General features: G+C 38.6%; 1 protein-coding gene across 1 annotated transcript; it reads right to left on the bottom strand.

Annotated features, from left to right (window-relative positions):
• Window positions 1-22,599: 22,599 nt before the first annotated feature.
• On the bottom strand, window positions 22,600-105,939 carry ntrk2a (neurotrophic tyrosine kinase, receptor, type 2a). The gene is made up of 21 exons (XM_072386860.1): window positions 105,126-105,939; window positions 102,547-102,621; window positions 101,068-101,139; window positions 100,508-100,576; window positions 99,132-99,277; window positions 92,864-92,997; window positions 91,875-92,007; window positions 91,554-91,625; window positions 91,147-91,374; window positions 90,403-90,429; window positions 90,214-90,275; window positions 89,932-90,007; window positions 87,978-88,015; window positions 87,583-87,682; window positions 50,950-51,138; window positions 42,575-42,705; window positions 38,254-38,426; window positions 37,977-38,132; window positions 37,484-37,568; window positions 30,262-30,420; window positions 22,600-27,560 (listed from the first exon to the last, which is right to left on the bottom strand). Exons 1-21 carry the CDS (start codon window positions 105,368-105,370, stop codon window positions 27,375-27,377), a joined length of 2,556 nt encoding a protein of 851 aa, XP_072242961.1. The 5' UTR covers window positions 105,371-105,939; the 3' UTR covers window positions 22,600-27,374.
• Between the last annotated feature and the right edge of the window lie 776 nt (window positions 105,940-106,715).

Raw genomic sequence — 106,715 nt, 5'->3', positions numbered from 1 at the left:
ACAACTTTGGAAGATTTTCATTCAAGCTCAAAATATAAGCAGCTGAAATTTAGAATGCATTTTTGTCCTCAGTGACTTGTAGTGAAATCACTTCATATAGGGATTTATTCATGGCTGGCATGTAGAGGAGCAACAAAGATGGTAACCAGTAGTTCAATCAGCGTGTGACTGGTATTGCAGGCGTTACTTTGAAAGAATGTCAACCTATAGTTTAATCTCACTCAAGTCTTTGTTTCCCTTCACATGTCTCGGGAGACGTCACATCTCCGTTATGAATAAAACATCTGCAAATTTGATCATTACTGATTGGATACCAGCAACTTGTCTCTTCTTAAAGCATCGGGCACATTTGAAGACGTATACACTGCTTCGATTTGAATAATGATTAATATGTAGCTGTTCAATACTTCAAGACTGTTGAATTGGCTGAGTCGGAATTTACAAATGACACGTGGGCCTCTCCCACCAAGTCCTTTCATTACAAGAATCATAAAGACGAAACATGCATTTTTCCTCAGGAGAGAAAATAAAACAAAAAAGAATTGCTACTATTCAAACTAATGTCTTTTTTCTTAGGTGATGAAGAAATATTCAGCTGCTCCATTTCTCCGGGAGGTGGTTTGAAAAGTCTCTCGTCAGTGATAATAAAACTACAATTAACCTATGACACGTGTAGCATCGCAGGTATCAGCGCCAATATCTGGTCACGTCTACGAAGCACTTGGTTTGAGGGGATTCATTTCTAAGCTAATAGAGCATCCGTAGACACTCGATCATTTCACGTTGGTGGCACAGTTGTATAAGCATTTGTTCTGCAATGGTTGAGTGTCTGAGTAACTTAATCTTTTTTGCTTCTCAGGATGTGAAATGGATGAGAAGGGGAGGGGTGACAAAAAGTCAGTGAAAATGTCCTGGAAATGGGTGCTGAAAGATGCTCTGTGTAAATGGATCTAAGTGGACAAGAAGATCCAGAGAAGAGAAAGTCACAGCAGAGAGATGAGAGAGTGTGAAAGCAGAGAGGAGGATGAGGGGAATTTGGAGAGATGGAGAAGAATGTTAATCTGAGGAGGGCAGCCTAGAGAAAAGCTCTTTTCCTCTCTAAGCCTCACGCCCTCACTTCCTGTCCCTGTTGTCAATCAGAGCAGCTGAAGTGCACCACACAAAAGGCCACCCTATTCCCTCCAGTCATCGTCACAAACACCCACACCGTCCAACCAATTAAGTGCACCGGTCAAAGGGTATATATATTGTGTGTGTGTGTGAGTGAGTGCGCATATGCACAAGTCTCGCAGGATTGATGAGGATATAGTATTTCTATAGGTTTCTCATGTTCATCAGCGACCCCTAATTAGAAGTCTCTCTCCCTCTGCCTCCCTCCGTCTCATGCATTCACGCAGGCACCGTGCCCAATATCCATCCTCACACTGATGAGCTCATTTCTGTAGTCAAAGTGTGGCTCTGTGGGCGTCTAATAGTGTAGCCAATTAGTGCCAGAGTCTGACTTGGCAGCTTCTGTACCTCACTGGTGGTCCCACAGAGGGACAGAATGGCTCCCTGAAAAGGTACAAGTCCACAAAGAACGGCCCTACAAAGCCGTGTGTGTACAGGCTGCATGTCACAACAGCACACATGGTCAGGATAACTGTGTGAGTGTATGTGCTTGATCTCATTGTAATTCAGCACCACAAATCCTCAAAGAGCATAAGCAGTTACAGATGATCGGGAAAAGCGGTTAAAAATGGTGCCGCTCAGCAGTGAACAGTCTCACACCTATTTCAGCCTGACACCAGCTACATGCATTTTTTTTCTCACGTTATCCATTATGTTTTTTTCCTTAAATTGATTAAAAATATTAATTACTTGACTGTTTTTCAAACCAATACGGGAGATCAGACATAAATAATTGAGGCTTCTGTTTCTTCCATTTTTTTCCCCTTTTAAAAACGAGAGAAAAAAGCCAGATCTGCTTTGATTGGTCAGCTCCAGCTCAGCCTGCTCACACACCAACCACCATTCTGCATAAGTTCTGTTGAAATACATGAAATTCAGGAGTTGAATAGAATATTTCATTAGATACAAAGTTGATATATACCCCTGAGTGCAGAGTGAGGCATTATTTTCCAGGATGGTACAAACTCTTAAACAGAGACTGTCCTTCTCCCCAAAACACGCGCGAGTCGTATGTTCATGCAGGAGAATACGAATGACAATTCCTGTTCATTTAAACATGTTCAAGTGGTCTGAGAGCCACTGCATGGGACTTGTAAAAACCGCATCCATGAGAGTGATGATTGCAAAAGGAATGTATTTTTGCCCAAACCATTATTGTTTTCTAACATTAAGTAGGGATATGTAAACCCAACTAGGAAGTGACAGGTATTTTGGTCAAGTGGTATCATGTTACTGACAGAGCCTAACTTCAAAATGAAAAACAGTCGTTCCTCTCGATCTCCCTCACTTGAAGGTGTGATTCAAAGCGGCGCGCATAGCTTGGCCTTCCACCTGATGAGGACTTTGAGGCTATTTAACCAAAAGATTTGAGCCTGACATCTGATCTGATAATGGAATGCTCACGTGAGCTGTATTTGCTTCCTGGTGCCTGTAAGGTTCACACCTCACTGAGCATCTTCAAGGCTAGAGCTTTTTTCCCTAATGATCCTCATTTTGATGTGTACTGCAGGCGATGTATGATTTACAAAACAGATCACACTTAAACATGTAGATATATTACAAGGAGGCTAAATGGTAAATGGACTGTCCTTGTGTAGCGCTTTTCTAGTCTAGCTGGCCTTAAAGTGTTTTGAACACTGCATGCCACATTCACTCATACAGCACTTACTACGTGCTTCCTACTCCATTCACACACATTCATACACCGATGGATGCATTGGTAGGCAACATGGGGCTCAGAGTCTTGCCCAAGGACGCTTCGACGAGTGACCCGGGAGTCGAAGCCAGAGCCGAACCACCAACCTTCCGATTGGTGGGCGAGCTATATAAATGTCCCACCCTGACAGCCATATAGTGAACAAACAGTTGTACCAACAGCAATTGTACACCCATCATCCAGCTAAGAAGCACAACCATAATCAATTGTAATGCAAATGCATCAAGTAAGGGATCTTTGTTCAGATCCCACAAGATCAATGGGAATTTGTCGTAAATAATCAGCCTGATTGTTTCAAGAGGATGTGACGCGACAAGTAATGTCGACGAGCATTCGGTGTTTGAGGGCAGTCAATTTTGTGAGAGCTGCACTGAAAACTGTTACGCAACTTTACATGAAACACTTTTCCATTTCCAGCAGTGATGATAATTACATTTAATTTTCATCTCTGTAACTCATCTGTAGCACTTTGCATGTCTCCAAATTTTCAAGTGAGACTTCCTTTTAAAGTTTAGAACGGATTGTGTGTAAGAGGTCAAACTGGGACTCAAATCTATATGTGTTCTGGATGAAAAAATCCCATCTTTGATTTTCTGAACATAGGATTTTTAAAAGGTCAAGGAAAAAAAAAACAAGTTCATTGTCAAATATGCTGAAATATCTATATGTTGGTCCTGTGGTAGTTTCTTAATAAATGGAGATGTTTCGTAAATGATATCCCCCACCAGGTACCTACTTGTGATTACCTTAGCTCTCAATCCAGCTTACTGTGCACAGTCAATGAACACAACAGCACAAAGATGATGGGATCTGTTTGCTTGTTTGTGCAATCAGACAACAGAAAAGGCGGCTGGGAACAGACCGACAGGACGCAGCTTGTCACAGATAACAGATGCAAACACATCATGTTAAAATCAAACGCTACACAAACATTCTTACAGACGCTCACTTTGAATTGCTTCCTCTTTAGCATTTCATTAGTCCTCGATAGTAGATACACACATGCACACACACATACACATAATTGGTTACATCGGGAGCAGAGCCAACTTGCACCTCTCGTTGCCGTGGTAACCGGAGAGACTGATTTTTCTGGAAGCACTTACTCACATCACGTCTGTTATTCACTTGTTTGTTCATTCATTCCTCCCTTTATGAAACACTCTCTTCCTCCCTCTCTGTGTGCTTTTCAACCCATTTCCATTCCCACCTCTCCTCCAATAAGATGCCCTCGAGGGATGCATATGCAAATGAGGCGGACTTGACACCAATTAAAAAGAAGTGAATAACAAACAGCGCTGTGTCCTCAGCAGCTGGACACATGAGAAGCACCGATCCGCTGACACAACATCTACCGTCTGTATGATTTACTGTGTCCAGGGGTGCAAAGGATCTGACCATCACAATGTCTTTCTTTTCTCAGGGTGGAGATATAATCTGAGAGAGCTTGCTTTATTTTCTTGTTTTAGCAGCAATGAACAAGTTTGATGTCATAATTTCATTATTGGTTTAACTCAGCACTTTAAGCTCAAACAGTTCCCAACCACTGATATCTTTGCTTCTGTCATTTCTCCCCCTTTCGGTGGCCCACAGCTCCCTCCAGGGTGTATCAGGTTAGCATTGGCCGACAAAACAGGAAACAGGAAGTATAAGTTTATACTGCTGCGTTGACAGAACTCTGGAGATGCTAGATGGACAAAAACACACACAAACACATGCACACACATTTACAATAAATTACCTTGTTGTTATACTGCACACAAGTCTCTAGTAGAGTGCAAATCAAATTACTTCATTTTGGAGTATTTAAAGGTGGTTAAAAAAATGCAAAAAAACACGATTTGCATCTTGGAAATTTTAGAAATAAACATTTAAGATTAGCTTTTAAACTTCTTTCAATTTCAATTTAGACAACTAGAGTAGAAACAAAGTGAATATTAATCAACAGCGTAATGCACCATAGACTGGTCCTGTTTCCTCAGGGTACTTTATATGTCAAGTCACATATGCAGGAGTTTGGGGAAGACTTGTTCCAGATCCTTTTACTTTAAAAGTTCAAGCAGCTGACTTATTACTAATTCACTCACAAGGCAAAACATGTTGTGAGTGTTAAATGTTATAAACAGAATACAGGACAACGATATAATGAAAGTATTTTTTATATATGAGTTATATAAATAAGGATAAATGGTGTAAAGAAAGAGCCTGAGCTAAAGACACAGGACTTTCATATCATCTTTCTGCCAGTTCAAGACTGGATGAAAAGAAACCAAAGAGACAGCAAGCTCTGATAGTCCTGAGTCAGCGTCCAGCCAGACACCAGACCAACGCGACTTTAAGACGTCAATGGATGGACGCCAACAAGGTCAGCAAGTCTTAACCTTCTGCTTAAGGGGAGTACACACTATGCATACGACTGCATAAAACATGGGAACACAAAGTGTGTTAAGTTCATGGGACACCAGGATAGAGACAGCACAGTGCACGGGCTTGTAAATGTTAAACAGAGTGAGTGGCTATGATAGATCCAGAGAGAGAAACACACAGACAGACTGGCACAGCGTCTCAGGAGTATGATTAATATGCAACCTGAAGTACGTCTGTTATATGAATGTAGCAGTGTCTGTATACAGCTCCACTACTTAGACATCTTTTTTTCCCTACAGGGGGACCTACAAGGCAAGTGTACTGCAACTAAATAAAATAATGCAACTGGACATTATCACATGCACTGCACAATGTGTGTCAGATATGTACTCATTACTGGAAATAACCAGCAATGGCACCTGGGTAGAGTGAACAACAAAAACAATGAAAAGAAAACTATATTGTTAAAACTGCAGCGGCTGGGGTGAATGATTTCTACAAAATAATGACATTTTCAGACAATCCCCCCAAAAAAACTAAAAAATCAACAAAAAGAGTGTAACATATTCAAAATATCAACAAATAAGCAGAAAGCAGTAGGCAAGGAGAAAATGGGGCAGCTACCCTGTTCAGAGTTAACAACGAACTCTGGACACTGATTCTGTCTACATGAACACATCAGGGGCTCAATCAGACATTTATTGAATTTGTAAAGTCGGTTCACTGTTCTCACAAGATTCTTGAGATTATAACCAGAAAAGGATCCATTCTGCAAGGTGCCAAGCTGCTCGTTTATGGCCAAAACGAGCAGCTTGGCACTTCCACGGATAGGTGGCAATCTGAGGCTCCTCTTCAATTTTTCAACTCTACTTCGTAGAGCTAATTGAGCAGTCATCAACACAGGCCCAGAGGGGCTTAACAAAGAAAGGCCTCTGTAGATGACCTTAGAAAGTCACAACACAACACATAAGCCACAACGGAAATGAGCAGCGTTTGGGACCTAACGGACGGACAGAGGAAGAGCAGGAGAGGTGTCCAAAAGGCTTGAGAAGTTAGTGAAACACTAATGCAAGACAATGTTTATTAATGTTGGTTTGCTCTGTTATAAATGAGCAATGTTGTTCACTGTGTTGTGTTTATATCAGGGATAATGGAGGGTTAGGACTCTTCTAACTTCTCACTTCTGTTGTAGCATAACTGCCTTTGTGGCTTTTGTGTTCATGTTGTGTTGACCCTTCTAGGCCACAGTTGTCATCTGTAAAGCATGTTATCTTAAAGTGCCCTCCCTGTTTTCAGATGGTTGTGTGTAACAAACTTCTGTTCCATCAGGTTAGAAAATTGTATGAATATCCATTTCCGATTCATGGTATCAACATAGGGAGCCAAACTTCCAGCCCACCCTGTCTCCATGAGGATCCCCTGCTGTTCTCAGGCCAGCAGGGAAATAAAATATCTCTAGTGAGTCCTGGATTGATCCAAATACATCCACCAACTAGCCATGCCAGGTAGACTTCAAACAGGAGGTGCTCAAAAGGCATTTCTGTGAGGCACTTGCAACACCTCCACTGTAGTTGCTCTAAGTGGACAAGGAGAACTTCTACTCTTATCTGTTGTAAATTTATTTAAGTCTTCCAGACTTCTCATTTTGGGCATCAAACCAAGGCCCTTAAATGGTAAGGATGGAAACCAATCGCTACATCAAGACCTCTGCCATATCACCATCCTCCTAATCACCTCTAAGGTACAGGGTATTGAACTTAAACTATTTAGTTCTCACTGTTCTAGGTTACTCACAGCCCTCCTAAGATACACAAAGTCCTCCACTTAGAATGAAAATAGAAATGAGACCATCTAATATTGTGCCAGACACCACCTCAACTACACATTGCACTCTCATCCATGAAATTCACAAACAGAGCAGGAAACAAAATGCAGCCTAAGCACAGTCCAGTGCCCACTCGGACTCAGCCTGACTTGAAGCTGAGGATGCAGATACAAATTTAACTCAAAGTGTACATTCAAACATTCATGCACCTTGCATTCTTACAATATTTGCATACTTTTTGCCAGATCTACTGAGCCGTGTGTATTTTTACTCCCACTTTTAGCCACGAATGGGTGCAGACACTCCCTGTTTTGGTTATTTGCATATAAAAATACTGTCTGCACCACAGGTAAATGGGCATGATAATGAAAGCAACAGTAAAGAAAAAGCATGGTTGAGATGACAAAAAAAAGACGACAAAGCCTTAAGTTAAAGTAGCTGCTAAACGTGAAAAAAGACGAGTGTTTACTATCAAAATGTGGAGGTGAGACATGGTGGACTCAAAGAAAGAGGACCTACATTCTCTATAAATATATGGATCAGTCTAATGTAACAAAATCAATTATTTTTACATAACTTTATTCTCATGAAGTATGAATAATGTGAATATATTCATGATTATTACAAATAAGTTTTCACCAACAGACCCCAATAAATATTACATACTGGCTTTTTTGAGTAATAGTAAAGTGAATTCAGATATTTGTGTGGAAACATGTTAGATGTGTTAGACATAATTGCATAAAATTTGTTAAAGTCCAAAAAATGTGTCTTATTTAATTGTGGAGTCAGGCCGTTCTATGTCTTTTTTTTTTTTACAGATTTTCTGCTCAGGAGTTTTAGGGCCAGTTATGTTTCTAAGATGAGCAAACACAGAACCTATCCCCAACACTGGACCTTTTACACACACCTACTAAGACATTTGCCTTGGTCTAACAACTAGCTAGAACTGAAATTTCAGGAGTAACTAACGTCCTTGGACACTTTTTTATTATTTTAACTGAATTTTATTTTATTATTTTATTATTATCATAATTTTTTTTCAGACCCATGATGGTAGAGATCTCAGGGTCACTAAACCCCTACCTCAAAAGTGACCTCCTACTTTTACAGACTTTCACCAGAGATAGCTGGGGTTAATGGATACACAGATACAGACTGAGTTTCATTCCCCTCGCTGGGGCTCACTCTGCACCAATATATGTCTACTGCATCCTTGGCAGCTAGGATATATCTGCCATAAGAATGTAGTTAAGTTGCACAATTTATCACTGTTGGTAACTGTGTGCACAGCTGGAAGGTGACTGAAATGTTTTATATATTCAGCGTGCGTTCATGACTCCACATCTATGCAGTTTACTGTAAATATGAACCTGCTCTATTTGCCCTGTGGTGATGTTCACTTGAACTGAGCTCAATGGTTATTGTTCCAATGATCTCGAGAGCTAATTCTCATTTGACTTGATGATTATCTTAATCATTCAGGTTTGGCTGGATGGTTAGCAACACATTTGCCTAGAAAGACTGTCGATTTATATCTGTGAAACCCAGACATAAAAGATTTAATATTAGTTTGTGCAGCACATTTATATTTTTTGTTGTATTGTCTGCTTTAATTTATTTTATTTTCATCATATGAAATGTGTTATCAACTTGGGGACAACGTTTTCTTCATTTGTTTTTATTTACAAGTTATTTTTACACATACACATTAGTTATATTCGCAATGCAAAACAGTTATCTGAGAAAATGTATTTTACTGTATGACTGCATCTAAATTGCTGAACAGCAAACAGAATGTATTTTAGTATACTGTACGTTTCTTTATCTTTAAGTGCTTGTTCCTTGTTTTTTAGCTGAAAAGTATGCGAATAAGAAGCAATAGATGATGACCCAATGTTAAGCAGACGATGTCTCAGCACATGGGAATTTAGTGTGACAGGTGATGGACAGGCTTGTTTAGGACCTGAGCATCCCTGACCTGACCTATCAATCAAAGTAAAAACACTCCCCCTCCTTCTTTTTTATAGTCAACATGACAGTTGTCGGGGAGGTGCATTCTGGTTCGCTCCGGTATGTTCCTGAAAACACTGCAGCTACACCAGTTCTGCCAACCCTTTGCTCCTTTCCCATGCTGCCAATCAAAACATCTCTAAAAGGCTAAATCTGACCTCCTGCATGACCCCAGAGATTCCGAGTGGCTGTTAAGTCTCGTGTTAAGGTAAAAGGAAGCTTCCAATCCCATCAGCGAAGACGTTGTGTGACACTTCTTTGAGATTTACAGGGTAATTTAAGGATTGAGAAAGACTACTGAGCTTGACAGAAGAGCTTTTATTGATGGAAAAGGCATAGATGAGTTGAGTGAATTCTTGACTGAAAGAATTTCTTGGAATGTTAAAAGCAAAGTTTCAGTGGAGCCAAAAACATCACTAAACATGAAATACGTTTACCTCACAAAAGGATATTCAGAGCTGGATCGTAGTTTAGGCGTGAGTCCATGTAAGTCATCTCATGAAAGCCTCCCAGTTCACATAATGTATTTCCTTTAAAAGAATAGTGTGAAAGCTTACATTTTGTTCTTATTAAGTCCTTAATCTAAATGGTTCACAATACAGCAATAGTGAAGATAAATGTGTTTGTGTTCGTAGTTCCACTTCTCTTTAGCATTGCAGTCCATTATGAATTATCACTGACCTTGAGAATGTGGAGGTATATATTTTTTCTTTACATCGTAGACGTTTAAATGTCAGAGGCATTGGTGAACTGTATTCACTGTAGCTCATAGATAGATAGATAACTAGATAGATAGATATACTTCATTGATCCCAAGCTGGGAAATTACAGTTCACATGCTTTCCAGAAGCACACAAGTAAATAACAAGGCCACAACATGATAAGCTCACATCTTCAAAATCATTTTGAAATTGAAACATTCAACTTTTTCATAAATTAGAAAGCCTCCACCCCTCATGTTTAAGAGTCTGGAAAGTCATGGCTCTACTGAGTTTATGTTATCCACAAATACAGGTTAAATTAGGACAATCTTGCCTTCTGTAGGGAGAGGAAGAAACATGGTTATGTGGAAATGCAGAGGGAAAGAACTTGGTGTTTTGCTCTAATGCTGCATTTGTGTAATTAAAAGTTAATGATTTCAATGTATCATCCCGTTTCAGTGTTAAAATCTTTTTTTTTGAAGTCTTGAACACAGCATGCAAAGTGTTTACTTTGCACCTATGCCTCAGTTATTCTAATTACATCTATTTACAGCTCTCTTTTCCTGCTTCTCTAGAAACAAGCGCTTTTTTTTAGTTTTGATTAGTCCTCAATGACCCTCATCAGAGCCAGTCCACCTTAATAATGCTCGCTTCAATCAAAGGGAACAATAACCATATCCAAGTGTACACAGATGCAAAAACATTAACCGCCTCCAAAGGACGGCACAAATGTGCATTCACACCGACTCACACACACACACACACACTCTTTCACACACACACACTCACAAACTCATTGGGGACATAGGTCCCCTCAGGATTAGTCAATTATTAAGTGGTCTATCCCTCCAAGACACAGTGTTATTGATTGATTATCACTATAGGTTTAATAATTCAGTTGTTTTAATAGCAGAGATATGGAACAGACGAGAAAATGAAGATGTCATGTAGAAGCAAAAGAAGATATACAACAGTGAAAAGATGAGAAGTGGGAAAGAAGAGCCAGATGACAATGAATCTGTGGATACTGCAAGATTTTCTTTCACCATGGCTAGTAATGATGAAAATTAACTACCTTTTCTTCATAATCTTCCCTCACTAAGTAAAGGCTAAGTAAAAAATGAATAAATAAAACTTCATAATTCAAAACAATATACATTATTCGCTCTAATTCCTTGCATCATTCATATGCTTCCACATTGACTCTGATTCTGCTAAAGCACAAAGCTGTAAGCAGCACAACAGAAAAAGAGAGATTTTGCTGCGAATAAAATACAAATTCTGAAATATGGAACGAAATTTCATTAAACAAAATGGGAAATGAGAATTATTCTACCACTGTTTCAGAGGCACGGTAAGAAAAATGACCCAAAAAGCATGTCTGAAGAACATTATAATTCAGTTATGATATTCACCTCTGACTCCTAGGATATAAGATGTCATCATTTCATCCTGTAAAATTTTAACTTAATAAGCTTAAAAGGGTTTTCTTTTGTGCCATCACATTGACCTCTGATTACCACATTCTAATGAGTTCACCCATGAGTGCAGTTGGACATTTATGCCAAATGGATACGAATTCCCTGCAGGTATTCCCAAAAAGTCACAATTAAAGGAGAGATCATGAGTTGGCAAAGATGTGAACTATTTACCGCCAAAATCAAACCAGATCCTTAAATTTAGTATCAAGTCAGATTTAAAGCATTTAAAGCAACTCAAAGCATTCCTGAGTTGAAGACATAGATGTAAACATGGACGGGCAGACAACCTGAAGACATAATAATGTCCTTTATGGTTGTCAAGTGGACCTAAAGCCATCCCAGAAAATGGTCTCAATAACTAAAAGCTTATAAGTAAGTGCATCCATTGTTAGAAATAGTCCGAGTTGACCTCAAGTAAAAAAATAAAAATGCCCTCAAAACTTTTAATCAGATAATGATGGAGATTTTGCTTCAACTAAAACTCACTGGTAACTTACACCATCACTCGTATCAGCTACAGTGAAATGAATGTCAAAGCTAAACCCCAAATATGGAAGTTCATGGAAATCATTACAGAGACAGGCTGTTCTCGTATAATTTCACCAAACCAATACCCTGTGTTAGTTTTCTGAAATTGCTATTTTGCTGCTTATCTATTGTGTGTGTTTCTTCTGAATAGACATTGTTTTTGTGCATGTGTACTGTATTCTCCCTCTCTCTGTTTTGCCCTCCATGCTTATCTTGTGGACCACCAATTCAGTTTTTTGATGATTTGCAGGCTCTCGTGTCAGACAATGAAAACTGTTGTGTGAATTGTGAAAATAAGAAGACACCAGGTCAGTTACTCTTTTACCTGCGCTTTCAGTTCATGACATTTTGTCCAGTGTGTTTCTACTTGTTAAAAATGCATGAGCAGGCTGTGCAGCAGAGGCTCTTCAGTCTGGAGGAGCATTGCTTATCTGAAAAATTGAAGGGATTTCTGCCTCACTGGTTTGTTGAACCTGGGGCGAAATGGCAGATTGTCGTCCTGGTGTTGTCAAGCAGTGGATTCTGACACTGTTAGAGCTGAAGGAAAACATGTTGGCTCTTGTGCAAACCTCTGCTTATTCACCCTGTTGCTCTAATATCATCTCATTGTGTTGTGATCGTTTGTCTGAGAGAGGAAGTACAAACTCTAAATCTAGCTCAGAATTTATTAAATGATTCAAGATTCAAATTACACAGCGCTGTGGACCTCTCTCTGCCAGGAAAAAGGGTACCTTTTTTGCAAAATAAACTTTTATATTGCCATACAAATATGATGTAAATATTTTTGGTCCAAAAGATGGGGGGAAGCCGTGGTTTAGACTTTTCCTGATTGGTCCTTGGTCCGATATCAGCCCCATCTCTGCTCAGATGTCTTCTCTCTGTGTGGGAAAACTCCTTCCTATCTCCCTGTGTCCGGTACTTTTCCACTATAGGCTTCATCCCACCTGTTTTGACTCCCCCTGTAAAGATGTAGCAGTTTCTCTCAGCACTCAACTCAGTCTCTTTCCTGTTTTAACCCTTCACACCGTGGGGTCACTGCTTGTTCCCTTCAAAAAAGAGCATATCAACTCTGCATAAGTACAAGACATAAATATATATAGTAAAAGCTAATATTAAACCTGTTAGCACGAAGAACGGTAGTTACGTAAAAGCTCTGTCATAACTTAGTGTATTCATCGTGCGATTTGGCAATCTGGACACATGATAGCCCCGTTCACGGTCAGAAACTAATCATGGTTTGGATGAGGGTGAGTACAGCTGTGCAACTTCTGATCCTTTTCATGTTGCTTTGATCTGAGTGCAGCAGACCGTGCTGATGGTACTGGATTGCTCTTCACAGCAGAGTGAAAACAATCAGGAGTTTTGAATCTCAGAAACAGATAATCATGTGCACGCTTTCATCCTGAGCATGGGATGTTTCTGACGGTGAATGTGGATTTCACGTGTCTCGATTCAGTCGTTCTCACCCAGGGTTTGTACACTGGTTTGGGAAATGTATAGTATCTTTGTCTAGCAGGTGTGCATATTGGGGAGCCACTCGAGATTCCAAATGAGGCTGTTTTTGTTCCTTAACCTGAATTTCTTTCAATTCTATGGCATTGTAGTGTTCAGTATTTGTCACAGGCCCTGCAACAGAATGGAAACCATCCAATAACCAGCCCCATTTGTCGGAGAAGCTGAGCAAAATCTGCCAGTTTTTCAGACCAGACTTCCAGTTCATGGCGAAAGTTCAAGACAGGAGCCAGGAAAGAGGACAATGTAAGCAGACGTCTCTGCAACACTACATATTTGTCTTTAACATTATGTTAATTTATTTATTTATTTTTTTGCTAATTTATTAAGAAATCTCACAAAATTCACCATTGCTTTCAAAACTACTAAAGTAGCTGGGGAGGGATTTAGAAGTGAAGGGTACAGTTATACTCAAGTGTGGAACCTTTTCAGAAGTTATTGACTAATACTACAGTATTAAATTACAAACAACACCTGTTGGACATGAAAAATGAAAAATGTTGTCAATTACACACAAAACAAAAAGCTCAACATTGTTGTGTTAGGTTTACTTTAGGGAAAGTAGTGAAAGTAAGCTGTAAATAGAACAATTCAAAACATCTTCAACCTTTATCAATCATCGCTTGTCACTAAAAAGAAGACTTTGACATAATGTTTTATTTGGCGCCAGTTTCGCTGAGAATACAGCAATACAATTCAAGACGAATGAGTTAAGGGTTAATCTCACAGTTAAACAAATGATGCTGCTGTCACACAGTCGGATCCACAATGTCGGCATTCTCTGTGAACACACACTGATGCAGCACTGATCCACCTAAGTTTAGTATGTATGAATTAACAAGGGGCAATAGCAGCTTAACAGGAATGTCTTTTTTCATCAATAAGGTGCAACCACTGTGCAAAAAGGGCTTGTATCTCTAGCTAATATTCCACTCCTTACAGCTCAGTTTTAAGATTCTGGGGTTGATAAATGCTCCAGCATGTTTTCCAACTAGTTCCTACTGTGATCTTGTTCCCTTTAGACTTTCTTGCAGCAATATTATTTTGTTCCCAGATATCTTTGGTGAGTTCAGTGTTGTTATAACCAATAGAGAAGATGGCCGAGCATAAAAGATTATGCAATATCCAGACACAAGGGGCTTCTAATGAATGGAGCTATTATGGATATCTTATATCCTGTGTCAGTAAGACCTGTTTTAATGTCATGGTGGTTTAGCCTCGGAGCTGTGAACCAAGTCAACTAACTGTCCCACTGAGGCCGCAGAGGTTCAAACCCCAAATACACCACCGCTGTGCTTTTCTCTCATTCCCTGACCACAGGTCCCAGCTACTCCAAACCTACTCAAACAAATGGGATTCATCCACAAGTCCCACAATTCATGAAGCAGGTACCATTTGGCCCTTAACACTCACCACACTCACACACGTCTAGCTACATACATACAAACAAACACACACCAGCGCTTCCCTCCTCCCTTGGCAGTAAAAGAGTTGCTTGTGTGATTACATTATTGATTGCCCTGGATATGTTTTTTTTTTTCCTTTCCTTCTTAAAAGCATTTAGCAATCTGGCAATTAGTTAGAGCTTAATGTAGGCTGTCAAAACAGTACTATTGATCCAATGGAGCAAGGAGGAGAGATTGATCAGTCAACTCATTACGTTGCTGGCGCTGCCTCGTCATAAACACTCCAGATGAGACTCCATCAAAAGCCCATCCCTCGTTCACTGGCTCTCTCCTGCTGCTTGCTCGATTGCTCTGTGGCTCCCTAGTGTTTTCTGTTGTTGGCTCCTGATGCTTTATTGCACTGTCTGCACCTGGTTTGCCTTTTATTGTTTTGCTTGTTCTCTCTCTTATTTGTTATCATTTGATTTTTTTTGTGTGTTTAGATATTTTCTCTACCCCACTCCGTCCTCCTTTCTCTGTCAGTTTATTTACATCTCTTCGTGCAGTTTTTCACTCTTATTCTCCAATGTTTTATAGCATATTTATTTGTAGTGCTCACGCGACGCTTATAAAATCCAGTCTCAATGCAAAACCTGAAATAAACAAGCATCTATCCATAAAATCTCAGAGAAAGCAAATGAGCCCTAGTTCACTGCATCGGTTAAATCAGTTGTTTAGGCAGTCATATAAAAATCTGGCAGTTGCAGTCACACTGGATTCAATTTGCAGAAACACACGGCTCAGCAGTCATTTTATAAAGTGTTGTTCTGTTCAATGGACAGAAGCTAAGGCTCATTAAGTTTGCACAGGCTGCAGAATAATAAGGGCTGACATTTAATGCAGCACTTCACAGGTTGAATTTTGATTTAATTCGGGAGATCTCAGAAGAAGATTTAGATTAGAAATTAAGGCTAAAATGAGGAGACTGGGTGAGAACTTTCTCTAACAAAAAGGTAGATAACAAACTAAACCGTGAACTCACCGTAATATGGAAATTAGCACATCCTCTTTCACATTTATGTTGCAGTGACATGTAATATATTTTATTACTATTATCATTTAAAATCTTGCTTTTTTTAAATTTTGTGCTCATGGACAAGCAAAACTTAGAATATTCTGTAGGAATATGGTCTCATGGCATCCATCCAACAACGTACTTTCTATATATCGTAGTTTGAAACTTTACTTTTTTTTGCTTTCAACTAAGTGGAATTATGTTAGACATTAAAATAACTGTTAGGTTTTGACAGAAAAACTATGTGACAAAGAAAAAAAAAATCATGGTTTGCCTTAAAACAGACTGCAGTGCCTACAAATCTCCAGCTACAGAGTCACTTGCATGACCAGTCCTGTCCTGTCCTCTTGGGAAAACAAGCAAGAAAAAAAGAATTCCACGAACTTGATTACTAATCATGCTAGGTGTAAAAAAAACAAAACAGTTTCAGCTCATCAGCATGAATAAAATGAATACATTTTGTAACAATGTAACAATTTCCCATTTTGCTGGAAGACGGACATTTTTTCTTGGTTCCCCAGTGATGGTCAAAGCCTATGTAAATCTCTTTGTGAAGTGTCAACTTATAAAATCAAAAACCTGTTTTAATGTAAAGTAATGCTGTTCTGATATGTTGATATAGGCTGTTACAGTATATGCTTTTACTCATGAAGAAATGGACCTCATGATACTAACTTTTCTTCAAAAAGGAGCAAAAAGGAAAAGGTATAGAATGTTTTAAATGACTTTGAGAGTTTTTATGTCAAGAACATTCACATGTATTTAAAATTCACAATTAGGTTTTGTGGGGCATGAAACTGCATTGTCACTGGTCGTGTGGTGGCAGGGCCTCAGAGGGAAAATGCTACTACTGGTAACAGAAAATTGATTTAATCAGCCTGTTTAACAGGTGTAAACATAGCATTTTCTATCTAAAAATGTATTAGAAAATAAAACTGTAGTATCATAAAATTCAGGACTGAAGTTGAGTTTTTGGATCAAGTCTTGACATCTTACCAGAGTCCTCCAGTTTGTGTTTATGTTTCTGTCTTCATCTGTTGTTTTTCCTCTCTCTCTGTATTTACTTTCTCCTTTTTCTTTGTCTTTCTCTTCAGCCAGCACCATCTTTCTCTCCGTGCACCCGCTTCCTCTATTCCCATCTGCCCTTGTGCCCCAACAAGTGTCTTATATTTCCAATGATGATTTAGCTCATAAATCTTGATAAAGCCACTGGCTGTTCCGTTTCGGTGGAACAGGAAACCCTAACAGGAGAAGGAGGAGACTGAAGATGAGGGATGGCTCTTGTTCATACATTTGTCCTGTTTTTCGATGTCATACATTGTGTTCTCTGGGAGAGACCATTCTTGCATATTAGTATTAGTAATATCTGTATTTAGGCTGAAACCTTAATATTTGTATCTGTATCTAATCCATTATGATTTTGTTACATTAGTTTACTTCTATAGCTGTTTTCCAGAAACCAGATGTGTTGCAACTGAACTATTCAACAAGAAATGAAATAAAGTGAAATAAAAAAGGTGAGTACACAAATCCCGTCCGTCTCTTCAAAATCATCCGTAGACACTGATGTGCTTTCCAGAAAGTTTTTCTTTTATGCTCAGTTGCTGCAACTTTCCCTTTACCATATTTCTTCACTGGTATTCAAGGTTTAGGGACACTAGAGACCTATGTTTCCCTCTTAGCTCTGTACCTGGTTAGGTGATTGTTAGTCCTAAATTTCAATCTCAATAAAGTTTTGCTGACATGTAATTGTTGGTTCTTGCAGTAGTACTGGAAGAATTGTGTGCCTTTTTTAAAGAACCTGCTTAAATTGATATGACTAACGTGGCTAATCTTAGCTGGTGAGCTAACAGTTCACTTGCTGGCTAGTTTAACTAGCATCTGCATGTAACAATGAAGATTGTCCATCTGAAGATTGTCTGTACTTTCTCTTGAATTTTCTGTTTAATTACACTATTTCCCTTATTAAAAAAATGTGCACCATTTTTCTTATAATTTGATGAGTCAGTGCCTTCAATTTTACAACAGGAACATATGTGCAACAGCAACTGATGTCAGCACAGAGATGGTGTTGGCAACTAACGACCTGCTCCCAACATAACAAAGATTCTCCACCTTTTTTTTTGTTTGTTTGTTTTTAGCAAGGGGCCGGGAGCCTATCCCAACTGCCATCAGGCAGGAGGTGGGGGGCATCCTGAGCAGGTCACTAATCTATAGTAGAAAAATACAGAGGCAAACAACTATGCACGCTCACACTCGCTACGATCAGTGTAGAATCCCCAATTGGCCTAACAGGTATTTTTTGGACAGTGGGAAGAGGCCAGAGTACCCATAGAAAATTTTTTTTTGCATGGGGAGAACATGCAAAGATCACACCGGGACCCCAGGTGAGATTTGTTTTTGTGGCCTCTTCGACATGACAAAAGGTTTGTGTGTATAGTTGTACATGTGCAGGACTCACACAGATCTGTTTGTATGGTAGTGGTGTTGCATCCTCCAGCTGTAGGGAGAGCCAAAGAGGAAAGAAATTGCCAAATTCTGTAGTGTTACTCCAAGCGTGTTTTGAAAACTGCTCTGAAGGAAAATTGTTTCTGATATAAATTTTTAATTACACTCTCTTTTTCACTTTGACCTTCTGTGCCTTTTGTATTGTTGGTGTTCTATTATAACATTTGAACAACAGCTCTTGTGTCTCAGTTGAATCTTCCTTACAAAATAAAGAGCATATCATCCTTTCAATCTAGCCAATATCCTTAGTAGATATGAATTATGTTTTGTTCCATCTTTGCTATAAATGTGTACCAGTGGAAATATAGAATATTATTGGGTTCTAGCTCAAATTCTTTCCACGTAAGTCACTTCTTGTCTTGAGTTGAGTGGAGGATGAAGGAGCCAAGCCAAGCAGGCATCAGAACCAGATGATATATTCAAGCTAAACCGAAAGCCCTTTGGAAGCAGGGAACCCAAAGGCTGAGTATTACACTTTACATTATTAATACTAAAGTTTGAATAAAAAATATTAAAGGGAGACTGACAAGAATGCCATGACCAGGATGATGATGGTGTCAATGAGGGTCTGGCTCTGAACAAAGGAAACCACAGATAAAAAATGACTAACAAAAAGTAGGTATTTCAAAAATAGCTGTGTTTGTGTGTGTGTGTGTGTGTGTGTGTGGCAAAACAGAAAATTGTAAACATGAGCTTGACAAAGCTTAACACAGAGATGATGGAAATCAGATCAGTGTGGAAACACTAAAGCAGAACCAAAAACATAACAAAAACCCACGGACATGACACTTCAAATGAATCAAATCTATTGGAGCTTGTCCGGCTGATGAATTGCTTTCGGTTCTCAATTTAACATTTAACATGAGCTACCTCATCTGTCAACATGTCTCATATACCATTTTTATTGTTTTGGCTGACTCCCAGCGTGCTCGAATGAGTCTAAAGAGAGTGAACACATGCACAAATAACACAGTAAGTGGGTGACTGCAGTTACAACAGCCATCTTTGTCATTCATAACAAGCGTTATCTCTAAGTTGCACTTGGAATCTTTAAGTGAAGAAGTGATGATACCTGTTGGTGTCAGATGATATAAAATAAAGTATATCAATAATTGCCCCCAGGTTTTCTGTTAGCTAACGAAACCATTTAATACCCTTTATTAGCCACAAAAAAAACAACCTTATTTTTTTATATATATTTGATATTTTCTATCTTTAATTTTCCATACATTGCAGAAAACCTGGTACTGAGGAAAGAAAAATACTATTTAGTGTTGCTCTAAACTAAATCAGTGCCTCATCTTCTTAAATACAAACTACAATGATATAAATTCTTAGCTTATTTCGTTTGTTTAGCACAAAATATGAGTTATTTTAGGTTGGATAAAAAAAAAACAAAACATTAATATTCAGAAGGAGCAATGTTTCATTAAAAAAATTTTTTTTAAAGTTGCTTGTATGAACAGAGAAGAAGTATAAATCACCCAGACGGATCAACAGACGGATCATTTGTGGGGTAATACATCCAAATGAATCTTCTTCCCTCTGGTTGAGATGATGTCACCATGCAGGTGCAACAGTGAGGGAATAACCGCTAATGACTACTTGTCAGTGCCCTAAACATCTCTAATTGCTCCATGTTGTTATAAAATCAGCTCCGGCATGCCTCTTCTGTGCCCCCACTGAACCATTGCTCTGACATGTGCCTGTGTTTCTGTAATCAAGACAGATTTCTTCCCCACTGCTTTTCTATCTTCTGGAACAACACTAATACTAGTATTAAAGCTCATTTAGGTCACAGTGACAGCATCACTGAGGCTATCACTTTGATGTGCAGCATGCCTTATGATCTCCAAGCCTTGGTTTGACAAACATTTCCTTGGCTGGAAAATGTTGCAAGGTGCTGAGATGTCTTTGCGTGATTCCAGTGTTTCGAATCAGGTGAAGAATTCTCCTTTTTAGACGGTGACACATCTAGAAGGAGGCAGCTTTGTCAGAGTCTTTCAGTGTTTTTTTTTTTTTTCTAGATCATGAAAAGCCTTTTTTCTGCATCCAGTTAAAATCACTTCTTAACATAAATTGTGGTCAATATATAGATAGACTGAATTAAGACTATCAAATTTTACATCAGATTATATCAGAGCTGCCGTTACTGTCATAATCTCTTGATTGAAAATGATATTTGTCTCCGATGACATGCAACTTAACACTGCCATTGTATAGGTGCTCAATTTAATTATCAATATTAGTTTTTTGCTTCCGTGCTATAAGAATCCATGGCAGTGTGGAAGATGGGACCCCTGCCAGTGCCATCCTTGGCAAGGTCTCTTTTCTATAATGAAGTTTGATGGGGGTGTATGAGCTTTTGTCATAAGATGGGCTTGTCATCGAAATTTAAATTTACATTGCTGTGCAGCCCTATGATACTGAAATGATTAAGCGCTTTATACAAATAACTTTTACTACACACAAGTAAAGCCCACTCCAGTGTAAAATATGTCTCGGTCAGTGCTGCTTGGATTTTTGACCTTCAGTCTCCAGAATGATGTTCAGAGGTGGATACTGGAGGATAGATCCCCTTCTCAAGGTGGGAGTGGACTGTGATGCCACAAGAACTGTAGAAGAAAACGAGCAAACTTTTGCCATTTCCATGGACTTTTAATGTGATGAAAAAGAGTTGGGTGTGAACTGAAGTTTTATTTACATTTAAAAAAAAAAAAAAAAACTCATAATCATGGAGTTTTCCACAGCCAGAGTATTCTGGCCACACAAAACATTCTGGCTTGTTATGTATTTCTTTAAACAATTAATCAAAACTATCTTTGGTAGCACCAAACCCATGGTGCAGATTTGGTGCCCCTGCAATATGTTGGAGAGGAACTAGTTTTAGTAAAACTGTTGGGTAAACACATAAAAATGCCCCTGTTAGACAGGAAATGCTGTAAACAAATTATGAGTAGATCTTTACGATCGTTCACAAGGAACATGGCATGCCATCAAAACCTGCCATTTAATAGAATTTCCCTTTGGGATTGAGAAAGTATTTTTTCATTTAATTTATTGTGAATTGTTGTTTTCTTTAGTGAAGATGTTTGAAGTGGTGTTCAGTAAAAAGCTATCAGCAGGCTCATACCAACAGTTAACTATCGGTAAACTACCGTATATGAGGCACATTTTTAATTTAGATGAAACATTTTGTAAGTTTGAAAGCAAGTATGCAGGAGCTGTATTAACATCAAGCTTATGGTCGCTGAAGCTAAGACTTGACCCTTAACTGACTGCTGAAACAAGCCAACAAAAATCAGGTTATTATTGCATATATAAACACATAAGTAAATCACTTTTAATTAGCTGATTTTCTACAGGAAGCACTCTTATAGAGTCATCTATTCCACCAGAAGAATAGTGTAAACCACAATTACGGAGGTTAAGTAAGTACTAATTGAGATCAAAGGTGTAAAAGTACAGCCTCGAGGCAGAAACAGGCGAGGTGCTGGGACAGAGACTGACCAAAACAGCCTACAGATTTACAAGAGGGACGTCACTTCCTCTGTTTGTTGATGTGTCTTTGCAGCCATTCTTCAACATGGTGTAAGCGTGTTCCCGTTGATTAAAGGTTTTATTTATTTTGAAGTGCCAAGTGCAGGAGTTCTCAACCATTCACCAATGAGAGCACCCACTACAACGTTCTTTTTTTGCACTCACAGGTACTTTATTCCCTTCCTCTACATCCTCCCTTAAAAAAAACCCACAAATCCTGACTGTGGAGGGAATTTTGTGCCGCCTTGTGCATTTCTCATTTCCTATCCAATGCTGTTTTTATTAGGAGATAAATTGTAGACAGAGCTTTATGTGGAAAGAACATATTAATTCATCCGTTGCTTAATTGCTTCTGGGATTTAGGTGAACCTTCCTGTCCAATTTGCTAGTACAATTCCCTCGAAAAGCCCTTGGTCTGCTTGTAATCTACAAAACAGGCACATATTCCTTTTCGCCCTAAAAGACAGTGGATTTATGTCGGGATTAATAGAATGGGAGAGATGTAGTATCAATCAAACTGGCTCCATAACAAAATTCACTTTTGTAAATCTACCTGTTTCTCTGAAACGCTCTAAACTTCTTTGAGGTCTTCAGCTGTTTCTCACAAAGCCACTTAAATGCCATTTTTTAATTCTCCTTCCTGTTAGCATTAGATGTGTTCCTCTGTCACAAATGCAAGCTTAAACAGATACTCTAACCTTCACCGCACGCACACACACACACACACACACACTTTTCAGTATATTCACATGCAGGAACTTTGATGTGACATAACACTTTTTATTAATTACATTGTATCACGACAGACTGGTCCACCTTCAGAGTAAAGTCACATGATCATCATTATCATTACCATCATGAGTCACTATGTCTATTTCCACCACGCAACCTCATGACAGTACAAGTTCTTTCGGTATGTGTTTGTATGTGCATGTATGTGTGTGTGTGTGTGTGTGTGTGTGTGTGTGTGTGTGCTAACACGAGCACAGCACAGATGGGTGACATTAAAACTTTTGCTCTCCTGTATCAAACAACCTGCTTGCAAAGACAAACATTATCTGCATTGGTTAAAATATTTCAACTTTTAATTGCCTTGTGTGCTTTGCAATACAGATGCTTCTTGAGTTTTCATGAGCATTATTAGGCATAGAAATAACATTTTAACACCTTTCATACAGAAACCCAATGTGGTGTTTTGTCCTGTGCCTCATAAAACCAAATATCTACAAAATATCCAGAATCCTCCTTTTGTTCTGCCACTGTGGGAGCAGCGAAACCTTTTAAATCCAACAGACAAACACCACAGGGAAAATAATAAATGAATAAAAAAAAACAAAAAAACAAACAGACACTGTATATAGCAAATCACAGTTTCATTTGTCCCTTTCTTTGCAGAAAAGCATTTTTCAAGGTACTACATTCTTCAAGGCGTTGGGGCTTCAGAGGCATCCAAGCACAAAGGTAATCTCAGAGATGACCTTTTCAATATTTCAGCTCTATTAACTAAAACTCTGACTTTCCGGTTGTGAGAGAGGGGGGATTAAATGTGATATGGATCATAACACACAAGTTGTAATGTGTTTCTATTGTACTTTTTAGCTAGGTCATACGGTTTAGCCCAAACTACATAAAAGCAAGGCAACTGGAGAATATCTGTTAATATTGCTGAAATATACCTGTGTTGAATTCAAGCCATAATAGGTTGTACGGAGAAGGCTGATTTTGGAGTTATAAATAAAGCAGTTGATTGATTCCATAAATCTTAGCTGCCATAAAACCAACCACAGTACTACACGGCTGGGTAAATTCATTTATCATGTTTTGGTGAACAGCAACAAAAAAATCAATTGCTGAATCCAGAGTTGAATCTTGTTGCCTTTGAGCTTGGATTTGGTTAAAGTCTGAACACAGCCTACAGATCCCCCTGACTCAGTCTGGCATCAATCAGCCTTTTTCACACACTCACACACAAAAACAGCCCCGACAGAGTGAGCAAACATTGCTCAGCATCCCAGCGGCTGGTCTATGTCATTTTGTGTATTCACCGAGTCCCACACAGCCTCCCATCTCCATGCCCTCCACTTCTAAGACAAAAGAAGAGAATAGTACAGTCTAGATACTGACACAGTCTTGGACACAGCAGTTACCAATGCTTATTTTCTTCCAGCAGCTTATTCACATTTTTACATGTATTTTTGTTCATTCCTCTTGCTGTTATAAAAGAAGGAAAAAGTAGCGCTTTCTAAAGACCAGAGTTTAAGACTATCACATACAGTACAGGCAGCATAGAAGAGGAAAGTTGGTTGAATAGTCTATAATACAATAGGTCACTTGATTAAGAGAGAGAAAGAGAGAAGTCTGTGATTGTCAGTCCCTCCTTGTCTGAGGTGTCATTCACACAACAGATGTTGTTTTTCCTTTTTTCTTTCTTCCTTTTTATGACCGGCATCTTTGATCAGAGGCACTGAAGCGAAGACAGCCGATCTGTGCTGACCAATCTTCATAACGAACATCCCTCTCTCGGCTTCTCCCCACAACTGTCAAAGCATCACCACTGTCCAACTTGACACAGTTCATCAGATAGAAAAAAGGAACACACAGCAGGAACATACACAAACAGTGCCGCCAGCTGGGAAGCTGCTTCGACGTAGGCTACTCTTTTGACATCAGAGGTGTTCGCACGCACTGCGCATGTTTCTCACAGTTTTTTCCAGCCCACACACAGGCCCTCACACACCCTGCCCTCTGTTATTGTGTGGCAAGTTTTGTGAAACATGTTTGAGTGTGCTCACTCAGTGCGAGCTCTACTTAACTGTACAGCAGGGATGGATTTTGACTTGTTAGAATGTACAGTCAATGCTGCTGCCTCATAAATATGCTCTGACAATTTTGCAATATGTCAGACTGAATCTAAAGTCGTGACAGACTGGTGAGATATCCATCCTAGCTGTAGGGCACACTGTGCATGAGGACAGGCTTGGTAGCTGTTAAGAGGGAGCATGACATTAAAAACACATGTACACTCGAGATTATCTTACATGTTTGCAAAAAACGTAACCAACAAAACCAGTGTTCAATTTCACTCAGGTTGTTGTTGCAAAAGGCAACCTTAAATATAGAAAGAAATGTACAAAATGCTTCTAGAGTTATAAATAATAACATAGTAAATAAATAAAAATCAACATTTTCAAATTCACAAACATCAATACCATCAAGTGCTGTTGTTATATGCCAATAATTCCAGAATTGAGTTTTACATCGAATTAAAACGGCCGTTAGCGAAACCCAAGTGATCGTGACTTTTAGATAATTCTGTAATTAGTAAAATATGCACCAGTAAAACGCAAAAACAAACTCTTAACTGTGTTTTCTTGCATGCATGTGATCTGTAGGTATATACAGTATGTCTGTAAGCAGGAGCTGTGCTGTAAGTGAGTGAAGTGGTTCTCAATAATGGGGATGTGTGGTACATTATTGAGTTTATTTTCAGTGTGAGTTGTTGCTGGGCTGCCAGTAAAATGTATGTTGTGTGTGTGTGTGTGAATGTGGTTGAGGGCAGCTGAAGGAATGTGATGGGAACATGAAGTTGAAGTTGTGGCTTCCAAAACATCTGCTGGCCACAGTAATGGTGTATGCTTACTTTGTCCCACAGGACATTCACACCTCACTTCTTCCCTCATTCCGCTATCGTCTCCATCATCTTTCTCCTCATTACCTATTCGTACCTTTGCGCTCTCTTCCTTCCTACCTCAGTGCTTCCATTGGGAACTCTTCCTCCCTATTTCTTCTTAATATGCATTATTACTTCTGCTCATATTCCTCCTCATCACCACTACTCACTATGTTTTCTTCTCCTTCACCTCTCCTATCTATCCCTCCATCCTTCCTTCTAAGCCATAAAACAATAAGTCTTGAATGTCTGTGAGGAGACTGTGCTAATGGAGCCCATTAGGCTGTAATGAAATATACATTACACCATTACAGAGGACGGGCCCTGGCTAAAGCACTGCACCGCTCAAATAATAAAACATGTACAATTCAATTTCCTTCTCGGCCCGTTTTGAGTGTCTTTCAGTGAGTGCGTGTGTGTGCGTGTGTGTGTATGTGGAGATGGAAATGGACTGGATAAGGTATAAAGTGTGTGCCTGTGTGTTTTCTTGTGCGCAACCCCTCTAGCGCAGATGTGGTTTTCAAGGATGCCTGAGTGCTGAGAGCCTTGATGATTTAATATGGGTTGACCAAATGAACCACACCTTCTACAGCACCGATACCCACACATCTGACCATGATCTGACCGCTCAAAACCCACCCTCCCTTAGCAACGTTTACACCTCTCCCCAAAACCCTACCTCTCCCCCACACACATACACGCACACCACAATCTTAGGGTTGTTGGACAGCTGTGTACAAATGAATCAATTGACCTCCTACACGAGCACTTGACATCAGAAGTGAAGCATCTGTCGCTTTAGGGGGTATGAGTCATTATATTACCCTGTGCTGTATGACAGTGCGGTTTAGGCCTGTGTAAAGTAATAAGCAACAGAAAAGAGTGGTGAAATGCAGACATGGGCGCACACATCCACAAGTTCACGTAGTAGATTAGTGTACTTTGCTGAATTATTTTGTCACCATGACATTTGAGCGTCAGTTGGTGCTGTATTGTCACTGATTATTTTTCGCATCAGCAAAATTGTCCAACAATAAAAGATCTTTGCATCACAGCTCCTAATTTTGTCTAACAGGCAGGGAAGCAGGTTGTGTTCGGTTCTGCTGCCTTTTCTGGCCATTATTGTTTCACTCGATTTATCACATGTGTTAGTGTCTTAATCATCATCCGTGTTGTCTTGCTGTACGAATGCTGACAGGAAAATTCATGTTGTTTTCTGCGAGACAGACGGAAAGACGGACAGCCAAACAGGGTGAGAAGGGAAACACAGTGTCTTCATGGCTCGACGTCTCACAGAGCCATTTCCTCAGAAACACCCCACCAGTCTCATATTTACACACAAAGATCAGAGCTTCTGGACATCTAGCCTGCACCTCTTTAAGCTCTGCAGATGTTCAGGTGAGTCCTGTAGTCCAAAGGGGAAGTTACTTAATTCAAATTCCTGTTAATCAGGTTTTTATCAATTTAGCTCCAAGGAGTTTAAAGCATTTGAAAAGAAGTAAGAAGCTTTTTTTTTTTCCACTCCAAAATTTAATCACTCTTCATAAATGTCTCTTCGGTAAGGAAAACGGGAGGGAGTTGGAGCTCACAAAGGAGAGGAAATTGGCTGAGAGGAAAGAGATGATTGGAGATGAGTTGAAGAATTTTTTGATTGCCTTGAAGAGAGTTTCGCATCCTGTAGAGCAGCACCTTCAAGCACATACACCTGCATGAGCATCCCACACTTCGATCAGAGGTGTCAAAATACCCAGCTTAGTTTACGCACACATGCATGCAATTTTAAATGCACATTCACACTTAGATATATTCCCACCTTAATGCACATACACATCAAACACTCACACACACACATCCAAAACTCTTCTTCGTCCTACTCCTGTGTTCAGCCCAGTATATCTAGGTATACAGGCGAGGCTTTGGCCAGATTCAGGAGCAGACCGTGGATTTCTTTAATGTTGAGTCTCATATGCGGCTCTCTCTGCCAGCATCCCAGCATCAGGTCATACACTTCTTTAGGGCAGGTCCTAGGGCGCTGCAGCACTCTCCCTTGAGTTATACACTCTATGACCTACAGGAAAGGAAACAGAGAGTAGGAAATATAGACATCACCTTCAATATCAGTACTCTTTTGCCTCAGAGGCTGAAATTCACTACTTTTCATGTGTGCCAAGTTCAGTGAAGATGATGGAGCATCTGCTCTGTAAAGCCGCGACACCTTGCTGCAGTGACAAAGAGTGAAAATGTCACGATGAATAAATTATTTACTAAACTCCTGAAGTAAAACAGAGTCGTGCTCATCCATACCAATCTGATCCAATTGCGCTGTGGCAGTGTAAGAGTGTACACCATACATTTACCAGCATAGTGTGTGCAGTTAATTCATTGTTTCAGCACGCATAAAGTATATAATTTGTAAGATAAAGTTTTGAGTATTTAAGTGTATGGTAGGAACGAGTGCATAAAACCAAAGCTCTCCTCAGTGCAGCGAGAGAATATCATTCTCTTGCAATAGGATGAATACCAATTATAATGTATTTTATTAAACTTCCAGAGCCAGCTGTGTCTTACAAATTGCTAAATATCAAGGATCAAGTTAAAGAGATCTCATTTTGGCAAACAATCAGCCACCTACTCTTCCTCATTCCCTGATTGCTATCAGTTTGCGTAAGTAGATAAGTATTAGATATCTAATGTAGGAATAGACCTCTTTGCCCTGTGTAAGAGATATCTGAGCATCAGATTTAGGTCGGGAGGTGAGTGACCTGTGAAGCAGCAGATAACTGATAAATGGTCACAGGAATATAAGACTGTGGTTGGGACTAAAGGTTATTTCTTGGATGTAATTAGAGTTGAGGACATCACGAGGTTCAAGTTGGCGAGGTTAGGGTTTAGGTTAAAGGTTGAAGGGCAGTGGCACACAATGGTTTTCAAGAAAACAGGTCCAGATTGTTGTGCTTTCTGTTTACTTTCTTGATGCGGAAAAGTTTCTGATTATTTAATAGTCACACAAACAGTACATCAAACTGAGGTTAAGTTGGCATCTTGTATATGTCAGTAATTGGAGCTGATTGTTAAGTCGATTGTTGCTTTTTACTGTATCAGATATTCTGTTTTCTCTTTTGCCATGTTTCAGCTCACCACTGAATCAATAGAGAAAATCTTCAGAAACAAGAATCTATGGTTATTGCTTCTGCGCAGATTGAATATATTATTTATCTATTGTACATCTTTGACACCATTCATCATAATCTTTAGAATTTCCTGCAACATTCCAGGCAACTTTATAAGATTTATAAGGTAGTCTGTGTGTTTAAAACTACTGTGTCGCTGCTTTGCATCAGTCTGTATCAACTAGTTGAGCTAAAGGAAACTGTTACAACTTTCTCTTCACATTTGACAAACAAAACAATTGAAAAAAATTTTGAAAAAAAGCAATCTTAATGGAAATAAATGAGGTATATGGCGATTGGTTGTAGCTCTAGTAATGCATATTTATTCTAATATTCGTAATTTTTTTTTACCTCTATCACCATAACGAAGCAAAAAGATAAAACACTTAAAAACTGTTAAAAAACTGAATTTTCTTTTTCATCAGTACCACTGGGTCAGTGATCAGTCTGATCTATGACACCAACACTGAGCAATGTGGTATGTCTGCTTAAAAAACACAGCTTGACACCAACTCTGAGAAATGTGGTATGTCTGCTTAAAAAACACAGCTTCACATTCCTTGTAAAAAAAATAAGACAAATCTGACCCCTGCATCAACTCTACACTAATCTCTGATACCAGCACCTTACACTATGCTATATGAATGCTTAGTGGAGTAGGACCAGCAAAACACAATACATTTCGTGCGGTTGTCCTCTTCTCCCAGGTGTCACGTGAATGACTTACTCCTCAGGACTGTGTCTCATAGACACTGATTTTATGAACAGCTTGCAGAGATTCTAAGTGAGTGGATTTGGTTTTATATACGCTAAGGAGAAGACACAGGCTCATAGATTCACTGGTTGCATACCTATGAGAAACTTGCACTCAAAACTGATTAAATATTTAGATTTACTTCTACTGAGGGGTTGTTTTCTAATATCTTGTGGCTGCGACATCTTGTTTGCCATTACTTATTAAGCTGAAGGTGCCTCCAAGGTAGCATTTGCATATCTGTTGCTTTGTTCTTTATATATTTTTTTACAATTATACTAATATCAGGTACCCTCACGTCTGTGATGCTTGGAGATTTAATGGCGTATCTAATGCAACGCATTTTCTCAGCAGAATGTTTAATAGTTGTGATGATTAACATTGTAAAACACAGCATTTCCATGATAAAGGTTAATGAAATAGTAAAATTACTACAAATTCAAGACATCAAATTGATCACATGCCAAAGTTTTTCTTTGCAAATTGTGATGTACATAACTTGAAATTGTAAAAACTGATCTTGTACAACTATGTGTTCAAAAATGGTAGGAGGAAGAGGATGTTATGCTGTGGACTGTAACACCAGAGAACTGAGTTCAAGCCTCATCCAACTCAGTACAGTATAAAAAACCCATTTGGCTTAAATGCTAACACATATGTGGTTACAGGTTGGCATCATGTCAAGTAGACACTGCCCTCTATAAAACAATCAGGCAAAGTTAAAACATTATCATCTCAGAATTCCACTTTTGTTGTGAAACTACTGTAAAATGACAATGAGCTGGTCTCATGGTGTTTAGATGTTGAGGAAAAATAGTTACATTTATAAGAAGTGACTTATGTACCTCATTATTGGAGAGCTGGTACCAAGGCTGTTTTCCATAGGTGAAGATCTCCCAGAGCACAACTCCTAGACTCCAGACATCACTTTCTGTTGTGAACTTCCTGTACATGATGCTTTCAGGTGGCATCCAGCGGATGGGCAACATGGTGTGACCGCCGACCTTTGAAAGCACACACAGATACACACATAGAAAGTTATTATAGCGTACTTAGAATTAAATTAATTGATGATTTATCTGTTTGGAAGGCATTGTTTATTCTTTCAGTTCCACAATATCATGCATTTCATTTGTTCTGCTGAGCAGCTTTTCACACTTCTCCCTCTCTGCGGAATTTTAATACATTTCAAAGCAGTGCTGCAAACATTTTGCTCTTCCAAAAACTGCTGCCTGAGGCCTGAATGAGGTTTGATGGTTTGGTGCTGCAACTTGCATCATCTCTGTGGGTATAACAGACCTCACCCTGATAATGCTGTGTAGCTGAAGGGTATACCGTTAAGAAAGCGAAGCTTTACAGAAAACTTACTCAAATAAAGGGCATTCATGCCGTACTGAGGTCACACGAAATGCACAAACCAGCTGTTTCAGTATGGGTTGTGCACACAGTTTACGTCTCATGTAAGTAAATTTGAATTAATCATGTAAATATACCATTTGACATTAAGTCCCAGTGAGCATAAATTATGAGCTGATCCCACACAGGAACCCACAGGCACTCTGAATGACAGCTGGTCATTTCATTAAACTCTAATCGGAACTCAGCAAGTGGAGCCTATACAATGTTCTTTTCATTTGTTGTTTTTATTGTTCATGAACACTGACTGTTCATTTCACTTGAGACTGTCACAGACGATCTTGAATCACTAAGGCTTGAATCAGTTTAATATAACAACAGCGTGACCTTTTAATGCTCAGCCAAAGATAAAGGGTATGTGAACACCTTCGTCATGTGGAGCACACCAGCATGATTGAATTTATCAGCTTCCCTCTGCCACAAATAGAGCAAACAGCTCCTCTGTTAAAGTTCCCAGCTTTGAGGTTGGAACATAGTCTTGTTAAAATTTTACAGATAATATAACACATCCACACCACATCTTTCTATCCAATCATAAAACCTTTTTGGATTCCAGGACTAGATACAGATCTCTCATGTAAATCAGCATCAAGCACAAACAAGTAGCAAAAAACATTCAACCAAAAGATTAACATGTAAAATGGGGGAGACCTTAACCAAAACATTGTTTTTTTTAAGTTAGCTGATTAGATAAAAGTGCACCAATGTGACACATAATGCTTCTTGACTTTGAATTTTTTATTTTTTCAAAAAAATTAAGATAATCAACTGGCCAAAGTGTTATTTTTATGACAGTTAACATTATGTGACTACAAGAAAGGCCATTGAATCATGAAAACTCGGCAGTCAAATGGTCCAAAAGAAACTAAGTTTTTCACTACAGTGGCTATTTGTAAATCCATCACTATCTTTGTTTTATGTATGTATAAAAATATATAAGGCCTTAACTACAGTGTAAATTGGTCATTAAATAATATGCGTGGAAGAATTCTATCAGATGGATAGTTTTTGGTGTAAGCAAGTGAATTAAAGTGAATTCTAGTATCTTTTTAAAGATTATAAAGATCAATCAGCTGAACGGTTAATGAGCATCAATGTGCATATCCCTGTAAAGTTTAGGCTGGTGTTGCCCGTCACGTATGCGTCACTCATGACATTACGGTACTCGTTTTCACTCGTTTGCTACAGACTCACCCCATCTTACCCGTAAATTGTTTGGATCCGGCTGTAAAGGCTAATCTAAATAAACATATTAAGAATAGAAAAAAACTAAACAAAAAACCTTGAAACCCCCACTCCCTAACCCAGACTCTTTATTCCACTAATGCTGAGTGTGTTGATGTTTTCCACCACATTGCGTCTCCCCTCTCCTCTTACTCCTCCTAAAATGAATCTACCAACTGATCTGCACTCCATTGGACTGCACAGATAGCACAATCCATGTTCTGAAGTATATGCTTGTTATTAATGGCCTGGCACTCACACTTTGCCTGTTTCGATGTTAGTCTGTTGGTTATTTAAAGGCGTCATAAAATGTGCATGGCCACATAGATAGCCATCAGGTTCACTTTTACTCCCGTGGAAACATATCTGCCTCCATCTCTGCAGCTTTTACTTAACATAACCATGTCCTCACTTTTCTGCCATGTCTCCCACTTTGCTTGTCTGTTTCATCTAAATGTACATCACTATCTCAGATTCAGCACAGTAGTGATGGCAACAGAGAATAGAGTAACAAAAACAACAACAATAAATGCTTGGGATTGTTTTTAGCTCTTAAACATTACTTTGTGGGTAAATTTGACAACATACTATGCAAATGTTAAGACCTTCCAATAAGGCCTGGTAGCAAACTGTACAAAGTTGCAAAGCTTGCTAATAGTGTGCCTTGTGTAATCTGTAAAGTACTGTAACTAAACAGGTGAAGATGGTGTGTTATCTCAGCCGAGACAGATTTAAACTGAGAGAATTTTAAATAACATTTTCAGACAGAATAAAAATGCCTCAGACTGACCCACCAAATTGAGACCACAATCGTAGCTTTGTCACTCAGAAAACGTTAACATGAACACTAGTGACTATGAAGCACAGATTTCTTTTATTCATTATATTGCTTGTTTTGTTTCGTATAATATTCTATTCTGCTATATTGATAGATTTTTAACAGTTCACAGATGCATCTGAAGTTGCTTATGTCCATTAGTCTTTTTGTTTTATTCATCATGGCTGATCTCTTCCCCGTGGTCTGAAATATTAATATTGGGTCCTTGAATTGCTGAGCTCCATCTTTTTGTGAGTGTGCTTTTGTGTGGTTTAGTGCAGTCGTTGCACAGACAATGAGAATGGAAGTGAGGGCAAGGATTTTAACGAGGCCGAATCAAAGACAAAATAAAGGAATGAAAAAACCCCAAAAGAGCATGTAAGTGAAACTTCAGATTAAATGTTTTGGTCATTCGGGAGGAATTTAGATAGACATTAGAAGAGTTGTATTTACAACGAAGTAGTCTCAGAACCAAAAGCTTGCATTGATACCTGTTCTGGACAACCATCGCTATCTGTCATCAGTTCATTCTCTGTTTTCTCTTTGCTGTCAGTAGCTTTGTTGTTGATCTTTGCCTCTTTTGCTGCTCCCTTATCTCTTTTTCTCACTTGTTCTTGCCTTTCTTTAGTGGTTCTCAGCCTGCCTGTCAGTCCTTCTACCTCACTTTCTCATAAATACGCATTATTTCGGGTAGACCACTGTGTAGTGTTCCAAGAAAGCCACAAAAAAAGGGGAGGGGGGTAAAAAAGGAGTAAAGATGTGAGCTCTTTGACCTTCTGGAGGCTATAGTATCCATGGCAACTGCACTGGTTAGAGCACTATGGGATGTAATGTAGGAGGGTCTTATGAGACTGACCCCACCTTCTCTTTGTTACATCGAAAACTGTACCTTAATAGACCTCTGTGTTGCTATGGAAACAAATGAAACTATTACCAAGATGACTGGCATCTGCAGTGTTGATGGAAAGATTCCAGACGAAATGAGGAAATGCCTTAAAGTTCAATAACGTATGTGCTTCACAAAGCTGGCTTAAAAATGGATCAGTTTTTCTTGATAAATTATCAATAAAGTCAATGAATTTTCCCCACAAATCATTTAAGTGTGATTAGATAGAATTACTCCCTCTCATCAGTGTGGGGATGGTCCTCCTGTAAATAATTTCACAACTTTGTATATATATATATATATATATATATATAGATCTTTATATTCCCTTTTTAAATAAAAAAAAAGGTCTGGTGTGTTGTAATAGCATAGTTCTTTTGGTTGGGAAGCTTCTAAATAAGATTTTCATTACCCAATGAAAACCACTGTGTCTGTTATTGTGTATATGACAAATAAACATCTTGAATCTAAAAATGTCTTTCACCCAACATGGGGCTTAAAATCACTTAAGGGAGAAAAGTTATGAAAGTATTGTAGTGTATTGAGTGCGTCTGTTGACCCTTCACGACTCCACCCACACACACTAAAACAGCTGCATGGGAAGGCTCAAAGTTTGATTCAAGTCATCCTGTCTGTCCTCTGAAATGCATGTCAGGTTAATTGTGTAACAGGGGATTCAATGACGTCATTGCAGCCCCTTCAGTCCATCGCCTCTGCCTCTATTTCCATAAGAACACATACAAACACACATACGCACTGAGAGGTGGGGGGTGAGCTCCAATTCCTCTATGACTCATCTTTGCTCCCGTCTGACGCAAAAGCGTGACTGGGTCCCCACACTCTACACCTTCCCACGCACACACACACACACCTCTGTCTCTCCTGGATGCTGAAACATGTCCACCATCCCTTATACAGCTCCTTTTTGGTGTGCTGTTTTTCTCCTGTCGAATTCTGTGTATTTATTTTATCACATCTAGCTGTTTCTGTCTATCTCTGATATCCTGTGCTGTGGTTGTGTAAACCTGCATCTCCTGTACTCTTTCTTTCTTCCTGTAGGATGTCTTCTCCACAGGCTGCCATGCCTTCACGTTTTTCCTCTCCCTCCTAAGCATTATGTTCTTTTATTGCTCTATTACTGCCTTTTCTCATCTATGGTATATTTATTTGTGTTTTCTTTTCTCCCTGCCTGGCATTCCACTTCTTTTGCTCCTCTTTTCTCTTCTCCTGCTGCTCCCCCATCTCTTTCTACCTTTCATCTTTTTACCACCATCCTGCCTCCATCTCTTCCTTTCTCCCTCTCTCTTTCTCTTCTACCGCCTCAGCATACTAAACAGAAGTTGTCTGATTACTTTTCTTCCTGAGAAACGTTGGATTCAACTCCAAGGCTCACCACCACTGCCTTCACTCGTTGCTATGGCTACAGCCTCAGCACTTAGCTTTATTGAGGAGGGGTGAAAGGAAGGAGGAGGACGAGCGGGGAGGTTGTTGTGTCGTCATACAGAAACAGTACAGAAAAAAGCCACTGAGGGGGCACATTTATCTATTTTCTACAATTGCAAAATACAACCAGTTACTCCAAATTTAATCTCAAAAGTGTGGTTATGTGATTATCTGATTTTGTCTTCTTAAATACGACAGCTTTACTCTGGGCCTATAAAGCATCTACTGCTGGTAAACTAAGCATAATGATATTTACACTAAAATAGTAGCAAAACATGTTAACTACAAGAAAAATATATGTGGAGTCTTCTTATGTGTCAATCCACATGCACTCAGGTAGTAATAGCTGCTGAAACACATAGGTTGTTACAGTTTGTTCATGTAGTGAAAAATCTAATCTGATTACAAGTATCTGAGTACAACTGTTATCAAGAAAACTACCTTTCCTTACAGGCTAAGAATAGCTTTTGATATAACTACACTGAGCATATCTTTCCTAATGACTGCATTCAGCGTGAGACCTGCTTTTACATCGTCGTAAAACTCATCAGTCAGTGTCATTACCAAATAATACATCCATCAAATGTCCTATAGATTATTATCTTTCTGAGTGTCCTTGTTAAAGTCATTATTTATGCCAAATAGAGTTTTTTCTTGTCACTGAAAGACAGCTTTTCGTTCTTTCCCTCCCCCTCCCGCCTCTTCTGAGTTATTTGTCACTGTCAGTCATGTCAGTGTGTCACAGTGGATGGGAGAGAGGGCTTGAAAAATGGACAGTCACTATCGATCAGTCAAATACAATTTATTAGGATTTTGCTGTTTGGTCTATTTTAGAAAGCTGGCAGATTACTGTACAGTAGTAAAAGATAAACAAATACAAATAAAAACCTCATAGACTCCCCTGAGATAAATTGACACATTTTTCAGTACAGTAAAGTCGCTGAATGTCCCTACAATTCAACACAAATGTCCCCTTATTTGACTTGTTTTGCATGAATGCAGCCACACTCAATCCCTCTTTCATGCAAATATGCAAAATGGGTACTGTTGTTCTGTTCTGTCTGTGTTGCATTCAAAGCAAATATGGTTGCAGTGTAAAAAAAAGTACCTTTTTTTGATTTTCTGGTAGATTCAATTGCTATTTAATTCATATAGCGTCAAATTTCAACAAATGTCATCTCAAGGTACTTCAAGGATACACCAAAACTTCTCTTCGATCCAATCTCACATCCTGAAAGTGCATGAGGCTACTGTGGATGTTTACAATTTAGAGTTGATCACCACTATTACTTTTGACCGTTTAGTAAATTTAGTTCTCATAGTGATTCCAGAACTGTCACCATCAAATAAAGCACATTTTTCTTTCTCCTCGTCTCGCGCTGAATAAGCGTTGCTCTTTGGCAAATGGTATTTTATGTGCAAATGATTGACTGAGAGCATTCATTTGTGGCTAAAGATGGAAGTGAGATACTGCACATACTTGCAGGAGACTTTCATAATGTCTGAGATATAGAAATTATATGTAATCGCGCCTTTACCAAAATGAACTAAAAGAATGCAAATTCCTTCCTTTGCATGCATCCCCAGTATTAGTTGCATACGTTTATGCATCTGAGTCCCATTGTATGCAGTATTGTATACTTCAAATGTTTGCTGTAACCCTGTAGTAGATATACTACAGACATAGTATATAGAGACTAAAAATGCAGAAAAACAATTTTTTTTTCTTTGTAAATCACTGAATTAAATAGATTTTTCAGGGAAAAAAATCTACATGTGAGCCGTTTCTTTGTTGATGAGAGTTCAGCAACTTAAGAATTCTCTGACAAGATCTTAAAAGTGGGCCTTTTTATTGCTTGCTGTGTTATTGTTAATATATTGTTCAAAATTAATCTGATTGAACAATAGTTCTATGATGTAAACATAATGATTTTTTTCTAATATTGTCGTTTTTGTTTAGGTTGACTATCCAAATTATGAAAGCAGCTTTTTGAGGAGAATTTTCCTTTTTATTTGCGTCTATAACAATAAGTACAGTAATCTAGCTGTTGTCATACAGTTGTTTTCGTTCGCAAATGTTTAGTGAATAAATAACAAATAATTACACTGTGCTGTACTCTGATTAGTGAACCTACCACAGTGATTGTCTTACTGTTGATGGACTCCGTCAGTCATGCCCATGCAGGGAGGGTAGCAGAGGGATCCATGCAGCAGGGAGTAGGGGGGGGGGGGACTATAAGCTAGAAATAGGGTGAGAAAAGATATCGACACATACACCTACCCTGTAGTAGTCAGTGCTGTAGACATCTCTGGACATGCCAAAGTCTCCAATCTTTACCAGCAGGTTCTCGCCCACCAGGCAGTTCCTTTTTGACAAAAAACAAAACCGAAGTCAAAGTCAGTGCAGAACGATAGCAGCAGGGTGTTGCAAGATTAGACAAAAACATTTCCCATAATTTGGATGGCACAGCCAGGCGCTGTACTCCAACCTTGTGTTTTTGGTATTCTTTCAATCATTCACTATTGTTGGACTGTATGAGCCAATCAGTAACAAATCATGTGGGAGATATCTGCTCTGTTACACATTATTGATTCCTCTAATGGCTACAGACTTTTTTTGCCCCAGGAAAAGACAAAAAAAAAATCATATACAGATATCTACATTTTGTTTAATTATTTAATTCAGATTTATTTATCTATCATCAGAGTGGTTATACTAAATTCCCAAACACAATACGACTTGTTGCAGGTTGTGGATGGAGCGAGTAACATACCGGGTGGCCAAGTCACGATGCACAAAGTGCTGTGATGCAAGGTAGACCATGCCAGACGCTATCTGCTGGGCAATGTGCAGCATCTGAGACTGGGTCAGCTCCACAGGTCTAGTGGTTTGGCCTTCAGCCATCAGAACTGCATCAGGACCGTGAGCCCTGCAAGGGAACAGGTGGAAAGTTTTCATATTCTGTCTTTGGTTTTTAGCTTTGTATCAGCAACATCTGCTTTGATTGGATCATAATGTTTTTATGATGTCATGACAAAGGAGAGACATGCCTGAGGAACTTGTTCAGGTCTCCGTGTTTCATGTACTCAAACACCATGATGAGAGGGTTGCTCTCCACACAGACTCCATAGAAAGTGACAATGTGTTCATGCTGTAGGTTGGTCAGCAGCTCAGCTTCACGGTGGAAATCCTTCCTGGCATTTTCGCTGGCCTCTTTGAGTGTCTGCAAATCCACACACACAACATTTTGATAAAGTGACGAATGAAAAACTCCCACATTACGCTTCGTACACTGTAGCCAATTAGCCATTTTCAAAGTGGATCCAGTCACATCCAATTTATTTGGTTGATGTAAACTGGAAAGAAATGTCTTGCCTTGTAAAAGTGAGTTACAGCAATACAGCTGTCACACACAGTGTGACATTACTGGCACAGAGGAAAGATCGATTCAATGGCAGAGCAGACCAAAGATGGGGGCATCTTAAATTAATATGAGCCGTTACAAAGCACAGCACTGTTTACATTACTTATATTCCCTGACTTCCTTCTAAAGTAATCTTTGTCTCCATTCCATTAATCAGGAAATCTGTCAGGGAGGTTGCGTAACACCAACATTAGTGACAGAGAAGGAAAAAATAGTGTGTGTGAAAGAAAGATAGAGAGTTGCAGGAAATGAAAGTGATATGTGCTCAGTATTAATATCACATCTGAAGATTAAAAATATAGAACATTTCTTTAGTCCTGCATGAATAATTGATTGTCTTCCTACAGCATATGACATGGAGATACGTGGGCTTTCCACCTTATGTGTGTTTGTGTGTGAGTGTTTGTCTGCCTGTCTGTGTACCGACATACCAGATACAGGCTTGTATTACAAATGCAGGTCTTCAGGACAAGGAGAAGTCCCAAAGAACACTCGGGAAGAGGTAAGCGACCTGTGACCTTTAATTCGCTGAGATGCCAGAAAATGAGACTGAATGCAACTCCATCCACCCATATTCATCCAATCATGTCTCAGGAAACAGAGACTCGATCATTTACATTATAGACTGCAATATGATACTGCATGAAGAAGATAAAGAGGACCGTAGCAGTACAGATATAGTATGAAAGCCTTTACTCCAACTTCGGTTTGAAATGTGATATCGAACATATATGGGAACTGAGTTTTCTGACTGAATGAAGAGTTGTTTCATTCTGGGATTGAATGTGTCTGTGAAATACTTTTTTGGGTTCAGGTCATGAAGTTAGAGTGATTGCATTTATGGCATTATGAATGCTCACAAATTATCAATAATGCAGCACAGTTCAGTTAAAGACATTAAAACACTTGAATATATAATATATAATGACAAGTTTTTTACTCTAAGAAGCCAGCAAGAGGTTATCAATGATGAAAAATGGGACGCTGGATGAGGTTAAGAACCAGGTACGAGCTGGTGAAACAAACTTTTTCACAATGGTGTAACTGTATCTGAAGGGCATTAGTAATTGATTAATAAACTATTAGAGAGGCATCTATGATGTTTAAATCTTTACAAATGAAGACTTTTCAAAAGCTGGACTAAAATGCCACTACATAGAGCATGACTATTGTTTATTGCTACCCTTACTTGATTGAGGGTCTACTGGAGATTGCAATGAGGGTTACACTGTGCGCCCCTGCTGGAATACAAAATTGTGCTTTAAAAAAATCTCTCTCCATTTTTTTTCTCTGGGCTCAGTCAACAAATTACAGGAGGGAGGCATATTCATTCTGAATCCAAGACTGTTACACCAGAGACTTCTCTGTGAGCTAGAAACATTTTCAAGACAACTCCAGGCTCTGACCTCTCAGGAACGCTGCATTAATTCCCAGATCAAAAAGCCACAATATTACATTGTTACTCATCCAGTCTGAGTGCATTTAGGTCCTTGGACAAATAAAAAGCAATCAACAGCCTCCAGCTCATGAAAGTTGTGACTCATTTTACATGGATAAAGGCTGCAATCTTGAAAGTTCTTGGTGTTGATGATTAAGGGGTTGCAGGAGTGTGAATGTGCTGTGTTGATGTGGATATGCATCTTTTTCCTGGATGTGTACATGTTACAGTGTGCTTTGATCGATGGCACTTCAGAGCTTAATATACAGTAACAGCGCATGTGTAATGGATGACTGGATGATTGATAGCTGACTCTCAAACCAAGATCATTAAGCCTTCTTATTGAGTGCAGGTTATTGTAATATGGTCTACAATCAAGAACATGTTCCTATAATGTAGTATACATGACAGATGTCGATGTAAATACAGCGTAATATATCAGAATAGGGTCACTGTAGCTCAGGCTGTAGAGCAGGTTGTCTGCTAATAAACTGGCATTTTTTGTGACTGCTGTGCTGAGGTTGGTAGCTTATTGTATGAAATTGTGAATGAGAAACACTGCACAGTGCTTTGCACAACTGCCAAGGTAAAATAGATGCTATTTGAGTGTAGACCATTTAGCATTCATATTAGAAATATATACCTGGACATATGAATCCCATGTTCTCTCAAACTGTAATGTCTTTTCATGTTAAACAATGGAGATACAGGATTAATCTCAAAGTTTTTTTCCTCTGTTCCATCAAGTGCAAAATACATATGACAAAGGTGAGAAGAACGAAAATCTTTATATTAACTTTCTTTTCACTGTAGACAGTATAAACCCATTTATTTTTTTATCTCATTCCCATTTTCTTTTATTTCAGGACTGCAACACATTCCAACAAGAGTTTGGACAATAAACCCACTTCAAAATACCACTTTATAATCTTGCCAAGATATTCTGGCACTGGAGACCAAGTGGTGAAGTGTTTCTAATGTTATTTTGTCCAATTCTTCCTGCAAAAAAACTCTTAATGTGTTGCAGCAGTACGGGGTCGTCATTGTTGCATTTTTCTTTTGAAAATTCTCCACATTTTCTCTGTTGGGGATAGAACTGCTGGCCAGAACATGTACCCCCTTCTTTCTCAGCCATGCCTTTGTAATGTATGCAGAGTTTGTGTTTATGTGTTGTCTTGTTGGAAAAGCGGCATAATAAAACCGCATATGTTGCTGTCAAATCTGCATTAATGCTGCAGTCATCAAAGAGGTTTGCCAACTTTGCCAGGAGCACTGATATAATCCCATACCATCACATAGTGTGGTTTTTGGAATTGTTTTTGGACAGAATGGAGCTGAGGGAACAAAACATGAAATAGCTTGGGTTTAAAAAATGTAGTTTTAAATGAACATTTTTCATATCATCCCAATTTTTTCGGAGCCCATACTGTATCAGCAGGAGGTTTAGAGCTAAACTAGAAGGAAACAGGAAGTCCAAGAACAGATAAGAGGATGGGGGATTAGAGAGGAGGAACAGAGCCAGAAAGATGAGTCAGAGGAAAGAGAAAAAGTACTGCAGGTGGGAACCGGAGGTGTGGAGGACAGAGGAAGTGGGGGGGGCAAAGGAGTACGGTGGAAGAGAGGGGGTTTGTCACGGGTCATCAATTGTTAATGAAGAGTGCTTAACCATTCAGATCCTGTTTCACTGCAGCCTAGAGGAGGGAGAGCAGTCTTGATAAGCAGATAGATGTGACAGGAGGATGTTCCCTGGGAAGCCTTTCAATTTGATCCCGGATGTCAGCAGTTTTTGAATGAAATCCCACCTTTCCTCTTACAGAGAAACCCTATGATTAGCAATTACTTTCCAACCATAAGGTTAGAAATGACTTTCTAATCATAGCAGAGAAAATGGAGGCAAATATAGATTGCTAATACTGTACTGACACCATGTGAATTATTATATTCCAAATGCCAAGTTTTATCCATTTCAGCAACATAAGATTTTCTGCTGTAAACTGTTAAATATTTTTAATATACTGCAGGTATCAGATTTAAATGTTGTGGAAAAGGCAATAGTTTCACCTCCACTAACATCAATAAAGGCTTTATTATAAAGCCATTAATATAATTCTCAAGGATCAAGGGTTTTAAAAATAAATCATCTTTCATACTAAACTAACCCTCTTACTGATTTGGCACAAATGTATTTCTATGACAACACAATGTATTCATAATGATGATCCATCCCTCTAAGTCTAGTCTTTGGTTTTAAAAGCTTCAAAAACAAAAGTGTGTATGTTGTTGTGCTGTCCATTTTGCCGTCCTTACAGTCCCTGCAATCAAGCACACAGTAATTGTCCATTTCAAGACAATGAGGGAGCAGAAAAGAAAGACTTAATTACAAAAACAACCCAATGTCTGTCTAATTTTTTCAGTCTTTTTGTTATAATTTCCCCAAAATTAGCAGAGATTTGATGATTTCTCTGCCTCTAACATGTGTTCATTGGAAACTTTTAGACTTCCGAAATACCTTGACAGCCACCAGTATCTTCTCCTGGTCAGGCGAGAGGTTGTAACACTCAGCCAGGAAGACTTTTCCAAAGGCTCCTTCTCCCAGCTCTCGCTTCAGCACAATGTTGTGTCTCTTAATATGCTGGACGACTGAACAAGAGAGACAGAGGAAAGCATTTTCATTTTAGCCATTTTGGTTTAGAAAACTGCAGATTACAAGAGGTTACAAACATGAATATGAAAACTCAATGTTGAACATGGAGAATATAATAAACCCTGATGTTGTGACATTATATCCAGCAGTATTTAGTAATTAAACTTCACATATCTTTTCATAAACTCCCTTCATGTGGTTTGTGCAGTTCAACAGATTATTTATGTCAAATCATGAAAACTGATTGTAGAAAAACATATCACCCTTCTACCAAGACAACAGAATAAGTTTTTTGGAAATTAATCCAAAAACACCATGTTTTAGCCTTTGCAAATATGAAGTTTTACAAAGCTGTGATGCCCATATTGACAGGCATTAAGAAGGTATCAAACCCAATGATATAATTCAGGAGACGAGATTTTGTGTTATTTGTGTTGTTCAACAATTCATTCATTGTTCATTCACTCTTGGTTGAAAGCCTCATGATGTCACATTTGAACATAGTAGGTAAATCCTAAGTGACATTTTACACACAGGGTATTGAGCCATATACATAGTACATCTTCCGTTGTGGGGAATTTTAGTGAGAAAAAGGAGAAAAAGTCAGGAATTCTAACCTGGAGACCTTAGTTTGAGACCTGATCTTAGGTAAACTGTCTTGTAAATTTCTTTTGTTAACATCTCTAATTTTTGGTAACTGTTTGACCCCAACACTACTTAATAAGGTTTAGAAAACATCACTAATTTGGTAAAATAGCTAGTTGGCCTACAGTTGGCCTACCTGGCCATTTATTTGGACTGCTGTCCTTGTGCCAATATGGATACACATGAAAATAATCGAGTTATTGACCAAAGTATGTCTGAAGCAGCAACCCTGTGGACTGTGTGAGAAAATAAAATCCAACACTCTGTTGCTTCTAACTTTCTCATCATGGTACATGTAAGTATAGCCAAATTAACTGTACAGACGTTGTCTTGAAATGACTGAAACAGTCTTTTTATCTGATGAAACTGCTGTTATGAAATCAAGATTTTGTTACAACAGAGTGACAGTTTGAAAATGCTTTATGTTACAGCAAGTTGACATGTAAGTAACAAGTAGATTTTAAATCACAATTTATGTTTGGCTGTCTGACGAAATAAATAGAAATATAGATGAATTCGATAAGTTTTATTCGAAATCTACTTGTGCTTTAAGAGTTAAATAACAAAGCCTTTAGACCCATTTGATTCTAGTTGATGTGAGAGTTTGTCAACCCCCAACTATATTATCTAGGTGTGCATTTTATAAGTTTGGTTTTGGTCTGACTAAAACAATAATTATGAATTAGATATTTTCAAGTGTCATGTAAATATGCTGATTATTTAGGTTAATTTTACCCCAAACAATGGCAGTGACCTCACCTGAAAAGAACATTAAAATCTTATTGTGTCTAAGTCAGATGTTGAGAGACTTGAGGTCACTCAGACTAACCTGCATTTGATATCAACCTTGAAATGTCTGCTGTGAATTGAAACAGGTTGTTTTGTGTCTTAATTTGTTGCTGTAGATTTAGTTTTATGCACCAAACTCTCTTGAAGACTCCTTTAATTTCTCTCAAAAACAGTGCCTCTGCTAAAAGCTTGAACGTTCTTACATGTTAAACACACACTTAGTTTTGCTCTTCTATGTCTATTCCTCTGTCATTTGAATAGATTTAGTATTCTGCCAGTGTTTCTGATTGTGCTGAAGCTTGAATGCTATTCTTGATTTGTAAGTAGCTTGGATAAAAGCATCTCCTAAATGATTAAATGTAAATGCACTTCAGAAGAGTTAAGAGTTTGGGTTAAAATAGATATTTTCCGAGGTAAAAAAAAAAATTTAAACTCATCCAATCTGCTACAAGTTTTTCCTACTACAAGCTTTTCTGGGCTACACAACTGCACGATATGATGTGTTATAGCCTTTCCTTCTCTACTCGAGAAATGTGCATTCGTTTTCGGTTCTGGGCAGTGTAGTGGTTGCTGCTGTGCAGGGCATGAATGTAACCCCATTTATCTCCTTGTCCTTCTTCCATATCACACCAGAAGATCATGATCATAAATCCCTGCAGTGTGGTTGTAATTAACCTTGCTTCTTTTATTTTGGATTTTCTCCATGCATTACACAATCACGATAAGGTAAAAGGGCTGTTATAATAAAATGTGACTATTCTATAATCCCACAGCAAGGACAAGTTTGGTAAAACCTCATATTCAAAACATTAGTGTTGTTGGCCAGCTCTGTAAACCATTTGTATCCAAAAATACTTCATTTAGATTATTTTTTTATCAACTCTTCAATATCATGTAGCTACTCCCTTGTGTCCTTTTCCATAGTTTTTTTTTTTTTGTTGAAAAAAATGAATGTTGAATGTTGGCTGTTTCGCTGACAATGTTTTTCCTTTTCCTGCAGATGGTTGCATTGTCTGCTAACTGTGGGAACAACTGCATCTTTAAAGTGTGGTTTTTGTCAAAATCCATAAAGAAAATTCATATGCAGACCCACTCTCTGGGATACTTTCCTTTCTTAGCCAGTTTTGCTTTGAAGCAAAAATGGTTTCATTGAAGATCTTTATTCACTATTGTATGCCTGTGGTTATAGACTGCAAGGTCCAAAAACATCCCCTCCTGGATTTAACTAAGCATAGAGCTAGGAGTCTCACATTATAAAAGTGCCGCAGTAAATAATATGTATCAGCTCTTTAACCCTATCTGATGAGGTCAGTAGCTTCTCAGTCCTTCAACAACCATGTTGGAGGACATAGCTTGTGGTTGTGAACACTATGTTTCAGAAAGGTCAAATTATTGGTCTACTTCAAGTAAACAAAGCATCAAAGAAAATTGCTGAAACTACTAAAACTAGGTTAAGAACTGAACCCTGAACTTACAAATTACTAAAATCTGAAGGGATAGTGGTGAACCATCCTCTTTTAGGAAAAAAAAATGTGTTTGGAAGAAAAAAAAAAACCTCAGTTTGCTCAAGAACATATGAAATCATTTTCACACATGGATTGGCCCCCACAGAGTCCTGACCTTTGGGTTGTGCTTTAGAAGATATAACAAAGCAGTCCGACTGTCCCGTCCCCAGCACAAGATTTTAGCAAAAAAAAAATATTGCAGGCGGAGTATCTTTCTGTATGTTGTTTGGACGTAAATTCAAGAAATGTGTCTCTGCTTGTTTCATGCACATAATCTCCTCCTGGTGTCTGCTCACCCACAGTGGGATCAGAGTTGATAACCCTGCTTACTGTTGCTAAGTAACTCGTGACTCCATGCCAGCAGCTTTCAGGAAAATTTGGCATCTCACCATGTTTATGACACAAGGTTTAATTCACCAGAATGATTAACACTTTAACACCCTTACATTAACCAAGTTAAGCCCTGGCTTTTGACTATGAGCCAGATGTCCAAATGTCTTTGTATGAGGAAATACTACGTGATATATGCGCTTATGTCTTAAATATATCTTAAAACACACACACACACACACACACACACACAAAGAGGACACCAAGAGCTGAGATTTATGTGTGATGTGATTAAGAGGGGCATTTGAAGAAAAGCTGTCCACTCAGAATATCACATTAAACCCAGCTAGACTCTCAGAAGTAACTGCATTGATCTACACTGTAAGCTGCTGAGGTCCAACATAACCCAATATTGCAGTGGCAGAGACAGAGAGAGAGAATTTGAGATAAACACAGCTGGTCTACATCAGATATTCAACTGCATCTAATACTGGCTTCAGACAAAACAATATTTCTGTCTGATGAGATGTTTACTGTCAGATTAGGCGATTAAAGAGTCATGAGTTCTTGCTGCGACTTGGCCAAGTCACACAATAGACCAAATGTTGTCATCAACCTATGTAATGTCAGGAGAAGGGAGGTACCGGGGATAGGCAGCCAGTAACAAGCATGGTGTGAAAGTTTACATATCTTATATTCACAAAAGCCTCACGTTTTTTGGTTATTGTTGTTTCATGATCTGATTAAAAGATTTTTGCAAAGAGCCTCGAGTGAATTCAACCTTATTTGTATATTCAGTTCAGTAAACTGTGTAACTGCTGCTGTTTAAAGCCTCAAAGCTTACCAGCCATTCTATTTCACCACTTTGTTCATTGAGATGGAGGTTGAAAATGATCTAATTTTGAGTTCTGACTTTGAGTTCTGACACAGTGTAAGGAGAAGACCTCTGCCATGTATCATGTTGTGTACCTGTTTGAATATCAACTATGTTCTAAACTAATCATTCATTTTGTAATGTTTTGCTTGAATACAATAGATTTATTGTGTGGTTTAAAACAAACCAAAAATAAAGGGACTTACATGAGTTAACTTTAGATCACATGAATCAATAAAGTATAAGGCCTAAATTACAGGAGATTTTTGATTAAAAGATAATTGAGCTCATTATGTTTATTTTTGCTGTTGGTGACCACTAGCATGTCAACGCAATGTCTAAAGAGACAAGTAGGATGAGGAATGTTATGGTATCAGAGTGGCTAAAGTGTGTATTGAACACTTTTTTGTTATTCCAGCATTCAGTCATCATCTCAAAAACAGCAGGAGCAAGTCACAAATCACCCACAATTCTCCAGGCAACAGCAGCACACAATAAACCCGCAGCCCCAAAAGACAGCTACCCGCCATTTAACCAGCTAATTACCTCACCGCACATTTCCTACTGTGGTTGTATAATAAGCATTCATCTGTGAAAGCGCCTCGCACCACTTCTCCTTAATTAACACCCTCAAATAGCAAATAAATTGATGTGTGCAGACCAGTGCTTCCCCCATTGCTTTCCCCCCCTTTGGCAAGAAGAGTTATTGTTTCTCAAAGCATTTCCTGCTATTTCTTTTTTTCTCTTTTTTTGTTGGATGTATAGTGTCATTGCAACTATTTTGCTTTTTTTTAAAAGTCAGAATACAGAATTAATCATAATTGTTGTGCGTGACAATCTAGCTTTCGAAAGCTAATTATTTTGCTTCAGTGTATTATGTAGGCTTGCCTTCATTATGAAGATGCATCTCTACATGCGGTGCTACACATCATCTTACCTCCTCAGTCAGTATCCTTAATTAAGATTTTCCATTTAGCAAATTTCACACATTTATTCTCTGATGATTTTCCTAATTAATACTTGTTTTTCCCATTTTTCAGCATCCCTCCATCCATTCTCATTACTTTACTCCCATGTTTCTTATTTATCTCTGCTCCATTACTTATTTATCCAATCTGTCACCCCCTCAGCTGATAAACCGATCAGCTTTTAATCAGCATCCCCAAATGCAGGTTCTTCTCCCATTCTGGCGTGCCATTATTTATTTTGCCAACATTTGTTTATGACACACTGACAACAACACAAAAGATATTTTCCATCAACCACCTCATCCTATATCTTTTACCGTCCTTTTTCCTTCAGATCTCTCTACATTTCCCAGTGGAGCGACCCCTCTGCACACCTAGAGTACCACTCCTAATCAGCATCTCATAAACAAGCAAAGAAATGCATGTCTGGGGACATAATTGTTGCCCGTTTGCCATCTGCCTCTTCTTCTGGCCCTCCCTCTTTCATCTGACTAAAATCTTTCCATTACCCTGTGCGCAGACATAAAGCAGCTTGAGCAGCTTGGAAATGTTGCGTTTACATAATGGAAACCAAGCCAGTAGGTCAAAGACACAATCATGTTTGACAGATATTTTGAGACGAGGACAACCAGAAACAACAGACTTCTCATGACTCTGATTTTCTCTTTTGTTTTCCACTAAAGAGCCACCACTGCCACACGTGCCCTCATGTCATATGGTGTGACTAATTGTGACCTAAATTTCTACAAGTGTCCAAACGTGCGCGTGTTTGTCTAAATGGGTATTTTTTGAACACTGCATAAACGTGTTGATTTATGAAGAATATTTTCCAGAACAATGTTAATCCCCATTCCCTGGTTACAACAAAATAAAACAAAACCCGGGAGATCTGATTGGACACAGGTGGTGAAAGAATGGAGTGACACTGTATTACACACAAAGCAGAGAGGAAAGTCTACCATAACAAAGTTGGTAAAAGAGTTAACATTTTTAGTCTATAGTCTATATTTAAAACTATAAACACAGCATAGCTTAGCACAAAGACTGGAAACAACTACCTTCGTGAAAGTTTTAATGGAAGGCCAAGAAAAACACTTGAGTCTTGTTGAATCTGGAGCATATATATATATATCACACTTTAATATTACAGTGTATGACTTAGTTTATGATAGGCAGTTTGTGTAGTCTGGACTGAATGCTTTATCCTCCAGTTTCCTGTCTTTATGCTGATGGAGTTTGCAGATTTGTATTTACCATCAGTCTTGTCCTCAAAAGGAATAATACTCTTAACATTTTGTAGGTCAACAGTAGCAGCCTAAATTCTACATTTAGATTGTTATGATGGTAAAAGTAGTGCATGTTTATATGGTTTAGAATGGGAGGGTAAATGATTAATCATTGATTTTATCTAAATTACAGGGTTCATTTTCTGGTTTACCGTCAAATGGAAGCACTTTCTATTGGATGGGATTCATTCTGCCTTCAAATGGAACTTGTAAGCATGTTATAAAGACATTGGAGGCTGTGTTAAAAACTCATGACAGGTTTCAGAGATAACGCAAAAAATTGTAAACAATTGGTTTTCGATTATTAACTTAGACAACTACGGGCTAAAGAAATTGTTGAAATTTCTAGAATTTTCAGATAATTTATTGTGACATCTCCTTTTATACGATTTATATTATAACAAAGGAGAATAGATACAACGCTCTGATTGAACCGAGTTTACTGTGAGATATATTTTAGATTTCCCACTTCCACAGAAGAATTGCTTCATTCAAATTGAATTTAATTGGCTTGTGCTGGAGAACAAAAAAAAATCAAAATAATTACAAACATATTAAGGAGTCTTTTGTTTCATGGACAGTTTTGGTGAAATACATAACCTGAATTCACTAACACATTGAGTGCTTGCACTTGAGGAGATGGGGAATCACAAACACAATAGTTACGACCTCTGCAAATATTTTACTATATCTGTTCAATAATGCATAGACCATGTTCTCTATCAACCTACCTCTTCTGATGTTATTACTGTTAATGAGGTGTTTACTTCAGAGGAAAGTTGCACAACTGAATCTGTGCAACAGACCTAACATTTCCCGTGATTACACGTGGATCCATCATCTCTGCATAGTAATTGCTGCTGCCAGGAAGAGAGCTTTGCAATCATTTAAGTAGCTGCATATACCCACTACTGAAGAAACAAACCGGTTAAAGCCATGATTTAATAGAGCAACCAAGTGCCACTTTGCTCAACTGTCTCTATCAAAAAGGCTATTGTGCTGGTCTGAAAAGGCAAGATTGTAAAATAATTGGTCAGATACCTATTTATGTCGCTTGTCTGTGACTCAAAGATTCACGTCAAGTAATCATTGCAGTGACTGTAATATTTGAAAAAATACACATGAATGCAAATGCACATAAACAGCAGTATGTTATTGACTTTCATTGATCCTTGGCGCTTTCATCCTTGTCTTTGGGCCGTAAATCCTGATCAGTCTTTCAGTTATATTGAAGGACTTAGGAGGTCAACCTCCAGTACCCCATTAGTATACCTCCTAAACCTAGCGATCAACTAAGAAAGACACACACACACACACACGCGCACACACAAACACACACACATGTGGTTCCATAATTTACTGCTACACAAGGCCAAATCCTGGAGAGGCTTTTATTACTTGCCAATAATCATAATGTCATGTTGATGGAGCGGGTCAATATCCTCGTGTGTTCTCTGTCTGTTTGTCTGTCTATCTCCTGCTGTTCTCCTTGTTTCTTTTTTCTTTATACGTTTTGTGAGGTTACTTAGATTCAACCTGCAGGTGCTTCATGAAGCCTTGTATGCTTTGTCTCAGTGATTATGTTCGTATCTCTATTGATCTTATGTAGAAATCTTGAACACGTGAGCGTCAACTTGCACATAAAATGGCTTTCTTTTACCCATTTTTACTTCAGAAATGACAGCTTATCATTTGAAGTGCCAAGGTCAATGACATTACAGCAACGAAGGATGCCACGCATATAATTTAGTATGCTTAATCAAGACTAGGGACTTCCAAATTTTATATTTCATGTAAGTTTTCATGTACGTTCATGTTAAAGATAACTGAGTCTTGTACTTACATGTGTCAGTCTTGAGCAGGCTGTTGGTGCTCCTGAAATACTGAGGGTTTTCTATCACTGGGATTTTGGTCATGCCAATGATGACTGCATCAGGGCCCATCTCTGAGGAGGAGGGAGTGTTGCTGCCATTGGAGACGTGGTGAAGAGGAGACGCTGAGTCATCATCGTTGCTGATCACTGAAGATGGTCCTGAGTGAGAGGAAAGATTGGAATGAGCACTGTGGGATAGAAAAACGTTTTTTGACGTCAACCAAAGACTTGTTGCTGGTGTTGAAGGGATGAGACACTTTTATAATGTCACTATTGGGTGGAGTTAGGTGTCCAACAGAGATCAACAATCCAGCTTTCATATCCAATTCACAAAGGAACTGCACAGAAGCATTTAGGTAAGAAAGCAACCAGGACTTCAACTTTTCTTTCAAGATCTTTTGCTTTTTTTAATGCAAAAACTCACTTCCATAATGCACAGACATACCAAAAGTGGGCCTTCAATAGATTTCCATTTCATCAGGTGTTACCTTTCTGCTGCCTTGAAAACATCAGATGTGAGTGGATTTTTTTTTTTTTAGTTCTTCGAGCTAACTTTAGCATAAACTGACAATCAACTCTATACTCCAGTAAAATCCTGATGACTGCACCTGCCACCATGATGCAGACACAACCATGTCATAGTAGCATTGTTCTGCTATACTAAACTAACCTCACTGGTTGGTAGGAGGTGGGGGGAGGTGCATCTCTTACTGTAATTTGTTAAAAGATGACTACGATCATCTGATATGACTTGATAATGTTATTGTGATAAATATAAATAAGGACCAACTGGAAATAACTTGGGTCATGTTGCAAATTTCTCGGTGTGGAAAATACTACTACTGTAGGTTCCTCATAAGCACTGGTTGCTTTCATGTTTGAATGCTGTTCTTTACACTCAGCAGCATTTAATGATGAACCCAAGAAATAACAGTAATAAATGTTTTTCTTTTCTAAGCCGAGGAGATTAATGTCTTTATTCGAAAAGACAAATACAACTTATCGGTTGGGGAAAAAGAACTACGAGGAAGGAAATCTGGATTTAGAATTGAATGGAATTCATATTCGTTTTGAAGGCAAAGATGCAGCACCAGCAGCAACATGAAGTCACTGAGGACAGAAGAGAGGAATGAAGGTATGAGTCAGACATAGAGCCCAACCCTGTTATAGAAAAATGGTTTGTTTGGCAACAGAATGGAGGTGTGATTAGCCTCTAATTACAACAATGAAAATAGTGCACAAAGTTAGTCATCAACAGTAAATCTTCATGATATTACTGCTAATTCACTGCATATATAAACTGCGAACAAAAACAAATACTAGCAACCAGACTGTATCACTGATTAACAGTCCCATTTGCACGTGCCTGCAGACACACACTAATGCTCAGTCTAAAGGTTTGTCATCTTAAATCATCCCTGTCATCCCTCACCTCCCCCTGATCCATACTTACATCCTAAAAGAAATGTCTCCTGTCTTTTTTTTAGTTGGTTGTAGTACCAGGACTGTCATAATAATGTATTTACAGTGAAGCAGCACATCGTATTGTTCCTCGAACTTGGTTATTCTAACACAAAATGAGTGGGACTGTGGGAACAAGGAACCAATACTTAGTCATTATCCAATAATCCATCAGGTTGAAGCCATGCAGGATTATCAAGATGTTCCCAAGTCAAACTACCTCAACTGTCTCATTCAGTTGCAGAGGAGAAGCAACTCTGCTAACACCCACCAGGTGCAGGGGTACAACAGGGAAACCCTCACACTGTAAGAGCTGAAGCTGATCTGTACAAGGTTACAAAGTTTACCAAAGTGGTGAAATTTTCTCTCCTACTGGTCCACACTTCATGGTGAGTTACAACTCACCATGAAGTTTTCAGTTTTCTTAAGCATCTACATAGAGATCTGTCTTCACTCTTTGCTGGTGAAGAAACAATGCGTTTGAAACTCCAGCGGTAACAAAAAGTCCTAATGAAAAGCAGAAATGTGTGTAAATTATCTTAATCACTCAGGTAAATAGAGGTTAGCAAATTACAGCCTTTCAATGACTGTCGCTCAAGGACAGCAATAAAAGCTGGTGAGTGATTGTCTACTTCAGGCTTTTAACTCTATGAGGTCATCTTATTTATGCCTTTTCTCTGAATTAGGGGTGTGAGCAATAAGATGTGTGTTTCCATATGCTCTTAGGGAGCTTAATTGGAGGTTGCCATCCAGTCTTGGTCTTTCATCTGCACTTCAGCCTTGTGTCAGCTGAAGAAAAATAACACCGGAGACAAGTAATAGACAGAGAGAGACTGTTCACACAAAGCCCACACACATATATATGGAAAAAGAACACAATGCAGTAGACTCCCTCAAGATGTGAGCACAGGCCCAAAAATGCTGTACTATGAGCTATGAAACACAGTCGATGTTTTCCCTCTCATGTGATAGACTCTGCTTCATTATAATGCTGGTGGACATTGTTTCCAGTGTCTCTGGCCTCATATAAAGCTTTAGTGCTGCTGACAGTGTTGGACTGAGAGGGAGAACTGAGAGAACTGGTGTGTGTGTGTGTGTGTCGGTGAACCGTGTGAGGAGAGAAAAAGCCTTGAGAGGGAAAAAGAATGAGAGCAAGAACATAAGAGTGTGTTTGTGTGTATGGAGACTTGCATGTCTATGTGTGCTGTGAGTGTGTGTGTTGGCTGTGATGTCTGGCACCATCTCTTTGTGTCCACAACGAGACTGTATGAAAATGTGTCATTAAATGGACCCTGAAGAATTATGTGAGGCGAGTGAAAAGTGGATGCTGTTCATGCTTTGGGTGAATTTAAAAGTATTATTGAAGTTAATGGCTTAGGATTCAAATGCTTTTTGCAGCTTTCTGACATAAATACACATCAGACAACGAAGCTGCAGTGAAAGCCATCTGAAACGTTCTCCATTACTGTTATCTTTGCAACACTTCTAACAAAGTATTTTATATTTGTAGCATTTTTTTGTAGCAGGTTTTTTAAAATCTTTTGTTCAGGTTTTCAAAAAACATGTATATCACGAAAGGCAGAAATAATCATTTTTGCCCAAATGTAAAAAAAAAACTAGAAAAAGACAGGGCAACAGAATCTTTCTATTTTTTATTTTTCTTCGTAGTGAGTATCGGGTCAAATAAACAGAGCAAAACTGTCCCTCAAAACATACAATGGCTCTGAAGTAGCTTTGAAAAAGTTGAATGAGATAAAAGAACTTGACTTAAATGGTCATGGTGAAGATGAGTAGATTTTTGTCCTTGGTTTCATTCAAAACTCCAAGGATACAGCAGAAAATCAAAATGTTTCATTTCCAGCTGAGTCTCAAGGGCAATGGTTGTGGACTAAAATATGTTTCAATTCTTTCTTGAGTGAAGGCAAGTAGCTCTTTTTGGTATATTCCCCTTAAAATGTACCAGATTTATGAAATGTGAAGCAAACATTTTGTCTAAAGCGACTGGTTGATCAGTCATGAGGCTGTTTCCGATATTCTTTTCTTCTAGAGAAACTGCATTCAGTCAAAAAAAAAAGAAGCTGTTTAAACCTGCCTACATTTCCAATTATCCTCAGCGTTAGCGCCACATGAATCTCAACAAAACAAAGAGAAAAACAACACGATGCGCACAAAAGCGCAGGTAATTGTCTGTCAGCATCTGTGTGGGTGTGTGTGTTTGAGTTGGGAGGGGCAGCAGATCATTAACAGAGAGGTCCCAGGGTCAGATCGTTATAAATACCGTTAAGCTGAGAGCCGACAGGAGCCTGTATGCGTTTGTGTGTGGACACAGAGGTGACCGAGCCTCCGCTGGGAATGACTGCGTAAAAGGGGGATGAAAAGATGTGGAGAGGAGAGGTGGAGGGAGGCATAAAGAGATGGACAGCAGAGGTGAAGGTATAAGTGGGGTCAGGTCAAGACCCAGCAGCGTTAATAGACATGGAACTGGTGTTTAAACTGGTGTAGAGTGGTACGCCTCACAACTGTCAATAAATTATGGTGTCTAGCTTTCAAAACGCGGGTCATGAGTGAGAGGTGGGTGGTATGGATATGAGCACTAAACCTGCCGGTAACTATATGCATTGTTTTCAAGCCTATAATCTTATGTCGTAACAACAGATACAGTAAAATCTCTGTTGTGGGAAATAAATGTGGTGGATTCAAAGGGAAGCGTGAGAGAACGTGGTCCTTCTACTTAAATTGTCAGATACAACCCATATAAATGTTTCTGAAGCAACATTTATGAGCTTTATGAGCTTTTTTACTTTTACAAAGAGCCACAAAGGCCTAATAAGGAGCTTGATGGGCAGTGGACAGAGCAGACTCTGGGAGAAGGAGAGGAGTCCACAGAGTTGTAACTTTATGTGGGTGTGAACTGAAGCTGTTGAAATCTTTCAGAACCACACGAGTAGTCAAAACAAAATGTTGCCAGTGAGATATCGAGTCTGGTTGGGATGGTGAAAATGGCTGCCCCCCCCCCCCCCCCCCCCCCCCACCTCCTCCCTCTTTTCATCGACCTCAAATGCAGTTACAACTTCACTGTGTAACAAAACAACATAATCATTTTGATATTCTGTTCTTATGGTGTTGATTATTTTGAACCTGTTGAAGAAATGAGGTCCTCATGCATTTGTTAATTCATGCTTTTCATTTTTCATACAGATTTTCATAAATCTGGATCAAGATAAGATGTGTGTTGGCAAAAAGCCCCCAGGACATTTTAATGGGAGATGTTGTACACAGCAATATGAAATTAGAAGTCACCCTTGATGTTGTAGTTCAGTATTACTTAATCTCAGTTTTTCCTTTAATATGATTATTTCTATAGTTTCTTTCATAATAACTCATTTGTTTAACAGCTTAACCTGTTCAGTCACAGCTGGGCAATCGTTAAATCCCAGAACTAATTATCACTTAAGTCATAAGGTTATGGTTATTGATTACATTTATATGCAAATGGTGAGAAGGTAGAAATTTAAGTTGGACACACCTTAATGTCTTGTGGAATGCAGATTTCTCTTAAGCTGAAACAGGAAACCTGGTTTTCAACCTTCTGTTTATTTTCACCATTGTTTGTTGTTTGGTTCAGTTAAGGGAAAAGATCTAACTTGCCTGCCCTTCCTTTAGGAGGCTGCTTTATGTCACTTATTTTTGAAAAGCAGCGATAGCTTTTTTCAGCCCCTGTGGACAGAGATTCATGTCAAATTGTTACAGGGAAATTGAATTTGTGTGTGTTTCCATGGGCGTCAAATTACTTTCATTAAAGTATGAATGGATATTCAGTGTTGCTGAAATCATTAACCTAATCAGCACCAGTCTAAACCAGTCATTCGTGTTAGATGGTTGGGTCACATACTAACAGTCCTGGATCTGGTTGAACAGATGTTTCTAGCAAGAGAAGACAGGCAGTGCTGTCATCCAGTCAGAGTAGACCTCATGAATAATGACACTGTTGAATTTAAGACATAGAGTGCAGACAGCCTCATTTGTGCTTTAGATCAGATGCTTGTTGAAACTGAGCAGCTGTAATCCATCAACGCAAACTAGTTGTACTTGTCACGGATGTAGAAAAAAACAGATACTTAATAAAAACCTAAGTGCTGCTTCGCGTAAAAATCTGGCACTGAAATTATTGGACTCACATCTTCTTACATACGTTTTATAACATATGGAGGATAATGCTCATTTTTCCATCCTTGTAGGCAGGACATAGCGTGGCAGGAAAAGGGTGCTGGAAATTGAATCAACTTTTCAGCCAGAAAGCAACCCCGAAGGACTCAGCAGAAATTCAGAGTTATTGCAGCCGCTGCCTGGGCAATGGTGATGACAGAGCAGCAGGAACTACTACACACAGTTGCTGTGAGTTGGACATAATTTTACGCTGTTCCGACTATGTCCAGGTGGACTGTCCTTTCTTCAGCTCTTAGCAGCACATAACTGGTGTGACACAGTCTTCTTGAGGGAGCCCGGGGGTTTGGGATCTTGAGTGGAGCAGGAGTTTTATGGCAGGAGATCACACTGGAGTTGAGATAAAAACGATGACGGTGACTGACTGTATTGATCTCTCTTCAGCTCGTTGAGAACACCTCAGACAAACTGAAGCCATTTACTGCTGCGTGTTGCCCTGGGCGATAGATGTAGGGAGGCTATTACAAGATTTAAGGACATCAGGGCCTGTCAGTCAGTCTGTTAAAACAACTTGGTTGTTGTATGCCCGGAGAGGAAAAACTGTTAGCAGATAATAGTGGATTTCATGATTTGACATTACTGATGACAGTTGGCAGTTTGAGATTGCAGAAATATGGGAGTCAGGTGTTTTTAAGAGGTGATGATGTACAAACTAGATATCAGGTAACAGCTGTTTAAGGAGAACAAAATAAACAGGAGAGTGTTCAGCTTTTGTTAGGTCTCTGTATTGAAGCCATTTGCTCTAGTCAATCTAGTCTCTATGACATCTGACATCATCTGCTAGCAGCTCAGTTTCTGTAATGTTCTTGACAGATTCAGAGCCACAAATGCTTGGTTTCTCCATGATACATTGTCCTTTGATCAAAATAAGTAATAACACATTTAAAGGTCATCAGAATCTCTTCATGTCAATCCTTTGTTTTTGTCTTTAATGGTTGTTCTATCCAAGCAGGATGCAGTCAGTGCAGCTGTCACTCAGGCTCAGGGGAAAAGACAGGCCTGCCGACACTGTTGACCCAAAAGGCCTCTGTGACCCCCTTAAGTCCTTCACGATTCCAGAAAACTCACCAACACACACTCGCACATGACTAGTAACATGAACCCCATGGACTCTAAACTATGGTGTCACCCTGCTGAACACAGGAAGTAATCCATCGATCGTGAAGGAAGAGGAATGGAGAGATGCAGCGGAGAGATAGACAGAAGAGGATGGAAGGAAGTTTAATGCATGAGGAAAGAGGAGCTGCAGATTTACTGAAGAATCTCTAGTTATAATGAAAAATAATGCACAGGAGTAAACACATTGCTTTATAATTTGTTGTCTCTGAGAAATTAGGTTGTACATTATCTGTTATCTAATTTGGAGATTTCTCTTTTTATAGTATTGGCTCAATTCTCACAGGTTTGAGTTCAGGCAGGAAGACGTCAACTCAAAGGAGTGATATAGATTATTTTATTTATTTTTTTTAGCAAATGCAAAGGCCTATCCAACAACATTCATCCATCGATTTTCTATACCTGCTTATTTGTGGTCGCTGGGGAACAGAAGCATAATCCAGCTGCCACTGGTTGAGAGGTGGAGTACATCCTGCACAGACTGCCAGTCCATCACAGGGCCAACACAGAGACATGCACACTCACACTCAAACCCTAATTTAGGATCACAAACTAACCTAACATATCTTTGGTCTGTGAGAGGAAGACGGAATACCCGTACCTGGAGTGAGCCCATGCACGCGTGGCAAGAAGATCCAACTCCACACAAACCGAGAAAATTCTTGCTGAGAGCATCAGTGCTAACCTCCACATCAGCTTACAGCCAACAGTTCTCGCATTTAATGTTAATTATTAGATCCAGGAATAAAAAAAAAAGTGAAAATCTTTAAGTTTTCAGATATATAAAGCAAATACAAATGTAAGTATTCGGCGATGTACAATAATGTAGAAGCTAGTGATGCAGTGAATAGAAGAAAACAATTAGTAAAATGTGAGAAAATGTCTCAGTTAAATGATGGGTGTTGTTGACCTGCCAGAGAGAATAGTCATATAACCACCTGGTGAAACTTAAATTAAAGTGTGTGGAGAAAAGGTTCCCCAGTGTTTACTTTGCATTCACATAAATTAAGGATTTTATCTGTTGTGTCCCCAGTGGTTCCTACAGCTATATGACCACCATTTGCTTGTTACGTATGGAGAAGAGCAGGCAAGGTGCATCACCTCATGTTAAACACAGCAGCATCGTGGGGAGGGGATATTTCCCTGCGACAGGCACTTGTGGACAAAACATGAATGCAGAAATATGATTTGACTAAAAACCTTTTCCTGGTGCTCAGGATCTCGGGCCGAGGCTGAGGTTTACATTTCAGCATAACAACTACCCAAAGCATTCTGCCAGGAAAACACAGAAGCGGAAAAAGTCCTGGAGCAATCCAGACAGAATCTGGACCTGAACCCAGAAGAGCATCTCTGGAGAGATGATGTTGTCCGGCTCCACTTTCACTCTGGATGAGTTTGAATGATTCTGCCAAGCTTGTAGAATTATACCCAAAAAGGCTAGATGCCCAGTGCTGATTGGAGGGCCTGGACCCTTGTGAATATGGGATATTTCAGCCAGTATATTTATATACACATAAACACTACAGAGAAATTATTTAGATTTGTAAATGTGTAGAATTGTGTAAAGACTAATGATAAAAAAAAAGAATCACTGAATCCAATTTGCTTTTGAAACACTTAGAAATGTTCACAACTTGAAATGGTGCTGTACATAATGAACTACAGTACTTGGACAGCAGTGGGCAGAGAAAGAATGGTTGACAAAGTAAGGAGACATAGTGAGACGGATCCTGCCGATGGGTAAAATTTCATCTACTCTGCAGTTAGATAGATGTCCATATGAATCAGCCTGAACAAGCCAAATTCCTCCTCCTCCTCTTGTCTAATGCAGGGGCCTATCACATTCTCCTTTTCTCTCCTCCAACAACTGGTAAAAATAGACATTTCCTCTCTCTCACTTTGTGTATCCCCTTTCTCATCTCCATTATGCATCTACCACCTCAATGCCTTCGTCATCCGCTTCTTTGCTTCCCACATCCTCCTCTCTTTCTCTCTAGTTTCTTGGTTCTTGCCTCCATAGTCTGATCCTTTCCATTTATAATATTCAACCCACATTCACCTTCTCATAGGACACGCTGGAAGACTGGTCTCGCTTGCTCAAAGCACTTAGTGGTGGTCAGAAATGTAAAAACGGATGAAAGAGGGTGGTGGCAACGAAAGAAATTACAGTTAGAGGACAGGTTGTTTATAACACTTTTGGTTTGTTAAAATAATCAGAACTGGAAACCAAGATTCGAGTAAATACTGAAAAAGCAATCAAGAGTGTTGATGAATAAACCTCATCTCAGCCCTAATCTCTCTCCATTTTCTTTTGGCCTACACAGTTGATCATTTTGAAGTGAAAGATAACTCTTTGGTTTTAGTATGATTTATCAATCTAGTTCACATGTTGGATGTGTGGAGTACAACTGCATATTTCCATCATTTTGTACTGACACCAACAAAAATGATGAAGAACTTATGAACTGTGACATTTTGTAACTATCTTACTGTACTCAAACCTCTAAAATTTACTACATAATGAAAAATATTGCAATTAAATGCTGGTTACATATTAATCTATCACACCAAAAGGGGACATTTTGGAAAAATACACTTTTCTTGTGTGCTTTTGAGTACGTATTTGGCTGTCTGAACCCAGTGCTAACTCAAAAACTCAATAAAAAACCACAACTTTTAAAATGATCTCACTCATTTAGTTCAGATGTTCATTGTAAACATACATCACTCCTCTTGTTCCCTCCACCATCTCTGGTAAGCCTCGACCTTTGAGCCCCGTCCATTGGCATCCAACTTACTAGACCGATGAAGCCAGATTTGTTTGGAAATGTATAGTTTCTCAGCTGTACAGCTCTCAGCTCTACCACCAGCCTCAGAGGACCGTAAGAGCCCAGTGGATATACTATATAGTTGAGGGTTACAGCCGTAGTTAGCTAAAGACTGTGTGTGCAGAAACCACTTTTGATCGTACTGTTTTACCTACTTTGTCGAGCTCAACGCTGAACCAAAGAAAATGAGCCACAAAGAGGGATCAGTTCCAACTCTCGGTGCCTGAACTTCAGATGAGGGACGTGTAAGTATTTCAGAAATAATTTGTCAGGGTTTATTTATTCATTCTTTTAACAATAAGGAGGGTAAACCAACAGATGTTTTGGCTAAAGCCTGTCTCTTGCATTTCAGTAAGACCACAGGAAATTGTGCCAAGAAAGTCCTGTAAAGCAAAGCATTCAACGCAAAAGTAGAAGAAAGGTGCCAAACTTTAACTTTAAAGGAAACAAAGTGACCCACTGTGACCATTAAATAGTGAAAGTGTTTATATTGGTATGTAAGCATAAATTTACTTGTGAATCTGGACAGTGTGGAGCTAGTTATACAAAGAGGCCACCTATGTGATTGTAAGATCTGGCTGCAAGCAAACAGGGAAATGTCAATAATCTTCAATTCCTCCAATTAAATCTGGCAGCAACTGGCTCCAAAAAAACATCCATTCTGCATAGACCTTGTGTCAACATGCCCCACTTTACAGCAGATATAAGCAGGTCACTTCAGGCTCCAACCACCCAAGATGGTGATGTCCAGCTGACAGATTCTAGGCTTAAGAATAACTGTCCATAAACCAGTAGTTGATGTAAAGTTGGCAATATCCATGTTGTATACACAGCCTTTGGTTTTAACTGTTTCATATACTGTAAGGTTGTTTACAGAAGTGGTTCCTCAATAGGAAGTCTATAAGACAGCATGATGTGGTGGTAAAGAGTAAAATTATGTTATTGTGGATGCTTTTAAAAATTCTTTATAAATGTAGTAACTTTGAAAGTTTTCCAATGTTTGTCAACTTTTTCATTTAGAAATAGATACATTAGAAGTATAGAAGAAAAATACTGTATCAGTATGATGAATTAATTCATGGAGATCTTAAATGGAATAACACTACCTTTCTATGACGTGCCAACCAGCCAGGTGAATTGTGGACCACAGGTTTTGATTTTAAATGTAATACAAAGCAAAAACAACTAATAACCATAAGTTAACCTAAATATGTAGTGTAGTCTACAGAGCAGCTGTAGTTAAAAGCATAATTTATAAAAGTCCAACAACTGAACTGTGCAGTAATTGGGTAAATATACTTCTTTACTGTAAATATACCTCACTTTTTTGTTTAAATGGTTTTTTTACTTGCTCAATTCTTTTCTGAAATGTGTTCTGCTTAAAGTTTTTTTCTATTTTCTACACCTTGATATTTCTACTTTTACTTGACTAATGGATCAAAATAATTTCGCGAACATCTAACAAAGCTGACATCATTATATTAATACTCCAAACCTTAGTGAGTGCAAGACAAAGAAAAAGGTTTGCACTGCACACAGAGCCAGGGGAAGCTCGTCATCAAGAGACTCTCTTGAAGCCATCATGACTTGAAACATTATTGCTGCCAACATTTAAGAGACGAGTCAAAGAGGCAAGTGAGGAAAAGGTGACTCTCCAAAAAGAGGATGAACAAAAAAATAAGTTGTTTTTGGGCCGGCGTTGATTTAAAAGGTAAAATGGCAAGAGATATACCGTATATATATATATATATATATATATATATATATACATTTTAATCATGTTTGACTGAGCCGTTTGTAATGATAAAACTCAGTTCTGAATATTTACTGACACACAAACCAACACCTGAAAGCACCGTCGCTTTCAGATGAAAAATACACATTTAGACAAGAGGGACACCGATAAATTATTTATTTTATTGAAAAACAGTAACTCAGACTATCTTCTCATGAAGGAAATGTGATTTTCAAACGAGTCTTATAGCAATAACTTACACTAGCTTCTTAAAGGCTGCTTTGATGCCGCCATACAAGATTTATGATCCTTGAGACTCTACAGTCTAGCATTTTCCTAGTTTAGGTTTGTCCTTAATCTAAATATCTAAGAAAAATAGAAACATTAATCTATGTCCTGATGGTTGAGAGGTACAGGTCTTCATTGTTAAAGTCCTTAAATGTACTACGCCTATCAATTGAGGGTTTAACAATGAGGGAAAATACCATTGCTGAAACAAACACACGAAAGTGAGGTCTGATGATATTTGTCTTAAACACAAGAAGGTACAACAAGCTCTTGGTAACAACTCGCTTACAGCATTGTGTCTCACAGAAAGTACAAAGGAAAATAAAAGGCCAAATGAAATGATAACAAAATTAATTAAAGGTTAAAGTAAGGTAACATTTATTTCCAGTTGTAAGCTTATTTTGCTGTAAATTCTCTATTACCCAGTGTTATTTTGATTTTATGGTTTCAAATTTATGTTCAAAGAACTCTCCAAGAAAATCTGAAATAAACAATGTACAATGGTACAAAAAGACAAAACAGAACAGAAAAGCAAGTCTAATTCTAAAATGATAGTCATGATAGTAAAAAATAATAACACATAGGTGCTTGAATGCTTTGTGCTGTATTCTGTTTAATCAATAAGATGAAACCCCAAGAATTTAATTTACCCAGAATATTCAGTATTAATTATATTGTTGAAATATACAAAATTACACTCCTAAATTTGCTCTTGAAACATGAGTAACTAGCTTAGGATTACTGACTGACCCTTTACAACGTCCACCTACAAGCGCCTTTAGAGCTCCTTAAGAAACCCAATTTAGAAAAAGAAAAGTTGAAACAATTTGTAAAATATCAATAAAAACAAAAGACAACGATTTGCAAGTCTCATAAGCCAATATTTTATTCTCAAAACAAAACAGAAAAGATATCAAATGTTGAAAGTATGACATTTCCCTATTTCATGAGACGTATTAGCTCATCTTGAATGTGACAGCAGCATGTCTCAAAGATGTTGGAACTGGGAAATATAAGCCTGGACAGGTAAGTGGTACTTAAAAGAATAACTCACCATGAACATGTTGCAACTACATTGGAGTAATTGACAATAGGTCAGTAACATAATTGGGAATAAAAAGAGCACCTTTGAGCGGCAGAGTCTCTCGGAAGTAAAGATGAGCAGAGGTTCAGCAATTTGCAGATTACTGCAACTATTATTTTATTACTTCAATCACAGTACAAAATAATACAAGATTTCAAGAATCTGGAAACATCTCAGCGAACAAGGGACATCGCCGAAAATCAATATTGAATGACCACGATCGTCAGGTCCTCAGGCGGTACTGCGTTTAAAAATAGGCATAAGTGCACCGCATGGGGTCAGGAATACTTCCAGAAATGATTGTCTAGGAACAAAGTTCGCCATGCCATCCACAAATGCAGTTTAAAGCTCAAAGCGAACATTATCTCGAATTGCTGCCATCTTCTGTGGAACAAAGGTCGTTTATGGACTGAGGTCAATTGGAAACTGTTTTGTGCTCAGACGAATGAAATTCTTTAGATCAGGGATGTCAAACTCCGGTCCTCGAGTGCCGCTGTCCTGCAGGTTTTAGACGCTTTCCTGCTTCAACACACCTGATTCAGATTACATGGATCTCTTTGAAAGATTGTTAAATTCTGCACAAACCAGCAAATGAGGCATGAAGGACTGGAGTTTGACATCCTTGCTTTAGATCATTTCTGAAAATTATAAACATAGCATCCTCTAGACTGAAGAAGGGCGAGACCATCCAGCGTCTTTTTTTAAAATCAGCTCTCAGTTTAAAAGCCTGCATCTTTGGGGCGGTGTAGGGGTGCATTAATGCATTTGGAACTGGCCACACGTCTGGAAAGGCCCTATCAGTCCTTAGAGGTATATACAGATTTTAGAGTCATATTTTAACATCCAGACAATATATCATTCAGGAAAGGTCTTGAATATTTCAGCAGGATAATAAGATAATAATACACAATAGTAAAGGTCCAGCAGTTGGTCTCCTCAGTTCCCAGTTGTTCACAGACTTTTGTTAAAAGAAGAGACGTGTTGCTGCCATTAAATTCAAGAAGAGCTGATATTTTTCATGAAATAGAGGAATGTCGCACTTTCAGCATTGTTCAGCATAGTTTAATCAGGTTTTCTATGTTTCATTGTGAATTAAATATCGCTTGATATTTGCAAATTTTTTTTCCACGTTTAATTGGCATTTTACGGTGTCCCAATTTTTTAGAATTGAGGTTAGAGAAACGTTTATATGATATGTAAATAACTAAAAGTAAAAATGTCCCCTTTTTTAAAGACTTGATATAAATACACACCTTAAATTAAAACTTGACAATGTAAATAATCAGGTTGGAATATATATTTTTACTTAAGAAACAGCTTGAGTTAAACTGCAAGTTTTCACATTTTTTATGTTAGAATTTACATTCACGCTGTAGATGAACCTGCATTATTTCAGATAAATGTGACTGATTCAAGCTCTCTTTCTTTCTTTCTTTTTTTCTCTCCTATAAACACACGTACTTTCCAGTTATCCCCTTGATTTGCTTTAATTTTCATCGTTACCGGTAAATGCCTCAGGGGTGTTTCGAATAATTGCGTTCACATTTTTGTTACACATTATTTTGATTTCTAAAGTCTTTGCACAGATACTTTTTTTGTAATTTCACTTTGTGTCTCACAACTAATTAGAACTTTGACAATTTGATCATTTTTCTCTCTGTTTAAGCCCCAAGGGGAGTGTAATGGTTTTTCTTCTAATTATTTCATCTAGTAATTAATTGTTTTTGTGTAAATACAGAAAACCTAAAAAAGAAAAAGGTTATTTTGCTGACTGCTCCCAAATCCTCATATTTAATTCAATCAATCTCACACTGTGAGAGCTTCAGGCAGCTTTGGGAGTATACCTAATAATAGTTTATGATTTCTCTTTTTAAAAACACCCCCAAATAGAGTAATGGAAGTTGTTTTTACTTTCAAAATCAAAATCACACGAATGAGTCCTTAAGGAAAAGCATGAGTGACGAATAAACATTATGTATTACATTATGCAGTATTGAAGCTGGCAATAATATGTTCATTCACCACCACTTGAACTGTGTATTTTTGTCCATCAGGGAGCAACCATCCTTTTTCCACATAATGGCTGCAGTAGCTACTCAAGTGCACACTCTTCAAATAATTTGATTTAAAACCATCAGCCATCTGAAAATACCAGATGGAGTTTATTTCATTTATTTGTTTATTTATCTTGCCCCCCCCCCCAGATTGAATTTGTTGACCAGTTTAGTTGTCTGGGATTTGGGATAAACAAGGTTTTACTCTATTAAATAGCGATTCACTTTAGAAATCTTCTCCGCATCAGCAGAAGTGTCTGTGTTTCAACCCTGTAGCCCTCTTAATCCAATATCCCCATAACACCTGCCCTGACCTCTATCTCAGCCAGTATTTCCTCTGACTTCCTGTGTGTTCATGTGTGTTTGTGAGAGTTATCCACCTACTTCACACATGCACATATGGTGGAGTAAAATGCTACATATATGTGGTACCCTTCACAAGCGTCCATTACTTATACTGTTTAGTAGGGGGTCACAAGCCTCAGTTGACATGTACAGCTGATTATTAATTAATCAGCGCATTTGTTAATATATCATCTGTTTCCATAATGTAGATACATAATGAGATGTACTGCAGTATATCTGAATACACATTTTTTTATATATATGTAGATATATAACAAATACACACACAAGTCCGATGTAGCTTTCTGTTTAAAATATAAAACTCCCTGTCTTTATCTTAACTGCCTGACTGTGTGGACATGTGTTTTAGCAATTATACAGTCTGCTGTGCATGGATGACTGCTTCTGTCTTTCAGAGCAGCCAGGACAACTTCAGATGTTGCATGTGTCAGTGTTCAGTAGCGACAAGGTGTAAATTCTCTAATTAGCAGCAGATTAGTCGGGTAACATGTCAAAGATCTGTAGAGAGAAAAAGACCTCCCCCAACTTCCACAAATTTCCACTGAACAGAACTGTTGGCAAGGGAGAGGGAAGCAAAAAAAAAAACCTCTTCTTGGCAGATGTGCAGGATGTTTTGACAGGTGTGGCGAATACCTGCAAAATCAATTTGAAGGTTACACGAGAGTTTTAGGGCAGATTGTTTTTAAAAAATCTCTAATTAAAAAAAAACATTCAGAATCCTGAATATCTCATCATAAAGTTGCTCCATTTCGCGTTTGTAGCACACAAAAGCAAGGCAATTAGAAGTTAAATCATTTCTCTCAAACTCATTCCAATATCTCTGAACACCTTTATTACTTACTCTAACTTCGGCTCGCTGCTGTGCTACATTAACAGGAAGGAGCTTCCAAATTCAAATAAAATTGCTTTTGCCTTCCAAGAACAAAAACTTTTAAGTGCTCTGTGGTGTTCTGTCTGCAAAGTAGAATCTCTAAGCACCAGTAAAGTAGCTGGTTGTCTGAGGGATTGAAACTACAGCAACACACAGCAACCCTTACAATGTGCCGATTGCATTTACAGGCTTCTGTTGTGTGCATAAAGGAATATCTGCGAGAGCTCTTTCAGTGAGTGAGTTGAGTGGTAAATGACTCAATCAGGAGCTTGAATCTGCAGGGTGCACATCTATCCCTATGTGTGTGTGTGTGTGTGTGCGTGTGTGTGTGTAGAGAAAGGCTTGTGTGTGTAAGAGGGATAGAGCTGTATTTGAGGAAGATGTAGGTTAATGGTCGTCTCCGTTCCTCGGATCTGAATAATTCATCCAAAGTGAGGCTTTTATGAGTCTTGAAGGATCTCTGTGATTGGTTGATCAGGCTTCTGCATCCATGAGTTCTACCTGCTTCCTCAACCTTTAGAGATGATAAATGGATGCCATCCACCTGACAACTATTTGCACCGGTGCGTATTTGTACAACCCTTTAACCCCTTTACAGGGTCCTCTCCATTTCTTCCACAATGTGTTTTCTTTTGTTGTGTTGTTTGGATATGTGGCTGCCCCTCCTCTTTTATCTTCCTTCCCCCTTTTTATATTTTCGCTCGCCTGATTTCTTCGCCAACACTTTCACGGAAGGATTTACACACACATACTGCACACAAATACACACACGCAAAAGCAATCTTTCTTTTTATCTTTTAGTCTCTTGTGTGTCCGTGTCTGTTAGCTTGACACCACCTCCACTGGGATGTTCTGAAACAACACACAGCCTGAGGGGAAACACAAAAAACATAAATGATGACAAAAAAACAAAAAAAATAAATAAACAAAGCAGAACAGAACAACAGCTAAAGAAAAAAAACACAACAAATAATAGCAATAATAGTAATAATAGTGATAATAACAGTTATCTTCACACTTATCTTTTGGGTGAAAGGTTTAGTTCCTGGTAGTGTGAGTATCACATAGAATTTTTTTGCTTAGTATTTGTTAATATTAAAGTTGTTTTCCAATTTTACACAGCAGGATGGAGAAATCACACAAGGCTTGTTGAAAATAACTGAAATTGAAATTGAAAATGGCATTCAAGGCGATCTTTCAAATTCAGCTACATGTTGACAACCTTGTTTTGCTTGTCCACCCTTCATTTATCTAAATTTTCTGTGAGTAAAAGTAGAAATATGATTAGAAAAAAACAAAACAGAAAAGGGTTAAAAAAAGTAAACAAATCCAGTGTTAGAGCAGAGCGGTTTAGTAAATTTGTCTGGCTGTACAGAACAGAGTAATGACATACTTTGTGTAGTCGTTATGTTTCACAGCTATTGTACTATGGTAAAACTTATGAAGAACCATCAGAAGCAGCAGTGTTCAGACAATAAATACACAAAAATACTGCCTGTCCATGTCAGGAGCAGGCTCAACCTGTGCTGCCCGCCTTTTATTATAAAACATAAGCAACTAAACCTCGACTTGCTGGCGAGACATCCCAGTCTCATCAGAACACTTGTGATACATACATTTGTCAACATAGCAGTGTCATAACCGTGTTGTAAATCAACATATCCTCAGGCTGTTATTTTGTCCATAACCAGGAGATCTTTGTAACTATCTAACCTTGTCATTTCAAACACTGGGACTTAAACATGGATATTAATTCTAACCTTAACCCTAGGTTAAAATTAACCATTTGTGTGCGAGAGTCCATTTTAAAAGTTAGAATTGTGAGCGGGAGGGAGGCAGAAGAGCACAATGACAGCTAAAAACACTGCGCAGGACAATTCTTGAAGCAGGAAGCACTTGCATGTGTTCAGGATCACAAAGTTCTATGGATTATCAACAGCGAGTGCTACCATCCTCTCCTTTCTCCTGATCAGTATTTGTGGTCATGTAAACGTTAGCATTATTGTGAAAGTGTTCGTAATCATGCAGAAACAGATATGGAGATGTAGGACAAATCAAAACTTTTGTTGTATGTGAAGTTGTTTTTTTTTTCTCTTTTTTTTCCCACAATTTCTGAGCCTCTACAGTGAAACTGAAACATTTTGCAAAGTGGAGCAATTTAGCTATTTTTTGTTGAGTCATGAGATCAGGTTGGGGTAGACGAGCACCAGGAAGTGTGATAGTGTGGCTGGAGACCATTTCTGCTCAAATGCTCCTATGCATCGAGACAGTTTCATTTAGAAATATTGTTTTGAAAAATAGTTGTATATATCTTGGACCTGTGATGCTTTTCATTGCACTGCAACTCAAAAATCATTCACTTGAAATGTTTGGAGGACCTCAGAGCAAACAAACTCAGGTGTTTGTTTGCCTATCTTAAAAGTTCCTGTGTCTCCACATGTCGAATGGATTTTGATGTCATTTTAGATGAAAAAGAAACAAGATTTCTCATATGACTGTTTTGGCTCCTGGAGCTAAGATGGGATGAGGCAAAATAGAGGGATAAGCAAGGAGACTTGTAAGTATAATGAAAACCAGCCCTGGTCTAATCACTTCCACTTCACTCATTGATTGCCTTCCTCACATACAAACAGTTTAAGTTCAAGGCTTGTCATCTGTTGGAGCACAACGTTCCGGTAAACTTTATCCTGATCCTGCCGGGATCCTCGACTGATTGCCGTTCTTTATCTGCCTGGCAGAGATTTGTTCCTTGTATGAAACTCTTTGATCTAAGTAAACTTAGAGGGCACTTCTACTTGCCTGTTTTTGAGTTCTGCTATGCAGCTCATTTCAGAGCACTGGCATTTAACAAAATGTCAGAAAATGGTGCAAGATAATGAATCTCCTTACTAAATTCCATCCATCCAAAAGACGAATCATCTATAATACTTAGAAAAGTTTAAGTTGGTTCTTAAGCAGCGAAAAAACTCATGAAGCCACATTTGCAGCCAAGGTTATCTAAATAAAATGACAAACTAGTATCCAGATTCCAAAGATTGGTCATTTTGCACAAAGGTAAGTCAGATAGTTAAACTGACATCCACTCCACAGTATGCGTTTGATAATGATGAATGTTTTATTAATCAATAATGCAGCAAAGGTCACATTCCCTCTGATATTTCACACAGAATCACAACAGAACAGCTGTCCAGTAATCTGTTTGAAAAATAACAATTTACCCACAGTGGGAGGAAGTGACCTTTTACCAAACACAAACCACAAGCTCATTTATCTTACATGCACTGTAACTTTGCTTTACAGTCCTTAATCTTCCTAACATTATCCAAACAAAAAGCACAATCAACTCTCAGCTCCGTGTCACATCACTGCATGTAAAAACACACAAATAATAAATATATATATACATTAATTATAGATAATCTCTTGCAAGCTTCTGATGCAGCTGATCATCTGACTGATACCAACATCGGGCATGTCAGAGGGGAAGTTTGCGCCAGCCAAATGATAACAGCCTTATCTTTTTTTGAGGATTAGGTTTACATTGAAACCTGTCAGAGGCTGAGCCAGCAGAAAATAAATTAAATTCTCCTTCTGGATGTGGCATTAAAATTCTAATGCATGCCAAATGTCTCAGAGAAAAGGAAAAATGTCACAAAGGACTAAAAATAAAAGAATACCGAGGCCAAGCTGTCAAGACAAAGCCGCTGGCAAGAACATGTCTTGCAAAATATCAAACAGATGAGCAATAAGATGAGACAAAGTGGTAAGAAAGTCCAATTCTAGGTATGTCCCAGCAGAGGTTTGAATTTGAGACAAATGTTTGCCCACTACAACAATTTTGCTTCTAATAGAATGGAATGAACTCAACGTTTGGCAACATATTTTTACAATAATGCTTTTAGAGCCAAGTTTTGCCAACCCTGAAAGGTTGCATTGGTATTGGCTGCGGTCCAAACCGAGAGTTCATTCCATCTGTCTTAATATGAATTACTTTAAAATGTAATCATAGCATTTACTCTTTTTTACTATTTCACTATATTATTTTACTATAATTAGTAAAGTCAGATCATAACATTTTTGTTCACATTTGTTCAAATTTTTCAGAAAAGCTCCTTAAATGTGAGGATTTGCGACTCTTTTTCTTTGGATAAGATTGCAAACTAATTATCTTAGAGGAGTTTATTTTGATTGGAAAATAATAAGTCATTTGGAGACATCACCCAGGGGGAAATGCTGCAGTCATTATTTTCACTGTTAATTTTCAATTCAAAGTCCAAACAAATAACCGATTAATTGAAAAAAAAAAAAGAAAAGTCAATGAGAATGACAGTATTTGCCTTTCAGTCCCCAATTAAGGTTGCCAATGTTTTAAATTCCAGCTTTACAGTGTCAGTGTACAGCTTGGCAACAACATTATAATTAAGGCTAAGAATACATGGTTACAGATAATTGGAAAATACAGCATGTGCTGCAGATATAAGGAGGATTGCAAAGTCCTGTCATCTGTAAGAAATTCAAACGTTCCTCATGCATACAGTATAACCACCCCCACAATATCCTTTCCCTGCTGCACTACATAAAGCACATACTTTCTTGTTCCCTATCTGTGCACAGAACAAGTTAATTGTGTGGTATGGATTCATCCAGTATTGCCTCAATTCTGCATGGACTGAGAAAAAACAACTGTGAGCTGGAATGACATAATTAGCCTGACTGCAATTGGTCTTATGGTTTGATACACTAATGAGTAAACTTGTATTAGAGAGGGTCACATCCAGATTGTGCTTAATCACATAGTGATGGTAAATAACATGTTTGTTAGGTGCTGTACCAAAACAGTACAGCCAAAAAGGAGGTCTTTTTAGTTAAGAAATGTGAGCAGTGGAAATAAGGTCAGACCAGGCAACAACAAGGTGATGGCTGAGGCATGTGTCAGAGCAGAAATGTAAAGGAGAAAACCAGTCCAGGCGGCTGACACTTTATGATAAAGCACAGGGTCAGCCAAGCCAAAAACAACAACCTGCTCTCCCCCTTAAGCTGCCTTTGTCATTTTTTTTTTCAGTTAAAACTGGGAGAGATTCACAAACTGGTATCGGACTACAAGTAAGCGACACAAGCTCATTTCACCGCCAGTAGGCAGAGACCATAAAGACGATGAGCACACATTGATTCCCAATGGAGGAAAGATTCTTGAGCTGTGCTGCTGTCATACAGCAACAGAATAAAATCCACCAGGGATGCCATCGAGGCACTAATGTGCAACTAAGCTCTAAGAGACAATGGTCCAGCGACATTGTTGTGCATGTGCACAATGGAAGTTTAGTGGATTAACAATCCCAGGACACAGCAGAGGAATGTAAAATCAGGGGGTGGGGGGGTTTATTGGTATCACAGAAGGTTCCCGTGTGATGGTTTATGCATTTAGCAAAGCCAGCACTGGGTCAGGGTTCCCCTTGGCAACTGCAAACACTTATCACATGTTCAGCTTGGTAATGAGATGCATGTAGAATCATTTTAAATGTCAAAAATTAACAAAAAAAGTGACAACAAACGAAGCTGGTTAGAGAACTGGCTTTATGGAGCATTACCACTCAAGCTTAAACAGTACCACGTGATACCTGCTTTAACCGGGAACCAATGATGCTTTTGTTTGTCAATTTTTTCGAATTATCTGTCTCACAAAGTTTCTCAGTGAAATCAGAAGGGTTTATTGCATATTTGTTTGACTGTTAGAAATACAAACATCATGAAATGAAACCTTTAAATCTGTTATTTCACTTGACAGTAATAGTTTTATCTTAACAAGTTCAGCACAAACAGTATGTGACGGTCATAATATTTCCTGCATGATCAGTAGTCTAAGGTTCTCAAGTATTAAGATTAATCAAACGTCTGGATGTAGGCTTTTTTTATTTTTTTTATTTTCTGTTTCTCAAGAGCTTTATTATACTAATAGCTGCTTATTTGACTGTTGAATAGCCAAACAAAACACATTTCAACACTTGATGTGTCAGATTTATGACATGTCCCAATCTATGAAAACAGCACAACACCCACCTTCAATTTCACAATTTCAACCTCAACAATTCAAGTCTTTGTCATATCTGGCTGCCAGTCATTGTCGGTCCTTTTAGGAGGAGGGAAAAATATATATATTTTTACATGCTGTGACTCACTTCACAAACAAAGCCAGCAAGTGGAGCAAAAGACAACTCAGCTTGAGGCAGAAAAGAACTCTGGGTTCACGATTTGACGTCTTTTGTCAGCTCCCAATTCAGTCTCGACTGCTGACTTTAGTCGGTGCCAGGTGTTGCTTCATCTCTCTGTATATGTCTGTATGTGTGTGTGTGGAAAGTGATTCACTCCTCTCCCAGACACAGCTACGGATAATGATTTAGTTTTGGAGCAGCAGCTCAGGTTGGCAATGACGCAGGTTGCCATGGTAACAGCATGCAATGGCCAGCGGAAGTTGACCATGTTACGCTGGAGACCTTCTGACAACTACAGACACTCAGACTGTAGACCATTTCTGTCTGTGTCTCGCACTGTTTTTGTCTGACACAAACATGAACACACCAATATGACACTGAACATTTCTCATTTCCTTATTTCCTGAGAGAATTAAGAGAAATTGCTGCCCTTCACAGTGACGTAACCTCCATTCAACACCTTGTTGCTGGGTAATCTATTTTCTTTGCTCTTATACTGTCATTTATACCTGAGTTATCAAGTCACAATCAGATTTTGACAAAACACATTTAAAAATGTAGTTACCGCCATTAGACCGCTATCATTGTATCAGTTGTTGCCTGTTTGCATTATGCCAAAAATAATTTCTTTGAGTAACAATCCTTCAAGTTTGTAATTATAATTTACATTCAAGGAGATGTGTATAGTGTCAGAAAATGATTTAGAAACTAACATTTATTTAGCTATACATAATTTTTTGACAGTGAACATTCCAATTTTTACATCAGATGTCTTCTGGTTTTGGAGTATTTTTCGTTTGTTTGTTTGTTTTACTATTTTGACACTTTCGTAATCCCAAAAAATGTACTGGTAAATAAAAAGAATAATGGACAAATTTAGAAAATGATTATTAGCTGCAGACGTAATGTTTACATGCCTGTACTCCATAGCCTACCTATACTTATGCAAGCAAGAAATAGCACTGACACATACATATTTGCATAAACTAACTTATTTTTCCTCATTATTTAAACTGTAGTCTGAGAATTATTACATCCAATCAGCATTTCCTCTGGAAGTCTGTTCCCTTTTCTGTGCATGTCAGCTTCAAATGGTTCTTGCTGGGTTGTGAGAATTTTTTGTCAGTTGTCTTATGTCAGCTAAGAAAGACATGGACAGCTCAGCAAAAACATAGGCCTTGGCACAGGACCATGGACTTGACTTTTGGGAGAACAGTCATAAATCGAGCAGACTGCTGGCTGCGAACATACAGTGTGTGCTGTGGAATGAGGTTGTTAAGCTCACACAAACAGATACAATCTGAAGCTTTCTTTCAAGTTTTCACTCTCTTCTTCTCAATCTGTCCCATACATTCTTTTTGTTTTGCTCTTTCTCCTCATCCCTCGCCTCCCAAGATTCACCGTCCTGCTCACACACAATCATGTCCCTGGTGTCGTGCCAACAAACCGAAAACATTAATCTTCCTTCCTCCCGTTTTACAAACATACAAGCTTGTTGTGAGTTTACTGAAATGCAACATGAAATTCTTATGAAAACTTGCTAAATTAATCAACTGCCTGTGTTGTTCAACAGAATTAGTATCAACCTGTCAGCTGTGATGGACATGAAACCTGCTAGATCCTAAAAAATCATAGAAAAAACAATACACAAATAGGCAACATTATGGCTCATACTTGTAGAATAGTATGTCATTATAAATAAAGTTCATCATCCACAGACAACACATGCTTGATAAAGCTGGAGTGTATCAGTGTGACCCATCCTGGACAAGCAGCAGTCCAGTTCTTGTCTTCAGATCCAGCCAACTCTCATAATGTAAGAAGTACTTTTGTCACACGCCCAGAATGTAGATTTGGTTAGAAAAATTAGATGGCAACAAAAGTGTATATCTATACCTAAAAATGTACTTCTAACGCTTAACCCTAAACATTTGCAAGTGAGAGAGAAAGTGACAGATGGTGTCAGATGGGTCTTGACTTTGTGGTCTGTTGTATGAGAGTCAGTGAACTAACATAATCCCTCATCTCTCCTTCTCCTCATAAGTGACAAGGTCCCGTCCAATTTGTTTCATTTTCCTAACGGAGTGAAAGGAAGTGTTTGAGTTGTATATTCAGAGCTGTCCTCTTAATTTTAAGGAATGGGACGTAAGCGTTTTCTTTGCTATCGCTTTAAAAATAGGAGAGACTGGACCATTTTTTAACTTCAGCTGACAACATCACAACCACAATCTCTATTTGCAGCGAGAGATGAAAGTCAACGATTCAGAAATTAAGATAATTGTTGCACTGGCAAAGTCACGGTTGCTGTTATAGATTGTAGTTCTACGATGCCAAAGCAATGCTTTATGGAAAATGCTGAGGACCATGGTATTCCTAATTATAAATGTAATGAGTCCATTTAAGATGAGGTGCAATCACAAGTGAGGGGAAGCATGCTGAGTGTGAGAGTGTGGGAGAGAGTTACCATACAACAAAGCCAAGAACAGTGGGATCATGAGAAAGATGGTGTGGAAGAGAAGCATGCCTAAATTTCACACTTGGATTTGTAAATGGATTGTAGGTCTTGTCTTTACATCATGTATAGAATATCAATTCATGGCATCTGATTAAGTTTGTGTGAAATTATTGTTACATAAAATCATTTTTATTGTGAAAATAAACAATAATGAAGTAGTAAGATATGATAATATTTAATACCAACAAAAACAGCACTTTTATCAGAATTGTGACTGCATTTCTTGTGTTATTTTACTTTCAGAATGACATTGGTTGTCTTGTTTTTTAATAAATGTTGATTGTTTATGGTTACATTATTTAAGCACGAACATGAGCTCATGCATTAGAACGACAGGAAAAAAAAGAGCTTTTGATTGGCAGCTTGTGCCTCTCTCACACGTATACTCAGACACACACACACAAATACCGATACCCATCTTTCTATTCCCTCCACACAAGATATGCCGCTCAGAGCTGCTGACCGTAGCACTAGGCAGTAACGAGAAAGCAGGGCCAAGAAGACAGCAGCAGCATCCTGGCTCAGACGGGACAGGCAAACGATCAATTGATCCATCAATAAACTACTATCTGCTATAGTGCTGTTCAAACTTGCTCAGAGCTACAGCTGCTGCTCTTTTTGCCCCTGTTCTTTGTCTCCATCCTCTGCTGTGCAGCAAATTCCACACAAATATACAGCACAAAAGCAGCCAGACATGTAAATGATATTGGGTTATCAATTTGATAACTTAAAGAAAACTTAGTGCTTAGTCTCTTGGCTACTTAAGTATCTGGCTTACAGCAGCATGATTAAGTGTTGATTGATAGATGAAACCGCATTAACATAGACCCTGCCGCACAAAATTCATTCCACTGCCAAAAAAAAAGTCACACTGATGTAACATGCACTCACTCCATGGCAGCAAAGACCTTTGCCTAAGCAAGCAGAGCGGCCTTGAAAGGCAACTCAATTTCTGAGTAAAAATATCACACTGACATGTTGTACATGTTTACACAGTAAATGTGAGCAAATCCTAGAGGTGTAACCTCTCAAGGCTTAGTTTCAAGTATGTTGACTCAAATCCCATGATGTTAAGAGAAAACTTGACTTTGATTTCAGTGAAATTATCAGTGAAATTAACCTTTTAAAGGCTTCAGGGGATATTTCTGTTTTTTTTTTTTTTTTTTAAATAGGTTTGTGTAAAGTACCCCAGAGGAGTCACTCAGCACAATTACATGGAGAGCTGAGTCAAGCTTCGGTTACAGCTCAACTGGGCCATTTAACTGGACCACCTTCCTTGTCCAAGAGTACATCGACGGGAGCAGAAGAGAGTTATTGACAAATTCATATCTGCCACTGCAACACTGAGAACTGTTTCAGAAAACCTTCAAGGCATTCTGCTGCTTCTCTTTGGCAGATCATCATACATGTTAAGTATGCACAGATGTTGTTTTTAGGTCACACGAATGGTGATTTTTATCAGCTTTTATTTACAGATTTTATTAGAGCAGAGCAACAGTCTGGAAATGATTTAAACAACAGTTAGTTGACACATATTCTCAATGGGCTTACTTTCAGTCACAGTTTGTGACTTGCTTAGCTGTCTTATATAATGAAAAGAAAACATGTGAATGAGGGCAGATGTAGTGGGACTTTGGCTGTATTGACAGGCGCATACTTTTTCCAATTTTTACAAAAAGATTTTTCAGCTTGTATAGAGCACTTAGTCTTATTTGAGTCTAGTAGAGCTTTTACACGCAGAGTGATTCGACTGCCAACTAAATTGTCTGTTTGTGTTAGACAAGCTTTAGATGTACTAACACGTTTACACATATTCTAAAAGTCCAGTTTTTGTCAAAAATCCAATGATTTCTTTCTTTCTAATGTCATGTAAACGTGCTTAATGTCTTACCTGCACTAGATAGCAGTCACAGCATTCCCAGTTTGGAGAATCAAGGAGGAATTGTAACAGGGGAGCTAAGCTAACAGATACTAAGAAAGATCTCTATTGAGGATAATCTTGCTCCATGCCATATCCTCCTAGTTGTGGGATTTATTGTATAAACCTGGATACTTACAATAACCTCATAATCTGATAACAAATTCTACCTGTTTAATCACCCACTGTCATTGCATTGCAGATTATCAATCATAGTATTCTTGATCACTGTGGGTTCACTTACAAAGATTCTTGCTTATCAATAATTAACACAGAAAATATTGAGGATCATTGTTCCAAGGTTGAATTTTCCTAATTTTGAAATGCCCAATATAGTTGTTGTAAACACTTTCAGTTTTTTTTAAAGGTTGTAAAAGCCTCGTTTTCTACAATATGATTGTAGAAGCCTTCTCAAGGCCGAGTTGTACATGTTTCAGACCCAAATTCACAGTAAAATACTCTCATTCTTCAAACTCTGGCACCAGAAGGTGAATGATATGTGTAGTTACCAACTTTAAATTGTTAGCTTTCAACTGAAAGTGACTGCCAGAACTGCTTTAATTGATTTGCTTTCAAAACTTTATATTAAAAAATGCAAAGGATTTCTCTCTGTAGTGACAGGTCCCTTCTATACTGATTGTTTAAGCATAGAAGCATTGATGACACTGAACTTAATCGTTGGGAAGTTCACAGACATATCTGTCCTTAAGAGGAGAAATGTGACAGCTTGGTGTAATACGAAGATGTGATAATGTAATAATAAAGGTGGAGAAATGGTGAGGTGATTCTGTTTCCTTTACCTGTTGTTTTGTATAGAGAAGCAGTCGTGCAACATGATGCCAAACTTTAAACATGCACTTAATAGTATCTAACCCTAATCGTGTATTTTTTATGTAATGCCGGACCATAAGCAATCTTGACTGACAACAAAGTTAGAAAGAAAAAGTCTTTCTCCATCTTCCACCCACTTCTACATTATAATAAACTTTTTTTTGTCATGTTATAGTTGTCTGATATCAGTTTTTTCACATAATAGAAATGTTGGCTTGTTACACGTCAGACATCAGCAACAATTTTGAAGCCAAGAAAGCATTTCAACATAGATATTTCACATTATGAAATTGTATTTGAATCTGAAACTTACATATTCAGGATAGAATAGTTAAGCTCATATGTTTTAGGTGACATGAACATGTGAATTATCATTTTTTCAAGTGGAAGGAATCTTGACTCAACTTCTGACTTCAGTCCAGACATATAGACAAGAAATGAGGCCTATTTTTGATTAACAAACTAACACGTTAAGGATCAGCTAACTATAAGTTGCTTAACATTCTACCTTACCCCTGATCAATATGAATCATGTGCCTTAACATACAGTGGGACTCCACTACAAGTCAAATTGCATATAATGATTAATTGGGAGTATGGTTTTCTGCCAGCGCTCCTTTTTATGTTTGAAAGAGTGATACAAAACGAAAAGTATAGCAGAAGGGCTTGTGAGTAATTAAGCAGCAGGGAAAGAATGACAGCTTTGTACATGCTGTAGACAAAAGCTCTTTCAATCTTTTGTTATACAGGAAGCTTTCTATGGTAAAACCACTGGACTTTGTCAGAATGTTTCTGTGGTTTGGAGAAAACCAAATTACAAGAATTTTACTTCTCAATTGTTTTCTTTACTCACAGACAAAAAACATTTTCTTGCTGGTTCAGGGGATCTCTTTGTGGCACCAATTACATTTGTTGTCTAGCCAAGAAAATATCAGGACACACTGCACTAATATCTCTTCATTTTGACCCAAATTAGGGTAATCCTCATGTAGTGATCGCAGAACTGTGTCTATTCTTTCTAGTTTGATCTACCTTTCATGGCAAACAGCTTTCTGGAAATAACATTAAAGGAAACATTGTTTGCAATAATAAACTACAGCTGCCGCCAGGAAACCTAATGCCCCAGAATTTAGTGCCTTTAATGTTTTAAATATGCACAGTAGATAAATATGAGCTCTGTAAGCTTCATGACCCCCTGGTTTCCTTGTAGGGTCTTTTAAAGTCCATTTATGTTTCATACAATTTAAAATGAGCTCACACTGAAGATTTCAAAGTGCTCTCTTTTTGAAGTGGCGTGTAATCGAATTTAACCCCATCCCCCTTTTTTTTCAAAATGGAAAAGATTCAGCTGCTCTCTAATAATTTTATCTGTGCCATGCTCTAATTGTATGTATACTAATGTCACATTCCCACTCTGCATTCCCAGTTTGAGCCATCTCATTTCTCACTGTTCTGACTGTTAGCAAAGGTCAGACTGACAAACACAAGACAGGAAATGATGTACGGCTGCACAAAGGACTCCCTAACAGAAATGGGAAGAAAGACATCAGCTCATAGTGATTATCTTCAAGTTCTTTGTCTATCGACCAACAGCACTCCCCCTTTCGAAAACGGACCTTAAAGGCTTCTGATTGTTCTTTCCGTATGATTTCACACATGGATGCTTTCACATCCTTAATATGAAATCATGGGAAGTGGTTTACATGATAATTACATTATCAGTTGTAATACTTTCCTGTAATCAGTTTATTCAGCCAACCCATTTATGCCGAAATTGGATGTTTATTTCTTTCTTCTCTCTCTCCATTTCACAGCCTGAACTAAAATGTTTCGGCAAAGTGATTTCTGCCTGGTCAAATCAGATGTAAGGCAGTATGAACAATAATGAATAACACCTTTCCAAGATTATCATTTTGTGTTACACAGTTATTTCCTTACTCCTTCCTTATATGTTTTGGCCCATGAGGCCCACACCCATCTTTGAACTTGGCCCTAACCTTAATCTCAGCTGCACACTTGTAGAGTTCTGTAACTGCAACCAGCACAACCAAGGCACTATCGTCTTCACCAGATCTGTCCTTACACAGAAACGTAGGTATAAACACATGCCAAAGTACTCAAACCTTTCTTTGTGGTAATTTCTGCTAGAGTAGGTGTCTCCAGGAGCACATTGTACTTTATTCGTAAAGAGCAGCAGGAGAAAAAAATAAAGAGAAGCAGAAGTCAGGCAAGTGCAAAGACTTCAGGCAACATTTCACTTCAGAAAAATGCAAAGCACTTCAAACAATCACTGCCCTAAGGATTTGCCAAAGGCATGAAATTTCTCTTCCTCCAGCTAAAGACATTAAAATCTGAAAACAATCCAACTGTTCTTTAAAAACTTGACCAGAGAAACATAATGAAACAATAAACAGCTGCAAATCTGGGGCCTTCCTTCCCATCCATTAACGCTCAATACTGGGGTCACATGGGACTGAGGTCAATGTGTGTGTCAGGCACAACAGAAGAGGCTCAGTCTGTATAAAAAATTGTATTTATAACTTCAGTGAATATTAGCACACGAAAAAAACTGTAACTACCATTACGGCAATGTTTTTTTTAACAGTCTGAGAAAATAATCGACTTGTATGACGAGTTATTCAATCAGTCGTCAGTTCAGACTCAACAAAGTAAAGACAAATAAAAATAGGCAGTTGTTGTATTTATGGATATAGTAGGTACAATTAAAACTTCCCCCGTGAAAATGTAATCATAGGTGTCTTTATTTTGTGTTATCATTGAAGATTATGAGTTCTAACATCTTGATTGAAATAAATACAGTGAAGCTCATTTTTAATGTTTGCATCCTTGTTATCAACCAATTCATATGCAGATCTTCTATGAAGAACTACTCAAAGTGTGCTATTTTTTCATGTAAACAACATAATAAACTGTTGTTTCTTTTAGTCAGTCTAAAGGCTTTTTGTTTTCACTATTTCTTTTGCGTCTTTTGCTCGTCAGATGCATAATATTTGTTGATGAAATTGTGCAGCATTACAATAATCAGTTTCAAGGCAGTCCTTCAGCTGAGGTCACTTATTCAAAGAAGTGAGTAAAACTTGCAGCAGTAGTTATACATGAACTTGAATAAAATATTTCTATAACAGGAAATATTTGATCAAGACATACAAAAATAAAATTTGAGTAGGCTTTTGATTCCAAATTTTGATACCATATTGAAACTGACACACAGTGGTCAATACTTTCAAAGCACTGTGGGTTGATAATCCTCTCTTTTTGGCTCTCTTATTTTGGTTGTTCTCTTCCTTTGCACAGGTTTTGTTTTTGGGTGAGCAGAGCTCGTCGACAGTCTCAAGAGCTCGAGGCAAAAGCTGCTTTTCAGCAGGAAGTGAAAGAAGAAGTGGAAGAGGAGGTGGTAGTGGTGGATATGAGCATGCTCTGTTATGCCCATGGCCCAAGATGAAGCTCAGCTGACCTTGAGGGTGTCATTTCGATCGATTAACAGCGAGGAGCTATGTGTGCATGTGAGGGAGACAGAGAGAAAGATGGAGGCGTACAAGTCCACCAAACAAGGAGAAAACTGAAACCTGATGAATCACTAATGATGAATCATTGATAAGTGGACAGGAGAGGACTTTTTCCTTTCATCTCTTTCTTTTTCTCTGGTTTCTTATTCCTTTCTTTTCCCCCCTTTACCTGGTTTAATTTTAGCTTTAACGCAATACTAGATAAGTTAGTGAGCTTTAAAACTATGTGGCTCTGACTGATTTTGAAGTTCACCAGCCTTTGTAATGCACATTCGCAGGTTTCTACCTAACCACGAGAACCTGGGGGCTGAGATATCGCACTTCATACCACACTACACAATGCCATTTTGGCTTTGTGGTACCACTTAAAGCACCAGCAACTAGATAACGACACACTTTTGTCATAATGCATTATGTAAAAAAAATTAAAAAGAATGAAAAATACCCTGTTGTCATTAAAAAGTGGCAATGAGACGCGGCAATGAGACTCAATACAACACTATGGGAGGAAGGGAAGAAGAAGAGATTAAGTGTGTGAGCAAAGCAACGGACACTTTATCTCTCTTGAAAAAGACAGGAGGAGAAGCAGATGCAGAGTTAGCTTCATTGTGGCTATTGGTAAGTAACAACTGATTAGCTCTCTTGTTCTGTCACATTTGATTTGCTTGGCTCTGTCGATGAAGTTGCCGACATGCAGATTTAAATTCATGAAAAGAATACAATCAGGATCATTTCTCCTTCTGCTCTGTGTGGGCTGTGAATCAGAGCGAACTGAAGCTTTGGTTGATTCCTATAAAAAAACTAATGAAACATGTTTAAACACTCTGCATCACGACTAATGAGAAATACACAACATCAGAACAGCAGCATGTTCATCCTGTCTTCACTAACATGGTTGTTGGTCTTCTCAAGAATGAATTTTTATGTTTTAACATTACCCACCTTGTCTCTTGACACTTTGGTGGCTTCTGCGGGTGTCTTTTGTCAGCCTCTAATGCATGATACCAAATAAATGTGTTTTGCTGCATGTGTGCAGGGTTTAGATGGAGTTTTGTTTTTCACAGTAGGGGGAGTTCAAAAAAAGAAAAACTTGCCAAATTCTCTTGTGATATTTCAATGCTCACTGTGGCATCTTCTTTTTCCAAGTTTCTCATCTTTCTTCTAAGTTCAATCTCACTTCACTTTCAATCACTTTCAATGCATTTTTGTGTTGTTGCTGCATCAAGATTAGAATTACTGTTGACACTTTTCTTTCTACAAGTGATTAGAGATATGAAAAGAGGAGCAGTCTTTCCATTTTGTGAACCATAAGTCTGGTTTTAGAAGTCTGGCTGTGGTTTGGATGGGTTGTTATGTGTAATTCTATGAAAGCTGTGATTTCCAAGTGGCGCTCCTGCTGCAATTTTTTTCCTCGGTCTCCGAGGGTCTAAATCTTTTGGCTTTGATTGTTGCATCATCATGTGTGTGTCTGTCTTCTCAGACTGTGATTATGCACATGCAATCGTGTTGTCTTAAATGTCTAAAATGGATCCTGATTTCATACAGACTCTATAAAAGAGCATCATTTTTTATTAACAACTTACGCCAAAAGCCTACAAAAAAAAAATCATTTTTTGGAAATATTTTAAAACAAAGAACTCAAATTTTGCAACAGGAAATGCAGACATTAGTATTGTATTCTGGGCCCAGACTCTGATGACGTGGCAGACCACATAATTAGTCACACCAAACCTGATTTGCACTCTCTCTTGGGCATCTCTTGTATTGATCAGGTAAGGTTAGTCCTATTTGGAAGCAGGCTGGACCTTAAACGATACTGAAAAGTATCACAAAAACTAAAAGGGTAAGAGAAAAGACATGATTGAGACATGTCCAGTGTCTCAATCTTACATCCAGATACAAGAATGATCCTATTATCTTTAAACTACTGGCTTTACTTTGTGCCTGACAGCACTGCATTTACCCAGAAACAATTATAGCCGATTGGTGTCCGTTCGTGAAGCTCTCCGCCTACGATGAGAAGATTATGGGAATTTAACCAACAGGGAGCCAACGTGGAGGCACATTAGCATACAGTCCATTTGTATGAGAATTTCCACATTGGAACAATCAAGAACCAGTTCTTTATGTTACACAGCTGTAAAAATAAAAAAATAAAAACTGTCAGCTTCGAATTGGCTGCAGACCAGCACCACCTCTTTGCTGCTTTAGAACCAAAATGTACTCATATCAAGGGGTCTGGAGAATTAAGAGCAATTGTCTTTGGAAACTAAAAAAAGATTAATTGAACTAGTGTTGTGTCGAATCTGTATAGTCAAAAGAAGAAGAAATAACAGCAGAGCTTCTGTTTGGCAACAAATCAAACCAGCAATGCTGAGCCAATGAGGTCTTGGTTTGATGAATAGTTTCCTCACTATTTAATGTTTCAGTAATTAGATTGTGATGTGCAAAAATAAAAGCTCTTGATTTTACAAGCACAGCATCGTCTGACAAACATCCCTTTAAGTTTAAGAATATGTCTTTCTGATTATTTCAGTTACATTTACTGTGAGTGATCACAGAGAATGTTAGAAATGACACAATACCTCCAACATCTTCTCTAAGTTATAGACATTTGTCAGCTGTCATGCAGCAGCTGCTGCTTCATTTATTCGGCTCATCTGCAGCATGAGTGCAAGCGGGTCTGTCTGCTACAGCTCACTCACTTGACCCAATGGCTTACACACAGCAACTATATCCTGTCCTCACAGAGCAGTACTAGGACTCTCTTCTCAATGGAGCAGCTAAAGTTTGTCCTAAAAATCACTAGATCTGTTGATAGTTGTTCTTTTGAAGAAAAAGTTTCTGACGGGTTCTGAAAAGTACCTAAATCTGGCAACAAATCAGCTTAGTTCACAGCAGTTTGCATCTGTAGACTTGGATGAGACCAAAATAATGCACCGAACTCAGAGTTTGGTGTGGACTTTCACTGACCTCGCTGACTTCAAAATAAACTCACAGCGTTACTCTCACTCTTCTGGATTTATTAACATGTGATCAGATATTCACTGTGATGTGATGTGTGATGTACAACAGCCGGTTAAGCTGGACTGAAGAGGTAAAATTTTTTTTTAATATATCTGGGGCAAAGACTAAATGGGAGTACAGCCCAGTATTTCAGTTAATTTAAGCCAACAGCCATCCTCTCAGCACTGTTACTATCTTCATTGTTAAACTTAAATACAACTTTGCTTTCCTGCTCCTACTTTTCAAATAAAGGACACACGCAACAACAGTATGTACTATAAAATCATCCCTTGTTAGGAAAGAGGCAGCAAGCAGGCTCTGTTGGGAGACCTGGGCCAAAAGTTGGAATCAGTATAAATAATGTAAACCAGCTATAGATTTTTATTCGAGTATCAAATAGAGTCAGTCAGCAATCCAAGCAGGGTCAGTGAGGCGGGTTGTGCTTTTTCACTGCACACCTGTTCAAAAAGGCACAGGGCCTGATGTGCTCTCTTCACACCTTCTAATCACAAGTTCACCATCATCGTCAGCACTGACTGTGTTCCTGTGGGAGTGTGTGTGTATATGAGAGGACATGCTTATGATTTAGAAAACTATGCTGCCATGACAAAGTGCTGTTTGCTTTAGATTAGCGCTGGTGGTGTTCTGCCATCTGTGGTTTTTATTTCTGTTGTTTGGAAGAACTTTGATCATTGGTCTGGTGGGCAAACAGCAGAAATTTTCAACAAACAGCAGTTTTGTGGGCACAACTGCTGCTGTGGAACACTCACAGCTGTCGAAGGCCATGTAATACTCATGCTGACACTACAATCCTTCAGTTACCTCCTCAACACAGTCACCCCAATGTCAACATGCAGCAGGACATATGCATCTGGATGTACTGTATGTGGAGGATGCGAACAGTCTCTTCGTCAAGAGACGAAGGTGGAAAGTGCAAATAGAGGAGGATGAAGACTCGAGGGGAGCATTCAGAAGGGAGGAAAAACTGTAATGTGACCTAACATCCTACACGAGTGGAAGAGCATGCACATGTAAAAATACTTAGACTCGAATACTTAGACTCAAAAGAAGACACACACACACTTATATATTTATAAATGATGCAAAGAGACATTACAGAGATCATTTCCTTCAGAGCAACCTCACCTATGTCTCCAGGAGAAAGAAGACACCACACAATAAATACACACACACACACAATATATATACTCCATCTGTCTACCATCCCTCTTCACTGGAGGCCAAAATATTTGACTACAACGGGAAAATGCACAAACTTGGCCACACATTTATTGAGTTTCTCTTGACATTTGCATTTACCTTTAGGTTTGCTGATTTAAAAGTCAAATGCAGACCTCCACTGCATCAAATGTTAGCAGATCGACTGGTGCCAAAATAGACAACTGTACTGCAACACAACTGTATCTTTAAACCACACAAGGTGACTCCCTTGGGACATTAAACTCCCAGGTTGCTTGTTGAAAACAGTCTCTATGGTGAGTTTATGAATTGTAGGAGTTTCACAGTGAAATGTACTCAACGTGAATTACTTCATATACCACAAGAAATGAGCCAAAAATGAACATCTGTCTGCTTATGGTTCCTACTTGTACCTGCAAACTGAATGTGCAGATACATATTTGAAGAGAATATCTAAATATTGTTAAATGTCTATCATGGACTATGTTGAGATGTTTTTGTTAGTGCACAAAGAGTCAGAAAACATCAGCCAAGTATCCGAGACAAATCTGTTCTCGTAAGTCAGTATGACAAAAAGGAAATAGATTAGTCTCACTTGTAGCCATTGAAGAAGTCACTTTTTGTTCTGAAGATACATTTGGAAAAAAATAATGGTGGATGTCTGTATGTGTATGTATGTGTGTGTGTGTGTGTGTGTGTGCTTCAACAATGGCTACCACAGCAGGTTTGTATCAACATGACAAAGACTTCATGAGTTTAGCTTAGTCTACATGCGTGTTATTCACAAGTATGAAACGCTATCAGTTAGCAGCTTCCACCCTAACAGGAGGGATTCATGGATACGTTTTTTGTATAAAATGAGATCATGACAGTCAAATATTCTATTAATTTGTGTTTTTCTATTTGTGGATATCACATCTTGAACATAGAATTTAGGCCCAGATTGGTGCCTCTCAAGGTGGGGTAACCACAGCAAGAAATATGTGATATATCCCCAGTGATGTGAGGTAAACCGAGTTTCAGACCATCAAACTTTAGCTCCTAAATATGTAATCATGGATCACAGCGGCACCCTGATAAGATATCAAATGGTTAGTTTAACAGCATCAGAAAATTTGGACAACTTATGTGAATTTCGTAAATAAGTTCCAGCTTTAAACATCAGTTTTGAAGTGATATCAAATTTCAGTTTGTTTCTGATCTCATGTTTTGGAGCAAGTCTTTAGATTGTATTTTCTATGTATCAATGAATCCAACCATGCTTGATCTAGACACCCAGACCCAGCAACTGCCACCATTATGCCCATTTATCCTGAACTGTTCATTATTTCACAAAGTGCTGGTCTGCTCTGGGATAAAAGTATTCTTACCTTTGATGCCAAACTTGGAATTTCCACCAAACTTGAGAATAACCAGCATTAGAAGGAAGCCAGTGAAGGCTACAGCAGCAATGCCCACCACCACGTACACCTGTACAATGACAAAGCAGAATTACGAATCAACTGGAGAGGCGAGTAAAGACATGAAACACAATTTACAACAATGATGTGCTGACATTGCTGAAAAAATTTAGTTTTTCTTAAGAATTGCTCTAACCTCAGTGAGCTGAATTCAGAAAGTTACATCTAACGCTAAGACAAGATATGGTTCCCGTGTTTTTAGACAGGCAGTACAACACTCTCAAAGAAAACCAAGGACTAGCAGTGAACATAGTTTCTCCAAGCAGAGAAACAGATCTGCGGGAAAACATTAAGAGGCAACTTACAGCAACTCTGTCTTCAGGTGGGTTCACAGGGGGAGCCTCTGTTGATGCGGGAATAAAAAGAGAGGAGCCATTCAAGAGGTGATTTGTGACGACTGCAGTTTTATTCTATATGATACATTTTTTAATGCTTGAGTAAGACGACATAATATATGACTAATTTCATGGTAGTTTGAAGTTTGCTTTTTGTCGATTGACAGAAATTTTCCAATAATACTTGGTAACCACAGTGCATGGCAGACTTGTCAGGCTGTGGATTTCTTAGTATAAAGGAGTAGTCTATATTAGGGGGCTCTTTGCATCTTAATACTGTGGATGTCTTTTCATGACCACATGACAAAAAGTGTTTATCTGCTGCAACATCAACATCAAATAGCTTACAAGTAACAGTGATAACCTAATCAAGTGCCACTTTCAAAGCCTGGCAGCACAACCACAGTACAGAATTATTTATGTGGGAGCTGCTCCTGCATGCAGGCAGTCTAAATTACAGTCTCTTTATTTCATTTAGCTTTTTGGGGCCCGGGCCCATGTCATTTTTTCATTTCTGAAATACACGCCATGTGGTGTCCTTCAAACCAGCCTCCACAGGTGGCAGAAGGTATTGTACATCTCAGAAATAACCCAACAGGACATTTGCTACTCCCTCATATAGGACTGATATGACTGTTTCCATATCAGAGCGCATATTAAACTCAAGTGTTTCCTTTAACAGGCAACAAAGACCTGTTAAAGAGGAAAAGGGAGGAGGGGGCTTCCTGACAAAAGAATGTTATCCTTCCTTTTTTAGAATGTTATCTTTCCCAGTTTGCCTAATTTGATCATCCCTCCTTTTGTTTTGTAAGGTTTCAAATTAATATGAAATTGTGATAGAAAGAGAGCGGTAAACTGTTGAATAGACACACAATGAAAATCATTTTATTGGAGCAGATCGACACCTTTTTGTTTCTCTGTGATGTGCTGATGAGAAGTAAGTACCTGCAGTAGACAGTGGTCAGGTAGCTCTTAGCTCAGTATTCCTCGCTGATTCTTCAAACTGAGATCACTCTGACCACTGCCTAAAGCAAGCAAGACACTGTCTTCTCGGAAAGCTTCACGCAACCCCACTTAAAAAAAACTTTTTTCAAAATATACTGTCAAAGTACTTTAAGATGAACTCAGGTCTCTTGAATGGTAGTCCCTTGTTTGTGTCCTGTACAGTCCTCTTCTACCTTGCACAGCCAACGTTTGCTGTCCATTTGAATGAAATAAATGCAGAAATGCATCCAACAACTCAAATGAATTGATTGTTTTGTTACAGTTTTAAACTGCAGTGTGATAGTGTTGGCAGAAACAGTCCATGTCGTAGTGACTTGTTACAAGGTAGCCTCGCCTCAAAGAGTACCCTATATTATTGGCTTTTCTTCCCTAAAATTAACCCTAATTTACATTTAAACTAAATGAACATCACCTGGTAGTATATTACACTTATAACTAGAGATTTAGACAATAAAGTAACTCAGCGCATGTTTACTGTGGTGACAAATTCAGTGAGACGGTTTTTCTCATAAACCTTTCTCATAAACCTAAACAATTCTTACACATATCACAATGCAAGAACATGCTGTGCCTTTATTTCCTTTATTTCAAAGGATCATCGGGACTTTTTATTTGAGAGAAGTTTCAGCATTGATGTTTTTGCTTTAACAGAGGTCCCATCAAAAAAATGTGTCTGCTGAAATAAATCAGCCAAAATGATGAAATCGAAGAGTTAAAGGTATTCAATGAGGTAGAGATAATAAAAATCTCACAGCTGGCAAAAGGTATAGTTACTGCCATGACAGTGCTGTTTTGTCAACCTATTAATTCACTATTTGTGGTGTGCTAGATACAAAAATATAACTTAAAAACTGTTAAAAACCTGAGTTAATTCAAGGGTTTGAGAATAGGAGGGAAGAAACAAAAGATGTAGCAGTACCTGTTATGGGATCTGCTGATAGGAGGGCGTGTTGGAGAAAGATAGACAGAGACCAGTTAGAGCTAAAGTAAAAAACCTATTTTAGTTGGAAAATGTTTGACATGCAGCACTTCACAACTAATACTTTAAACCATGCCTGTTCTATGAGCTTGTCCACAAACACAGTACACAGACCAACAAACAACACATATTCAACATGCACAACATCTGAAGTGAAATAATAAATACATAAGAGACACAGTGTGGAAAAAAGCTGTAATGTTATGTAGGTATGTAACGCACCCTCAGGAACTTCAGAGAAAAAAAGAGAGAGAGAAAGATTCCTAAAATGTCATTTGCTTTAACTGATGAGGGTGAAGTTAAACATAAAACATATATTGAAAACAGCAACAGTGTGTATAGACAATAACTTGCAACTGAATGCATCTCAATGATCAGTTTCACAATGGAAAAAAGACTCATTTCACTCACCATAATAGAAAGGGTCCATCTCAGTTCCTGCACAGTGAGACAGCAGCAAATGTTTGATTTAGTAAAATTATTCATCTGTTCAAATATTTAATGATTACCTCCACACGTAATCAGATCTTCATGCAGGCTGCAAAGGGAGATTGAATCTGATCCAAAAACATACAGTGAATTCTTTTTAGCCTTTTGTTTGATAACTTATGATGGTTTATACTGTTATTCCCCCTAATAGCACTTGGCATCTTTTTAAGAATATTTCATGTCTTACATCTCATCTGTGTTATCTCTGTGTTTCATGTAGACACATGCACTGTAGTGATAGACTGTCAAAAAAAAGAGTGAAAACTTTGAGAAATTGCCATTGTAGTCACTATAAAAGGGATTTCTTCAGTTTCATTACTGTCATCTACTGCTCATTGTGGCTACGGGACAAAAAGTAGAAACACAGCAATCTCAGTAGCATTAGCTCAATGTGCAATACAAAAATAACAACGAATCATTGATAACGATGATACAAATTGTTTTAGGGATCATATATTCAAATTGATTATACCATGAACTGATTGGTTGTAGTAATAGTCACTGGCTTGTTTTATAACTAACAAATTAGTTTTCTGCTCTGAATATCAGCTCTGTCTCCTTAAATGACAATTACATTTGTTTTGTAGCTCCACGTTAGGATAATAGAAACCAGAACATTACAGTGTGAAAAGAGAGAATGAAACATTGCGCTGTTTTACTCCTCACCTTCCCAGGGCTTGTGCATGAAGTGAGCCTCCACCTCCTTTTGATCTGACCCGTATTCGTTTGTAACCACAAGAGTGTATCGCCCATTGTTCAGGTGTGTGGGACTGTCCAGTTGCAGACAGCCATGGAATTCTCTCTCTGTGGTGTCATGGATTATAGTCATGATATAGTCCCCCTCCGTCACCTCTACACCTTCCAGATACCACTGAATCCGTGGCTCTGGGTTTCCTAAGAAGATTACAACACTCAGTGATGTTGGTTGGGTTCACATTATCTCATTAGTCTTCACTATTTATGGAGTCATTGCTGTACAGTCTAAAAAGCATTTTGCAGGGAGATCTCTGAAAATCCAAAATCATTTAAAAATATCACTGGAAGAGATTACTGTCTGCAATTGTCTCTCATACCTGCTATGCTGAAGGGGATGCACCAGTGATGGTCAGGGATTGCGTCACTCAACTTCATGATTTTAGGTGGAACTGAGTGTAGAGCAGAGTTTAGAGTTTTAGAGAGACTGTGTGAAACTCAAATGGACAAGATAGAATCAAGACAAGGCCAAAAGTACTCGCAAAGCATGCAAAAACACTGATTAAAAGATAAGAGAAACTGCTGTCTTCTAAACTGCTGTCTTCTAAAGCTTTTAATTCTCTGTCTTATAGACTGCCACTGCTTAGATGGACACTTTAATCTACACTGAATTAGAGCTGGTTGCCAGAGGGTAAACGTACAAAGTATATCCAGCACCACTGAGGACTCCTTCTCTCCCACAATGTTCTCAGCTGTGCAGCTAATCTTGGTATTGTGATCCAGTGATGACAGGTTGGACAGCCGCAGCACAGAGACCTGGCCAGATGTCACGGTCTGTGTACAAAAACAGATTATATGAAAATATGACCATGGATTAAGGCAATGTACCAGAACCACAGAAACAATGTCAATTTTTTTGTTGTTGTATTTTCAACACATTGAACACATTAATTACCTGATTCATTTGTCATAGTATAAAGATCGATGACATACACATGTGGAGGTTGCAGGGCACAGTGGTGACAGTGCGGTTGTGGGACTTTCACCCAGGAATCTGTGGTTCGTGCCACATATGAGACTCTTAGTTGTAGGAGAAGGTGCCTTTTTCTTTTGCTTTTGAAATGTATACTATGATTGTTTTTATTTTTATTCACTGGTTTGATTGGCATCGAATCTAGATTAAGTTACTTAAGATCATGAAACGATTACAGTTTTACCAGAAAAAAATCAATAACAGTAATATAGTAGAAGATGATTTCATGATGTACAGGCAAAATCACCACCAGTAATGACCCCCATCCTTTGGAGCAGGATGTGTGATACTGGTAAAAACGACAATGGAGGACTTGCTTGCTCTCTATGGTGAAGACACATAAGGTGTTGAAATTACATGTTGGCACCATGGACAGCAATGTGGAGGTAAGAAGCTTAAATTTCTGTGAGAACAGTCTTTTCTGAGGATCATTTATATGACCTGGTGATTCACAGGTGAGTCAGTGATCATTTTTTTTATCTATTTATCTGGTTAATTCTATTAAAGTAATTCACTTGTTTGTTATTTGCAGGGTGGTTACCTATTTTAAATCTTAGTTTTACATGTGTAAAAAGTTCAGCTTTAAAGTAGCATCATAAAATGCATATATTCCATATATATAACACATACTGTGCATGTGTGACTAAGAAACCGAACCTCGTAACTGGTGGCCAGTGTCATGTTCCAGATCAGCGAAGGCGAAGGCACACCAGAGGTTGTACAGGACAGCTGAACGTTCTCCCCTTCCTTTCTGGTCACTTTGGATGAATTCAACGTTGCCGTGGGAACCTCTACATACAACCAGGGAGTGGGAAGAAAGAGAGCAGGGTATAGAGGTGGAGAGAGAGGCGGAAGGAGGTGCAGAAAGGAAGCAATCAAACTTAGGATTCATGGCCAACTGTTGTCTTTCTTGTTGAAACACAAAGCACGTAACAACCTAAACAATAAGAGTAGAAAAGCAGGCAAAACGCACACCCACCACGGTAAAAAAATAAAGGCACACAAAGACAGATCTCAAATTCAATCTCCCTGTCCCCCACTCTCTTTCTCTCACTTTCATTAAAGCACACTCACTCCAATCAAACAGTAAGACAAAGAGACAGAGTTCAAACATAGTGATGGTTACACTGATTACTAGTGCATGTCTTCAGCAGCCCAAGCACTAAAGTGATTGGACACAGTCTAAAGCCGCTGTCAAAGCAAAGACACTGGTGACTCTGTGTGCGTCTGTGTTTGAGTCAACGTGTGTCTGTACAGAGCTGACCAGGAGGTGACCTGCGCATGACCAATCAAATTCACTGAGAATCCTGCCACCATTGTCCTCTATTTAATAACAATGTTGGTGAAGAAGAGGAAAGAAGAGAGGAGAAAAGAAGAAATAACTGTTGACAGCTTGTGCAGATAAAACTGGAGAGATTTCTTATCAAACCCTCTCTTCTTTACCCCCACTCCCGCCTTCCAAGCTCTTCTGTCCATCGGCAGAATGCTTATCTCCAGGGAAACCCACTTATCACTACGGCAACTCACTCAATCACCGTGAGACACAGTAAAAAACAGTCATTTCAGTGGTGGCAAGCAAGCCACCATATCAGAATCACATATCTTAACAGGCGCTTGGTTAATGAACTTTCCACAGTGCCTACAACCATCTGCAGCTCACAGTACACACGCCCATGCAAACACACACAATCTTGATTTTTTTTTTATCTTTGCTGTAATTCACCAGAATAATTCATTCCATAGCTCCTTAGCTCCTTGCCCTAACCCTAACAATTACAGCTGCAAGACTGACCCTACACATTGCCCTAAACCTAACCATAACCTAATTTTAACCTTAACTATGAAACCAAGTCTTGATAGCCAAAAATATTTTTGAACAAATAAATCAAACCATTTGGTCCCCACAAAACATGCTAGATCCCATAATACCCTTGGTTTTGAATCTTATGAAAATAGAAAGTGCACAACACAAACAAAGTCATTACATGGATCAGTTTTAGTATCAAGTCCTTCAGTTTTTGGCCTGTGTTACAGCCCATCTGCAGCCAGCTGTGAGCCTATTGAAAATACTGACAGTTGAGTGCCTGCAGATGGGCAGTGAGGAACAGAGAAGTGTGCTCATTCACAACATTTATGGCACATAAAAGGATACAAGAAATGTGTGAAATGTGTTTAATCTTTTCCATAAATCGATCCCAACCCAGTTTTTGCTCAGTGGTGACTGCAGTGGGAGTGGACATAGTGGCTGTAAACTTATCATCAAAACCAATCAGGTGCTAAAGCAAAATACTTCAACCTCATTTGTTGTAACATCACTGAGATAATTACTGCTACTGTATCTATATTTATTTATGATATTATCATAAGTTGTATTAACATTTCATTGTTATGTATCGTTTTTGCTATTTTTCAATTGTTTTTACTTTTACTAATCCATATTGGTTTTGTTATTTGTCTGCTACTTCCTCCACTGCTTTTGCTTTTGACATCTCCAGATTGCTTTTTCTACCCTCCCACAGGCTGAGCTGTTCTTAAAGCTTAAAGAGTAGCGAACAGCTTCTGGTCTTTAGCCAGCAAATTCCAGGTTTGACATCAGTTAAGTTAACCACAGTCTGAGTGAAACGCATTTGCTCTTGATTTGTTTGCTTTGGTACCATTACTTTATGGGAGTTCAACACACTATGTGAGACTTTTTTTCTTTTCCTTTTTCTTATTTCTGGAGGATTTTTCTAGAAATGTCACTCTCAGAGAAAGAACGTCTTGTCAGTGAAAAAATTTCTTACTGGGAGAAAAATTTGCAAAAATGGCAACCTTGAAAACTTCACCTGTCGAACTTTGAAGAATGAATGTGAGCAGCGTTGGCTATGCCAGTCCTAGTCACTCTATTGCGCTTTGAAATTACATTGCCTTCATTCACCTGAAGCATCTACTGTGAATCGGCAGTGAATTACGAGAACAGCATCAAGGATATGTCTGACTATTATGACTCTGAATAACTGCTCGCAACTCACGTTTAAAAGGAAGGCATCTTCTGCTCCGTGGATAGAAAGCGCCACATAATCTCCCACTGCAAACCTCAGCATCATTGTTGGAGGTGTCATTGTTGTCAGATCTTGTTATAGGTCACAATGGTCACATCCTCGTTGATTTAGAGAATTTTTCCTGCATTTGTTACTTACATTCTTCTCCTTCCAACACAAACATGTTGTGACTTTACACAGTGAATCTGTTATAGCCTTTCGAAGAAGAATTTTAAAAGGAGCGCAGAGACTAAAGGAAAAGCATGGACAGAATTTGCAAGCTTCCATTGGTCATTCTTTATCTGTTATATATCATGGTGACAGTTCAGTTTTAGCGAGGTTTGTATTCTGCAAACCTCGCAGAATGCAGGTTGTTCTAGTAGCATTTTATGTCAACCTTTGGAAATATCATTCTCATGTTTAGGTTTAGGGAAACGTTGTTATTATGGCAAATAATCTGAAGTGAAGGCAAAGTCAGGGCAATGGTTGACTGAGTAAAAACAAGGGGGAAGGTCAATGAAAGATCTTCCAAGCTGAATACAAGATAACATTTTTTTAGACAGCCTAACTATACACCTCTCTACTGCAACTACAATTTTCTGCATTGCCACTGGATGTAAATTATGAAGTGCAGATGGACATAATTCCTCTTGACACTCAGCTGCTTCAGCTATGTAAAAAATAGCATTCTGCGTGTGCACACACAGTTCCCACCTGATTGAGAATCTTAGCATTCACTTTCTTCCTTTTCCCATAAAGGTGATTTACTGGGTTGCTTTGACCAGCTAAATTCTTCTATTCCCCAAGCTCCCTTTCAATCTATTTTGAGTTCTCCTTTTAGCAAAACTTTACTCCTACATGACGACAAAAATGGAAGTTTAAGGAAGTCAAGAGACCCAAATGTAGATAGGACAGCACTAAAAACCATGTCTGTCATTATCAATAGATGTCATCGACAACCTCATTAAACATGGTTGGAAGATATGAATCCTAATCTGCTTCAGTCAGTCTACACATTTCTGGTGTTTCCTTTTGCTCAGTGCCTCCTTAAGTACTGTGTTTCTGTAGTTTTGTATTACATAAACGAATAGAAGAGGTTTAATGTTACGGAGAGGTAAGTGGGTGAAAAGAACAACAGAGACAGGAAAAGGGGTTTGATTAAGAGTCAAAAATAATTCCAGCTAAATAGATGAAGTGACAGAGGGCCAGACAAGCCTAGATAGAGACAGATTAAGACCACGTGCACCTGTGCCCTAATGAGGTCTGGTAATAAATCTGCTTTCATTTCCACAACACATGGAAAAAAGACTTTGCCTCAGACAGCTGGTTTCAGTTATTTACATTTGTGCACTTTAGAGTATTCAGTAGAAACTTCAGGTGTCATGAGAATTATAACAAGATAAAGAGCTTAAACTTCCTGATTTTCACATTAGCAATCAAGGCGATAAAGAGCCTTTCATTTCTTTTTATACACTTTTTAAAGGCTTTTTGGGAGCCTCCTTAATGGTTTAATTCAGGATTTTTAACACCAGCAGCTGTTTGAACCCAACATTTTTGCTGTATGACACAGTTGTCTCGCTTTTATATTACACCACCAGGACTGCAGAAACACCACAGCAGCACTTCTTGGTAAAGTATTGTATTGGTCAGCAGTAGGAACAGTCTGTTCATCAAGCTTTTACGGGTGGTGTACCAGCAGTATACAGTCTGTGGACACTAAGAAATAGAGAGATCAGTGTCAGCCCCGGGGCTTCACTGGGCATTTCCTCTGCTTTGTGCCTCCCTCATAATGTCACTCAGAAATGTTCAGACACACAGACAACAGAACACACATGAATCAGACAGACTCAAATTGAGAGATACTGATGAGGCCAGCAGCTTTGCCAGGCTGAGAGGTCTTTTGGTGTATCACTGTAAGGCCTGGGGCATCATTTGGCATCCCTGCACTGCCCCACCATGTCTTCGTGCTCATATGTCACCCTTTCAGGGGGTCCCCGGCCCAACTCTCCAGAGATTCTGCTGTTGCTGTGCTAATGCCAAAAATAACCTCTACTAATGGAAGGGAGGCAGAGGGGACAGATCAATAGGAGTTATCAATGACATTGTTAGCTTCCTGCAAGCTAACTTATTGCTTGTGTCCTGAGTGCCCTGATTGCCCCAAGCTATTTCTGAACAGATCATTTGCTCTGTCAACAACAGAGATGGCAAAATCCTTTTAGATTTATGTTTTTGTTTATTATGGTAATAAGTAGATTAGATTTCAGTTCAAGCCTTATAAAGCTGTTTTGACTTCAACCCCAAAAAGGTCGAACAAGTTTCCTTTGCGCACTTGGATCAAACTCAAAATTATTGTTGAACGTCAGTCTCAGCCAGACACACATGGGCTGCTGAAAGCCATCAAATCCAGAGAATGAGAGCTGGCCCGTCTCAGACTTTCAGAGACGGGTCAAGCTGTAATTTGACCCCTTTTATGAATAGAAGAGAGTCCAAAATAGAAGATTCATGAAAAATTCATGCAGTGAATATAAAGAAGAGAGGAATAAAGAGTCAATTATCTGCTGACATTTATACATTTAAGCTTGATAAACACTCCCATACATAAGTACATAAAAAGCATGTGGTCTGTGGAAATCTGCCCTGGAGTGGCAGCAAGTTTGAGGATAAACTTGAGAATATGCTTCTCAAATTTACCCGCAAGTAGACCTATTCAAGTATTTGCTAGTTTTACCATGAAACAACTCATAACAGGAAAAGTTTGGTGTATGTGTAACTTAAACATGTTTGTCATAGATGTGTGTAAAAAGTCATTTTGCTTAGACTATCACTTTGAGTGTTTCAGGGCTGCTTTCCGTACACCCAAGAGAACTTCCCTCCGTGATTAACAATACACAATGATTCAGAGAAAAAGGAAATGAAGCATGCTTCATGACAGCAGGCCACAGGTGCTATAGGACATAGTGCAGATGACCTTTGCTACACTTAATTTTTCTTTGGGGCTCATTGATGTGTTGAATTATAAAGCCATCGCCTCTCAATATCACTTTCTACCGCGATAGTATCTTGTACAGTGACCTTTCTACACTGACAAACAAATATCTCAGATGACTGTGACTAGTCTATAAGATGACACAACCATCCCAAATCCACACACACACATACACACTATAGTGTCTATGTCAAGAATTTCTCTCTCCTCTTTCTGACAGCTAATCTATACATCACGTGAGAAAAATCCCTACAGCACAAAGACACATCAGCCTGATTAGTGTTGACGGCAGTTCAGTGACATGGAGCAGAATCCAAACTCCTTCATAAGCATGGCTCTCTGAGTGCATGCATGCTTTCATTTGCTCATTTGTTTGCTTGTTAATGTGTAGGACATTGCTGCACAGTGTGTGGGGAAGTTAGAACACACTGGATAACTCGTTTTGTGTGATTGAAATACAGTGCATGCAGCATTCTCCTTGCAGCCTTTGGAAACTCACGTACCAGCAGGTATGAATAACTGATTACTGCAGTGGCTCCTGCCAGTGCATGAATTGTATTCTTTGTGCAGTTATTCTCTTAGGTGTTAACAGCAAAGCTTCCTTCTCTGTGCATTTATCCCTCACATCCCATGGGAACTGACAAAACACTCTCATACAGGTCTCATACTGCATGTCCTGCATTTAAACATAAAAACTTTAGTCCAAACACACAGTTGTGCACTTGATAACACGTGTCAAATGCATGCTGAAAAATCTTTTTTTTTAAAACAAGAAGAAGAACCTATAATCAAAGATGTTTATGTTGAGGAAACCATTAAGATGCTTCAATGCTTTGCACTTTGCACATCTTGTGTTTTCCATCTCCTTACTCTGTGTGTGTCTGAGTGTGAGTGTGAGTGTGCATCTGCGTGCCCTTACCACAGTTAGGCAGTGTCAGACTTGACAGCTTACGCGGTCTTCCATCCTCAATGCAGCGCAGCTCCTGATTGTCTGCTTCCTCTCCTAACCACAGCTTGATCCACATGTTCTCACAGGAGCAATGCAGAGGGTTCCCTGTCAGGATCCTAGACGTACAAACACACACCAGCGAGAACAGTGAAGAATAGTGAGGAAAACATAACAAAAATTTGAAAAAGGAGACTTAAATGAATAGTTCAACATTTTACTTTTGAGGATCACATCAATATGATACAAACCAGTCCCTGGGTAAAACATCACATAGTTACATAAATGTACTCTATTGATCTGTATCCATAATACAGATCAATAGACATAATTTTTGCTGTTTTCAAGTGCTACAAATGCAAAAATACTCCATATAGTAACATAGTTTCACTGCATTTGTAAAAAAAAGTCACTTTTTGACTGATGCATCATATTCAATAGGCATCAAGGTCCACATTTGGAGCTTGGAGGGGTTTAAGGATAGCACTACACTTTCGACTGCCAAGTGGGAGAGTCAAGATCAAGTTCTATCCCAACCACTAACGCTTTCAACTAACTTCACCTTGAAAAATGTTTGCACTCAGTCACTGTTTCTGTGGATTTATACTCACTGGTTTGTCCTTGCTAATTACAAACTAGCCTACTTGGATGGTTTAGGTTAGGAAACTTCTTGGCTTGCATTATAGATTACCTTGAAAAAAACATCTCACATAAAAATATTGTATTCCTGTATTACTGGCTGCTGAGCCCTGTCCCATTGGCTAAAATACACGACCCAAAGATCCTATACAGATTTCATGTTCATCAGCACAAATACATAGCTCCCTTAACATAACTACTTCATGTTTTCCCACAAGACCAGGCTCAGTGATACCACTATCATGTATTTTAGATAAACATATGACTCCAGCCAAATGTTTCATTAATCTAGAATAGAAACAGTTAGCCTGGTTCTACTTAATGGTGAAAACATCCATCAACTATACTGTCTTCCCTGTTAAGTTAATCAATATACTAAAGACTGTAAATAACATTACTGTCCATTTTAAACATTTACAGCTAGGAAACCTTTTGGACATACCTAGGTCACCAGTGGAATCCCTCACTACTCAGTATTTAGTGGACTATTCAATACGTTCATACTCATCTAACTCCACAAGACAGCAAATAACAATATTTCTGAATTGTAGTCATAGGGAACTGATCAACATGTATGATGGGGGCAATTTCAAACTTCAGGTGATATTATAGATGCTTTAGGTGTCTGTTTCTCTAAAACTTTACACAAAGAGGAAATCCGGACAGACAGACACAAGGATTATTGATACTAAAGGTTTCTCTGAACTCACATATATGAGATGTTGAGGTGTCTGAATATCCTCCAGGATAAAGATGATAGGTTGTTATCTTTCAGATTCCTAAAAAAGAAATTGGACATCAGGGAACGAGATTGGATTTATGACACAACAAATAACTGAGCATATCTATTTTCACATGCAATAACCTGGATTTGTTTTCTTCATTTTTTTCACCAAAAACTGTGTAAAACAACCATAAGCAGAACACTGGTTTAAGTATGAAAATATCAAAGTTTAATTATGCAGACAATTCTCCAAGATTTTGAAAACAATTATGAACGTAGCTGACCCAAAGCAGATTTATTCACCATCAGTCTCTCTGCCATCACAGGACTTTTTTTTCTCTTTAAGGCAATTTTTGCAATGTTCCAAACAAGTCTTCTTCTATTTCAGTTTCAATAATCACAACAAACCCATGAAAACGTGTAGCTATACAATTAATGTAGCAACAATATATAATTCAAAGAAGTCACTAACAGAAAGTGAAAACTAAATCTTTACGGTCTCTGGTATGTCAGTGGAAAGAAAGAAAGAAAAATGGTTTTACTCACAGATACTGTAGCTTGGTGTTGCTCTGAAAAGCCAGCTTTGATACATATGTTAGCCTGCTGTTGGTCACCGTTCTGACACACAACAACACAAGAGCATCATCAGTATCTTTATGAATCTTACAGCATCAACAAGACCAAAATCATCGCTTACAGCAAAAAACAGACATCATGTTACAGTGTGGCCAATGGTATAATAAACTACAGTAATTCATCATAATACCATCACAGCCCAAATTATGTTATCATTAATGCCTTATTACTGACCTGAAAAGCATAATGAAATATAACTTGATTCATGCTTTAGAAAGCATTCAGAAAGTTTAGTGATCACTATTTCATTGTCCTGAATGTAACATGAGAAGATATTTTCAATGTTATGTTATTATATAAGTCTATATGTACTGACAAGGACACAAAACCTTTCTTGCAAAAAGAACACAATCATTAGTTATATTGGCTTGTCATTAGGTTAATGTTTAAACAAATTATGTCCACAAGATTAATATGAAGCAATAGCAATTATACTCCACCCTCTGGGTTTGAAATATTTCAAGAATGTGGCTTTGTTTTAGGAATCAGGTCTGGGTATTAGTCTTAAAAACTATACATTTCTATGCAAAATTTGAACCACATGCTCAGGTTTGCACTCAGTCACTGTTTCTGTGGATTTATACTCACTGGTTTGTCCTTGCTAATTACAAACTAGCCTAGTTGGATGGTTTAGGTTAGGGAACTTCTTGGCTTGCATTATAGATTACCTTGAAAAAAACATCTCACATAAAAATATTGTATTCCTGTATTACTGTCTTTCCATTGACATGGCAGTCAGGAAATTTTGTTATCTGACAGGAAGTCGGTTAGCCGATCTGTTACTGATCGTGCATTGCTGCAGGACTAAACAAACAAATGTACTATCACATCAGCCCTCTTCTTACAAAACACTGAAACTGCACAGAGTGTGACTGTCAGTTCAGTGTTTTTCTGGCACACAGAAAAAAAATTGTTCTTGATAGTTGTACAAACATAGCACTCAACCTTTCGTGGATTTAGAGTTTTGCTCCCACTGGTGCAACCACAATTAAAAGCATATACTTGCAGCACATATTGGGCTTGGTAGTAATATATCAACCAAATTGAATATTGGCTTGGAGGGCAGGTATTGTCCACCTAATAGATTTTTTTATATTGCAAGAGAGGAAAAGTTTTTTATTAGATTTGAAAAAATAATTAGAAATCGAAGCTTACCAAAGTAACGATGAACACAATAAACATTAGAGGGATTTTAAAGAAGCAACATAATGTGAAATTAGATTTGTATATAAATCTGATTTTGAATTATAAAGAGATAAATTAGTAGAGCAATACTGCTGTAATATAAAACCTTACTAATTTACAGGAGATGGATGTTATGCAGATTTTTTGGAAACATAGTGTGTGTCCTCAGCTAAAGTCTTATTGTATAAGCCATAAAAGACTTACAGGTTCCTGAGGTTCTTGTAGTCCTGCAGGTCTTTGTCACTGATGGAGGAGAAGCTGCTCTGGTTAGCAATGTAACTGTCAGAAGATACAAGGTGTGTCAGAGGGCTTGTTGGTTTAAAGAAGGAGGAGATATAAAAACACCAACAAAACACAGAACCGTTGCAAGCGCATAAGCAGAGCTGCATATATTTAACGACTTCGGAAGAAGAACAGCAGCTGTATAGTTTTTCCAAAGAAGGGAAACAGGAACACTTCTCTTCTCTTTTCCTCAGCACCACTTGAGCAAAGCACTTGACCTGTTTGTGTTTGAGGGCCAGCAGGAGATGATTGTGAGCAATTCTCTTGTGTGAATGAAAAGAACTGTGTAAGCACATGTTGAAAAGCAGTATATGTACTTCTCAAATATTTCAGCTTGGAGAGCGGATGTCTGAGGACATCTAAAGCTTAGCAAAACCTTAAGAGAAAACAGAGAACAATCTATTCTGCTGAGGGACCATGCTGTTAAAATCCCAGCAGAGCTCTTTGAGTGGTACAAATCTTCAGTCTTGTTGCACAAACTGTTTGCATCTATAATCAGAATCATTGTTTTTTTTTTGTTTTTTTTACTCAACTATAATAGTGAACAACCTTTTCCTGTTGCTTTTTATTCACAAATTAAACAAATTAAACAAACAAACCTTCTGATTTTATTACACAAAAATCGTATCTTCTACAAATACGACAGAAGACTAGTTAATCAGCAAGGATTGGACAGACAATAATTGAAGTTCATTTTTAATGGGTATCCTATTGGCCAAGTTGTCTTACAATGCACTTAATCAAAGACCATGCAGAATCACAGGTTAGTGCAGCTGATAACTTTTGTCTTTGTCTTTCCCATCAGCCCTATGCCAGCATTATGAAAAAGGGTCCTTTTTGGCATGTCTTTCGGGAATAATTTGTTGATCCTGATTTTTTTTTCTCAAAAGGCAGCATCCTTTTTAATATTTTCTAAAATAAATAATGCAAAACGGATTTCTTAGTTTGACTTAATGTTTAAAGGATGAAAAAGAAAAAAAAACTACAATAAATTCTCTGAAGACTTCACTCTATTGGATCCTTCATTATCATATGTTAAAATACTTCAAAACGCCCCCAAACTACAAAACTACATAACAGACGACCTGCATCTTTGTATCAGCCAGTCACTACTACAGCCACAACTGAATTAAACTACATTTACAGATGGTGAAATAGTTTGACCCGGCTGTTTTATTCAACACACACTCACCACGTAAACCTATAAGGCAGAATTTTTTTTTATCATTTTGTTTTTACAACAACACAAACTGTATTTGAGTTTAATTGCCCCCCTATGATACATCACACTGACAGGCCACTAAACTCTCACCAACTGTTGATATTTCTGTGCAGATGCCATAAAGGTCTAAGACTTAACTCAGGCAGAAGGCACGATAACCAAGCTCCACGGTTTTTGGCAAGGTCGTTTGGAGTTAAGACTCCGCGCGGTCATCAGTAATTTGTCTGTTTACATTAGCCAAGCACTAGATGAATGCATTTCAGCTGATTGCTGGCTCATTTAAAACAGCGTCCAAGGCTTCTACAAGGCCGGCGATAAAAGGTTGTTTATCTCTGACAAAAGTCATTATCAACAAGGACGTTTTTATCTTTGCCAGGAAAGATGTCACAGTAATATATTTTTATCACCCCTCCAAATTTCTTTCAGCTGAAACGTGTCTCTTTCATTTTTTGAGGCCAAATGACGTGTCATACAAACGTCAACGAGAAGGGGCGCACGGTGCATTAAAGTTAAGATGTGAGTAATCTTGATTGATCATCGGCAGCCCGAGGCGGAGGCTACATTCTTCAAACATGTCCAAAATGTTGACGATGAAAAAAAAACAAAAACGTTCTTGATTTTTCTTGAGCATCGATTTTTCCCCCACTTGGTTCATTCAAACTAACTCATAGCCATCTTGGGAAGTGTCTGTGCTAATATTTGGACTGTGGTGCCTGATGAGAGCGTAAAGGCAACACATGCACATTCACACCCATGAATAACGCACGTGCGTGTGCACTCGCCAGCACGCACCAGCCCGGGCTTTGTCTGGGCGATCTTTCATAATAAAGTCTATCAGCTTTCTGGTGCTTTAAGCTTTAAACAGACTGTTTCTACGCTGATGCCGAAAGGCTGATGTGCCCCATGATGTCAATGAGTATGTTATGCAACGTAGGTTACACACGATGCAAGTCTAGGGCTACTAGATTGGGAGGTAATCTGAAATTAGGCGTATTGAATCCATGCATGAGGTTAACACTGATTGCAAAAAAACATAAATAAATAAAAAATAATCGGCTAATAATAAAATGTGGAACCCTTCTGGATCTTTCTTCTCCGTTCGTCAGCTCTTGACACCAGCGGCAAATGAGGGGCGCAGGGTGTCCTTTATTATTAAGAAAGTGTTGGAAACATTGCTATAAATCAAATGATAAAAGCGGATCGGATGGACATTTAATGATATTGTTTAAGTTTGAGACCCCTCTTCAATAAGGAAGAGACAGTCACGAGTGACACTCACATATCGGTGATGTTCTCCGCCTCGCTCAGGACGGGTAAAGTATTGATACTCTTCCCCGGGTCCACGCAAGAGATCCTGGTGCTGCTGCAGGAGCAAGACGATGGACATGCCTCTGCTGACATCCACGGATCTCCTGAGCCCACTGTCACCCCAATTGCCACAACCCACCACCAGAAGCACCGCCACGACCCAGACCCTGTCCTCAGTGAGGAGAGAGCCCAGCTCTCGGGTCTCAAGGCGCTCATCTCGGGGGCCAACTTCAGCTATAAGGCTCGCGGAACAGCCCCACGGCCCGTCCCAGGTTGGCTGAGATCAGCCCCGGTATAGTCAGTCAAGGAGAGGAGAGATAAAGCAAAATCCTATGCTGAGATGGATAGAGGCGGTGCAGTAAAGCTAGAAAACCATCGACCGTCTCCGCGATGAAAGACAAGACAGCGAGAAATGTGTGAATAAAGATAACAGAGGCGTGCGTCGCTGTCCCAGCCGTGCGTTTCCTCCAGATTCCCCGCGTTAGACAGCCAGTCAGTCAAAATCTCAGTGCTTTGCAGGCGTGTGTGCCAAGGAGGATCTCTCCCTCTCTCTCCGTCTCCCTCCCAAATGTCACTGACTGGAGCCTCCTCGACACAATGTTCTCTGTGTGTGGATAATTGTCGGATGCTGGTGCTCGGTGGGTGGGTGGACAAAATGCGCGACTCGCTGAGATAAAGGCTGCGATGAGGATAGAATAGTAGAGAAGAGGAAGAGGAAGGATACCCGCATCAAAGCAGATCGTGTATAACGTGATACATCATTGATCTCCATTGGGGAGATGTTCCTTGATCTGCTTTCAGTAAGGTCTGGGGGGAAGGGGCAGGTGCACAGCAGAGGTCTTTCTTGCTCAAGGGCACATAAGCGAGAGGTATACTTGCGACAGGGCAAGGTGAATCCGTATTTTCTGGTAGACAAAGCATTCTCGACTGCTGTAATTTTTGTGCCATCGAGTGTTGAAATTCCTCTGTTTGACAGGCTGTACTGGCCTTGCCTTGAGTTCTTAACAAGGTGTGAGTGTCCTTATCTGACAGAGGTGGAAAATTCTGCCTTGAAGAGGTTACCTCATTTATCTGGCTGCTGCCTTCAGATTATTGCGTAAATGAGATATAAGGGGCCATCAGTTTAGAGGCTCTAATTGTCATAATCATTCTCATCAACACCATGGTTGTTACTGTAATTATCTGGCTCTCATGCTGGGCGTTGCTAAACCTGTATACAGTTAATCAATAAAAATCTAAGCTGTCTGAAAGAGCCTTTTTTTTTACTCGCTCGAGTGCCATCTTCTAAGTCTTATTGTGGAAATAGATTAAAGTCACATAGGGGATATAAATGTCTGCAATTTCCAGTTAAAAATAGTTAAACACATGGTCACATTGGTAACCAAGTTTATAAGCTTAAATGCCCTGTCCTAGAGAATTGAATGTCATGTCTGCAGCAGCCAAGAGAGGCTAAGAGACAGAGAAAGAGGGAGCAATCACCAATCAGTGTTTAGCTGGCATGTACTAGACCAAGTGTCAGCTTATTAAATCATTAGGCCATATTTAATAATCATATGGGGCT

Source organism: Leuresthes tenuis, unplaced genomic scaffold, assembly GCF_036924035.1.
Source record: "Leuresthes tenuis unplaced genomic scaffold, fLeuTen1.0.hap1 SCAF_6, whole genome shotgun sequence".
Lineage (NCBI taxonomy): Eukaryota > Metazoa > Chordata > Actinopteri > Atheriniformes > Atherinopsidae > Leuresthes > Leuresthes tenuis.
The sequence above is the reverse complement of the archived record's forward strand: the minus strand, read 5'-3'. Positions and strand labels throughout refer to the sequence as shown.

Excerpts from the sequence above, each read along its gene's own strand:
- ntrk2a (XM_072386860.1), bottom strand. The coding sequence starts at position 105,370 with ATGAGCGCCTTGAGACCCGAGAGCTGGGCTCTCTCCTCACTGAGGACA. Across the intron at positions 100,577-101,067 it reads AACACCAAGCTACAGTATCT|GAATCTGAAAGATAACAACC; the intron begins GTGAGTAAAACC and ends TTTCTTTTTTAG. Across the intron at positions 37,569-37,976 it reads CATCGTGACTTGGCCACCCG|GAACTGCCTGGTGGGCGAGA; the intron begins GTATGTTACTCG and ends TTTGTCAAAAAG.